The sequence below is a fragment of the Xiphophorus hellerii genome, chromosome 1, assembly GCF_003331165.1.
Source record: "Xiphophorus hellerii strain 12219 chromosome 1, Xiphophorus_hellerii-4.1, whole genome shotgun sequence".
Lineage (NCBI taxonomy): Eukaryota > Metazoa > Chordata > Actinopteri > Cyprinodontiformes > Poeciliidae > Xiphophorus > Xiphophorus hellerii.
The window spans coordinates 32,512,170-32,634,065 of record NC_045672.1 but is presented as its reverse complement, the minus strand read 5'-3'; the positions used below and the strand labels follow the sequence as shown (position 1 = coordinate 32,634,065).

The following is a 121,896-nucleotide window of genomic DNA, read 5'->3' as shown; positions in this document are numbered from 1 at the left end:
AACGGGTTTGATTACCGAGGCATCAGAGTAATCAGATTACACGAGGAACAGCTGCTGCATTAAAACAGGAGCTGAAAAAAAACAGAAAATCATCAAAGAAAACAAAAATAAACTGCAGAACCAGACAAAACATAACGAAGTAAATGATCAGAATGACTCATTAACATAAATACAAAATGATCAGAACTCCAATAAAACCCAAACAGGAAAGTTCTGTTTGTCCTCCCTGTTCTTATCAAACTGCACAAACCATATAAACCGATATTTGTTTTACATTTTCATAAAGCTGCCATCATGCAGATGTAACGGCTGCAAAACCAGGAGAAACTCCGAATTTAAAGGATCTGCAGTTTGAAAACAGAAAACAGTGAAGATGCTCCGCAGACATGATGTCACTTCCTCTGTGCTCCGCAGGATGAGCCAGATGTGATGTCACTTCCTCTGTTGAGGCGTTGCCTCCCCGGCCGAAGGAGCTTTAACTTTGTGACCAGATTAAAGTTTAAATCTTCTGTAAAGTGAAATCTGAGGTTTCTTCAGGTTTTGTTGTTGGCGGCGTTGATGAGCAGTTTGGCAGCAAAGCAGATGGGAATCGAACCGACACCTCTGCAGCGGCTGTAGTTAATGTTTGCCATGAATTCAAATGAAATGGCAGCTTTGCATGAAGGTCAGGACCTTATCAGGCCTGTTGGCTGTTAATCTGCCTCAGACTGAAGGAGGAAGATGGAAGCCGTTCTGCTCTTCATCGTTGCTGCTGCAGGTTATTTCTGATCATAACGTTGTTTTAGAAACGTTTAGTGGTGCTGCAGTCTGGTTTTAATCTGTTATTGATGTTTTCTGATGCTAACAACTCATCAGTTTCAGCTGCAGCCATTAAACTGTTAAATTAAAGCTAATATTAATAATAATCTTCATGTTTGTCGGTGCAGTTCTCAGTTCTGTTCCTGGACGGAAATATCATTTAGTTTCCGAGCCGAAGGATTGGACTGCAGCTCAGAGTTTCTGCAGAGAAAAGTTTTCAGACCTGGCATCGATCCAGAGCGCGGCGGACGTGAAGGCGCTGAACGAGCAGCTGGAACTGGGAGAACTGGGAGAACTGGGAGAGCACTCTGTAAGTTCCTGATCTCTGTGGTGAGCGGTGGCCATGGATCCACCAAACCGGTCTCCAGAACCATTGGTGACACCTTTAGAAAGAAAAGAGGCATAGGAAAAAAGAAACAAGAAATAAACAAATGTAAGACTCCAGAATACCAGTTGATCAGAGTTGGACCAGTTGATCAGAGTTGGACCAGTTGATCAGAGTTGGACCGGTTGATCAGAGTTGGACCGGTTGATCAGAGTTGGACCGGTTGCTCTGAGTTGGACCGGTTGCTCTGAGTTGCACTCTGCCATGGTTGCCCATTGTCACAGATTCTGTTCGTAGCGTTGAACAGTCTGCGGACCAGCCGATCCGTTCTGGTGACCTCAGGGTCTCTTTTTGCGGATGATGTCGTCCTACTGACCTCATCGGGTCGTGATCTACAGCGATACCGGAGCGGTTCGCAGTCGGGATGAGGATCAGGGCCTCCAAAGGGTAGAGGGCCTTCTCCGGGTCGGGGGGACGTCCTGCCCCGAGAGGAGGACTTTAAGTATCTCTGGGTTCATGAATGAGGGAAAACGGAGCGGGAGATCCACAGACGGATCGGCGCAGCGTCTGCAGTGCGGCGGGCGCTGTACCGCTCCGTCCTGGTGGAGAGAGAGCCCAGTGAAAAAGCGAAGCTCTCGATTTACCGGTCGATCTACGTTCCCACCCTCATCTATGGTCATGAGCTTTGGGTCATGACTGAAAGAACGAGATCGTGGATACAAGCGGCTGGAATGAGTTTCCCTGCAGGGTGTCTAGGTTCGGTCAATCAATCAATCAATCAATGAACTTCATTTATATCATCAGGTACGTTCTGGTCGCAGGTCGTCTGGGACGGACTCAGTAGAGACGCTGCTTCTCCACACCAAGAGGAACCAGATGAATCAGGCTTCTGGTTAGGATGGACGGTGAGGAGATCAGGTCCCACCAGAGGAAGACAAACAGGAGGGGACTAATAATTACAGAGTTTGGTCTGGACTGGTTTGGTCTGGACTGAATTAGTCTAGATTGGTCTGGTACCTGCTGTATGTTCGGTTGGATGAAGGTTGGACCTGTGGTCTCTGCCCCCTCACTTCATCCCAGGCCTGATTTCAGCTGTCGGCTCGGACCGTTGAGGGTCCAGTTCCTCCGTTTTGCTCCCATCAGCCTCTCAGGTTGATTAGCTCTTCATCATCAGAAGTCTTCGTCTCTGAGAGTTGATGTGAGAAACTAAAACCAGGAGAAATACTTCCTGGTTTTACTGCAGAGTTCTGACTAAATGTCCCGCTCTACCAGAGATTTTTATTTCTTTTGCTGATGAGTTTTATTAAGTGATTGAGGTGAAAACATTAAACTTTAACGGAGACCAAAGAACCCGGTTCTGTTGGAATCGTCACTTTGACCATAAATGAATTCAGTTGTGACTTTAGTGAACTGAACAGTGAACCAGTTCTTTCTAAGAGTGAATCATAAGTCTGAGGCGTTCAGGGTGTGAGTCGTGTTACAGGTGACCCAGGTGACCCAGGTGAGTTCAGGAAGTGCTCTCCTCTCCAGACTCCCTGGATCGGTTTGTACGATGATGTGAACAGCTGGCGCTGGTCCATGTCCGAATCTGACTTCTACCGACAAGACAAGAAGAAGTTCAGGAACTGGGCGTCCAGAGAACCAAACAATAACTATGGAAGAGAGAACTGCGCTGAGATGCGTGGAGACGGACGTTGGAATGACGAATTTTGTAATCGAACTCGAAGTTCCATCTGCTTGGATGTCAAAGGTCAACATTTTATTTGCTACAAAATGATTGGAAGTTGCAATTTTCCACGTTTGCTGAATTCGATAAATAGTTTAATGTTGACACTCAATTTTGTGATTTTTGAAGGTTTTATTTGTGCTTAAGGGACAAAGGTGACGTTTGTTCACGTCAACGTCAACATGACCTGGATGGAGGCTCGGCGGTACTGCAGGGGGCGCCACACCGACCTGGCCAGCGTCAGGAACATGGCAGAGAACCGGCGGCTGCAGGTCCTGGTGCCGACTGGACAACGGGCCTGGATCGGCCTGTCCAGAGAGTCCTGGAAGTGGTCGGATGGAACCGGCTCGGCTTTTAGCTTCTGGATGTCGGGAGAACCCAGTAAGACCAGACAGAACTGCGCCGCGGCGAACATGAAAGATTCTGGAAGATGGCAAAACTTTTGCTGCACAGAAAAGAAATCATCAGTTTGTTCTGCAGGTACGAAATGGTTCTGTTTTGTTTGGTTGGGTCTGTTTTGGACTGTTTTGGTTCTGTGAGAAAAGCATCCCTCCTCCGCTGTGCATCATGCTGGTGTTTGTGCCGTTTAGTTTCTCTGGACGTCGTGCCTTTGTTCTGATCCGTTTGAGGTTTGATTCTTTGCTCTGATCCAGATTTATGACCTGCAGCCATGTTGTTTTCAGACAGAAGAGGTTTTCGTCTTCAGATACGATAAACTTTTCCAAGCCACAATGCTTTCACATGTTCAAAATTAATTTGAACTTCTTTTTTTTTTTTTTTTTTACGAAGATCCATCGTTAAAGCAAGTGAAGCTGAAGGTGGTGAGAAGTTCATCTGTGGATCTGAACGACCCGGACCTGCTGGAAGACCTGCTGACGAAGGCAAGTCATGTCTTTTATCTTGACTTCCTGTTTTATTTTGGTAGATCCTGTTTCATTGTTCACTTCCTGTTCTTTGTTCAGCTTTAGTTCATTGTTTTCTTTGCAGCTCGATCAGTTTTCTGTCTTTATTGCCGATAAATCGACTCCTGGGTGGACAGTGGCGCAGTACCTGAAACGACCACATGGCGGCGGTGTGAAAACCGGGTTTGTTTTTGTTTCAGATGAAGCAGAAGCTGAGGGAGCAGGGAGTGAGTGGAGACGTCAGACTGAGCTGGAGGAAGCAGAAAGATGGAAAAATCTTCCTGAGGAAGAAGAACGATGAGCTTTAGACGATCCGCTCCTGCAGATGAAACGTCTTCAGAAGTCCGTTTCATAAAGCAGGAGGAGTTTATACGCCACAGGAAGCAGCTACTTAGAAATTAAGATGTTGGTTTGTGAATGTTATTAATCTGTATAAATGTAGCAGGAGCGACATGAGATTCTGTTCCAGAGAATCAGGTTTGATCTGGGATGAAGATCCTCCTGATGGAAACCAGTTTCATCTGCTTCTGAATCATCCGTCAGTTTCATTCTGACTGCAACCTGGCATCGATTTACAATTATGAAACATATTTAGTTTGGAACTCTCATCTATACATATATGATAAAATATGATTTAAAAGTTCTTTTTTTCTCTCTCACTAAAATGTTGGTGAGAAAATAAACTAAAATGTTACTGTTAATTGCTGTAAATATTAAAATTGTGAAATGAGACACTGATAAAGTTTAGTTGTCAGAAATCTTGATTTGTACACGTAGAAAAATGTTTTTTGAATATTGAATGATTTCCTGAAGAGAAAATAAAATAAAAAATGAGCCGACCGGTTTTAGATCGTTGATCTAAATGTTTTGTTTTGTCTGAACTGTTCGAGCTGATCTCTGATCAGAGTGAAGGCGGCCTCTGCTTCAGGTAGGACACTTACTGCTCATAATCCCTGAGCAGAACCTCGATTTGAACATAAACTGTCCATTTAAGGCTTTGTTGCCATTCACAATATGGCGGCTTGTTGACGTGCGGGAACAATTCAATAAACGTCAGCGCACAAAGATGACGCATGCGCAGGCGCCACTTCCTGCTTCCTGACAGCAGCAGTTGTCCTGATCTTCTGGTGGTTTTTGGACTTTCTGTCTCCGTGTCCACCTGTCTGTCCGCGTCCATGCGCGCTCCCGTCTGCGCGGCGCTGCTGCTGCTGTGCGCGCTGAGCGACGCGGCGGCTCGTCACTTCTCAGAGGAGCAGATGGCGGCTGTCAGGTGAGCAGGACAGGTGTTGGTCCAGAACCGGAGCCTGCGGGTCAGAGCAGATTTCCGTCTCCTCTGGTTCTGGTTCTGGTCTGTATGTTCTGGTTCTGGTGTCGGATCGGAGCTGCATGGAGCAGCTGCTGCAGCATCAGGGTCAGAGGTTTGAATCCCAGCTCCTTTCTGCTGGTGTTGATTTTCTCTGGTTCCTCCAGCTTCCTCTCCCAGAATGAAACCATCAGGCTAGGCTAAAAACATCAAGCTAGGCTAATGACATCAGGCTAGGCTAAAAACATCAAACTAGGCTAATGACATCAGGCTAGGCTAATGACATCAGGCTAGGCTAAAAACGTCAAGCTAGGCTAATGACATCAAGCTAGGCTAATGACATCAGGCTAGGCTAAAAACATTAAGATAGGCTAATGACATTAAAATAATCTTAACAATAATAATGTATAGTAAAAACATGTATAATATAAATAATTGTGTGTAAAAATGTTTAATTAGCAATAACGAAAATATTTTAACTAAATAATTTATCTTGTAAACCTGCATATTGTTTGTATTTGTCCGTTAGCGTGTGATGTGTAGAAGTTTCAGTGTTTGTAATTTCATCCTGTTTGGTGCGTTCAGCTTCTATCAGCTGTAGATCTACACCCTGCAGCTTCTGTAGGGTGTAGATCTACACTCTGCGGTTCTGGAATCGACCCGGTTCTGATCCGTGTTGACTCCAACCTGCAGGCAGCGGATCAAGTTCATGTTCTACCACGCCTACAACAGCTACCTGAACAACGCCTTCCCCTACGATGAGCTCCGCCCACTCACCTGCGATGGACAGGACACCTGGGGCAGGTGAGGCCACGCCCACAACGCCTGGGTTTCCCTGTAAAGAACTGGTTTTATTTATTTTATTGTAAAATCTACTCATGATTTGCTGAATAATTAGATTGTTATAGACGTAAAGGTTCAGGTTTATAAAAGTTAACTTGTTTTTAACTTTTATAAAAATGTTTTTTACATTTTTTCTCCATGTTGGGACATTTTGTTAGGAAACAGATAATCTGTGAAAAGATCGATCTTCCTGAGCTGCTGTTGAAGAAACACAACCCCCTACCAATAACCAATCAGAGCCAGGAGGCGGGTCTTAGAGCTGTCAGTCACCCTCATGTACTCGCTGCTAAAAGTGCTAATGGCACAGAAACGACCATTACAGGAAAACTGTATCTGCTGTCATCTGTGGCTATGCTAACTAGCTTTAGCATTCACAGCAGGCTGTGCTAGCTGCAGCGTAGCAAACATTGATTGACAGCGCTAAGACCCGCCTCCTGGCTCTGATTGGCTGGTTGGAACACCGGGGCAGAGGAGATCGATGTTTTTCACAGATTGTCTCAGTATGGTGACAGTTTCAACAAATGTTAAAAATATTTTTATAAGACTTACTGCAGCTTTAATGTGTTTGAGTTATTAAAAAATCATGTTTTATTTCTTTTCATCCTTTTAACAGAAAATAAACTAAATCATTTCTGTGTTTCTCTGTTCAGTTTCTCTCTGACTCTGATCGACGCCTTGGACACGCTGCTGGTGAGAACCCAGACCTGTTCTGACCCGGTCCGGTCCAGTCTGACCCCGTCTGATCTGATTTGATGCGATCCGATCTGGTCTGGAACAGTCCGGTCCGTTCCAAAGCTGAAATGCTTCCCTCCTCCTGCAGGTTCTGGGGAACCGGACCGAGTTCCAGCGCGTGGCGTCGCTCCTCCAGGACACCATAGACTTCGACATCGACGTCAACGCGTCCGTGTTTGAAACCAACATCAGAGGTGAGGCCCGCGGCCCGGTTCTGGTTCTGATGGGCGGATCAGGAGCTGACCTACTGTGTCTTGGTAGTGGTGGGCGGCCTGCTGTCGGCCCACATGCTGGCGGGTCGGGCCGGGATGGAACTGGAGCCCGGCTGGCCCTGTTCCGGTCCGCTGCTCCGGATGGCCGAGGACGCGGCCCGCAAGCTGCTGCCAGGTACCAGAGCGGCCCAAACGGGCTTCTGACAGAACCTCACTTTGGTAAAAGAGTTTCAGAATCATTTAAAAGTGAATTTAGATCATTTGAAGTAAAGTAAGGTAAACGTATCCCATAATGCATTGTGTCACCAGCCAGTTAAACCACAGTTTTTGTCCCAAATGTTCATTTGAAGAACTTTGACAGGCTGAACAGGAAGGGAACCAGAGCGGGTCGGACCGAACCTCCGTCAGAACGTTTAGTCAGGAAAAGCTAAGCTGTGTCGCCAGGTTTCCTCCTCTGGTGGGAGAGGTGCTGCTGACCTTTGACCTGACTGTCTGCAGCGTTCGATACGCCCAGCGGGATGCCGTACGGCACCGTGAACCTGCTGCGCGGCGTCAGTCCCAGCGAGACGCCGGTCACCTGCACCGCCGGCGTGGGAACCTTCATCCTGGAGTTCGCCGCGCTGAGCCGCCTCACCGGCGACCCGACGTTCGAGAGCGCGGCGCGGCGCGCGCTGACCGCCCTGTGGGACACCCGATCTGACATCGGACTGGTAACCGAACGCAACCGAATCCAAAACAAGAATCAGCAGCAGTTTGGACCGACCCGTTTCTGCCCGTCCAGGTGGGGAACCACATCGACATCGTGACCAGGAAGTGGGTGGCCCAGGATGCCGGCATCGGCGCCGGCGTCGACTCGTACTTTGAGTATCTGGTGAAAGGAGCCATCATGCTGCAGGACCAGGAGCTTCTCAGCATGTTCCGAGGTAAAACTCCGACCGAAACCAGAACACTTCTGCTGGTCCACCGGCAATGGAACTCATTTTAGCGCTTGAGCTAATGGTTAGCCTCTAGCTTTTTAATTAAATTTTTCCACATAAATTCTGAAGTGCTCATTTATTTTAGCTGTTTTGAAAACTTTCAGTAGAATAAAGTTCAGCATCTTTGATTGAAGTTATTAATCTAAAATTAGCTTCTGCGAAACACCATATTGATTGTGCTAACATTTAGCCTTAGCAGAATCTTTATTATTGAGGATTTACCCTTAGCATAGCTAGCTTATTAGGTTGAGGGGAAAATGGTTAAATTTAGCACCTTTGTGTTAGCTTCCACTAAATACAATGTTAATTTAGCTCTTTAGCGTTAGCAGAAGGTTTATGATTAGTATTTTAGGGTTAGCACTGTTAGCTGTTTAGTTAGGACAGCTAGCTTTATGGTTGGCGCTGAGACTTTTTAGTTAGAGCATTTAGTTTTTGATTAGCGCAGCTAGCTTTTTAGTTAGCACAGTTAGTTTTTGGTTAGCACAGCTAGCTTTAGCATTAGCACTGCCCACCACAGTAAACCCTCACCGTGTCTTGGTGTTTCCTCAGCGTACGATCGGGCCATCCAGAACTACACGCGTTTTGATGACTGGTACCTGTGGGTCCAGATGCACAAAGGAAGCGTCACCATGCCGGTGTTCCAGAGCCTGGAGGCCTTCTGGCCCGGCCTGCAGGTACAGCACACCTGGACCGTGAGGTCGGGCGGCGAGCCGAGCCTTCATCCGCCCGTCTGTGTTTCAGTCTCTGCTGGGGAACCTGGACAGCGCCGCCAGAACCTTCCAGAACTATTACTCAGTGTGGAGGCAGTTTGGAGGTCTGCCGGAGTTCTACAGCATCACACAGGGATACACAGTGGATAAGAGAGAGGGGTACCCACTGAGACCAGGTGAGACCCACTGAGACCAGGTGAGACCCACTGAGACCAGGTGAGACCAGGTGAGACCCACTGAGACCAGGTGAGACCAGGTGAGACCCACTGAGACCAGGTGAGACCCACTGAGACCAGGTGAGACCCACTGAGACCAGGTTGAGACCAGGTGAGACCCACTGAGAACCAGGTGAGGACCCCACTGAGACCAGGTGAGACCCACTGAGACCAGGTGAGACCCACTGAGACCAGGTGAGACCCACTGAGACCAGGTGAGACCCACTGAGACCCACTGAGACCAGGTGAGACCCACTGAGACCAGGTGAGACCCACTGAGACCAGGTGAGACCCACTGAGACCAGGTGAGACCCACTGAGACCAGGTGAGACCCACTGAGACCAGGTGAGACCCACTGAGACCAGACCAATAGTTTTTGTTTCCTGTTATTTTTCTCTCTTTGCAGGTTTTTGGATTATTTGCTGAAATATTTTAATTCTATTCGCTGTTGTTTACTAAAAGTTCAAAGCATAGAACTAGACTGAATAGATCTGTTCTTATTGATCGGTCACAATGTCACCGATACCTGATCTAGAATTTTTTTGAACATTGGGACTGATACAGATATCAATATTTAATCAGTGCATTTCTTGTCGTAACCACGGCAACAGGTCAACATTTCTGGCTCTGCTTTGCTCTGTGTTGATCCTCAGGTCGTTATAGATCTACGCTTCATCATAGCGTAGATCTATGCTATGATGATGTTTTCTGTGGAGCAAAACTTCCCAGAAAACATCCAGAACCTTCCGCCTGATCCGATTCTGGATTCATTCCTCCAGGCCGTCCGATCAGAAAGCCGGACCTCTTTGACTCGTCGTCGTTTTCAGGAACTTTAATAAAGAAACTGTTTTCATTCCAGAGCTGATGGAGAGCGCCATGTACCTGTTCAGAGCCACAGGTGATCACACCTACCTGCAGTTCGGCCTGGACGCCGTGGAGTCCATCGAACGCATCGCCAAGACGCCATGCGGCTACGCCAGCGTGAGTCACCTGACCTCTGAGTCAGCAGGTCACCTCACCTGTGATGAGGTGATGAAGGCTCAGTCTGCTCCTCTTCCTCTGCAGGTGAAAGATCTCCGGGATCACCAGCTGGATAACAGGATGGAGTCGTTCTTCCTGGCTGAAACCGTCAAATACCTGTACCTGCTCTTTGACCCCGCCCACTTCCTGCACGGTGGGGGGGCGGAGGGGGACGGGTCGTGGGAGGGGGGCGGAGCCAGCGGCCAGTGTGTTCTGGGGGCCGGGGGATTCGTCTTCAACACCGAGGCTCATCCTCTGGACCCAGCGGTGCTGCACTGCTGCAGCCGCCACGCGCAGGAGCGCCGCGAGCTGCAGCACCTGCTGCTGGGGCTGACTGCGCCGGCCGGCCAATCGGAGCCACCCGCCGCTCAGACAGAGGACCCTCCCCCCAGCCAATCAGAGAGCATCGCTCTGAAGCCCGGAGAGAAGAAGGCCCCGCCCCCTCTCTCCTGCCCCGTTCAGCCGTTCGGCGCTCGGCTCGCCGTCCTGGGCCAGGTATTCTCTGATAACACCTGAGGCTCTGATTGGCTGCAGGTGGGCGACGCCCTCAAGTAGCTCCGGGACTCTGAGGCGCCTCCGGACTGACGGACGTCATTTTAAAATGTATTTTTATTTATTAAAATGTTTCTGAGTTTTCAGACTCTTTTCTCTCCTGGAGGTTTGTAGGATATCAGAACCGGGATCCAAACTAATCTGGGTTTAGTTTCAGTGATTTGACTAAAAAATAACAAACATTTAAATTAAATGCAAAACATTTCCTGCACTTTGTGTCAAAATAAAACCACACCTGAGTTTATTCAGGCTGCAGACTGCAGGGGGCGCAGCGGCTCCTCTGGTGAGTTTGTAGCTGCAGTATCGCGAAATGGCCACCAGAGGGAGACATCTGAGTTGGCTTTGAGTTTCTGATCAGTTTTCTTTAAATATTTAGACTAACAAACACTGAGGGGATTTCCTGAGGAGGAGACGACGGGTCGTTAGTTTAGAAACTTTAATCCCAGAGAAGATTCTGGTTCTGGTTCTGATCAGCAGAAACAACATCCAGGATTAAAGTCAGACATCGGAGGTCGTAGTTCAGGTCTCTGGTTCGATTCCAGGGCCTCTCAGTGAAACTCGGCGCCGTTCTGCTGCTCTGCTCAACATTTGGTAAACATTAAACTGAGCGAGATTTGACCCGACCCAGAACCACAACCAGAACCTCCCTGAATCTGATCTAGTTTCCCCTGAAGGGCTTTGATCGTTAGGCAAAGACTTTTCAGCTCCTTTTAAAGATGAAAAGTGTTTGTTGTTACCCTGGAAGGCCCGCCGGTACCAGAACCAGAACTCCTTTAGTCCTTGTTGTGTTTGATTGGATGAACGTCTGCGGATCATAACGAGCTTCAGGTCGTGATGTAGCATCGGGACGCTGAGTGGACTGGACCATTAAAGGTTTCACTTCCTGGATCAGGTCAGGATGTGGCCTAAACAAAACATGTTCATTAATCTGTGCACAAAATATTTTTAGATGATCAGATTTCATTCTGCTCAGTTCTGCCTGTTGGGACGTTTTAGGGTCTCTGTCTCTTTAAATCCAGACAAACCGCTGCTGGCCACACCCACAACTCAACATTTACACTTTTACATGAAACAGATGATAAATTATGCACCTGTTCACAGAGGCGCCTCTAGGGGGAAAGTTAGGACAATCCTAAGGGCCCCTGAGCGACGGGGCCCTCCACAATTTATTTATTTTTTGTTCATCGAAATAAATAATAAAAATAAAGAATTGGGGCCCTGTCAATTACAAAATGAATCATATTGTGTTTTCTAAAATTGTTTTAGCAGTAAAAATGAAATGTTGCCGCTCCCAGAAAAACATCCATATTCACCCTGAACCTCCTGGATCTGCAGGAAATGGTTGGTTCCTGCTTGACGGTGACGATGTTCAGCAGCAGTCAGTGGAAAACAAGAACCACTGTGGCTGTTATTATGCTGCTAAGAAAAATTATAAAGTTAGGTTTTGAAAAAATAGAGATAAGAGAGAGCAAAAGGTAAAAGTGTTCATTTATAACCCAGTTTTTCTCTGAGAGGTGGGTAGACTGAGAGATTATCAACCATTTAGCATAGTTAGCTTAGCTACAGGCTGTTGGCCTCCAATTCACTAACATTTAATAAATTAAAGAAATAAATGACCAACATATTCATATATTGAACTTGTCTCTGTACCTTTTACCTCTTAACAACAGGTGAGTCAGTCAGCAGCAGCTCTGACCTCCTGACCCGTCCTCTCTCCCCTCCTAGTCAAATTAAAGCTGCACTAACTTTTATAAAAATATTTTTTTACATATTTGTTAAAACTGTCATTATGTTGTGACAGTTTGGCATGAGAGATAATCTGTGAAAAATCTATTTCCTCTGCTTTCTCCCAGTTCTCTCTAGAAACAACCAATCAGAGTCAGGAGAGTTTTAGTGCTGTCAATCACAATCTCATGTGGTGCTGCTCCTCCTTCCCCTTGCTCTGCGCTGTGCTGTAGCTAGCAATAATGATAAATGTCTCTCCACCTTTAGCACATTTAGCAGCGAGTGAATGAGGTTGATTGACAGCGCTAAGACCCTCCTCCTGGTTCTGATTGGTTGTTTTGGTCGGAACGTTGCTTTACTTTAGCTAGCAATAGCAGCTCAGGGAGCAGGTGGAGGAGATTGATTGTTTTCACAGATTATCTGTCTCAGAACAAACTGGCATCATGACATGATGACAGCTTTAACAAATATGGAGAAAACATTTTTATTAAAGTTATAAACTCCAGCTTGAATAAAATGCAACTACATAACATTTTTTGAGAAGTCTGGATTGTTTTATGTATATTTTGCATGTTGCTTTTGACTGTTGCTTGTGGAGAGAGACATTTAAAAATCTAAAACTAAACTGTATGTGGACTGTTGGATGTGAAATTCATGAACAGTAAATATTGTGCTAGTTCTCAGTATTGGACCAAAGAAAGCAAGACTTTAAAATTGTGATGCTTTTGATGGGTCAGATAGACTCAAGAAATTGTAACAGCAGCTGCATGGGGGGCCCAATTTAAGTTTTTGTTAGGGGGCCCAAGATTCCTGGCGGCGCCCCTGCCTGTACAGCTTAGAAGAGCAGAAGTGGAGCCTCCTGCACAACCAACCAGAACGCAGCAACTGGTTTGTTTGGTGAGTCGACAACAAAATTCTTGTCTTTTCCAGCAGCCACTGTACAGCAGGAAAACCAGCTGACCACAGACTGGAGCTCAGCGTGGGTTGCTAGGTTATGGGGTGTGGTTGCTAGGTAACGGGCAGTCCCTGCTGATTTGTGATGTTTCATTCTGTAAGTTTTTGAAAAGTCTCGTTTTCCAGACACTAAAACAACAACCTGGTGGTTTTTTAGAAACATAGAAACATGAATGGAAGAACGAAAACGTTCAAAAAGTAAATTCTGCATAATAGTCGTGACCTGTAAGGGTTAAAGGTCGTGACAGGATGATCAGGAAACGACTCGTCCAGTTTGGCTGTTTGGACAGATTGAAGGAGAAAAACATCAACAGGCATGGTGGTGGCAGGTGATGGTCTGGGCCTCAGACCTGCTGGGTGACGCCGCCGCAGTTCTGCTGCTTTACTTACGGCGGCGCTCTGGAAACACCTGGAGCTTCCTGAGGGATGGGAGGAGCCGCTGGAGCCGCAGAGTCAGCCTGACTGTAGATCAGCGACTCTTCTCTGACCAAACGGACCAGTTAAAGCACAAACCAGTTCCAGACGCTCTGGTTACTGGGCGGGGTCCGGCTGCCTGACGTCTCTAAGGAGGGTCCACTTCCTGTACCTATGACATCATCAGGGATCATGTGCAGACAGGTCCATGATGATGATGAAGATGAAGATGGTCGGCTCAGTCATTACATAATGTTGCATGAGAGAGAGAAACACACACCCAACACACACACACACCCAACACACACACATGTTTGCATGGCTATCTTTGTGGGGACTTTCCATTGACTTCCATTCATTTCTACAGCCTAATCCTAATCCTAATCCCAACCAAAACTCAATTCACACCTTAGTCCTAAATCTGACCCCTGACCCATAAACAGCGTTTCCCTTGTGGGGCCCAGGCTTCGGGTCCCACAAGGAGCAGTGGGTCCCCACAACGTAGTATATGTCAGGAAAATGGTTCCCACAAGGTATTAGAAACAAACACACACACACACACACACACACACACACACACACACACACACACACACACACATTATGTCTTTCTCTCCTTGTGGGGATTTCCATTCATTTCCAGACAGTTCTTGTTCTTATGGGTCCCGGTTCTGGCCCGTTCGGGCCAGTCGCCCCTCACAGAGGGAGAAACACTCGGCCATCTGTTAGTCATTAGCAGCCAGTCGGTGACAGCAGAACACTTTGGGCCGGGCCGGGTCACATTCTGTTCACATGATGTTTGGATCAATCCGCTCCTCTCCGGCTCTGGTTCTGACTCTGGGACCCACAAACTGCAGAACCAGAACCTCAGATGGACCCGCAGCCAGTGACGTCAGTAGCCTGTTACTTAGTATCGTTGCCGTCGGACCACTTTTTCAGCAACCAGTAATCTAACGCGTTGCTTTTTCAAATCCAGTAGTCAGACTACAGTTACTTATCAAAGCCACTTTGCGTTACTATTTTATTTTGTAATTTAATTTTATTTCCTCAGTGACGGCTGTTTCTGTGCGACAGTATCAGCAGCGACAGAAACATCAACAATGGAGGGAGACCTGCATTTTGTTGCTGGAAAAACAGGAACTAATTTGAGTTTCGGTAGCCAAGTCTGATTATTATAAGCAGCTTTGGACTCGTTTTTTTGTGAAGCCGCTTGCAGATTTAATGAGTCACTGGTTAATTTATCGAAGACAAAAAATCTGGAAACATTTTTCAGTTTCTGCCTGAAGACGTAAAATCTGAAATGGCTTTTATTTTGATAGTCCACTTCCACATGCTGCTTTGAATATGACCAAAATATTTACTGAGAACCCAAAAATGTCTTTAACAAGCTAAATATTTAGAGAATAAATATTTACTGTTGAACTAAATATTTAGTTTGTGAATATGAATTTAGTTGGGAGTAAACATAAATATGAATGTATAAATAATTCGGTTAAAATCCGACTGAAAAATGACAGAATAATTCTGTTTTTCTGCAACGTGCTGCAGCAACAATCTGCCACTCCAACGTTTCTTCTCTGTTTCTTTTGGCTCATTTTTCACATAAAACTTGATTTTTTCCCTCATATGTAACTTTGTCTGTTTGTCGGCCTGGAAACCGTAGAGGAGCAGAAACACGGCGTCATTCAGAAGGAGCCGCGCCCTGCAGAGACTCGCTGAGCCAGGGCACCGAGGGCCCGGTCGCATGGGTCCCCGGTCGCATGGGCCCTGCAGGCATCACCGCCCTGCTGCTGCTGCTGGTGAGGTTTGGTCTGAAAATGAGCCGGACTGATGTAATGGAACCAGACGGTCCGGTCCGGTCCGGTCCGGTCCGGGTCTCACGCCCAGCTGTACCCTCGCCTCTCGTGTTTCGCCGCTCGGCTCGTTGCTCTGACAGAAACTGGATCCTCTGGGTTTACAGCAAAACACCATCTGAGCGCTGACCTCTGACCTCCCGAGCCTCAGAGCGGGAAGCGATAACGGCTGGGGTCAAAGGTCAGCAGCAGCCGAGGCTTCAGGCAGAGAGAGAGCGAGAGGTGTTACCGGGTCCAGCAGAATCTCTGTTTCTCTGTTTGATGACCTTTGACCTGCTGAGACGATCCTGATTCTAGTTACCATAGAAACGTAGCAGCGACACAAATGGACAGTTTGTCCTCATGTTACAAACCAAAGACTGAAACCTGGAGAGCAAAACACAAAGGAATAAAACCATCAATCATAATAATCAATAACCCAAAATCAATCAGATTCCAAACAGAAACGGATCACGAGGAGAACCGAGGAAATCCGGTTAAAGTCCAGATGATTCAGAAAAAACTGAAGCCAGAAAGTTACAAAATGATTGATTCACATGTAGAAGCAGCTTTTGGTTCCTGTAGGGGAACAGAACCGGGTCCCACCGGGTTTAATAATCTCTAAAAGTTTAATAAACTAGAGGTTTAATAATCCAGTTTATTAAACTAGTTTATTAAACTAGAGGTTTATAAACTAGTTTCTCACTGAAACGTTGCTGAGATCAAATCTGCGTCTCGGTGATTCAGAGCCTGAAATGCTTCCAGGCTGCAGGGTGGAGTCCGATTCTTCTGTCCGCTCGGTTCCAGATGGAGGGAGGAGAAACCAGAACCAGGTCCAGTTCTGATGGGAACCAGTGGAATACTTCACAGTTTAGCTTCCCAACTAAATATTTAGGTGCAATCTATTTAGCTAATATGAAAATTAGATGGCTAATTATCAGACTATCAAAATAAAAGCTGGCCTTGCAGACTTCCTGGTGCTGCTCGGACTGAATCGGGTTTTCTATCGATTCTTTTCCTCTAAATGTCCAACAAGTCGGGCCGTTTGGACGGAAATAATCCAAATGCAACCGAAATGTGTCGAACAGCCTGGCAGTGAAAACCCGGAGCAGAAAATGGATCAGAACCGGGTTTGATTCTTCCAGAAAGTCTCTCTCATCCTGCTGGAATCTGGAAACTGCCTGGAAGAAAACGAGGAGCGATAAAACTTTATGGAGTTATGAAAACGAACAAAACGTTTGGCTGCACCTGATTAAAATGTTGATGTGGAAAAAACAATAATCTGAAAAAACAACAATCCTCATCCAGATTGAAGAAATTTATTAAAACCTGGAAACGGGACAAGAAATGAAGTCTGACAGATTTATAGGATCTGATCAGCAGGTTGACAACAGAGAGGAGAGGCTCCAATCAATCAATCAATAAATCAATTATTCAATCAATCAATCAATCAATCAATTATTCAATTATCAATCAATCAATCAATCAATCAATCAGTCCGGTTTATTTAAAGTGCTTTACATAATTAATGTAAAAAAAGTCATACAAAGATTTTGTTGAGTTTCATCATAAAATCATCATTAAATATATTGATCAATGTTTCATTGATTATTAATTGAAATCAGCTCTAATCAGCTGCTTTTCAGTTTTCTGGAAGTTTGTTCCAGATCTGTAGAGTATAGAAGCTGAATGCTGCTTCTCCATGTTTGGTTCTGGTTCTGATGCAGAACTGAAGCTGTCCTGACTCTACGTCTGTAGCTCTAGATCCGTAACTCTAGATCTGTAAATCTAGATCTATAGCTCTAGATCTATTGATTGATTGATTGATTGATTGATTGATTGATTGATTGATTGATTGATTGATTGATTGATTGGGCTGCAGGTCTGAAGGTTTGATTGGCTCCAGTGATTCTGTGAAGCTCAACTTTCCTTTTGTCTGTTGAGGAGAAGCGGTTCTGTTAAACGGAGCAGGTTTGGTTCTGATAAGTTCTGGGTCAGGTAAGCAAAACCTGGATCCTCATGGATCTGCTGCGGTCCGTTTCTGGTGAAACCGGGCCGGTTCGGGTTGAATATCCAGATCTTCTGCTCCAGTCTTTGGACTTAAACACAGTTTGGAAACGGAGCCAACAGATTCCGGACCTTCCCAGCGGAAGCTGTGATTCTGTGCCAGAACCGAAACAATCCGTCATGTTCCGCTTGGGAAGAGATTACAGGCACATGTGAAACATTTCAGGCTTCTGGACCCGGACCAGCAGATGGAAGGAGATACCGGCGCAGGTGTTCTACCCGACCCGATGGTTCTGGTTCCACTCACAGCCTACTGGGAGGAAACCAGTTTACAGTACGCAGCTAGCATCTGGGCTGGATGTCAGTGGTGGAATTGATTACAGTTCCCACAAGTGATCGACGCCACTGATCCGCCATCTTGGTAGGAGAACGCAGCACAAAGCACAGCAGACCCTGGCTGCTGTCGCATGAGACGGAGAATGAAACATGTCCGACGATGTGGACGAGCCGCTGCTGATCTGCTACTGCAGCTCAATGCTAGTGAGCAGGAAGAGTTTATCCAACATGGCCGCTTACCATCAACATTTAAACAGATTTATAAAATATGTACGAACTCTTCATGTGAACAATGAGGTTCTGCTGACTGGCAGACGGAGAACAAGTAGAAACACAGAGGCTATGTGTCCTCTTAGCTAGCAGATAAAAGCTACACTAGCTAAGCTAACGCTGCTAGTTAGGCAGTAAGTACTGCAGTAAATATCACTGATATTTATCTTACTATTACACAGAGGCAGCGAGTAACTTGTGGCTTGTTTACTGTTGTCATAGCAACTCCATAGTAACTGCCTACCAAGATGGCCGTCAGTTCCAAAGTTTCTGGAATTGTGGCGTCACATGAGATCTATGAAGTGAGCAGGACGATGTAATAATGTGATGGAGGAGAATTATTGATTACAGATATTTGACAGAAATGAAAACAAAAACCAAAAAACTTTAAAACTCAACAGAATAAATAATAACAAACATATAAATGTGCTACTTTCTGTTGTGTTTTTTCTGTTTATTATCTAATTACAGCGATAACACTTCCACTTCCTTCCGCTAATCCACTAATTGCTAAGCTAATATTTAGCTTAGCGCTCTTGCTAACTTTGAAAATGTTTAGCGCGTTTAGCTTCCCCTAAACAAATTTTTCCAGATGAATTCTGAAGAGCTGATTTTCTTCAACGTTTTGTGAACTTTCAGGTGAATTAAGCTCAACATGTTTTAAAGTTTTTGATCGTTGGGAATTCTTCAAGTCACCAAACTATGCATTATATCCATGCTCTTATTTTGAAGTGGATGAAGAAATTTCATTTCCTCTCTTAGTTTAAAATCCTCTGATTTTCAGACATTTTCCTCGGGAACATCGAGGAGAAGGAAAAAACGAAGAGAGGAAAACAGATGGAAAGGAGAAATAAACAGTGGGAACCGTCATGCAGTCAGAACCTCAGACATCACAAAGCAAACCCAAAGGTCCAGACAACAGAACCGGGCCGCATGGAGAACCAGAACACAAAACCTTCAGGAGCCGTTTGAAGCTTCAAGATGGAGGAAGTTTGTTTGGACCGGTGAGGTTCTGAACCACTCTGATGTTCTGGTTCTGGTTCTGGAGCTGAAGCTTGTTCAGTTATGTTATATTAATACTGACAGCAAAGGATCATGGGATGTTTATCTGAAGCAGAGCAGAAATCTGTTGTTTCTACGCAATGTTTGAAATGTAGGGAAATAAATACGATATCGATAAATATCGGATAGATATTAATATCAGACATTAATATTGGCCCAAATTTACACACCGAGTCACCCCTAATGAAAATAATAATAATAATAATAATAATAATAATAATAATAATAATGCATCAAACCTCAAACGGCCATTTTGACCTTAAGAAGAGCCATGATGGATTAAAATGAATAATAAGCTAAAAAAACTTTAAAATGTAAAATGATCAAGTTTATATTGTTATGCAGATTTTTACATGTAACCATGTGTGTAAACATAAACATTTTAAAATATTTCATTACTGCTGAGTCCATGAAGAGACGACAGTCGGTTCCTGTTTGGGAATTTATTGTTTATAAGCAACATTTTATTTTGTAAAGTTTTAATTTACTAAAATAAAATGAAAATGAAGCAAATGAAGGAAAAACTGGAGAGGAATCCGATGATTCAGGACCATTCCGGATCAGAACCAGACTGGAATCGGTCCAGAACTGGATCAGGACTGGATCAGAACCGGACCGAGAGAAATGTAGAAAATGAATCTAGTCAACAGAAACAAAAACAGAAAACAGACGAAAGCTGATTGGATCAGAGTGAGAGAAGTGGGGGGCCGGGGGGTACTGGTTCTGTGTGTACTGGTTCCAGGCAGAGCGGAGCAGGAATTTATCTGAGTCTCTCCCTGTCAGGACTTTCATTCTGCTGCAGGTTTAATTTGGGGCGGGTCATGTGATCCCTGGAGGGGGGGGGATTTAGAGTGTGCGTGGGGGGGAAGGGGGACAGATAGAGGGTGTGTGTGGGGGCGGGGGGGCAGATAGAGGGTGTGTGGGGGGGGGGCAGATAGAGGGTGTGTGTGTGTGAAGGAGGAGGATCCTGGCTCGGTTAAATCTGAGTCAGAATCAGAACGGTCTGCAGAGCCGAGCGAGAGCAGCACTGAGGACAAAACTCTCACACACTCTGAGACAACGGCACATTGTTCACACACACACACTCTGATCCACACCGCTGGACTCTGGACCGCCTCAGGATTCCCTCAGGACCGTTACCCACCATGCACCTCAGGAGCCAGTCTGAGCAGCAGGGGGCCCCTCAGGTCGGGGCCCCTTGGCGGAGCTCCAGGACCAGTGGGGCGTCTGCGCCGCGCCGCACGCCGATGGGAGCTCGTTCCTGGGTGAGCCTGCTGCTGGGGGCCCTGCTGGTTCCTGGAGCCTGGAGCTTCCTGAGCGAGTCGGAGGAGGAGCTGCTGGTGGAGATGCACAACTTCTACAGAGGACGGGTTTCCCCCAGCGCGTCGGCCATGATGCCCCTGGTAAGAGCCACTCCGCCCTGCCCTGCAGCCTGAAGCCTCCATGCAGAGGGTCCCAACAACGGCTCTGCTGTCAGAACGTCTAAAATACAAAACATCTGTTTTCGTTTAGCTAAATAAGATTTTCATTATTAACTTCTACTCGACTCAGGTCCGTTTGCTAGAAAGTCCAGTCCGGTTGGGAAGGTGTGAACGCTAACTGACCTCTGACCTCTGACCTCTGGTCCTCCAAACCTCAGTCTGGGTTCAGTTGAAGTGAACTCTGGTTCAGTTTGAATGTGAACGCCAAGCGAACCAGAGACCGCTCCAAAAGCAGGAAGTGGACTACAGAGCAGGGCATTCTGGGTAAATACAACCAAAGCTAACATGCTAGCCTAGCGCTAGCAGCAGAAATGGCTCCTGGTCTTCAGCCAAAGACTAAAGAGATATCCTCCAACACTAAAATCTGACGCCTCCATCTTGTTTCCATCTGGTGAAGAAGGAAGTTGCTCTCAGTGTCTTCAGAGGTTTTTGTGTCGTTTCCTTCAGTGGTTCTTGGTGCAGCGCCCCCACAGGCCAGGAGGGGAACAGGTTGGTTTGGGTCAGAACCACAGCAGCTGGAGGTGGAGCAGATGATGGAGTTCTGGTTCCAGTAGAACCGGGTCGTCTGGACCCATCAGGAGGGAACATACTGAAAGTTCTCCAGTACCGAGTTGGACCGGGCTTTTCCCCTCTGATCCGCCTTTGTGGTTCTGGTCCATATCGGTATGAAGTCAGTCATGTTCAGCTGGTTCTGATGGGTCCAAAGTGTAAGGAAACATCATGATACCATTAACATTAGAATGCTGGAGCTGAACTTATCGGATCGGGCTGCCGGTTCTGATCCGGTTCTGGTGGTTTTCCTTTGGTTGATGTAAAGTTCTGTAGCGGTTTGGGTTCTCCTCTGAGGAGGCGTTTATGAATTTATAAAATCTTACATTGTAACAGAAATGTTTGGGAAATCTATTGTTGTTCATTACTGGCCGTTTAACAAACAAAGCGCCGCAGTTAAACTTCAGTTTTGGGGTTTTGACTGTAAAATAAATTATTTTTTCCATCTTGTCAAACTGAATCTTTCTGCGTCTGGGATTGAGTCAGATTACCGGTTAATCTGAGGCGTCTGACAGGAAGTGATGATCAGATTCTGATCAGTTTCTGAACCTGTTTTTATCACCGCAGCCAAAATACATCAAACATTTCAGAAATGGAAACGTTGCACAATAAACCTCATAAAAACAAAAGATTTCCAAACTCCACCAGTGAGGCCGGATGAACTCCAGAACCAGGAGTAAAACGGAGCCGAGACGGAAACCAGAACCAGAACCAGGATCAGAGATCAGCAAGAATCTGAAGAAACATTGATCACATCAGGATCAATAAAAACAAACTCTCCTGCTGCATTCTGGGATATTTGAGACTCAGAGGAGAAACTGAGCCTGACCTCAGATCCTCTCTGAAAAAATGTGAAATTTCATTAACATTTGTCATAAAAAAACTGAATTCAGTTTGAGAGAAATGAGGCGAAGATCGACCAGGACAGAGGAGAGGGAGGGTTATTAAATATAATAATATTAACAATAATAATGACGATAAAAATAATGATATTAACAATCATAATGACGATATAATAATGATATTAACGATAATAATGACGATAATAATAATGATATTAACGATAATAATGACGATAATAATGATATTAACAATAATAATGACGATAAAAATAATGATATTAACGATAATAATGACGATAATAATGATGATATTAACGATAATAATGACGATAATAATAATGATATTAACAATAATAATGACGATAATAATGATATTAACAATAATAATGACGATAAAAATAATGATATTAACAATCATAATGACGATATAATAATGATATTAACGATTATAATGACGATAATAATAATAATATTAACAATAATAATGATATTAACAATAATAATGACGATAAAAATAATGATATTAACGATAATAATAATGATATTAACGATTATAATGACGATATAATAATGATATTAACGATAATAATGATATTAACGATAATAATGATATTAACAATAATAATGATATTAACGATAATAATGACTATAATAATAATGATATTAATGATAATAATAATAATTACACATAAACCGAATCACACAGATCAGTTCATAAAAAACAGAAACGATTAAATTTAAATTTCCTGAACAGAAATAACTGATCGTGTTTCTGCAGCCAGAAGTTCTGGACCGGTTCTGGTTCTGAACTCAGTCCATAAACCTTATTACACTTTATTCAGCTTCAAACTAAGTATTAAGTTAACAAACTGAATGTTTAGATTGAAATTTTAGTTCACAGATTAAATATGTAGCAAGTTGAATAGTTTGACATTTTAGTTATTATAGTAAATATTTAGTTAGTGAGAAATTATTTAGTTTGGAATTTGAGTTAGAAAACTAAAGAATGAGCAAGTTAAACATTTAGTTTGAAACTCCAGTTCGCATTTCAAATATTTAGTTAGAAAACTACAGATGAAAATTATTACAATTAATTCCCATTTTTTGCTCTCATGACTAAATAACTGAAATTATTGCTGTTAATTTTGACTGTAACTTTAATAACCAGCAGGATTAATAAACTCTGAGCTTTACTGAACGACTCCTGTAGAACCAGGACAGAACCAGAACCAGTAACCAGTACCAGAACCAGGAACCAGAACCAGAACCAGAACCAGTACCAGAACCAGAACAAAACTAGAACAGAACAGAACCAGAACCAGAACTGGAACAGAACCAGAACGGGTCAGGTGGAGGGAGGAGGAAGTGAAATCAGACCCTAACAGGAAGTGACTGGAGTTTTTTTTCTCTCTGCTCTCAGATTAACTCAGATTATTAAAACGCTGCAGCTGATTTCCCAGCATGCCTCCTGTCAGAGCCACGCCGCCGTTCCCAGCTGCTGTTATCCGTTAGCCAGCGTCAGAGTTCCTGAGGAGACGAGAAGAACCGAGATTCCTGAAGCTCTCAGTTGCTGCTGGAAGGTTGTGGGTTCAAATCCCGCCTCGGTGCAGCAGAAACACGAGATCTAAACTCTGCCTGGTATTTTCCTGCAGCCGCCGACATTAAACCACAAGCTGCAGCGAATTCCTGCAGCATGTGGAGAGGCTCCGTCTCATCAGCTGCTCTGACCTTTGACCTGGGAGGAAACCAGCATGAAGCGTCTCAGAGAGGCAAGCCGCAGCTCTGCGGTGAGCGACCCGTCAGTCACAAAGCCACTTAGGCTGGGACAATTAAGTGGAAGGACGACGCAGCGCCATCAGACTGAGGAGTCACAGAAATGGGTCTGGTTCTGATCCAGTAAAGCAAACAGAACCACAAACAAGTATTCCCACATTAATCCCAAAGTTCAGCATGTTTCGCTGGGATCCTCTGTGAAGCGCTAAGCTGTGAAGAAACGTGGATCAGTTCCCAGGTTTCCTCCATTCTTCTTCTTCTTCTATTAAAAACTTTTAGCTGAAAACCAAACCCAGATATGAAGCCCTGGGCCGCTGCCCACATCATCCATATCAGAAACCAACAGTCTCCAGGTTTTATATTTTTAATGTTTCCACTGCTGCAGTTAAAGAATCGTCTTTCTGCCTTCCAGCGTTGTGGATAAACAAAAACCTGCAGCGTGTTTTTAGGAAGGTTCTGGTTCTGTAAAACATTTCTCAGTTAAATCGTCTTTATTCAATCCCACCCAAACTCTTCTGACTTCCTGTAGTTTTCCTCCTGATAATCACTGAACTACGTGTCGGCCAGCAGCGTTCCTGGGCTAAACGTGGAGAACGTCAGGGACCGACTCGCCGGTCCTCTGGTTCACGGCTGACCTTTGACCCCCGGCAGGAGGTTCTGTGGATTCTGACGTTTGCAGACGACGCTGCGATCTGCTTGGAAACTGAGAAAACCAGGAGATGCAGGAACGTTGGTCTGGAGAGAAACCAGGGGAACGATGAAGAGGTGAAGAAGAGGAGGCAGGGCGGATGAAGATGAGGGTGGATGAAGATGAGGGTGGATGAAGATGAGGGCGGATGAAGATGAGGGCGGATGAAGATGAGGGCGGAGCCAACGCTTCTGGGCAACAACAGGAAACATAAAATCTGGGATCATGACATTACATCAGGAAAAGACCTGGTTTTCTGCTACTATGATATTTTCTACTGGATCGTTGGAACGCTCCGGCCGCCGCAGGCTCACGGCTCATGGTGCTTTATTGCTGGTTGCTTATTTATTGCCTCTTATTTGTCCCCGGCTGCAGCTTTCCGAGCAGCAGAATTGCGCCACGCCGCTTGGAACGCGTCCAGTTTAATAATCTTTGCCTCGACATGAACCGAGCTGCTCAGGTCTGAAGGCGCTGAGGCAGAGGGGAGTTTCCTCTGCAGACAACCTCCAGTTAATAACCACAGAGCAACGGAGCGTTGAGCAATGGAGCCGTAAGCTGTGGCAACGCCGGCCAGCTCCATGTTTACATGAGCAGAAATGAAAATTAGGTAGAGGAATGAAGAGGAATGTGTGTTAGTCTCCAATCAGTGTTTGGACTTGTAGAAGTGAGAGGGAGTGAACCAGACAGGTTTCAGACCATCGCTGGGAGTACGGAGACCCCACTTGGACAAAAATGTTGTATATAGAGCAAACAGTGAGGGGTCCAATGAGGGGCAAAACAACCCGAAAGAAAAACACAATTTTCTGCTTGGAGAGATTTGAGAAGCAGCTGATGTAGCACCTTGAGCTGACCTCCACCCTGAACTCCACCAGTGAGGAGAAACGATCCGTCAGGTCCGGGTTTTCTGCTGAACGGAGCCAAACACAGAATCAGGATCAAAACACCCCAAACAGACACAGAGGTGGATCAACTCACAGATGAAATGAACCTGAATCTTTGAATCAAACTTTAGGACAGTAATGGCCGCCGCTTCTCATTTTCAGATTCATTTCTACAGTTTCCTGTTTGAAACACAGAAATGAAATCACACCAGCAGCCCAGTCCAGTCCGCTTTATGCCAACTCCACTCCACTTCTTTAGAAACTCCGGTTCAGTTGGTCACGTGTGAACGATAATTGACCTCTGACCTCTGGTCCTCCAGACCTCGGTCCGAGTTCGGTTTGAATGTGAACGCCAAGCGGACCGGAGACCGCTAAATGCAGCCAAAGCTAACCTGCTAGCCTAGCGCTAGCAGCAGAAATGGCTCCTGGTCTTCAGCCAAAGACTAAAGAGAAATCCTCCAACACTAAAATCCTCCATCTTGTTTCCATCTGGTGAAGAAGGAAGTTGCTCTCAGTGTCTTCAGAGGTTTTTGTGTTGTTTCCTTCAGTGGTTCTTGGTGCAGTGCCCCCACAGGCCAGGAGGGGAACAGGTTGGTTTGACTCAGAGAACCACAGCAGCTGGAGGTGGAGCAGATGATGGAGTTCTGGTTCTGGTTCTGGTGTCACCAGCAGAGGAGCGGTGATGCTATCAGGCAGTTACTGAATCATCTGACAGGCTGAGGCGCCTCTGGGTTTGCATGAAGCAAAATGTTCCTGCAGTAGAACGTCAACAGGAACAATTAGATTTTTCAAACTGAATGAAAAACTTTAAACTTCCTAAAACGTCCTGAGCTCAGAGCCGCAGAAACAATCAGCTGCTGCCTCGAGTCAGCAGAGGAGCGTGACGCATTCAGACCTGAGAGGCTAACACAGAGCAGATGTTTGTGTCTGCACTGAACACACACACACACACACACACACACACACACAGATACAGACACACACACAGGCTGCAGGAACTGTTCCTGTTTAGGTTTCATTCTAACCACGAGACATGGAGCAGATTATCCAGCAGGGGGCGGAGCTTAGCGTTCGGTTAGTCACTGTCTGGACATAAAGACAGTAAATTAATATCAATAAAAAAATTATTAATTAATTAATTAATAAAATAAAAAGCCAAAGTGGCAGCCTTAAGATGTTTGAAATGTAGTAAATGAAATTACTGGGATATTTACATATTTCATATAAAAGGGGAGGAGCCATTTAGCCAAAAAACTAAACTAACTGAGTTCAACCAACTAAACTAAGAAAAACCCAGAACCAAGATGGCGGAGGCAGCAGAACCGGACCGGGTCGGCAGCAGAATGTCTGTGCTGACGGCGTCGCAACGACCCCGGAAACCTGATGAGGGTTCATGCTGCCTCTGGGGTCAGAGGTCAGAGGTCAGGGACGGCCTCTGGTTTCATCTGTAGAAAACTGGAGAAGGAAAAATGTTTCTGGAAACACAACAAACGTGACGGATCTAAAATATTAATTTATTAAAAAGAGAAATGTATTAAGATTAATGATTTCATCAGAAATAAACCAAAACTTTCAAATTGTGTAAAATTACATCTTTAAATAAACTAGTCTGTTTAATTTGTGAAAGTACATATGTTGCTGTGTTACCATGGTAACAGCCTAATTATTTTAACCAATCACTGATATAAGCTGAGCCTGTTAAGCCCCGGCCCCTTCCCAGATAAAACCAAATCTAAAACGCTATTGGCTGATGGAACAGGAAGTCAGATTATGCTCAACCCCCCGAGACGCGGCGGCAGAAAAACACACAAACTGTCAGAGGCCAAAGGTCAGAGCGCTGACCAGGTATCTGTCCTGTTTTAAAGGGCCGGTGTCATTTAAAAATCAACTTTTTAAAAATCTTTCCATCATATTTTAAAGTTATTTAAGAAGACACAAACTTGCAGTGCTGCTCTGATTCTTAAATCCTCTAATCGCCATGGTAACCATTCAGCTGCTAAACGCCTGGGTGGACCTAGCCCCGCCTTTGCGGCGCAGCTCCTCCCCCTCTCAGCTCCTTCAGACTAGCCAGCAGCAATTAGCAAACAGCTGCTGAGCTCATCGTAGGAGCTGCTGCTCAGAGTAACGCTGGTAAAATCATTAAAGGGTTAATAGAGGAGCCATGTTGGATGACTTCCTGGAGGCGGAGCAGGAAGTCAAATTTCTCCTATCATTTTTATGCTGTGAAGTGTCACTTTTTGCCTGTAAAACAGGATACTTCCCCTTTAAGGTTTTATGTGAGCCATTTATCCTCCAGGTTGGAAGGAAAAGTTCAGATTAGAGTTTTTCTGCTTCCTGGAAGCCGTTGTTTCTCTCCCTGCTGATTTCTGCTCTCTGTGCAGAAATGGGACCCGAACCTGAAGCTGGTAGCGGAGGGCTACGCTGCTAAATGCATCTGGAACCACAACCCGGCGCTGGACGACACGGGGGAGAATCTGTTTGTGAGCAGCGGGCCTCTGGACCTCCGAGACGCTCTGGAGAAATGGTTCCTGGGTGAGTCATGGCCGCGCCCGTCCATCACAACCAGGCAACAAAAACACAAAAACAGGATTTTTTTCTCTGAGTCGAGTTTCTGTTGCAGAACATTTGAACTTTGACTACCAGAACAACAGCTGTGATGAAGACAAGATGTGTGGGCACTACACACAGGTCACACACACACACACACACACTCTGTAGCTGTGTAGAGGCAGGTGTGTGTGGAAGTGATCATGTCTCAACGGTGTGTGTGTGTGTGTTGCAGATGGTTTGGGGCGACACACACCGGGTCGGATGTGCTTTCCATCTCTGCAACACGATGGAGTTGCTGGACTGGGAGCGAGTGTCATTCCTGGTCTGCAACTACTTCCCAGCGTCAGTCCTGACTCACACACACACTCACGCTGACACACACACACACACACCCCTTCACCCTCACACACACACACACCCACACACACGCTGACACACACACACACACACCCCTTCACCCCCACACACACCCACACACCGACTCACGCTGACACACACACTCACCCCTTCACCCCCACACACACCCACGCACACACACACGCTGACACACACACTCACACACCCCTTCACCCTCACACACACACACACCCACACACACGCTGACACACACACACACACACCCCTTCACCCCCACACACACCCACACACCGACTCACGCTGACACACACACTCACCCCTTCACCCCCACACACACCCACGCACACACACACGCTGACACACACACTCACCCCTTCACCCTCACACACACACACACACACACACACCCAGGTCAGCCAGGAGGCGGGTCTTAATGCTGTCAATCATTGTTTGCAGATCTCCTGAATCAGCTGAAAGGGTCTAGTCAAAGTCCAGGGGTAATGTTGTGGCGTATCATATGGACACGCTGCTCGACTGACTGCCGACATTTAATGTCTTAAAAATTTATTTAATTCCATTTTGTTCAAATTTATGAATTCAGAATAAATTTAATTTCAGGTTGCTTAGCAACAGGTCCCTTTGATCTCCAGGCATTGTCAAATCTTTCCGTGTGTGTGTGTGTGTGTGTGTGTGTGTGTGTGTTAAGGGGGAACTTTGAGGACCAGCGGCCGTACGTTGAAGGCGACTGGTGCTCCAGCTGCCCAGAAAACCTGCAGAAGTGTGAGAACAATCTGTGCGGTAGGAAATGTTCCGACCCAAATCTGCTCGTTTCTTCCTCCCTTCTTTTCATAAACTTCCATGTTTTTTCTTAGAACATTTCTGAATAATCTCAAAATTTCAGATTTTTTTCAAGCAAATTGAATTACAGAAAATCTTGTTTTTCTAGAATTTTCTTGTTTTTTTTATTTGATTGGCTCTGATTCACCTCACAGATTTAGAAAATCTTTGCTTTTTCTGACTTTCTGCTTTAGCATCAAATCCACTTCCACCTCCAACAATCTTTATAAATTGAATTCAAACTGAACTTATTGTCCAGTTGTTATAAAACCTGTAAATATGACGCTAAGTGATGGAACATTTTGTGTTGCAGTTCCTGACGTGGAGGAAGAGGAGGTCACCGTGGGGTCATCTGATCCGCCTCCTGCTGCCAGTCCTTCATCAACGTTCACTGCTGCTCCTGCTGCCACGACTCCCAGAGCTCCCAATACTCCCAGTATGACCCCCACGGCACGCAGCGCTGCAGACTCGCCTCCTCCAGGAACCGCGGAGCAGGAAGTCTTCTTCTCTCCCACATCCAGAGCACCGCGGGAGGAAGAGGAGGCCGGGAAGAGCGATGAGAAGGAGAGGGAGGAGAGAGTCATCAGGAAGCAGGAGATCTGGCAGAAAACGTTTCCTCAGTCCAACATCTCGGCCGGTTCCGGTTCTGTGAGCGCGGCACCGGTCCTGCTGGCCGGCTTGGCCGGACTCCTGACTCTGTGGCTGTGAGCAGAACCAGGAGAACCGCCGGGGAGCGAACGGCCTCCCGCTCTGACCCTTAATAATTCACAAGCTGCTGTTTTAACTACATCTGGACTGGAAACTGGGTCAGAGAACCTGATTCAGCCTGAACGGAACCAGAACCAGAACCAGACCTGGGGGAAAACGAGCTGATCTGACGGGAACAAACACAAACCGGAGACCGGAAACTGGAAAACAAAGTTTTCCACTGGAAGCAGGTTTACCTGCCGAAGCTGCTAAATTAGAAAGATGTCTCACTCTTTTAAAAATCTAACATTTAAGAAACGAACCAATGGGCTTCCGTTTGTAAAGTTACACAGTCCGAAATTAACAGCAATAATTTGATTTAATTAAACGGTTCATATTGCAGTCATTTTTTAAAACCATATCATTATTTCATTAGCAGCTGTTACAGTTAGCAAGCTAGTTATTTAGCTAGCAAGAAAGATATCTAGACTAAAACTAAATATTTAGCTTCAAACTATTTAGCTATTAGGCTAAATATTTAGCTAGCAAACTCGATATTTAGCTTCACACTATTTAGCTAACGAGCTAAACATTTAGCCTCAAACTGAATTTTAAGCTAGCAAGCTAAATATTTAGCTTCAAACTAAATATTTTATTACCAAGCTAAATAGTTAGCCTTAAAATGAATATTTAGCTTCAAATTACATATTTAGTTTGAAGCTAAATATTTGGTTTGCAAACTAAATCTTTGTATTCAAACTAAATATTTACCTCAGAACTAAATTAGCAGATATGGAGATTAAATTTCTGGATTTATCGACGTGTGAATTTCCATTTTAGCTAAATATTTAGCTAAAACTGTGACTTTTATAAATAAATGAATGGAACGAGGAAAAATATGACTTTGGAAATTAAAGCCCCATTTTCTTCTTTTATGCTAAATAACCCAAATTATTGCTGTTTATTTTGTAACTTTGCAAAAGGAGTTTGTATGAATCCAGTTGAACTCCCAGAGTTTACATTGTGACATTAAAGTGACGGTTCATCGGATTGCTGAGGCGTAGTCAGTATCTTACCTCAGGTACCCTAAGATCAGGTGTCCCATCCTGACAGTCCAGGTCCGGCGCTAAGCTAACAAGTCCTTTCAGCTAATCCCCGATTTTAATCATTAAATGATCCCAGAATAATCACCGGAAAACAAAATTAGCGACTTCACATAAAGTCCAAGTTTGTCAGATTTTCTGTTGTTGCACCGTTTCCTTGGCGACTGTGGGAATAAAGTTTTTAATATTTTTGTTGATTTGTGATGTTTTTCCATGAACTGTCGGAGCAGATGTCCACGAAGGACCGTCCCTGTCTCCATGGTAACAAGGGTTTTAATGTTCACTACAGAACCATTATGGGTCAGAACGGATCGAGTTGGAGACGTTTTCACTGGGAGTCCAAGGAAAATGTAGGAGAAAATGTTTGAAGTGACGACTCTGCTTCTGCTTCTCTTCTCTAACCGAAACTGGCTGTTGAAACTGTCGGCTAACCGTCGGCTAACCGTCAGCTAGCCAGCAACTTTATGTAAATGTCTGTAAAAAAAAGAATTAAACTTCTTCACCACAACCCAGGATCGCAAAGTGTTTTTGTTGAACAGGAAACTCTGACAAACACTCAAACCTCAGGCTGAATGAGACCAGACCAGAACCAGAACCACAGCAAGCCGTCCGACTCGGTCCAGAACCCAGAACCATATCTGCATGGCTCTTAGCACTGCATGTCAGGTTCTTCATGGCAACCATTCAGCTGCTAAACGCCTGGGTGGTCCTAGCCCCGCCTACCAGGCGCCGCTTCTCTCCCTCTCAGCTCCTTCAGACTAGCCAGCAGCAATTAGCAAACATCATCATAGGAGCTGCTGCTCAGAGCAACGCTGGTAAAAACGTTAAAGGGTTAATAGAGGAGCCATGTTGGGACGACTTCCTGGAGGCGGAGCTTCAGAAAGAGCAGGAGCTTTTAAAGAGACAGAGGCCCAAGGAGTTAAATCAGGAAGTGAAATTTCTTTAATCATATTTAATATATTAAGCATTTTTATAACAACTGAATTTAACATAGTTACTATATTGTGCTATAAAATGGAAAACACAGAATACTCTCCCTTTAAGGTTTTGTTCCTGGTGGGAATCAGCATCATTTGGTCACATGGTCACTAGATGGCGCTCTAACACCAAACCAGGAGGCCTGATGAGTCACTGCACAAAATACTGACTTGTTTTTATGGAGGAGAAAATGAAAACAGAAGGTTACAGAAATAAAGACAGAAGATCTGAATGCATGGATGGATGGATGGATGGATGGATGGATGGATGGATGGATGGATGGATGGATGCTGGGTGGAGGTTAAAGGGTGAACGGGGGGGGGTTGCCTGCACAGCAAAAACAAAGTGATGACAGAGGAAGAAAGGAGAGAAAAAGGCTGAATGGATTCAGCTGAGCCCTCAGCCAATCAGAGCGCCCGCCTCTGCTCCTTCAGCATCCTGGCTCTGTGATTGGCTGCTGGGAGCGGTGCTGCAGACACAGCAGGCTGAAGAAGAGGAGGACAGATGTTCTTCATCCCTCTCTCTGGGTTTATTTAACGCCATGGACCTGCAGCCCACCCGCGGCCGCTGCTTGCCCCGCGGCATCATGGGAGCTGGAGTCCCGTGGGGCCACGGCTGATCAGCTGAGGATTGTGGGTCAGCAGAGTTGGAGATGTGAGGCGGTGGGCGGACGGCGTGCAAACTCATCCGTCCTTTTCTCTCTGCAGCTTCCTGTCCGACACGGAGCAACGATGGGCTGCAGGCTGAGCCGCAAGGTGAGAGGAGGGATGGATGGAGGATGGATGATGGAGGGATGGATGGATGATGGATGATGGAGGGATGGATGGATGGAAGATGGATGGATGGATGGATGGATGATGAAGGTGATGAGGCAGCAGAAACATTTCTTCACGTCGAGCCGTTAGTTTCTTTTTTCATCAGTTTGTTTTTTAAAATTCTGTTTTCTTCATAAAAGCTGAAAAAAATCAGAAGCTAAAATTCCTGATTTCAGATTCTGAACATCCTGACATGAAATTATTTTGTTTTGTTTTGTTCATTTCTGAAGCGGTTCTGTTGGACCTCAGAACCAAACAGATTTTATTGTGATTATTATTTAGGAAAGAGGAAAGTGAAACTTGACTTTCAAAATGTTGAGTAAAGAAACAATCTGAAAGGTGTGGCATGTTTTTATATTCAGTTTTATTTATTCTATGAAACAAAATCTTTCATCCTGATCAGATCCATCGTTCCCACCAGCTCAGTTCCAACCCGACTCCAGCCCATTTATTTAGAAAGTCCAGTCCGGTTGGTGAGGTGTGACCTCTGACCTCTGGTCCTCCAAAGTGAACTCTAGTTCAGTTTCATATCTGAACACTAAGCGGACCAGAGACCGCTCCAAAAGCAGGAAGTGGACTATAGCGCAGGGCATTCTGGGTAAACATAAACAAAGCTAACGTGTTAGTCTAGCGCTAGCAGCAGAAATGGCTCCTGGTCTTTAGCCAAAGACTAAAGAGAAATCCTCCAACACTAAAATCTGACGCCTCCATCTTGTTTCCATCTGGTGAAGAAGGAAGTTGCTCTCAGGGTCTTCAGAGGTTTTTGTGTCGTTTCCGTCAATGGTTCTTGGTGCAGCGCCCCCACAGGCCAGGAGGGGAACAGGTTGGTTTGGGTCAGAACCACAGCAGCTGGAGGTGGAGCAGGTGATGGAGTTCTGGTTCCAGTAGAACCGGGTCGACCGGACCATCAGGAGGAAACAGCCTGAATCTGAGTCAAAGTGCAGCTGGTCTGGTTCTGGTCTCAGAGGTTCTTCAGTTCTATCTGAACTGGTGGTGGCAGCATTACGATGCAGGCCTAGTCAAAGTCCAGACCTGACTCTGGTCTTAGTCGACAAACTGGTTGCCTGGTAACTGAAACAATCACAACCAGACTGGCTCTAAGAATGCAGAGGCATGCCGCACTTTTCAGATGTTTCCTAGAGAAATGTTTCTGTTGTTCTGATGTTGGGTTTTCCAGTGTTTAGTCATGATGCGTTCGCTGACCCTCTGGAGGTTTTTACTGCTGACTCATCGAACCTGAAGCCTCTGCCCGTCTCTCTGCCCTGCGACTGAACGCATGAGAAGAACGACCGGCTGCTTCCAATGTCCCGCCGCACCAATCAGATTCCCTGAAACTGAAGGATGAAACTGGAGTTTGGTACAAAATGAAGGCCGAGTCACAAACCTCACAGCTCAGCATCCATTTTGCTGAGGCTGACGTGAGTTAACGGGAGAATCCAGCCTGACGCCGAGTCTGTGGGTCAGACGAGACGTTTCTCCGTTTCTGTTTCCTGAACGCCGTCGACCCGCTAAAGTCCTGATGCGTTCGTGGTCCCGGTGTGGGCCGGCGCTCACAGGGCGGGTTCTTGTGTAACGGCAGCTCTGATCTCTGCTTTATGCAACACGACTTTTAAATAGACGATTCTTCAGCCTCGAAGCAGCAGACCCTCATCAGGAAACCAGAAAAGTTCTCCAGAGCAGAAGGTCCGCCTGCGGCTGATTGAGCTTCTGGGTTCGGTTCTGTTCACACTTCAGTTTTTCCTCACACTGTAATTCCTGCGTTTCTTTATCGTGGTTCTTCCCGCCCGATCCTTCGGTTCCGCTCAGCTCCCTCCCCCTGCCTTCCTGCTCTTCCCTCTCAGCTGAACCGGTTCAGAAATCTGCTCCTCGTTTTCTCTGGATTCTAACTCACGTCAGTCTGAACGGCCCAAACCGGATCCACTTCCACATGTGGAACTAAATCCAGTTCAAACGAGACATTAGAAACTCTAAGTAGAAACTAAACTCAGTGCCGGCCCAATAATCAATAATCAATAATCAATTAATCACGTGATACATTAGAACAAACTCAATCATTTATATTTTCATGATTTATCGTTTTTCTCTTTCTGCCAAAATCAAACCTTCTTTTTTAAAAGGATCATTTTGCTACAGAAACTTCAGAATTAATTTAATATAGTTTCTATATTTAAAATGTTTTTCAGTTCCAGTTTAAATGTTTATTAGAATTTAAAGTTTATCATCCAGAAACATTTGTTATGGTGACTGGCCTAGTTAAAGCCCAAAGTCCTGTTCCTCTGACAGCAGCACTGAATGCTGCTTGGTTTAATCTCCAGCGAAATCAGAGACCGAGCGGCCACACTGACTGGTTCTGGTTCTGTTGGTTCTGGTTCTGGTGGTTCTGGTTCTGTTGGTTCTGGTTCTGATGGTTCTGGTTCTGGTGGTTCTGCAGTGGTTAAACTGAGTCTCATTCCTCCTCATCACTTCCTGCCTGAGATTCGGGTCGAGGAGGAAAAGCGTTTGTTGAGTCGAAGCTTCACAAACATCGAGGCGAACGGATCAGGCCGCGTTACTGTCAGAGTGCAGCGGAGCGCGTCACTCTGCGGCTCTTTGTTTGCCTCACACTGTGTGTGTGTGTGTGGGTGTGTGTGTGTGTGTGTGTGTGTGGGTGTGCGTGGGTGTGTGTGTGTGTGTGGGTGTGTGTGCGCGGGCCCGGGGCCCTGCGCTGTCTGAACACTGCGGTCCGGGTCCCGGGGTTACGGCGGACTGAGTCCTGACCTACATGGAGCCTCATCTTAACTCCCAGCACCATCAGCCACCATGAAGCGCCTGCGGCGCCGTCCGCTCCGCTGACGCTGCAGCTCAACGCCGAACCAGGAAACACTTCCATTAAAACACGACAAAACCTGAGAAAATCTGTTCAAATGTGGGTGAAAGGACCGACGGCTGCAGGTGCTGGTTGTCATGGCAACTAGCATCAAACATGTGCTTAAAACATGAAACATTTTAAAATACCCCAAAATAAATGTAGCTTATTGATTAATTCCAGAATAATACCGGAGTCTTTGGGTTTGCCATAGATTAAAGTTTTAATATCAATGGGAAATTTTTTCATATTTTAGGTTTTCCACAATAATTCATAGTGGCAATAAAGAATAATTGTCTTTATTCAAAAAATAATAAAAACTTTCAAATCTACATTTTTACTAAAAGAATACAAACGTAAAAATGATTTTGTTAAAACAAAAAATATAACATTACTTAAAATGTTTTTATTTTTATTAACATAAAAACTTTAAAAATAACTGTCCAATTTTTTTATTTAAATTTCTAAAACTGACTGAAAACAGGAAAAATCAGAAGTGAAGTTTTCATAATTCATGACTAAAAAGACTGCAGTACTTGGTGTTTAGCTGAGCTCAGGCAGCCCACATCATGACTCTTCCACCACCGTGTCCAACTTCCTGTCTCCAGAATGTCATCCAAGTTTTATCTTAAATTCTGAGATTTTACCAGATTTATCTTCAGATGGAAATCAGCTGCTGCTCAGCTCGATCAGTTTCCTCTTTCCTCGTGTTCAGCTCATGCAAAATGTTTTTATGTTCTCAGATAAAAAGGTGTGTGAATCATCTTTATGTAACACAATGACAGGCAGGCCTGGCAGGAAGCTAGAAGAGCCGCGGCTGGCCTTGTCCTGAAGCCTGAACTCCCACTCAGTCAGGCTCTGCAGCTTCAGACGTTAAAACCAACCTGCTGAAAATCTCACATCTATAAATGTTTGATGGCGCCGCAGCTCAGGAGGAAACGCTGCAGAACCAGCTGGTCTCTCTGGTTCCCAGCGTTGATCTCAGCAGCCAGTCCGACTCAGAACCGAATCCTGATTCAGACTTTTATTTATTTATAAATTTATTATATATTTTATTATTATATTTATTTATTTTTGTTTATTGGCCTGTCGAGCTGCTGGTGGTTCATTTCCGGGTTTCTGAAAAGGCTGAACAGATTTCATGCATTTTCAGGTGCAGGTACAAAAATGTGATTATAGTGAAAATTTCAATAATATTTGTCACTATATCAGAAAATCATAGATTTATAACAGAGTGAAATATTTCAAGCTGTTATTTCTTGTAATTTTGATGATTATACATAGAATGAAAACACATCATAATACAGAAATTTCCAACATGGAAAGTCAGAAATATCAACCAGACTAGTTGTAGTCTGAGATCTTTTATGGAGCCACTTGGCTCTAATCTTTAATCATTAATATGAATTTTCCTGTTTAAAATAAACTGATAACTGTTTGTCCAGTTCAGTTCATTCTGCCCTCCTGGTTCCCGTCCCTCAGGGTAAAACTCACGAACCGCCCCGCCACCGGCGCCGGGAGGAGCTGCACTTTGTGGACGAGTATGGCCAGCCAATCACAGTGCAGGTAGACAGCAAAAGGGGGCGTGGTCACAGGAGGCGGCGGTCCCACTGCGCCGTCGAGTGCAGCGTCCCATCAGAGAGGCACTGGGAGGCCCTGAGGGCCATGGGCCTGGTGGAGGGGGACGAGGGCCAGGCGGACATCTACGGCGCCGGGTGGGTACCGAACACACAACGTTCTGCAGAACCTGAAACATCTAGTGACCGCAAAGGTTGTCTGCTAAAGTTTCTCTGTTTGCCTCATTTCCCCAACCGTCCGTCCTCTGGGCCTGGAACCTTTAAAGGGGCAGATTCTGTGTTTTCCATCTTATAGCACAACCAGGTAGCCATGTTAGCTTCAGTTGTTATAAAAATGCTGTTTATATCAAACATGACTGAAAGAAATGTTACTTCCTGATTTAACTCCTTTAGATTTGGCCTCTGTCTCTTTAAAAGCTCCTGCTCTTTCTGAAGCTCTGCCTCCAGGAAGTCATCCCAACATGGCTCCTCTATTAACCCTTTAGCTCCTATTATGAGCTCTGCAGTTCCACCAGATGTTTGCTAATTGCTGCTGGCTAGTCTGAAGGAGCAGAGTGGGGAGGAGCTGCACCTGGGAGGCGGGGCTAGGCCCACCCAGGCGTTTAGCACAGCTGAATGGTTGCCATGAAATCCAAACAACATGCAGGTTTGTTTTTGATTAATTACCATGAAAACATGATGGAAAGCTAAAAAGGGTTGATTCTACATGACACTGTCTCTTTAAGAAAGTTTCAGCTCATTGAAATAAAGAGCTTCAGCAGGAAAACATAGAAAAGCTGCAGGATTTTCAGCCTTAAGCCACAAACACAATGCATAGCTTTCAGATGGAGCAAATCTGTATAAAGAAACAGCAAAACACGGTAAAGGTTCTGGTAAATGTTCATAAACATCCAGTAAGTTTGTTTCATTTGGGAAGAGGAGAGATGTTGAAAAGACATGTTCTGGTTCTGGTTCTGCTGAAGGAGGCAGAGAAAATTTTAATGCATTAGAAGGAGTTTGATTCATTTTCATGACGACGCCCAAACTAGGTAAAAAATTCAGGTGGACCGACTGGAAAAGACTGCAGTCATAAATATTAATGAGCTGCAGGAGGTTCTGCTGAGGTCAGTGCAGAACGGGTTCTGACGATGCACACTTCAACACCTGACGCCCCAACATACTCGGGTGTTCTTCGCTCTGCAGAGTCGGATATGTCCGCTCAAAGATCACGTTTTATGACCACATGCTCGGTAGTAAACCGCTCAAACAGGGTTCACATCGAACTGTTTTCCATGTGACACCGAGTCCATAAGGTTAGAGTCAACGCTCCCAGCAGAGACGACGCTACGCTCTGTCCCGCTGTGACAGGTGCAGAGGCTGCCCTGATGGAGAGAAACGGGGCGAGGCGCTGAAATAGCTAATTAAACTTGGTAATATCCATTAGGATTATGGGAAATAAAGGAATTCATTTCCTTTATTTGCCTATATTGGTGGCAACTGCCTACCAATATAGGCAATTACATTGGTAATTGGTACCAGTGTACTCAGTTGGTACCAATGTAGGCAACTGGTGCGCTTGGCTATGGAATTCCATAGTGTGACCTCACAGTACGCCTGTGTGACCTCATCATTTTTCCATCCATGACTCCTTATGCTTTCTGTGGCTGGCCTCTTCCTTTACACAGGAGCTACTACAGTCACATGACTGTGACAACTGACCCATACCCGGCCAACAGCCACATGATGATGTCACCTGATGTCTATCCACCCAATGGCTACCTCCCCACAGCATCAAATGATCAACACCTCGGTAACAACTACCTGCCCAGCGTCTCCTACAGCTTGGACCACCTGGACAGACTGGACTACCAGGTGATTTTATGTTTTCTCGCTCTCAGATTTACCTGGGTATGATGATCCGTTCTGCCTTTCTGATCCGGTTTATCTTCCAGGGTCCGGAGATGTTGCCCTACCAGCCGAACTCAGAGAGCTGTCTGATTGGCTGCTATAGCTCAGAAGAAGGGAAGCCGAAGAGTTTCCCCAGACAGGTACATGAGGTACAAGTCTTCCACCAGTTCTGAAATATAATTACTTCCTCATTCTCAAACTGGGTCAGTTTGAGAATGAATTTGAGAATGTTTCTGTGTTGGAGATCTGTAAAGGTCAGTGGAACTGATTCAAAATGTGTGTGTTTGTTGGGGTCAGAACTTAACTCATTGATTTAAAGTTGGATTATGACAATTTGCTGGTTTGAAAATTGCACAGTCTTTAAGGCAGCATTCACAGCATCCTGTTTATCTAATTTAATTCAACTCCACTCCGTCTGCCTAGAAAGTCTGGTTTGGTTGGGGAAGTATGAATACATAGTTTGAACCAATAGTCATAGAGGAAGTCTAAAAAGTTTGGTTCATGCGTTGATTATCTCCATCACCAACTCACCTCTTTTATTGCCTTTTTAGTCTGACTACCGACCTCCTTGGAGGCCTGACCGCCCTCTCAGCTACCTGCCCCTCAGCGAGCTTGACAGCGGGTTGGGATGTGGACCCGACAGCCCGCACCACAGGGTAGCGCTCTCAGAAGCTGAGACAGATGCCATGTCATCACTACCAGGCCACACCCCTTCCTCTCAAGGCTCCTCCTCATCCTCGGAATCCCTGATCTCGTCCGAACCCAGCGACTCCGGCTTCCACAGCGTCAGCACCGGCGAGCACAGACGGCTACACAAGATTCCTAGCAGCCACACTCACCGGCAGGCTCACCACTTCCGCTCAGGCCTTTCTCCTCGAGAGCAGAGAGGACGCTGGGATTTGGAGTCCATCCCTGAGACGACGCCAATGACCCACTCTGGACCAGCACAGGCGTCCCGGTGCTCAGTGGGAAACAGCACGACCACAATGGTTCACTTCCACAGAGCGGAGAGAAGTCCCACGTTACCTCGCCACCATTCCCCCCCATCGCCCTCCATCGGTAAGTGAAGCTAACTAAAATGCTAGCTGCACTAATCCTAAAGTACAAATCATACGCATTAGTTTTGCTAACACTAGAGGATTATGGCAACATGCTATTAGCTAATGCTAAAGAGCAACCATCTCAACACCCACAATGACATAACGTAGTTATATCACTCTTCACAGGGTCAAATTTATTATTACTCACCTTCCTGTAATGTTTGCTCTTCAGGAAGTGATGCTCTGGAACAGAATTTTTCCTTATGATTTCAGTTTTATAGATGCTGAGCTTTGCTAACTCTGTTGCTGATTTTGTCTAATTCACTACAGTAGGACATCAGTATTTAAACTATTTACTGTAAAACTACAGCAATGCATTCTGGGTACAGAATAAATGTCATTTGCTGCACCACATCATGGGTGGAGAATGTGAGCAGCACCAATAAAAAGGCTTGCAAAACAATTATTATATTTACATGTTTGCATGCAGTTATGTACTTAAGTAAGAGCATGAATATAAACATCAAACTTCTTCTTAACAGTCAAAAACCAAAACTTGTTGTTTATCGTGTGCAGGTAGTCGCACCGAGCCCTGCCAGCGGAGGGCACTGTGGTTGGAGCAGCAACAGCAGGGTGGAGGCAGAAAGATGGAGGCTCCAGGGAGGAGTCGAACAATAACAGACTTGAGTGAAGGACAGCGGCGCCGCAGGGCAAGTCATCCCAACATGACAGACCCAAACGCCCTTAGAAACACTCACCAGAACAGCCATCCGAGTCCGAGCAGTAGCACGATGGGACCGAGGAGCAGGGCCAGTTATCCCAGTAACTGTCACCCAACTGGTCAGGTCAGCCTAGACAGAGTCAGTCTGCTTAATCATCAAAGCTCAAACCGGAGCAGAGAGGAGGACTCCCTCTCCAAGAGTCCTGGATCTGCCTCTAGTGGAGTCAGTGGAGTCTCAGACTGGAGAGCATTTCAGACTCTTGGAAGTCACATGGAAAAACCCAAAAGTTCCTGTGGTCCCTTTTACAGCACACTGGGGGCTCCAGAGCGAAGCCCACGATCTCCTACGTCTCCCCGCTCCAGGCTATCCAATCAGAAGTCAGTTAGAAATCAGCTGCTCAGAGCCCGAGCTTACCGATTGGCCAGGGAGCGCAGTGAGGTCACAACAGACGAAGAAATGCGGGGAGACGGGTCAAGAGGAGGCGAGGATGAATGGGAGGATGGTCGGTGGGCGGGGAGATACTGGAGTCGAACGGAGAGGAGACGACACATGGCGTTGTCACGGCAACACCGAGAGAGGAGGGGAGGAGTGGAGGAGCATTTGGGTGGATGCCAGGGGGCAGCGGCGTCTCAGACGGTGCTGGAGCTTAGCCACCTGAAGCAGAACCGGCTGAGGAACAGCAAGCTGCTTGATGATTGGACGACAGTGGAGGAGCTGCTGACGCACGGGACGCGGGTGGAGAGTGACAGTCAGCTGTGTCCCAGTCCGCTGCTGTCAGTCACCACCGTCTGATCCTAACACAGGCACTTCCTGTTAGCTCAGAGCGAAACCTCACTAAGGTCCAGATTCATGAAGGGTTCAGCTAATGTGCTCCAGAACATTGATCCAGGCTGATCCAGTCTAAACCCTCCAGCTTGGTAGGTCTGAACTTATAAAAGCTAATCTAGAAGTTAATTAGCCAAAAATCATTATTTACAACCAAATCTGTCAGAGAATGCCATTCCAAAGAACCACTTTCTAGTTGTCAACACAAAGTTTTACCTGGTTGACATCCGTCCCCTAAAAGCCTTGCTCAACTCAGAACATCTTTCTGAGCAGCTATCTGCTAGGTGTTAAGCCCAAATGTTTACCGGTGTTCACCGATAGCTGGTCAGACTTTATGCATCTGGTCTCTGGGGGTCTACAGGAAGATGATCCTGAGCAATAACTTCCACATTTCAGGAAAAACTGCCTTCCAACTGCAACTTTTTTGAGTCTGGATCTCAGTGATGTCAGAACTGAAGGGCACACTGTTGCAACCGTGGATCAGAACCTGGAGGTCTGACCTTAAGTTCAGACCTGAAATACTCAAAGCTACAACTGGAATCAATGGAAAAGATGAGGAAAAATGTGTCAGCAGTTCTTCAGAACAACCCAAGTTGAGTTTAAACAAACAGCAACATCTGAGAGCGGCAGTAGAAACCAGCTAGTTTGCATGAGTCAAAGGCCGCTGAAGAGATTCACAACTCTGTTGAGAATCTTTGCACAGCAGACCATCTGTGACTCTCATCAAATATCACATGAGTGGTATTTCCTCGTGAAAAGTGACTCCATCTCACCTTTGGGTAAACTGGCTCAGCTCGTGTTTGTGCCATAAATATCAGAGTTGACGCTAAAACATCTCCCACATTGCAGGACTGCTGGGAGTCTGATTGCACCTTGGAGGACTTCTGCACCTTTCTCATCAAATAGCCTCCACATCTTCTGAGAGGCTGATTCACCACAGAGTTTTAAATCATCACTGTTGCTGGTTTATTTCTGACTTTTCTGTTTTCAGGTTCTTCTCTCTCAAACAGAGCAGATGTGCAAATATACGAGGCATTACCAGGAGATTTCCTATGTTTTCACAGTATTTTCCATAACAAGGCTGTCCAGTGTTACAGGCTGTTAACCCCCAGGTCAGTAGAACTTATGTTGATCATCTAATGATGGCTTTCATAATCTCTGAAGTGAAAGCGTCAAACAGACATTGGCTCTATCAGAAGCTAAGATTTGCCGTTCATTAATTGCATTTGTCAGCCTTTGAACATTTGGTCATCAAACACAGTCCAGAGTTAAAATATGTTTTATTTTCATTCCCTGTAGAAATTAATTACAATTTTCTGTTGGCTCCATGAAATGCCAGAAATTCGAAGGATAATCATCAGCAAACATGATAATGTCTACAGTTATTGACTTGAAAAGTTCAGTGCACAGATGGAGGGATGGAAGGGACATGACACTGCTTGTGTTGAAATCTCAGTGCATCATGTGAAGTGCAGCAGATCAGATGGATGACAGAGTTGGGAGGTTGGACACATCGATGGTCCCGTGCCAGTAGTTACCCTCCCTGTGGATGGGACAGAAGACATGCTCTATGTAGATGCACAAAGTCCTGGTGAAACACTGTCCCATGGCGAGGTCATGGAATGGGTGGGACATGAGGACACTGAGGTAGAGCCGTGATGTTAGCCCTCCCCATTGAGACACTACGGCCAGTGGTCACCTAAAGTCAGTGAAGTACCTTAAGGCTCCCACATATTTCACCCGAAGTGCTGAAATCAATTCTCAATGATGTAGTAACTTGACAAAAATTGCATCAACTTGTTTGCTGGAGAGCAGGCATCTCCCTTTCTTGACACCAGGCCCGCTGCTGCAAAATGGCTCTGTGAAATGTGTTGTGATTGGTCAGAAGTTTGTTTTTGTATTTTATGTAGAAATGCACTCAAACAGCAATGTTGACATTTCTCTTCAACTTGTCCGCTTCCTCTATTTGGGTTTTTGCAGGCAATGTGATTACTTTTGAGGAACGTTTATCAGACGTGATGAGATATTACGTACATTTGTACAACTCTTTACTAAATATCTACAAAGACAGTCAAATGGCTAAAAACGTCTGGTAGAAACTGCGGTGTTGTCATCGATGAAGGAGGTTGTCTGCAAAAAGGTCTGGCACTTACTCCAGGGCCACTGAGTTAAAGCAAAATGGAGGATGCAGGGAGGCAGTGGTGAGCCTGGCAGGAAGAAAGTTATGCCCAAGTGCTACTGGGTTGTGACGTATACTGAAGGGAGAGAGGTCTCCCCAGGTAGTCTGTGACGTGATTGAAAGAGAATACAAATGTCCCACAACCATGTGATCACTTGTCAACTGTTTGTCTTTGGATGAAATATGGAACAGCTGTGGCAAACCGTGGCACCAGGAGAAACACCGGTGAATCTCTCCAAGAGTATGTCAGGATCAGTCAACTGTCCTCTAAACTACCATGGTCTCCCATGTGGTGGTCATCTGCGGTAAAGCAGACCTGAGATTCACCAAGGAACATGAAAAACACCATTTAACAGCTAAAGCTGTGGATGCCATTATCAAGCCATGCACAGGGTGTTCAATCAGCAACCCAGCTGATACCTGTCATGGTGCTAGATGTCATTTAGATTCCTGGAAAGAGTCCAGTCCCTGTCTCCAGATGTCACAGGGTTCTGTGATGCTTGACACAATGATCCTCCCTTGGTGTGTCATGTCTTTGGAGAGTTGGACCTTCCTGATGTGTTCCAGATGGACACTAATTTTGGGCCACTGCGACTTTTGTACATTCAACACTCTGGGCGGGTACCGGAGCCCATAAACGTCTCCTCTGGGTCTGCTGACCTTCTCTCGCTGTTCCTGATGACTGTTGGATGCTGAGGTTACTGCCTGATAACACTGTCCTACTGTTTGTGATGTTGACTCCACTGCCTCCTGCGGTGATAGATGCAGTAACTCCTTGAAACCAAAGAGTAGAAACCTTAAGAAAAGCTCGACTAAATGTACTTGTTTAAAGGATCCTCAGCTCCTTGAAAGCAAATGCAAAGAAGTGAAGACTGCATGAATACTTCACACTTTGTTGGAGCTCTGTTTGTGTTCGTTCCACTTCCCAACGTTCATGAAACCACTCCGCTGGCAACTGAAGTGGTGACAGCACACAATCAGAAGTCTGTTCACATCACCACTTAGTTGTAAATGAGATGTCAGCAGCAGATTCAAGCAAACTGTGGCACTTTTCATCCTTTAACTGACTAATTGAGCCTCTTATCCAGCCTGTCAGACTGTCAGTGATGACATTCAGGTAGTTTTAGATCTGAGAGTGGATCAGTCAGGAGTGGAGGAAAACCGGAGCGTCTCATTACTGTGAATGGAAAATACTGATGTTTGTTTCATCTGCTCTGAGGGGCTGCTGGAAGCCCACATGACTACAGAAGACATCTGGAGAGAGATCTCTGTCAGGGTTAAATGTTATGATGTAACTGTTCAATGCAATTTGTTAAATATGAGCAAATGTCTATTTATTTTCATATTTTAAAGACTGAGTTTATGAAATCTGAGATTTATTGTCCAAGTTGTAAACAATAATAGATGTCAGGGTTTGTTTTTCTAATCTGTGTGTGTTGGTGTGTATGCTATTGCAAGAAGGAGAGTAAAAAGTTTGATACTGTCTGTAGTGTTTAGCCAAAGATATTGTGTAAATCTGATATCTGGACAATCTAGAAGAACTGTCGCTGTATGATGTAAGAGTATATTTTATAATCATATTAGTTTTATATATTTTCTGCTTTATTTTGCCTTCTGCTGGTCTGTACATAGATATTAGCATAAACCACATTAGCACTGCTCCTAATTAGCAAACATGTCAACAATCCCCTGAAGTGTCACAAGTCCTTTAGGATTTTCTCAGACCTTAAACCATGTGAAGTTTAACCATGTCGTGAAGCACAGATAGTTGCATCCATCCATGTCAGGGACCAACAAACAGTAGAGAGGAAAAGGAAACTGTCTACAGAGGGACGAACTACCGGCCTCAAAATAAGGGGTCACAGTGGGGCCCAACTGGACCAGTGGGGACTTTCTCTGAGTGAAAGAAGAGGGACCCACAAATAAGCTTCTAAGTACCCAAAACAACTGATTCTTTCACTAACCAGATCTATCATTCAGCCAAACAGACAAGACCGTTTCCAAGCTGCCTGTAGGGTCCAGAAATCACCAATCAAGCAGGCCCAATCACACAGGCGAGCTTTCAGAAATCAAGCTGGGATTGGCTAACCAAAGGATCAGTACAGAGCATTACGCTTACATTTGTCAGGCATCTCTAGTTTTAAAGGAGAAACACACTGGTGGTGTGTGTCACCTTATCAGTTTGGGTCTAGCTGAAGATTCGTCTCTGAAGGAACAATGAAGCTTCGCCTGACGTCCACTGACCAGTTTGACCAGTTTCACTGTAACCTGCCCTTTGTCTGTGAACTGGAAAGAAACGATGTGTGACGCAGCATCCTGCGGCGGTCCTGGTGAGAGTTTGCCTTAAATTTGTCGGCCATCTTTGTTTTGATCTCACAGGTCGTTCCTAAATCACATCTACCAGAACCAGCTAACCCTTAAAGAAGTCAACTTTACATGTTGGCTACAACCTTCAAACCCACACATAGGAGCCTCTGCTGCCTTTGTTTAGGCAAATCTGCCTTGGGTCCACGCAGCGATAGTGCCCCAAAAATATAATTAGACCTTTTTTATGACTAAACGGTCAAATTATGACATGGACAACAAAAGAAAGAAAATGGCTGAAGGCCCCCTCTTATTTACTCACGTTTCTCACACTGTCCCAAAGTTGGAAAAATCAGCTGAAATCTCATCCAAGCTTAGAATTCGTTTCAATTCCAAAATCCAATATGGCTGCCTGCCATGTAAAAAGCTTTGATGGCTGCAAAATTAGCTATTTATTTGGACTTCTATCAGTAGTAGTGATAACATTTCAACATTTTAACCTGATGCACCTGCGGTCCCACTTCTACTGGTAGACAGTGTGTGTATGAAAACAATGGACAGACATACATTTCAATCTTACATTGTTAACAGCATAATATTTAGCATGCTAGTTAGCATGGTCACCAAGCACAGTAATGAGAAAGTCTTGCAAGTTTTTTTAATTTGCAACTAAAACATGTTTAGGTTGGGCTTGATGTAATTCGCAGAGCCTGAGATTCAGCAACCCCAAAACTCCTGCTACACCAAAGAGATTCTGAAAAAGGGAAATGTTTTAATTCTGTTATGTAAATGTGATTGTCTGTTTAATTTCAGATCGTGCCAACTTCACCAATGTGTTTTAAGTAGCTATACTTTATATGTTGCGCTTAGCTTAGCTTAACTCAGCTTAGTTTAGTTTTGTTTTGCTTAGCTTAGCTTAGCATGAAGGCTTGCTGGATTACAACCGGCCCAAATCTGAAACACCTTTGTCTTTTATCTTCAAGTTTTCTTTATAAGTAAATTTATAAATTCAAACATTTTTAGACCATAAAGAAGGTGAATTGTTATTTTTCTGGTTCTGGCTGTTGGTTTAGTTCTGGTTCCGGTCCACTATTATAAACTTCACCTACCTGCACCGAAGCTTCCCGCGCTCAGTCCGCCTGCACGTCATCAGGAAGGACGTTTGTTATTGATGAAACATGGCGGCTGCTATGACTCATCCGGCTTTCTGTTCTTGGGTCTGTGATTTCCGTGTACCTCACTGTGAAGCTGAACCGTGACGTTCGTGACCTGAGTGGTGGAAAGCTGGTTGGAGAAGTTTGAAGGAAATGACGTCACAGGAGACTGTGAAGTCAAACTGCTTACTGTGAGTCTGGATTCTGTCGAAATTCAGCATCTCAATAAAGTTTTATAATGAACTTTCAGTCTCAATGACTTTTTAAAACCTTTCTCAGTGAATTTTTTTATATTATTGGAAATAATAAATAAATAAATAAATAAATAAATAAATAAATAAATAAATAAATAAATAAATAAATAAATAAATAAATTTATTTATTTTTAATAAGAAAATAAACATTTTAATGCCTAAAATGCTGATGTAAACAAACGCGTGTCTGGTTTATTGTTGTTTTGAAGCAGTTTGCATCAGAGGGTCGCCATGGCAACGGTGACTGGCATGTCATACCTCCGACGTCGACTGCGGTTCTGCTGTGATCCGTGACCGTTGCCATGACAACCAGCGTTTCCGTGCCAGCCAGTCTCGCAGCTCATGGCCTTGTCACCATGGAGATGCGCCTCCGAGCCGCTTATTTACAGAAAATAGGCGTCATCAGAACATCAGAACCATCCGGACCGAACCGAATCGGACCCTCCGGACCCGGCAGACAGCCCACAGTGGAGTCAACCTGAGTTTCCTCCACACCACAGACCTGAGGAACGTCAACACAGCAAAACCAGCTGGAGCAGGGCGCCCTCTGCTGGCCAGAGGCTGGGATTACAGCCGCGGCCCTTCCAACAGGGAAGCTTATTTACAGAAAAATCTTATTTAGAGTGAAACGAGGATTAATGTGAGACAGTTTTGTTCATCAGAAACTACGGAAGTCGATTTCCACCACGTCCAAACAAATAAAAGCTGAACAGGAAGTCATCAGATTAGGTTGTAAAGTATGAGATTCTGAAGCCTCCTTAGAGAAACAGCGTAACTTTATGTCTCATAATTATGACTGACAAAGTTGAAATTATAATGTAGTATCTCGGAATTATTACTTTTATTCTCAAAATTCTGACTTATATTGTAAATTAGCCTTTACATACAGTCTCATTACCTTTAACTTGCTGTTGTAATTATCAGTGGGAATTTTTTAATGAGTTAATTGCAGGGACTGTAATTAACAAATTCCCTTTTCAATCAAAAACCATATAGGCTATTGAAAAAATAAGAAACATTTTCAATCCAACGACCCTTTTTGCTGCTAATTATTGAATAAATAGATATATGCAACAAATATATTTATATTTGGGGCCTGCCATGCAAAGCAATGGCAGGAACCTATTACTATTGTCGGAGAAAGTGTTTCTTTCTTCTTCTTTATTTTTCTTCCGTAACCGTTAATGCGGCTCATACCGCTGGGTGCACACCTACAAATGAGGTATCAAAACGTGCAGAAAATTCACGCCATTGGAGCTATTACTTTTGGTGGGATTTGGGCTTAACGTGGCGACATAATTCGCAAAAAACTACGAAAAAAACCCCATTATAAGTCAATGGGAAAAATCCTGGAAATACCCTATTTTTGAGGATTTTCTGTGTCGTCACAAATTCACCTAGAAATGCCATTCAAATTTCATTTTGTAGATACGTCTGTGATCTCTTCGAAAGTGAAGACGGCTCGTCGGTACCAGTTACGGTTTGTCCACAATTTGCCTCTAAGCGACCCAAAGTTTCTCATTTTTGCTCAAATTAGAGTGAGAGCCCATCTCGGTTCAGATCTGGGCACAACATTTCTTTCTCTCATCACTGTAAATGTTCTGAGTGAGGTACAGATATGAATCTCGGGACTATCGCAGAAGACACATTGAACTGTCATACGCTCCAAACGCTTTTCGAATATGTATTACGGTTCCCGAACAAGAAGGATTTGTTTCCAATGCTTTTTTTCAGTAAAACGTGTTTGCTCAAACACACTTGTGTGTTTGAGAGCTCAGAGCTCAGAGCTCACACCCTGCTGAGACCATTATTTGCCATAGCAACGGAACTCAAGAGGCTATTGGCTGCTGGTTTGGACTACAAATACGCATCACTGTAGTTCTATATGACTTTTCATCCAAAGCACTGTTACACATGGTATGGGCTCTTTGCACCTCAGCTTCCGCGTTCGGGGAAAAGCGGCTCATTTTTGTCCGGGCTATTAAAGATGTCATTTTACAGTCGGTGTTTGCAGCGCTTGCCAAAGCTAACAATTAACGATGTACATCGTATTTGTAAGGCGGGATCTAAAGCCCCATCAAGCAAACTGGAAAAAGGTTTTAAGATGTACGTATCGTCATACATTCATGGATATGAAGGTGAGTCTTACTTTAAAGTTCTTTAAACTTCGTGGCTAACATTAGCTTTAGCTTATGCTAATAGGCAATATTCTCGGACATTTTACTAATACAATTGTACTATTTAAATATCTAAACATTCTTATTCTTTCTAACGGACAATGTTCTTACGTTATTCTGTATTCATTTTTAAGTTTATTGCTTTAATGTGTTTTTTGTCGTTAGTGTCAAACAGAGACCAAGTAACGGGGAGATTACGGTTCGGGCTTTTTGCTTCCGAAGCATGAGGAAGCAGAGAAGCCCCATAATTTTTGTTTATTGTATTTTTGAGTTCAGACATATTTAATTAAGAAACCAGAGGTGGGGCGAGTAACACAAATTTTAAAAAGAAAAAGGTTTGTTGCGGTGTGGATGCTTACCTCGTGTAAAATCGGATGTCATCATCAGACCCTGCGAACCTTTGTAATCCGAAGGTAGAATGGATTTTCAGTTCTTCGATCTGGCTTGTTAGGGCTTTTATTTCTTCTTTTAATTTCTGGTTTTCATTTATTACCATGTCCAGGCCAGCTGGTTCTGGGACAGAGCAATAATCGTGATCTGCATACGTGCATTCCACAGGCGGATCACTCTTTCCCATACACTGGCTCTTCCAGGCTGAACACAGAAGTTGTTCTATTGAAATAGCACAGGGAGGCTCCTTTTTTTTAACCATTCTTCTCCCGCCAGGAGTTTTAGGCTGATGAAACTGATCCGGAGGGAAGTGAAGGCTGCAAACTTTGCTATGCGATGTTAGCTTGATGTTGTCGCGACGAATATTGACAAGCCATCGTTGTTGTAAGTCAGGATCGCTTGGAAATCCATGAAAACTTAACCGACTGTTATATTTAGAAGACGCTGTGCACCGTGGAACACAACAGTGTTCATGGTATTGCTTAAATTGCCTTTGAAATACGAGTTTATCTTTCCTTGCGGTCATGGTCACTCAAAAGGAAAAAAATGAGCCGTATTTGCGCATGCGGATGTGACGTCAGAGCGGCAGGTGCAAAGAGCCCATTAGTTTGGCCCTTTGAAATGAAGCTTAACAAAATTTTCAAAATAAAAGCCTTGAATATTTTTACATGACGTAATTGCTCTTTTTGGCTTTATTTGACTTTTTCATCCAAAGCACTCTTACACGTGGTATTAGTTCAGAACTTTAAAATGAAGCATACTGAAAATTTCAAAATAAAAGCCTTGAATATTTTTACATGACGTAATTGCTCTTTTTGGCTTTATTTGACTTTTCCATCCAAAGCACTGTTACACGTGGTATTAGTTTGGCCCTTTGAAATGAAGCATACTGAAAATTTCAAAATAAAAGCCTTGAATATTTTTACATCAGCTACTTGTGTTTTGAGCATTATATAACTATTTTAACCCAAGGACTATTACGCATGGGATTAGTTTGGCCCTTTGAAATGAAGTTTAACAAAACTTCCAAAATAAAAGCCTTGACAACATTTTAAATCGTACCGAATGGTGCACGTCCGCCTCGCTTAACGTTCTTGCGGTTCTCCGCGTGCCACTGATCACGTCGCGGCGTTCTTTAGCGTCGACGCCGATTTGTGGCGTGACGACGCCGGGCCCGAACCCCACGGCCGCGCCTTGGCAGGCCCCGGCTAAATTTCTTCCGAAATTTTCTAGTTTTAATCTGTTCTTCAACCCTCAGATTGCAGCAAAGTGTTTTCCTGTCCATTCATCGTTCCAGAGTTTCTCTGATCATTCCTGGAGCTTCTTTGGACAATGCAGCCTGTGGATGCTGGCATTAGCATTAGCCAGCAGCTAAGCACAGCATTAGCTGCTAATGCTATGCTTGGAGATGCTGCTTTAGCCTTGAACTCCTTTTAGCACAACTTAAACACAACAATAATCTTTTGCAGCATCCAATCAGATCGTTCAGGAGCAGAAATCAGAAGCAGCTTCGTCCTCGATCGATGTTAGCGGATGTAGCTAACAGATTTATGGCCGTAGCAGAAACACAAGCAGGTTGCAGCTCTGGATAATTTAGGTTAAAAGAAAAAACTAAATTAAATACTAAATAATAAATTGCATTAATAATTTTAACATGTTAAAATCTATGTGATTAATGGAATTTAACAAGTGGATGCCACAGACCTAGCTAGAGTCAATAGAATAGAAACCTTGAAAGTTTTTTTGTACAAAAAGTAAAAAGAGAAACAACAAAAAACAAATTCAATAATTAAAAGTTTTATTTCATAAAAACATATTTGGATACATCTTTTTAAATCAGAACTCGTTAAATATTCTCCACAGGAAGGGGCGTCTGTCTTTCCGCTCCCTGACAAACAGAGACATGAAACTTTGTTCCTCCTTTAAAAGACAAACTCTAGTTTTTATGTTTCAGGCGAAAAAAAAAGTTCACCGTTTGTTTTCAGCCAAATCCAACCAGACAAACTTTTCTGAAACTAAATAAACTCTCTATAGCTGTCCGGAGGTACTTACCGCCCCCTAGAGGCTGGCTGTGGCACACGTTGTTGCGTTGCTATAGAAACCAGCAGAAGTTTCCATCTCAAGCTGGGTGGAGCCTGAATAAAATGTCTCCACCTAATAACTACATCACTACGTTATATCGTTGTTACTTTATATTCAGCCTCAAAAAGAAAAATTATTTTTAAACTTCATTTTGACCAAAAATGCTTTTTGCTGCCAATACAAACCATAAACTGAGACAAAACCAGCTGCAGCAGGAAAATCACCTGAAACATAAACTAGAAGAAAAACGACTGTAACTAAATATTAAAGGCAAACCGGTGATAAACCTGGACACAACAAATGATAATAAATATGTTTATTTTCCCTTCTTTGTGGTTTTTCAGATTATCAATAAACGAATCGAAATGACATGTAGAAAAATTGTCCCCCATTTGACCTGAAATAACGATAAACTGAAAATGATTAAAATTAACGGAAAATTCACTTTAATTCATTCAAAGTCCCAAAGAGCAGGAAGTTCAGGTTAAAGTCTCAGTGCTGAAACTCCGCCCTCTGCTGACCTCAATGTGGAACTGCATGCGGTCAGAAATAATTGCTTCAGTAACTATAGTTACATCTCTTTTGAATATTTTTCTGATATTTTAACATGTTTTTGATTGAAAATGTGCCACTGAAATATGGAGCTTTATGGATGTGGTTCCACCTTATGGAGTCATAATACTGCTGTGTTATGATTTATGGAGTAAACACTTAAATTCATTCATATGAATGAATGACGCTGTGAACTTTCTCCCTTCTTTAATCCTCTGTTCACCAATCAGCCGTCAGATTGTCACGTTAGCTGCTGATGCAAATCAATCCTCACATCTATTTCTGTCCAACATCCAGTCATCATTCCAGGTCTCCGTGGCAACTGCAGCCAGGTATCTGCCTGAATGATGGGGATCCTGCAGGGGGCGCCGCCGCCCAGCAGCCGTTGAACTGTTTTCAGTCAGATCAGAGTCAGGTGGTCTGGCTGAAAGCTGAAGTGAAACTCTGAGGAGGTTTCAGGTCGTTTCCCAGAAGGAGAAACTGCGGCGTTGCTTCTGTCAGCAGCAGTCAAGCCGTCCTCCATGTTGGATCTAAACCAGGGCGGCGGCTCAGATTACATTTCATTTCCATCCAAAACCAAAAACTGTTCTCACTTTATTGCTTTTTCTACTTGATGCGTGCAGCGGGAAGCAGGAGTCTCTGCTTCCCGCTGCGCGCCGCCTCAGCCATCGCTCTCCTGCAGTTTGTGTTTCACCAGGAAGTCCCTGATGGTCACATGATCGTCTGGCCCCGCCCCCTCCAGCTGCTGCAGATACTCCTCCCACTGCTGCTTGTCTCTTCCTGTTTGCCACGACAGACGGATCACCACCTGCAGCAGTGGCAGCGCCAGCGACTGGAGCGCCACGTCCAGCTGGAAGGGGAGGGGCTTATTATGCAATGGGAGGGGCTTATCAGTCAGTGGGAGGGGCTTGTCCTGCACCTCAGGGGGCAGGAGCAGGCGGAGGGCGTGGTCGCAGTGCTCCAGAGCCTCCTCCAGCTGCTCCACCTCCTGGAAACAACAAGCCAGCCCCACCAGGGTGAAGAACCAGTGGGAGGAGGCTGGGGGCGGGGCCTGTGTCTCATCGTCATGGTAACTGGTCCAGCCCAGCTTGTGTTGGAGTCTCTTGGCGTTGAGTAGCGGACCCAAAGCGTCCTGGAAACGTTCGGCTCTGAACAAGAAGAAAAGCATACAGTTGACCTGGAAAACCTGGAAAAGTCTGGAAAAACCTGGAGAACCAGGATCCAGATCCTGATGTAGTTTCGCCGGATTAATTTTATTGCTTGAATTTTCCTGCAGGTTCATCATGAGTTGTTCTCAGCTGCTGTTAGCTTTAAGGAGTCCACCGCTAACATGTTAGCATCAATATGCTGGATTTCCCTACGAACCTAAAACTGTTAAAGAAATCACATTTTTTACAAAACTGTTTATCTTTGTCATATTTTCATCTACGGAGGTCGTCAGGTTTTATTTACCCAGTTTATTAATATTTATATAGTATATATATATATATAATATAATATAGTATATTAATATTTATTAATATTCTATAAATAAAATATTGGTTTTATTTACAGACCCCAATCTAGCTAACACCATTAGCAGGAGCTAACACCATTAGCAGGAGCTAACACCATTAGCAGGAGCTAACACCTGAACGATACTTGATATGTAGAAATTCCTGTTCTGGTTGGATGGTGCTAGCTCCGTAGCATCTAGCATGCATCATCTACCCAAGATGCATTGCAGGATAAAGATGGCAACATCTTACTGACAATATTTTTATTTAATTTGTCAAATTAAACAGCCTGCAGTATTCTTACTGTGTTTTTATTCTTTTTATAAATTCCTCAGATAAAGTCTGTTGTTAAAAAGCAGTGGTGCATCATGGGAGCTTCTTGTCTGAAGCAGCGTTCTCACCTGATGAGCAGCTGGCCGGCCTGCAGGTCGCTCAGATAGAAGAACTGCCGCACGCTCGGCGCCCCCCGCAGGTCGGGCAGCGAACACAGGTGAGAGAGGTACTGCTCGAACGCCCGGCTTCGCTTAGCGATGGTTTCCGCCGTGAAGTTCCTGCGCAGCTTCTTTCCTGCCAACGTTAAGAGACGTCAGAGCTCAAACCCGAACCGCTTCCTGTAGCAGGACGACGCGGCGCCTTACGGGGGAACGAGACGCGCTCCATCTGGTTGCCGTAGTTACGCCTCAGAGTGGCATGGAGCCGCTGGAAGTCGGAGTAGCGGCGGGTGATGACAGCGGGCATCTTGTCGCTGCCTCCGGACTGGATGACATGGATGGCGTAGAGCTGCGGGACAGAACCGGTTCAGTCGGGTCGGTTGACGATACGTCGTGTGATGCATCGAGTCATCGGGTCATCGAGTCATCGGGTTATCGGGTCGGGTCATCGAGTCTTCGGGTCACCGAGTCGGCGCTCAGAGGAAGAACTCACCACATACTTGGCGGCGCCGTCCTGAACCACGCTGGCGTCCGTCACCTCGAACAGCAGCCCGTCCGCCGGCCGCCTCACGCCGTGGCCGGGACTCGACCCGCCAAGTCCGCGGAGGGTCCGCCAACCGTCCTGGATCTGTCGGGTCAGCAGGGCGGAAGGGGCGGGGCCGACGGGGGACATGCCCACAGGACTGGCATCTGTGAGAAACAACAGACAGGAAATGAGACGCTCGGACCGCCGCCTAGCCCAACCAGGACGGTCCGACGTTTTGGCGACCTGTGCTGCTCAGTCCGTCCTCCAGCGACTCGCCCAGGAAGTCCGAGTCGCTGTCTATCGCCTCGCCGTCGTCCTCGCCGCCGAGCTCTCCGTCGTCGAAGCACAGCGTTCCCCGGAGACGCTCCGTCACGCACTCCTCCTCCTCCAGCTCCGCCTCCCACCGCTCCTCGCTGAAGCCCCGCCTCTCGCCCTCCGGGTCACCGCCCTCCTGGTCCGGGTCGGCGCCCGGGCCAGACTTGAACAGAGAGCGCTTCAGGCGGTCCAGAAACCGTGCCGCCATGACACCGCCTGGCAGGAACCAGAGGTTTTACCTGTCAGTTTGCATCAACACCTTAGATCTGACCTTTGACCCAAAATGTCACTGATGGACTTTTAGGTCCCAGAATCTCCTAAACATTTAGACAAACTTTTTACGTTTGAAATCGTTATATCTCTGTTTGAATTCCATCTTTATATGATAAAATTTCTCCAAATTCTTTGAAATAGAGAAATGTACAAAACTGTGATTATAGAAACTATTATAATACATTTAATACACCAAGTATATTCCTCACATGATTAGTCTTATTAAGTAACTACATAATAAGGCTAAGCTAAGCTAACACTGCAGGCAAGGCAGTGATATTGCAAAAGTGATAAATTGTTGATATAGTTTTATTTTATGCATTTTTTTAACCTTAAAATCTGCTGCTGGAATTCAAAACAGCTCCATCAAGTTTCACTGACGTAGTTTTTAGGTCTGGAACAGAGAACTTTCCCATCCAAAGGTGGGTCTGTGCCTTACCAGAGGCACAAGCCTCTCTGGTTCCTGCTAGTTAGCGACTTTTACTTCCTGTTTGTTACATCCATACGCAGTGTCAACATCTGACTAAACTACGCTTTACTAGCCTGGTTGAGTCGCCTCAAACCACTAGATGGACAAAATTCACATTTTCTTATTTTTTCTTTTTTGGCAACATTTTAAAAGCTAGCTTAAGACTTACATGACAATTGGATGGAAACAGCGTCAAACTAAATATTCAGTTAGCAAGTAAATTATTTGGCTTGTAACTATTTAGCTAACTACTGCTAACTAAATATTCAGCTTGCTAACTAAATAGGTAGTTAGGCAGCTAAATAGTTAGCCAGGCTATCTAGTAACTAGTTAACCTGAGAGCGCCCTCCACAGGAAAGCAGAAGAACAGCAGCTCTCATTGTGATTGCTGCTGTTCCTGAACACATCCTGAGTTTTTAAAGAGGTTTTGGTAAAAGAATGTTCCTCATTCAGTTTATCTGAGGTTGAACTGAGTTCAGATCATTTATTTCCAGGTTGAAGGTCACAGAGAAACGGTTTGTTTCCATTGCAGCTCTGCAGAAACTCCGAGCCGCAGCAGCGATGGCTGCCGGCCGGCCTGGCTCCGGTTACAGGACCGGCAGCTCCTCCGCATGGAAATCATGTCACTGATTAATAATGCAGAGATCTGCGAAGTCAGCCTGCAGGAGGCGGCGGCCTGCAGACTCCCTCCAGATCATTTCCTCCCCAACGGCTGCAGCGATTATCAGGACTGAAGCAGCTGATAAAACAGGAGCTGCTGACCACCAACTCAACACAAACACAGGCCAGTCAGGCTGAATGTTGCCATCTTCAGTCTGGTGTTCACTTTAACAGTTTTCCTTTCGCTCTGACCTGCTGGTTCTGATTCTGAACGGTAAATAGTTTCAAAGGAATAAAACTCCTGCAGATCTGCAGAATATAACAGGAATTAAAAGATTATCCACGTTTATGCATCAAAGTCCAAACTGAGGTGTTCACTGGTGGGACCTTCAGCTCGCTAATTAAATACTTAGTTTGGAGCTAAATATTTAGCTTGCTAACTAAATATTATTTAAAAATCTTTTAAATTGAATTTATAAACAAATGATGCATGAAAGAAATTGACAAGAAAAGAAGAGTTTAGAAGGAAGGAGATCCTGATGAGATGAAGAATCGCCGGCCTTCCTGTTAGCTTTCAGCGATGTTCTCACCTGATGACAGAAAAATGTCTCCAAACTTTCTGCTTCAGGTGTTTCTGCTTCTACGTTAGCAGATGATTTAAACCAATAGCTTAAAATATTGAAACGTAACACATCAATAATAGAGATTATTAATTAAACATTAGATAAGTTTGAAAGTCGCCATTTGTAAAGTTACACAGTAAAAAACTAACAATAATAATCTGTGTTATTTAGTCTGTCATAAAAGAAAAAAAAAGATTTTCTCCATTTGTTTCATTCATTCATAAATGTCACAGTTTCACACTATATTTAAGTTAGATAAATATTTATCTTGGAGCTAAGTAGTTAGCTTGAAAACCCAATATTTAGTTAGGAACCTTAAACTAAATATTCAGCTTGCTAATTAAATACCAGTTTAAAACTTTGTATTTATATTTTACTTACAAATGAATGTACAACATGGTGAAACTATGACATTGAAAAATGAACCCACATTTTTTTAAATACATAACCCAAATTATTGTCCTTCCTTCCCCACCAGGTCGTTACTGTAAATAAAAAATTGTTTTTAATAACTCACCTGTTTGAATAAAAAGTCAATAAAACAAATAAATAAGAATAAATTGAGCGTTTAATCTGTATTTGTACCGTGTTTTCTATGCTAATTAGGTTGCAACAAAAACAAACTACGTCAAGATTTGTTGGTTTTATTGTTAAATATTTGACATTAAAACGTGTGAAAGTTTGTAGTGTTGCAATAAGGAAATTATATTTCAGCTAAAACTGTCCAGAAATGAGAAGTTAAAAGCACCAGATGTCCGTGAAGGCATCGTTGTGATGACTAACAGGTAGTTATCGATCACCAATAACTTAACTTAAACATATTTAAAGTGTTACAGGAGCATTTATTGATCACTAACCAGAACTTTGTGTTAAGGTCCGCTAACTGACCCAAACATCCCGGACCAGAACCGGTTCTCCTTCTCTCGGTCTCAGATCTTTTGCAGCTAACCTCCAGGCTGTTTCGGACTGGTTTCGGACCAGTTTAACGGCTGCTGCGCGGAGTTAGCAGCGGAGCTAACAAGTTTCCGCTGCTCCTCCTCTCAAAGTTGCTCCAAAGCCTCCGACCTCCGGACACTCACCCTGGACTGGACCGGGACTCGCTCCCCGCTCCGCTCAGTCCATGTCGGCCCGGTTCACCTGAAGCCCGAGGTTCCTATCATGATCTCCGAGGTGGACCGTTCAGTCCGAGTTTTGCAGTCGGACCGACACTTTGAGCTGACTGCATCCTGATTCCCTCAAGCCTTCCCCGGCCACAGCCAGCGGGAGAAGGCGGGGCCCTCTGGATGTCACTCGGTGACCATATAAGGACATGCAGTGTTCAGTTCCGTCCAGTAGAGGGGAGTAAAAACTCAAGCAACCGAACCTACACATTGTTCTGATGCCATAAATTATGCAAATATTTTACTTAATAAACTAGTTTTACATGCATTTTTAAATTTATCATATTTTTCATTTTAATGCAGACACATTTAATATTAAATATTTCCTTGATTTATGTTTTATTTTTTATATTTCTCATTTATTTTCTGTATATAAAGAATTTTTATAATTTCTTTTACATGCTGTATTTATGTAATTTATTTTATTTTTAATTTAGTGCAGAAACATTTAATTTTAAATATTTATTTTATTTATATTCCTTATTTATTTTCCAGATCTTTGTTTAATTATGTTTATTTATTTTTGACATAGATTTACATCATCCTTTAAATAAAAACAATTCAATATCATTAAGTTATATATATATATATATATATATATATATATATATATATATATATATATATATATATATATATATATATATATATATGGTTAATTTTGAAAATATATTTATTTTTGAAGTAGTTGAACTCATAAATGTCCATAAATTTAAGAAGATCCAGCTGAGATACTTGACTTGAATTTTTACTCATTTCTGTAAATATTATTAAAACTATAAATGTGCTAAAATCCAATCTGGCAGTGGAAATATTACATCTTCTTCCTCCACTTGATGCCAGGTTTTGTTCTTGTTGTTTGCACCAACTTTTACATTCAAATCTGTTGCTCATGTCACCAAATGACCTCAGTAAGTCACAAAAAAACAAAGTTGTTGTTTTTTTGTAGCATTGAGAGAGAGCGGGTTGGGGGCGTGGCTAACCTGACGCAGTCCGCAGTGGGCGGAGCCTCCACCTTGTCAGGTCGGAGCCTCCACCCATCAGATGAAACTCGGAGTTTCTGCTGTTGACACATTTCACCGACCCGCGTCTCATCTGAGCAGGTAAGAGAACCAGAGCCGTTTACTGGGTCGGGACCAGTAAGATGTACTGGGGCAGACGTTATAAACTGGGTTTCTTTGGAGCTGGGCGTCTTCAGCGTGTTTTTTATAAGTTTCTGAGTGGAGAAGTTCTGAAATGTTGAGCCTGTTGGTTTGTGTTAAACCAACATCTGGTGGCTTCAGATAGACAGGAAACAGGAAGACATGCAGCTGGCAGCAGGCGGACTGCCAGGTCACAGAATCAGCTCAAAATGTTGAAACATCTGAATGGAAAGAGAACGGATCGTTTTCACTTTCCAGGAACATCAGCGAGTTATCCTCAATATTTCTAAAAGTTTTAAATTGTTGGTGAAATATATGTGGAAAAAATCAGGAATAAAATCTGGGTGTAGTGATGAACTCTGACCTGAACCTTCAGACACACATAAAGACGGTTACAAAGAACAGGATTAGAGGTCTAGTGTCCCGGACAGGGGGAAAATAGTGCATGTGTTATTTTAAATGTTTAAAGTTAATTATTTGCTCAAATTCTGTCTGGCACTTGGAATATTAAATCTTCATCCTCCACTTCATATTTTATGTGTTTGCACCAACTTTTACGTTCAAATCTTTTGCAAATTCATAAAGTGGATAAATGTTATTCCAGCTCAGACTGGCTGTGACCCGCTTTGAGGCGTGTTGGCACCATAACAACCCGAATGTGATCAGATTCGTCACGGTAACGGATGATGGCTTGTTGAGCCAACAGCAGTTTCTGTTTTGATGCCTGATGTGGTCAGGATCCCAGCGCCGTGATGCTGCCAGATGCTGTGTTTGTGTTGAGGAACCGTTCAGGGAAACGTCTGGATGCTTCATGTTGGTTTTGTTTGTTTCCGTCTGTTTTTCTGCTTCAGGATCGTTTAGAAACGACGACTGACTGCAGAGATCATCTAACATTAATACAGCATCTTCATAACTTAATCTCTACTGAGCCAACACTGGAACAAAATTCAGAAAGGGTCGAGAAAAGCTGCAATCAATCAATCGATCGATCGATCAAGTTTATTTATGTAACACATTTCAACAACAAGACATTTCAAAGTGTTTACATCATAAAAACACAAAAATAAAAAGAGATAAAAACAAAATAGAGTCACAAATTGAGAACATCAGTAACAGCCGATAATAATAAATGTTTCTGGACGATAAATTATCCCAGAAGTTATTGTGATAAACGATAATATTGTTGCCTTGAGAAAGTTTTCCAGAAATATAACAGCAACTCATTGTCAAAATGAACAAACATTAAACTCTAATGAACATTTAAACTGGAAGACATTTTAATATCCAAAGTAAATAAAATGATTTATGAATCTGTAAACAAAATTATCCTTCAAAGAAGGTTTAGTTCAGGCCAAAGCAGCAGACTGAAGACTTTTATCACCCAGTTTCTGGTGGAAAGAGAAAAACAACAAATGGAAATTATTGAGCAATATTGATTTATTGATTTGTTGATTATTTTGACAGTCATAAAAACAAACACCACATCATCAAAACCAATGTTCCAGTGATTATTAATCGGAAGCAGCTCTCACCAGCTGGGCGTTTAGCCTTGATTTTAAGGGTCTCGGTGTTCCGGCTGTTTTGCAGTTTTCTGGAAGTTTGTTCCAGATTTACGACTCATAGAAGCTGAACTCTGTTAGATGTTAATCCTGCGATGGAGAGCAGTCGCTCCAGAATTCGTTCTGAGCTGATCTTTAATCACGTCGCAGCAGGTGAAGAGAGTTTTCCTCTTTTCAACAAGCAGCATCAGGTCTTCGCTCTGCAGCATCAGGTCTTCGCTCTGCAGCATCAGGTCTTCGCTCTGCAGCATCAGGTCTTCGCTCTGCAGCATCAGGTCTTTGCTCTGCAGCATCAGGTCTTCGCTCTGCAGCATCAGGTCTTTGCTCTGCGGCATCAGGTCTTTGCTCTGCGGCATCAGGTCTTTGCTCTGCGGCATCAGGTCTTTGCTCTGCGGCATCAGGTCTTCGCTCTGCAGCATCAGGTCTTTGCTCTGCGGCATCAGGTCTTTGCTCTGCGGCATCAGGTCTTCGCTCTGCGGCATCAGGTCTTTGCTCTGCGGCATCAGGTCTTCGCTCTGCAGCATCAGGTCTTCGCTCTGCAGCATCAGGTCTTCGCTCTGCAGCATCAGGTCTTCGCTCTGCGGCATCAGGTCTTCGCTCTGCAGCATCAGGTCTTCGCTCTGCGGTATCAGGTCTTTGCTCTGCGGCATCAGGTCTTTGCTCTGCGGCATCAGGTCTTCGCTCTGCGGCATCAGGTCTTTGCTCTGCGGCATCAGGTCTTCGCTCTGCGGCATCAGGTCTTTGCTCTGCGGCATCAGGTCTTTGCTCTGCAGCATCAGGTCTTTGCTCTGCAGCATCAGGTCTTTGCTCTGCAGCATCAGGTCTTCAGATATTCCGCGTGGTGCTGCAGAATCTGTTGACAAAAACAGGAAAAACGAGTCCGGCTCATCCAGCTGCAGCAGAAAGGACTCAACATGTTTAACCAACTGGACAATTTAAATGAAATAAAACTCCAAACGGAAACAAACCAGGAAATGTTTCATTAACATTCCCAGCTGCAGCGGAGCGCTGACTGCAGTTTTCAGACCAATTTTTAATATCGGTAGACAGTTATTCTTTCTGAAAAGTTGATAAATATGTCAATAAGTTGCTAAGTGAGAGTTTTTACACGTCGCCTGATGGGCGGAGCTTCCAGTCAAAACAGGAGACGACAAATGATTTTCTGACGTAGATCAGATCTGTTTCACGTATCAGCAGAAATTTAAATACACATTTAAATTTAAATACACATTTAAATCAATCAGGATAAAGACCAGGAAACTCAGCATCCATGTTTCCATCCATTTGTTGTGAATTTTAATCAAACTCTTAAAATGTGGTAAAAGAAAAAGTGAATTATGAATAGTTTGGAGCAAATCCGTTTCCTGATGCCGTTTGACTGTAAAACATTTTGAAGTTAAAATCGTGACATGCTGCAGTGGAACCTCCTTCATTTGGCTCAGACACTGAGAACAGCGCTGCAGGTTCTTATCGTCTGGAGACCAAGTGATTTTCTGAAAACCATTTCCAGACTCCAGAAATGGAGGGTTGGATGTTTTCCTGGGCGGCTCCAGCTGTCCAGCTGCTGCAGGTGTGTCTCACCTGGGAATGAATCAGTGCAGGGTGGGAGGACGATCACATGACCACAGCATCAGGTCCATGAAACCCTGAGCAGAGTCAACATGCTGACTCAGCAGGCTATCGGAGAGCCGTCACTGAGCCCAGCAGCAGCTTCTCCTCACGGCCTCCCAGGATGAAACTCTGGACCTCGATCCATAACTGGTTCATGTTTTAACTGCAGACACAAACTCTGTCATGTTTTCATGCTCTGGAGTCACAGCTGCTGATTTTATTTCATAATGCTGTGATGTTATCATGTTATTAAACCCTGCTGTGGGAGGAAGTTCTAAAAACACCAAAAACCCATTAAACCCTGAATCACACACAGTCTAAAATTAGCTTCCCACTGGTTGTACCAATTAAAGTGTGTGTTGGATCAGAGCCGGCGGCGGCTCTCTTGGTCTGTTTGAAGGTTGTTGCTGCTTTCCGGTCGGTCACAGGTGTTGCTCTGCAGAGGGTTGCCCTGAATAAAAGTTGCTCCACCGGTTCTGCCAGCTGGTTGCGGCTGGGAGGGGCAGACGGAGATCAACAAGCCCGAAACCTGACGGAGAAACCTCCAGCTTCTGTTCTGCTGCTGCTTTAGTAAAATGGTGCCTAATGAAGAACCAGACATCCGGCTCTGCTTCTTCTTCTGCACCCAAGATGGCGCCGTCGCCTGATTGGTCAATCCTCCTGAGGTCTAACAGAGTGACCAATCATTTCACCAAACATGTCTGCTTCTCTTCTCTCTGGGTTTTCAGCGTTTCTCAGGGACCAAGACTAAAATACACTAGAGAAATCAATCAATCAATCAATCAATCAATCAATCAATCAATCGGTTGGTAAACAGGAAACCAGAATCATCAATTCTGATCAACTAATCAATGCTCCATTGATTACTCTGAACTTGAGCGTTTTCCTGATTTAAAGGAACTTTGAGTTTCCTGGAAAGTTTTCTGTAATATGAACCAAACGGTTCTGATCCGTTCATGTCTGGACCAGAGAGACTGACTTTATGTTCATGATTGATTCCAGATTTTAGTTTGATGTTAATGCATAACTGAGCTGTTATTGTTGCAGGTTAATTCTTTAATTAAGAGAAGACTAATTACTGATCAATTAATCAATTTATTGCTAAATTGATCAATTGAAATTTTCTAAATGTTTACAGAAACTTCATAATCCATTTTATTCATGGTGGGTTTTATTTTTTTTTATCATTTTTGGACGTTTAAAATATCTTCAGTTGAGTCTGAAGTGTTATTTACAAAATAAAGTTTTGTCTTGATTCTTTCATGCAATCCTCTAATCTCCATGGCAACCAGTCAGCTGTTAAACACCTGGTGGGCCTAGCCCCGCCTTTGAGCCGCAGCTCCGCCCCCTCTCAGCTCCTTCAGACTAGCCAGCAGCGATTAGCAAACAGCTGCTGAGCTGCTGCTCAGAGCGACGCTGGAAGAAACTTTAAACGGTTAATAGAGGAGCCATGTTGGCTGACTTCCTGGAGGCGGAGCTTCAGAGAGAGCAGGAGTTCTTAAAGAGACAGAGGCCCAATTTCAAAGCGTTAATCAGGAAGTTAAATGTTTTTTAAGTCATGTTGGATATAAACAGCATTTTTACGACATAGTTACTGTATTGTGCTATAAAATGGAAACCGTGACTCTGGCCCTTTAAACGCCCCACGGTCACATGAGCAGCAACGATCCACCTGTAAACATCTTTAAGTGTCATCAAGATGTTTCTGGATCTCTTTCTTTCCTGTTTCTTTAGGAACTCGTTCCCTCAGTTTTATGTTTCTGGATGAAATCTTGTGTTTGGAGTTTCTGGTTTCTGAGTCATTAGTGAAACGTTTTTATGGCAGGAGCCGGTTTCATTCAGCCTGAATGTGAGCAAACGGCCTCATTGTTTCGGTAATTTTGGGTTCAGATGGTTTATCTGGAGTCCGGCTTTGTGAATCAGGCGCTTCGCAGAAATCTGACGTTGCTGAACAGGTTTTTATTTCTGCCTGCAGCCACTCGAGTCTGTCGCACGTCGCCGACCGTCGCTGCAGCTTCCTGAGTTAATAAGTGAAGGAAAGCAGAGCAGAGTTAATGTTTCTCAAAGCTGGCAGGAATTCGTCCTGCACAGAAATAGTTTCTCCTTAAGTGATGCTTGTTAAGAAAAGATTGGAACTGACGCTGGCGCCTCTGCTTGTCGTTGTAGGAACATTTTGTCCCTGATTCTTTCTGGACGTTGCATCACATCTAACCTGCAGGCTGAAAACACAAACCCAGAAACTTTTACTCAATTACATTTGAGCAACTTTTTGATGAAATAAACTTTTAGGAGTATTTTTATTTAGAGTAATTCTATTATGAAGTGTCTCTGAATTTCTGGATTTTCTCCCCACTGAATGAAAAACAAACATGTTGGAGCCAAAACCCTCCAGACTCACCTGCAGGTTCTGAAACTGATTTGGAAACATTTTATTTTACCTGATTTTATTTTTTGTTTTGTGAATTATTATCATTTTGGTTCTTACAATACCAGAAAAAGTCCATTTAACTTTATATGTTTGTCTGTCTTTAATATTACATGATTGATGATTTGATTCATTCAGTTCAGACGTTTTACTTTTTCACTCTTAGTTCAGTAAAAACATGTTGAAGTCATAATAATTTAACTTTTATACTCCTCCTCACACACCTTGTTTCAGGTCTGATGTTTGTTTTTTCTGAGCTTAATTAAACTAAAACGATTTTGTCTTTAGGCTGTTGTGCCTCTAAAAAACACAACAGATGGAAAAAGTAAGTACACCCTGCTGTTTAGGCCTGACTTCAGACCAGCAGCTCTGTGTCAATGAGTAGCTGATCGTCATCAAGCAGAGCACATCTAAAACAGCAGGTTAGCACAACGACAGGCTGGAAAGACTTCAGCAATGACCCCCGAGGAGCAACTGGGGAAAGGTCAAAGGTCAGCTCTAAACTGGCCCATCTTCCTCCAGAGAGGAAGATTATTCCCAAGAGGAAAACGGATCAAAACTGGAGGAAACGTTGTTCCAAAATCAGCTGTGTGTCGTTGCTGCTTTCTCAGATTCAGCCATGAGGGGGCGCTCTTCCAGCGTTGGTCGCCTCGTCCTGCTTTCGTTCTGCAGCCTGATGATCGGAGGAGCAGCAGCACTGAGGATCTGTTCCTACAACATCCAGAAGTTCGACAAGACGAAAGCAGCAGATTACAAAGTGATGCACACTCTGACCAAGGCAGGACACACACACACATACACACACACCCCTACACACACACCAAACACACACACACCCCGACACACACACATACACACACACACCCCGACACACACACACACACCCCGACACACCCCAATTCACTAGTGAAAACATGAAAAATCAATTAAAAGTTGGGACATTTTATTTACAAACATTTCTTCTCCTGTTTCAATAGTTTATTTGTATTTTCTTTAAGTTTCTCCTCCTGTCTGACCCCGAGTTGTTTCCTCTGCAGATCGTGTCCCGCTGTGATATCTGCGTCCTGCAGGACGTTGTGGATCCGGAGCTGAAAGCAGTCAAAGCTCTGGTGACGTCGCTGAACAGGTACGCCTCCACGCTCTCCTCCAGAACCAGAAACCTTTCTCACCCACAACGTTTCCCCCTCTGGCTCTCACTTCTGTGCCGTTAACTGGATCAGTATGAAGCCCACAGGAAACAGCGTACTTTAATTAGGCCACTTCCACTCTGGAAGACCAGCAGCTGATTGTGGTGCTAAAATCCAGCAGTAGCAGTCAGGGTCTCTGTTGGCGGCAGACGGCTCCTGATGCAGGAAGTTCAGGTTCAGAGAAGGAAAATTACACTGAGGGTATTTGAGTTCAGTTTTTAAATTAATTTGGTGCTTCGTTAGACAAAACTCACCTCCAGCCTTCATCTCCTTCTCCTCATCATCATCCACGTTTACACACTTCCTCCATCTAAACTGAAAATAAAGATTTGAAACTGAAAAATTATTTTAAAACTAAAAGAAAGAACGTTGAAACAGAAAAATAAACTACTTTTCATATTCAAAGGTTTTTTTGTTTTTGCAATTTCAGATATTTCTTTCTTGTAAACAAACTTTATGGTTTGTCCCATGATGCGTTCACAGAAGCTGGGTTATAATAGTTTTTATAGTTTAGTTTTACTTTGTGTCTAATTCAGTTAGTTTTGTGGTTATGTAAACATTGACTGGGTAATGAATAATCTAAAGAAGAAACCATTTCAAAAAGTAAGTTCAGTTATTGAACTGTTGGAGAATACATGAATAAATGGAGCCGTAATTTACCGACAGCTGACTAAACTGTTTGAGTGGAAAAATAAATAAATTTCACATCAATAAATAAATTCATAAACACAGAAATCAAGGATATTATATCCATAGTTTCAGTATGTTTAAGTCGATTGTATAAACAGTTATTTCAGTTCAAAAGGTTTTCTCAAATTCAGTTTTTATTATTTTGTTAGTTTTAGTGAACTGTAATAACCTTCCTCCTCTTCCTCCTCCGGTTCTTCATCAACAACCTGAACACAAACATACTCAATAAATTCAAATATTATTCATTTATTTCAGGAACTCTATCATCAAGTTAAATCCATTATGTAGATTAACTACATGTTTGAAAGACTTTACAGTTGTTAGTTACAGTTGATGAAAACTCAACATTTAAAGTTTGAATAAACAGCAATAAAAAATTATTTTTAAAAACAGAAACGTGGGCTTGAAGGTTTTTCTGTTCAAACAATGCTTTCTAATTGAGTATGACTGTAATAAAGCAGATAATAATGATCTGTGTCTGCTGTCTGCCTCCAACAGGAGAAATTACAGGTACGGTGGATTTTAAGTGCGTTTGGGACGATAACCTTTTGGAAAATAATCACTTCATTTAACCTCCTTCACTAATCCTGGTCTCTTCAGGAGCAGCTACTGCTTTATTCTGTTCCTGAAACCTTCATGTTCCTCCTGGGTGGCGAGCTTCTGCATCAAACTGAAATATTACTGAAATATTATTGAAATAGTACTGAAATATTACTACTGCATAATGAGAAAAAACTAAATTATTCATACCTTTACCAGAAGTGGATTTAAAATGATTTTCATTTGTGACAGGACAGAAAAGTAAAACCAGATAAATTAAAACAATCCTTTGATATGTGTTGAAATCTTTACTGTGTTTAATGTAAAAGTGCATCATAAACTGGTTTCCAGTTTACCCAGAGCTGCTCTCTAACATGGATGACCATTTTCTGTCTGACCTTCTGGTGTTACATTTTAAATATTATTAAGGGCTAATTATTTTTCTTTGGTTGTTTAGAAGAAAATATGTTCAAATAAAAAACTTGGGATTTACTCTGTTTACTAACCTGAAGGGGCTTCATGCTAAAGGTGTTAGCATGTTTCATTTTCTAAAAACCAATCAATAAACACATCATAACTGATTATTACTGCATTTGTGGGTTTATTTATGCTGGCAGACAAAAATCTGTCACTACTAACATGACTGTTATGTTTCATATCATTATGACCTTTAAAAGTATACATCAGAAACATTTTATTGCAGCCAAATGATATCTGGTGTGTTTTATTTGATCTTATAAATCCACATTGGAAAAATAAGTAAACTTTAAAAAATCTAATATGGCCGCCACGTCAGCTTAAAAATGAAATTCAAAATAATAAACCAGTTATTAAATCCATGATACACACGGCAAAGTCAACATCTGTTAAATGTTGTGTTTACTAGGGAATATAGTAGTGGTATGCTAGCTTAGTAGCATTTAGCTGGTAACAACAGCTAGCAAGCACCACTGGTTTTCTGATGCTCAGCTAAAACCATCAGCTCTGTTAAACTGGGCGTGGCTTTATTCCCAGTTCCAGGTTCCAACTTCCAAACCAAACAGAAAACAGAAAAAGTGTTCAAGTGATTCCCAAAGCTACGTTAGCTTAGCCACTGTTAGCACACTAGTTAGCATCAGTAAACTGTGGACAGGTTAGCTAATAAATAACAGCTTTATGGGTTATAAACTAATATAAAATACTGTCTATCCATAAATATAGTCCATTAACTTATCTAAATTAATTATCAGTGATATCTGTTAGCTTTATTCTGAGTGTTATAAAATTATTTAATTTAGCCCATTACTTTAGACAGATGTGCTGTCATTTGATGATTTCAGGTAATTATAAATCAGTAATTTAGGTAAATTATTACTTGTGTGTCATGGTCAGTTTAAAGTAACATATAATATTACTTTATAATACCTTATAATATTAATTTAAAAATATTAGAAATGAATGGTTAAATGTCAGAATATTTAAAATGTGTCCAGATTTTGTGGATCGGGCGCTTTGTGTGAGTTTCTGTGCAGAAATGTGAAACTGTTGATGTAAATGGAGGGAAGTGCTGCGTTCAGTGGACAGATGCTGTGTTTGTGTCGTTTGTTGAGGTATGACGAACATCATTATGAATACGTGTCTAGTCAAAGTCTGGGGAAGTCCTCTGATGACCTTCAGCAGTACGTCTTCATCTACAGGTGAGACGTCATTATAAACACAAAGTCAACTTACTTTTACTAACATTTCAATTAAAATATTATTAAATTATTTATACCTTCAGTTTATCGTGTCCTTTTTTTTGTTCATTTATTGTTTCCTCGTATCCTTCCTTCATTCCTTCCTACCTTGTTTTTTGTGTCCTACCTTATTTCTTTCCTTGTTTCCTCGTATCCTTTTTTGTGTCCTGCCTTCCTTCTTTACTTCCTTCCTTCTTTCTTTCCTTCCTTCCTTCCTTCCTTCTTTCCTATAAATAAGTGTGAGTCCTAGTTCTCTGTCTTGAATCCATGACTTGACCTTTGACCCTCTGATTAGGACACACCTGGTGAAACAGTTGGGTCAGCACCAGTACAAAGGTAAAGCCTTCGTACGGCCGCCATTTGCCGTCCATTTCAGCTGCAATAAAACTGGTCAGTAGATTTTTAAGCAGAACTAAAAAGGTTCTTATTTTCCTTCTCTGATCCGTTTGAACGTCTTTTCTTCCAGACATCAAGGAGTTTGTTTTGGTTCCGCTCCACACTGACCCGGACCAGGCCGTCCAGGAGATCGACTGGCTCTACGACGTCTTTGAGGAAGTCAGCGCAAAGTGGAACAACACTGGTGAGGAAGCAGCAACTTCACGATTCTGAGGTCAAAGGTTAGATAGACGAAGCTGGAAACTTCTAGAAATGATGATCCTGGGAAAATGTTGGGATGTTCAGACGAGGAAGTGTTATGGATGGATGGATGGATGGATGGATGGATGGATGGATGGATGGATGGATGGATGGATGGATGGATGGATGGATGGATGGATGGATGGATGGATGGATGGTCGGTTGGTTCTGGTCGGTTGGTTCTGGTCGGTTGGTTCTGGTTAGTTGGTTGGTTCTGGTTGGTTGGTTCTGGTCGGTTGGTTCTGGTCAGTTGGTTCTGGTTAGTTGGTTGGTTGGTTCTGGTCAGTTGGTTCTGGTTAGTTGGTTGGTTCTGGTCGGTCGGTTGGTTGGTTCTGGTTGTTTCTGGTTGGTTGGTTCTGGTTGGTTGGTTCTGGCTGGTTGGTTCTGGTTGGTTCTAGCTGGTTTCCCAGTGCATTGTGGGTGTTGTTTCCTGCCTGGATCGTTGTTTCTTGATGTGGTTCGACTCCGTGTATTTCAGAATGTGATGTTCCTGGGAGATTTCCACGCCGGCTGCGCCTACGTCACCCGGGACGACAAGAAGAATATCCGACTCTTCACCAACTCCAACTTCTCCTGGCTGATCGGAGACCGAGAGGACACCACCGTCACCGACCAGACCAACTGCCCCTACGACAGGTTTGTGTTCCACAGAGAAATCAAACGGCTGCAGATGTTCTCCAGACCAGACTCACTGAGGAGTTGATGCCTCCTCCTCCTCCTCCTCCTCCCCCCCCCCCCCCCCCACACACACACCCCCCACCCGGCTGTGTGTGTTTCAGGATCGTGGTTCATGGACAGTCCTTCCTGCAGGCCATCAGGCCGTTCTCTGGAATGGTTTTCAACTTCGGCAAAGAATTCAGACTCAAGCAGGCAAAGGTAGGACGTCGCTCCAGCAGAAGGAACCGGAACATGTTTGTACTTAAGGGTTGATCTCTTCTGATAGATTAGGTCAGATCACCCTCAGCTGGACTCTGCTTACTGATGAGGCCACTTCTCAAGTCTGGATTTTAATCATAGGCACAAGAGAGACATCTCAACATTTTTAACAAATCCTTCATTTTCACATTTATGCACCACTTTGTTTCCATCAGATAAAATCCCAATAAAAATCCTCTATCTTTGTGGTTGGATTATAAAGTTTTTGTATGGAAGCAAAACAAGCTGCAAACACATAAATGATGTAAACTCTTAAAGACACAAACACAAAAAATAAAAACCACAAAAAATGCTGCAAATTACAAAAACAGCAAATAATAAAAATGCAAGTTCACTGCAGAAAACAGAAGACCTCCAGGCCACCAGGGGGAGTCTGGAGTTGGTAATATTACCTACGTAAATACACTGCTGGTCAGTAATATTGTAAAAGACTGCAGTAGTGAGGACGGCCCGGTCCGGCCCGGTCCGGTGCTCAGCGCCCTGTGCCTCTGTGAAGCGTGGACTCGGTCTGTTTGGGCCTCCTGCTGCTAAACAGAGCAACAACAAAACAGATCATTTTAAATGTTCAGTAAAGGTATTTCTGCTGGAGATATTTGTTTTGTTATGACTTGTTGAATTCAATATAATCTCCATCTCTTGATTATATATATTATATATAAGTATAAAACTAACTTTTATACCAAAGTTAATTTGGTATAAAGTGAAGCTAATAACAGATCAAGTTCAGGACAAACATACGGCATATATAAAACATAAAATAAATGTCTGATGCTACATGTGAAAAATAAAAAGACTAATGGAACTAAAATGTCCTTTTTAAAAGAAACTATGAATGTTGTGACTTTATGACCCAAAAATGTTACAATAAATTCATCAGTTTTCTTCTCCTCTGGTCTGAGAAGAAAACTTTTGTTTAAAAATCATGATGATAATAAGAACCAAACAGCCACTGCCACAAAAAATATATTAACTTCATAATTATGTATAAAGTTTCCCTGTAATGACTTTCTGCAAAAGAAATTCAAAATAAATATAAATTCCTGTGTTTTGTGACTGAGATTTTAAGACAATAAACATTTTTAAAATTGTGAAATCATGAATGTTTTTTAAAAGATTTTCAAAAGTGGATATTGTACAATAAATCTATTCCATCTTTACTTTTTATTTAATAAAAAATGTGGTTTTCTAGCAGGGATGAAGAGATAAATTATGATATAATTAATAATAAGTTTTATTCACAAATACTGCTTTCTATAAATCACCTCCATTTTTAAAGTGAAATCATTTTATTTTAGAAAGTGCTTAAATAAAATCACAAAAGCCCAATCTTTATAGCAACATGTTGACATCTGAATTTAAGATTTGAAATTAGTTTTGTATTTGTGACATTTTGTTTTACTTTCCTCAGTCAGTTTGTGATTATTCTTTTTATTTCTTCTTTTTTCTGCTCAGTTTATCATATCAAACTTTTTATTATTAATGTTCCTTGTCATGATATTTTCTTTTAATTTTCTATAAAGATGGAAAAAACAACAAAACATTGCCATAAATCTGCCTTTTAACTCAAAACGTCAGATGCAGCAATGAATTGTGGGTAATACGCTTCGCTGAAGTCTGTAAAAATGCGGATGTTGTGTAAAGGCGGAAATTGGACCCAAAATGGGCGAAGGGCAAAAATAGATATTTTTTTAAAGGTCACAGTGTGTGGGACACACTGCGACCTTTAACCTCCAACATGAACGAAGGCCAAAGACCTTTTCTTCTTTCCTCTATCTTTTTTCTGAACTGATCCCATGTGATTTGATGGCCGACGCCCCCTAGTGGCCAGGAGGACCAATGGTTTGTGGTGCGACTTTGTTTACGGCTTTTCCCCTTTTGCTTCCATTTCCTGTAGCTGTAGAGTTTTTCTGTTGCATTTTTTTGTTTGTTTTTGGGGTTTTTTGGTGTATTTTTCATCATTCATCTGTTTGCCTCGTATCCGTCTCACAGTTTCTGGTTTCTGTTGCTTCTGTCTGCCAGGTGCTGAAACTGAGCGACCACTATCCAATAGAGGTGAGATTAAAAGGCTCCGCCCCCCTCCTTCAGACCACGCCCCTGCTGGTCGTCGGCGCCATCATCCGGTTCGTCTTTCCTGCTCTGTGATCGTCTGATCCAGTCTAGATGGCCATCCTGTTAGATTTTATGAAGCAGTTTTGAACACATTTAGGAGATTTCACTCAAAATGTAAAGTCTTTAAGAGCCAGAAGCGACGTTCTGCTTTCTTGCGTCTGGTTTTTGTCTTCTGCTGGAGATTCATATTTTTACCAAAGAAAGAGCAAATTGAAGATTAAATTATAGGAGATTAACTATAATCTGTAAACTAAAATCTGCTCTGTGTTTACCTCTGAGTTGACCTGCTGACCTGCTGAAAGGCAGGAAATGTCTCCAGACTGGAGGAATTAAAGTTTTTACCTTTTACTTCAGAATAATTGTTTTTAATAAACCAGATTTTAGGGGTTCGTTTTGTTTTTTAACATCTTTATATTTTTTGTGTGTTTTTTTTTCTTTTTTTTTTCAACACAGGTGTTTTTCTGATTGTGTACAGAAACTGTTGTACATAGAATGTCAGGAACTTTTAGAACAGAAATAAAATGTGTAGATTTTTTAAAACTGTAAAGTTGAACCTTAAGGCTGCTGTTTTTGTTGTATTTTTATAACATGTCACATTTTTCCTCTTTAGACCTTAAGTCAGGTGAAATAAAAGATGCATAAAAAGTAGTTTCAACGTAAATTAATTAAAAGTGACTGACTAGGTCTACAAACTGGGTCAAACAGAAGGGAAACTGCTGGGAAAACAGGACAAAAAAGCAAAACTTGGTAAATGGAAATATATAATATGATCAAACATCAATAAATCTTCATCTACTGCTCTCCTTACTTTGTGTTTCACTCTGAAATTAAATTAAACTGGACAAATGGGCCTTCAGAACCGTACTGAGAATCCTTTAGGTTCTTACTGCTTTATGAGAAACATGACATTTAGCCAAACTCTGGAAACAAAGCAGAGTGAGACCTCTCGTCGCTTCATCTCTTTGTATTAGAAAATGTTGCTTATTAAAATTAGGAGGTAGAATAAACCTTCTGTCTACATCTTCTGCTGCCTCAGGAAACACATCAGAGTGAGCCATCTTCTCTCCTCCGCCCCTCTCTGCTTTAGGTAACGTGGCCTTACTGAGACTCAGGAAACGCATCAGAGTGAGCCCTCTGTTTCGCTTCAGGAAACAAGCGTGCAGAAGAATATCTATGATGGAGGGATATACAATATTTATTCAATATTTAATTTAATATATATTACAGGAAGAGTCAGAATGTAAAAGTTTTCACATTTTTCGTTTTTTTAAAAATTTGATCAATAAAATTTGAAAACTGATCATGTATGTAGATTAAAAAATAGATATTTTGAGTCACACTCCACACCAGTAGGTTACGTTAAACGGTAACCAAAAAAAATCCAGAAGAACACCACAGTGGACGATCTTTCATCAGGAAACACATCAGAGTGAGCCCTCTCCTCAGTTCCGCTCCTCTCTGGGGTCTGCTTTAGGAAACGTGGCCTTAGAGACGCAGGAAACGCATCAGAGTGAGCCCTCTGCTGTCCCCCGCCCCTCTCTGCTTTAGGAAACGTGGCCTTACCGAGGTTTCAGCTGCTCCTGTAGATGAATGAGGATCCCGCAGCTCCTTCTTGTCTCCGCCTGCCAGTTCCCTCCGCAGCCTCAGCAGCTCCCCTGTAGAACCTCCATCCGGAACCGCCATGGCAGAGGCAGAACCCGTCCCCGCGGCCGTCCCGAACGCCACGGACTCCAACGGGACCGAGGTGCTGAACGCCACGGCTAAATTCGTGGCCACCCCGGAGGGAACGGCGCTGGCCTACGGCAGCCTGGTGGTCATGGCCCTGCTGCCCATCTTCTTCGGAGCCCTGCGGTCCGTCACCTGCTCCAAGTCCAAGGTAAGCAGCGGTCCGAACCGGCTGGTTCTGGGGGGACCAGCGTGGGGGTAGAACCGCTAGCTTCTGCCGGTTAGCATCTCCTGCTAACTGCGCTTATTGGCTTCAGTCTTTGAAGGGGCAGCGGCTCATAAATCATCACGGAATGGAGATAAAATGTTGAAGGGAATAAAATGGTCGACCGGATTCCGTTAGAGCAGGTGTTCACTCCAGGTGTTCACCTGCAGCCAGGTGACGGCAGGTTCGTCTCAGGGTTGGACTCATCAGAACCTTGATCCAGATGCTGACCCTTGCTGACCCTTTGCTGTCTTCTTGGTGCTTGGAGTTCAACCCCGTTCATCAGGACTGGGTGGTGGTGGCAGCATCATGCTGTGGGGTGTTGCTTAATGGCCTCCAGCTGGACTGTTTCTCAGCTGGTGAGGCTCATCTGGATCAGAACCGGAGTTGGTTCTGAAACTGTAGCGAGTTTTTAAAATGAGTTATTAAATATGGTGAAAGTTTGTGAACTGGCTGGAGGAGGCCTGAAGAAGAACCAGAACTTCCTGGAGGAACTGAAGATCCAGTTCAGTCTGGAAACATCTAGAGGTCCTTCAAGGAACCTGGAGATGGATGGACGGGTTTCCTCCTGACCTCTGACCTCTATGATGCAAGAATGGAGAAGTCCAAGATGGATGGTTGGATGGATGAGTAAATGGTTGAATGTGTGGATAGATGAGTTGGTTGGATGCTCATCTATTGTTTATAAACCAACTGAAGCTCCTCCCTCTGTGTTTCCTCGAATCTGGTTGGCTCCCAGCTTCCAGGCAGCTGATTGGACCAGCTGTGCTGCTGGTGTCACATGACTTCCTTCCTGCTTAATGTTCATCACCTGTTTCTCTTAACGAGCTGATCTTCCAGGCTTCTGTCATCTGCAACTTGACCTCTGACCTCTCTCTCTGTCTGTCTGTCTGCTCACCTGTCTGTCCGCCATCTTGTCTCTGCGTCCGTCTGCAGGAGCTCGGAGACGGTGGGTACGACTCTGGGTTCAGAGTGAGTATCAGAACCGAACCTCTTTGTTGTTCTGGCACAAACACAACATGAACCCGTCTGACGTTCTACTGGGTCAGAACCATGACCCAGTTCTGGTTTAGACCCAGTTCTAGTTCTGGTCGTGGTTCCAGTTCTGGATCAGAACCGTGACCCAGTTCTGGTTCTGGCCCATTTCTGGGTCAGAACCACGACCCAGTAGGACAGACTGGTGTCCCTGTTTTGACCCGGCAGAACCAAACGGCTGATTTATCTCTCCAGAATGTGGTCTGGTTCTGGTGGTTCTGATCCACTGGGTCCAGGTTGGACCAGGATGGCTTCTAGAAGCTGCAGTTTAAACACCAGAACCACATCATTGGATCATCTCTGTAGAAATGGACTGGGTTCTGACGAGGCCGCTCTGGTTCTGGTGGATTGGACCAGGTTCTGAAGGTTCTGGAACCCGTTCCGTCTTCATGCTGGATCAGGGCTGAGATGAGCCACTGGTTCTGGAGCAAGTCTGACAGAACCGGAATCGCTCTGTTCAGCAGGAAGTGTGAGCCAGTGGCTTCCAACATGGCTGCCGACGGCATAAACAGGAAGTGTCCTTCAAAATAAAACCAAATATTAAATGAGGAAGTAGCAGAAGAAGAGTCGGTTTATGCTAAGCTACTTCCTGAAACGCCTGGCAGCCATGTTGGACTCTACCTGCGTCTCGGTACCAGGTGGTTCTGGTCCAGCAGTTGGCTGGGTTCTAGATGTTCTGTCATCGTCCTCTCTGGTCTGCATGTGGATCAGAATCGCCATGGATCCAGAACCGGTTCTGTTTGAAGCTAACTGTGGTGGTTCTGCTGTGTGGTTCTGGACTGATGCACGTTGTTCTGCCTGGTTCTGTTTGTCCTGAACTCCCCGCCCGGCGCCGGGCCTGAGTGTCCAACCGGGTTTTTCAGAACCAACCGTTCTTTGCCTTTGGATCCACAGCGGGTTCTGAGACCCGGCTGAGAGCAGATGGTTCTGATGAATCCCTCCTCCCGCTCGTCTGACCCAGTTTGCGTCTCCAGAGACGGGTCGGAGCAGAATATAGACGGATCCGAACTCGAATCCTCTCTGAGGTCAGAGGTCACCCAGGAGCCAGAACTCCACATCCGTCTGCAGGTTCTGGATTCATGTCCGTGTTCTAACGGTGCTGACGGACTCCAGTCCAGCAGCTGCTGGGTTCTGATCTGGTTCTGATCCGGTTCTGCTCAGACCGTCATCCTGTCCGTGTTCCTCCCAGAACTCTGCCGACGCCCCGGAGACCATCACCAGCCGGGACGCGGCCCGGTTCCCCATCATCGCCAGCTGCACGCTGTTCGGACTCTACCTCTTCTTCAAGGTGAGTTCGGACCTCTCGGTTCTGCTCGGCTGCCGGGTCGGCCGGTTCTCACTGAGCGCGCTCCGTCCTGCAGGTGTTCTCCCAGGAATACATCAACCTGCTGCTGTCCGTCTACTTCTTCGTCCTGGGCGTCCTGGCTCTGGCCCACACCATGAGGTACCATCAGAACCGGGATCGGGTCAGCCAGCGCCGCTGCCTCCCAGTCTAATTCCGTCTCTGTCTTCCAGTCCTGCCATGTCCAGAATCTTCCCAGAGTCGTTCCCCAACAAGCAGTACCAGCTGCTGTTCACTCAGGGTTCTGGAGAGTCCAAAGAAGGTGAGTCCATCGGATTGATCACCGGACGGAGCCGGTTCAGGTGTTCCAGAACCGCCAGTGACTCGCCTGGTTCCTGTGGTCTGAACACCTCCAGACCGTTTGGTAAAGGGTGAATCGGACCCGACAGTATCTTCTGCACTACGGTTGATAAATTAGATATTTACAGTTTCTGTTAAACGGCTGCAGCGTTTCTGATGGTTCTGATCCAGTTCGGCATCAGGAGTTTCAGAAAGCTGCTGAATTTTCTTCCAGCAAAATGTGACAGATTCTCTTTCTGCCTCCAGAAATAGTGAATTATGAGTTTGACACCAAGAACCTGGTGTGTCTGCTCATCAGCAGCGTGGTCGGGGTTTGGTACCTGCTCAAAAAGGTAAACGCAACGTCCCACTGTTGGCCTGCTGGCCGCGCGCTCGCAGCCAATCACAGCGGTTGTTTCTGTGACATCACAGCACTGGATAGCCAATAACGTGTTTGGCCTGGCATTCGCCCTGAACGGGGTGGAGCTGCTGCACCTGAACAACGTCAGTACCGGCTGCATCCTGCTGGGGGGGCTGTTCATCTACGACGTCTTCTGGGTGAGAATCCTGTTAAATGGTAAAGGAAGTTAGGTTTTATAGTGGTGTGTGCTTTCCAAAATAAAAGTACCCAAATTTATTTTCTTTGAATTGAAGAAATTATTTTTGCATTAATAAGATTCAACTTTTTAAATGTTAATAATTCAATAAAACAGACTAAAGATAAATTTTATGCTGTGCAAAGAAGCAGCTCTCACTCTCTTGGTCTGTGATTTACTGAAGGTCAGTGAACGCACCACAGGAAATTTAGAGAAATTCAATAATTAACATTTTTTAAATAAGATGTCAAGTAAGATTATAAAATATTAAAAAATATTTATTTACCTAATAATTACAAATAAAATTACGTTAATTACAAAAATTATTTAAAAATAGTTTTAAAAATCTAAAATACAGAATAAAAATACATTTAAGGAAAATTACAATAAACACAATAGATACTGATTAGTAATAATCAGTACTATTGTTGATAATAAAGATAATTATTAATAATAAACTTAATAAATCCAACTTATTCCTTCATATTCCTCAGAAAATTCAATCTGCTGCTGCTTTTATTTAGCCTAGAGTGACCTCTGACCTCCCGGAGAAGGTCACTGGTCAGTAGGACGGAACGTTTCCCTCACCTGTCTGATCTGACCTCCAGGTGTTCGGGACCAACGTCATGGTAACGGTGGCCAAGTCGTTCGAGGCACCGATCAAATGTGAGTCGACATTTCAGAGCACTTCCTGTTTCCTGTTTCCTGTTTCCTGCTGCTCTGGTTCTGACCCGAGTCTCCGTCTCCCAGTGGTGTTTCCTCAGGACCTACTGGAGAAAGGACTGGAGGCCAGTAACTTCGCCATGCTGGGACTGGGAGACATCGTCATCCCGGGCATCTTCATCGCCCTGCTGCTGCGCTTCGACGTCAGGTAGCGCCCGGTGGCGGCGCCCGCTCTCCCTCCACAGCGTCTCTGCTCACCTGTCCGGACCCGTCCTCATGTCCTCATGTCTCTGTCTGTCTGCAGCCTGAAGAAGAACAGCAGGACGTACTTCTACTCCAGCTTCCTGGCCTACATCTTCGGTCTGGGCCTCACCATCTTTGTCATGCACACCTTCAAACACGCACAGGTAGGAGGCGGGGCCAGATGCTCTGATGGCCTGGAAGCTTCATCAGAACCATGGAATCGGACCGGTTCAGTGGAGCCGGGTTCCTGACTCTCTCTCTCTCTCGCCGCAGCCCGCCCTGCTCTACCTCGTCCCCGCCTGCGTCGGTTTCCCTGTCGTCGTGGCGCTCTGCAAAGGAGAGCTCACCGAGATGTTCAGGTGAGTAACCATGGCAACCTCCAGGTACTGATAGTTGATCTTCTGATAAGGAAAATGTCCACGAATAAACCTGGATCAATCTGTCCATACGTAAGGTCAAAGGTCATTTCTGGTTTCGCTTTTTAAAAACTAAATATTCTTAATAATCAACAATAACAATGAGCTGAAATAACAACATTAAATGGTAGAAAAATAAAATCCAGAAACGCTTCAGAGCCGTCTCTATAGACCGTCCATCCATCCATCCATCCATCCATCCATCCATCCATCCATCCATCCATCCATCCATCCATCCATCCATCCATCCATCCATCCATCCATCCGTTGCTCAAACCGTCACGTCTGGGTCTGAGGTGGACGGACGGTTCCGTCATGTTTGGTCTGATGGAGCGCCTCCTACTGGACCGTCTGGATGTTTTCTGGATTCTGATTGGAGGATGAGGCTGATGTTTCGGGTCAGAACCGGCGAACAGAAGATCCAGCCGCCATCTTTCCTTCTCTTTCCTGTTTGCTCTTCCTCACCTCATCATCCTCATCCTCACTCTGATTAATTTGCAGTTTGAGATAAAAATCTTACATTCTTCTTCTCTTCTGTTCCTCATCCTCACCTCTTCATTTCATCCTCCCCGTCGCCATAGCTACGAGTCATCAGAGGAAGTCCTTCCTGCCTCTCCGCGCATCACTTCCTTCCCGACTGTCAGCGGCTCTCCTGCAAGCCTGGCTGCATCCATGGAAACCATGGCAACCGGCTCCTCCCCCAGAAACCGCCGTGTTCTTCCTACCTCCATGTAGGAGCTAAGCCCCGCCCCCTGCCCTTACTGCCCCGCCTCCCTGACGCCTGGGCAGAAAGAACGCCCGTCATTCCTCCAGGATCAAAACGGACCCGGTTTATTCAGACTGGATCAGAAGTCCAAACGTTTCCGTCTCGCCATCAAACCTTTAGATGAAGTTTAAAAACGGGAGAGTTTTGGATCCTAAACCTGAACCAACAGAAAGTTTTTGGTATTTAGCCAAAGCTAGCGCTAATGCGCTAACTTCAAACGTGTTACCAACAGTGAGACATGTGCTATATCGCCCTCATCAGGATCAAATCTGTCATTACACATCTTCCTGTGTGGTTTACACTTCATCAAAACAAACTTTTCACTCAGTTTCAGTTTTCTAGCTGCTAAGTTTTGCTAATTCAGTCAGAAAGCAGCTGGACATCAGGAGATTTTAAACTGTTTACTGTAGAACTACAGCAATGCATTCTGGGTACAGAGTAAACAATCTGCTGCACGCATCACACTGCTGTGTAAACAGACTTCAAAATAAAAGCATGAATATAAACAATTGATAACTAAAGTTTCAACAGACATCAAACTTTATTCAACTGAGTTAAGCTAAGCACGCTAAGCTAAGTGCGCTAAACATTTTCAAAGTTAGCCAAAATGCTAAAGCATCAAGGTAAAAATTAGCTCCACCTTTAGCACATTAGCTCATTAGGAAGTGAGGCCACCATCAAATCAAAAAGGGAGCTGTGATTTATGAATATTTAATGAAATGTTGCAGAGCCAGGAGGACGGTCTGATCTCTAAACAGTTTTATGAAGCTTTATGAACGCACGACTCTCCTGGTGTGAATCAGACTTTACTGGTTTCTGATGGTTCAACATCAACCATCAGCTTCGTTCTGACCAGCGGTCACATGACATCACACAGTAAAATCAAACATGGCTCCCTCTCTGCAGGTACGAGGAGTCACCTGAGGAGGTGGAGCCTAAAGAGGAGTCATCAGAACCTGAGAAGAAAAAGGACCAATAGCATTCGTTGCTACCACCTTCCCACCCGGTTACGTTTCACTGAAACCCCGCCCCTCAATAAGGGGGCGGGGCTTATGTTGCCAACGTGTTTGTGTCTGGTCTCCATGGTAACAGCTACTATGGTACCGTGAGGGGTGGAGATTTGTTTCTGCTCGGTGCCTGACTCCTCCTCCTCGTCACGGCTGCAGTCATTGGAGCACAGAGCTGCTGAGGGGCGGAGCCAGGCGAGTGGGCGGGGCTTGTGTGTCTGGACCAGGAAGCCGTTAAGCCGAAGCTTCCTCAGCGTCTCTGCTTCCCGCTTCTGTCCGCTCACCTTTACCTGCTTCAGTTTCACTTTGTTCCTGTAAAAACATCCCAGTTTTAATGTTTCTGAATGTTTACAGCTTTTCCTCCAAACATCTGGATGAATCCAGGAGTTTCCTGTCAGAGCTGAGCGATGAAATCAATTCAAACTTTTTATTTCTGTATCATCAGTTCAGCGTTTCCCTGTTAATGTAAAACATCTGTGACTCCATCTGTCTGAGCTCTGATGTGTTTATTAGATTTTAAAGGTCAGTTTTATCATTTTTCTTCTTTTTGAACTTTGTTTTTTCAGACAGGAAGAAAAATGCAGAAAATCACCAGATTGTTGAGATGAGGGATGAAAATGAATTTTATTTGGAAGGTTAAGGGATCAAAGTTTCTCCTAGATCTGATCTGCAGCTGCAGGAAGCAGCGAACCCGCCGCCTCATTCTGAAATCTGATTGGTTGTCAGGCCGGAGAAGGAGGAGGAGTCAGGTCGGCCAATCAGGGGATTTCAGCCTCGTTCTGATTGGTTCACAGGAGATAAAGGAGAATATTTACTGATGCAGTTTTCTGTCATATCTTAAAATATTAGAGGAAAGTTGAATAAATGTAAACATTAAAGGACAACTTTAGTTTTGTACGACGTAATGATGTGTAGAAATGAGTCCAGACTGCTGGACTGCCCAGAACTACATTTCCCATCATGCCCAGGCTTTGACATGTAAATCAGGTGATGTGGAAAAGTGTAGAAATGCTTCATTTGACCCTCTGAGCTGCAGACTCTCAGCTTCGCGTTAATATTTCTGTTGTGATCGATGGTCGACGCTTTATTATCGACAGTTTTGTATTTTGATGTGAATCCGGTCGGTTCTAAAGTCCTGCTTGTATCCGGCTCCCTGGAGTTCAGTAGCCTTCATAGAGTTTAACTCTGAGATGTTTTTTCTTTTTCTTCTTCTTTGTATCTGTGAGCGCGGTCGCTTCTCGGCCCAAACTGTCTGTTGGATTTGCAATAAACCTTCTGGTGGTTTGATCACCGTCTGGAGAAGCATAACTCCGTCTGACTGCATTAAAATCACAACACTTTAGACGCTACGTCTAATGCTAACAGGCTACGGTGTGACCTTTGACCTGCTGCCTGAGGCCAGTAGAGAAGCTCTTTCTCCGAGCTTCACGTTTAATTTTTTTTTTGTAGGAAAGGGAAGTTATTCATTGATCCAAAACTAAATGAAAAATTTAAAATATTGCAATTTTCAAATTATATTTCAATACTTGGGTCACTTTTTTAAAAAAATTGTTGCTATATTTAGCCAAGTTGAAAAACTCAATTAAAATCTAATTTGGATGCAACAAAGTCGGCTTTGCAGAAGAAGTTTCTGCTTGTTATAAAAAGATGAAAACTTTGTGTTAGTAATTATGTTAGTAGTGATGGACGGGTCAAATTTCGATCATGTTTTGAATTGCAGTTGGAGGGCCGCACAAAATCAGTCCAAGGGACACAAATGGCCCCCGTGCCGCACTTTGGACACCCCAGGTCTGGGTGTTGTTACCTAGGTGACAGAAAACAGGTTTTGACGGGACACAATGTTTTGACTTTCCTAAAGGGTCATTTAAAAAACGTCCGCATTCAGTTTGAGTAGTAAAAAGAATTAAAGATCTCTTAATTTATATTTTGATGAAAATCACCGGATTCATCATTTGAAGGATCAAAAATCCGTAATTTCTGAAGATATCTAGATGTACATTTATGACTAGTCAAAATTATATTTTTAGATATCTGAATTGTTTTAACGGAGCCTTTCAAACACTTGCCTGTGCACAAAGTTGTCAGAAAATGCCGATGTATATAAAGGCGTCAGCAGTTTGGGACTTGAAAACGCATTTGATGCGCTAAAGCTCCTGCTGTTAATAGATTCCCAAGTTGAAAATGGAGAATTTTCAAAAAATAATTTTTTATTGTTTCATGGAAATTTCAAAATGCCCCGTAAATCTGGGCCGTCTGAACAAATATTTATTCAACATATATAGAAATAGAAAAACCGTCAAGATTAAAAACTAAAGTTTAAAGTTGCTCAAATTCTCTTTTATTTTGAAAATCAGCTGCTTTCTGTGCGCCTACTTCCGGTTCCGGTCTGATTATCGCGGCTTGAAACGTTTCGGTTTTACTCGGATCTTAACTGGTTTTTAAAGATGGGGGAGGCAGATGTGACCCTCAGTCAGACCGAGGAGAAGCCCCCGGACTCGGCTCTGGTTCCCGGGGAGGACTCGGTGGTCTGGAGCCACGAAGTGGAGGTGTGTCTTTTCCACGCGATGATCGGACACAAACCAGTGGGTAAGACTGCTAACGCTAGCTCTGGTGCTAACATCTCCCACTGGAACCAGTCCGAGACCAGCTTAACCCGAACATTAGACGGACCCAGACCAGTTCAACCCACATCCGAGACATACTGGGACCAGTTTAAGCAGAAACTGGGTCAGTCAGATCCCAGTTTGTCGCTGGTTGCTTCCGCAATCTGGAGAAAAAAATCTGGAAGTTGATTTTTGTATTTTCTGAATAAATATGCAAAAATAAGTTTGAGAAGGAAAAATATTTCAAGAATTTATTCCAAACAAATATATAATATGGCATCCATCCAATTACTCATCTGTCAGGTCGGTTCTGTTGGTTCTGACGGGTCGGTTCTGTTTGCAGGAGTGAACCGCCACTTCCACATGATCTGCATCCGGGATAAATTCAGCCAGAACATCGGCAGACAGGTTTCTTCCTCCGTCATCTGGGACCATCTGGGGACCATGTACGACATGCAGGCTCTGGTACGCACACACACACACACACACACACACACACACACACACACGCACATACAAGACAGACAGACAGAGTAACACATACTCGCTGTGTTTTCCTCTGAACCAACTGGTTCTGTGTGCCGAGCAGCACGAGTCGGAGATCCTGCCGTTTCCAAACGTGGAGAAGAGTTTCTCGTTGCCGGAGGAGATCATCCAGGAGGTGAAAGGAGGTGAGGTCCTCTTCCTGTTCTGCCATCTTGTCCTTCCTCTCATCTCCTGAGGAGTCTTCCTCAGCATTGGACCCGGTGAGGGATTGTTCCGGTTGTGATGAACGATGACCTCGATGTGTTTGCAGGGAAGCTGGGCTCAGAGGAGGAGATCAAGGAGGAGTTCAGGATGGAGAGAGAACCTCCTGCTACACATGAAGAAGGTCAAGCTCTCCTGCTTTTGTTTTCAGCCACATGTGTTTTATCAGGCGTCTGTAGACTGCAGTGACTGTTGCGAGTCTTGTGACTACAGATGAAATGCTGCTAATACAGACAGAACTTTGGGACTACAGATAAAACGCTGCACGACTACAGACAGACAGAACGCCACGACCACGGACTGAATGCAATGCCTACGGAAGAAACGTTGTAACCACAGGAGATGGAAGCAAAAGGAGAAATGCCACAAACAGCAAGTGTAAAATACTGTAAACTTGCTCCACCTAACAGAAGTCCTCCAGACCACTAGGGGGAGTGTGGAGCAGGAAATATGACCAACATAAACATGCTGCTGTTCTGTAATGTAAAAGATAGTGAGATTAAAAATGATGCAAAGTATAATGCTTTTGTTTCTTCCTCCATCTTTCTTCTGGACATCTTTTCTACTTTCACATGATTTGTTGTTCAACTCCCCCTAGTGGCCTGGAGGACTTCTGGTTCATCTGTAGTTGCAACGTTTTCCTGATGCATTTATTTTTTCTGAATCGGGAATGTTTTAGTGATGGTCCTTAACTCAGTCGTTCCATCAGACCAGGTTTATCAGTAGTGAGGGACAGGAAGTGGGACAGGACATGTGGACAAGATCGTCCTTTCCTTTGCTAACGCGGTTTTCCCATTTCTCCCACAGGAAGTAACTCGTCTGTGAAGATGTTGGAGCGAATGAGCGGCAGTCGGGAAAAAGAGAAGGAGCGCGACAAGGAGAAGGGCGGAGGTGAAGGAGGAGCAGCAGCAGCAGCAGTAGGAGGAGGAGGAGGAGCGAAGGAGGCGGAGAAGAGGAAGAGGAGCCGAGCCACAGAGAAACTGCTGTCATCTTCCAACCCGGCGAGTCCGGGAGGCGCCAAGAGGAGGCGCACCTGAGAGCTGGACTCTGATTGGCTTGTCTTACGCTGGCCTCTCCCTTCAGCAGGAAGTGACACGTTTGGACCCCCAGTTTATTTCCTGTAGCTTTTTGTTTTCCGCATTCATGTTTCCCATGGAGCCGAGCAGAACTCTGGACCCAACGCGGCTCTGCTGGATGAACCGCTGCAGTTCTGCTCCGGACTCCGGTCGGCCCGGTTCTGGAGAACTCAGCCACTCCATCTTCCAGGCTCCTGGGATCGCAGCTGAATCGGATCTCTGGGAATGTTTCTCCATCTGAAATCTGCTAAAAATGAGCAGAAAAACACATTTATGATGCTTTCCTCTCATATTTTTAGCTTATGTTTAGTTTCAGTTTCATACAGTGTGGGATATTTTTAAATGTTTTTCTTGGTTTTTATTTTTATTAAAATATTTATTCATGATGACAAGACTGTTGGTGACATTAAAGATGAACTCCTCAATGTTGTTGCACCTTTTCTTTTCAATTCAAAAATGCTTTTTTGATACCAGATATCTTGGGCCAAAGATTTCCTGCAGTCGGACAAAACAGAACAGAAAATATCTTTAATGTCGCACAGCGGAAATTCAGATGTAACTGCAGCAGCAACATATGTAGGTCACACAGAACGTCAGGGAGTGTTTAAAATACATACAAAAAGCAAAATTAGCATTGTTATACTGTACAAGATTCTAACATATAAGATGCATTTATTAACCAATACTTTTGATAATTCTGATCCTCTGCGGTATTTTTCCCATTCACACATAAACGAGGTCTTAGAGATGAATCTAAAAACTATTTTTAATTCCATATAAACCAACAGAAGTGGGAAACTCCAGTTTTTATTTGGTGTTCCATCACACTTTGTGACCATCAGACGTTGTGACCCCTGAGGAGGCTGTCAGGATGCCTGACTGAAATACAGCGGAGCAGACCTAAAATTAACTGTCGGTTTTAAACTGGAGGATGAAGAAAGTCACATAAAATTGTTTTGTTTTAGTATAAAGACAATACAAAATTGGCATTTCGGTCGCGCTTAGTGATAGCGCCCCCTGATGGTCGCAGAAGTTAGCGTAACACCTGCTGTTCCGCCAACCTCCTTCCACTCTATTGTTAATAAACGCGGTGCCGCCATCTTGAAACGGCTGAAGGCGAGAGTGTTTCAGCCGCACAAACCCCGAAGAGTTCAAGTAAGTACACGAATAAATGTTTTACTGCCTGTAATTTACTTCCAGTTGTCCTTCGGAACCAGACTGGGACGGTTCTGAAGGAGAAATTAGACTTCCTTATTGCTGCCGTTGGAAAAGATGAAGCTAGCATTAGCATTAGCATTAGCGATGTTAAAGTTGGTAAACATTGTGGATCTTACTTGTCTTGGAGGCAAAAAATATTTAGAAAACTATTAATGTGTGTGATTACATTTTAGAAACAGTAGAAATAACGGTAACTCATTATGCTGGAATAATCCTAATTTATGCAGAAATGCGTCAATCTGAAGGTCATGTTAGCTTTGAATGTTTTTGCTGTGGATGTTCTGTAACTCTGTGCTGCTGCCAGTCTGACCTGGACTCTCTTATATATATATATATATATATATATATATATATATATATATATATATATATATATATACAAAAATACTGGAGATATATATACAAAAATATACAAAAATACTGGAGATATATATATATATCTCCAGTATTTTTGTGGTGAAGTAAAGGTTAAATAATATAAAAATATAAACAAACTAATTTAATAAATTTTAGTATCATATGAATCTCAGTAGAGTAGTTTTTTCCTAGCATGCTTTGGAAAGCACAGGAAGCTTTACATTTTTAAATGTAAATTTCTTAAATCACCTTAAGATTGAAATTTCTTTTCCCTCTTTTATTGGGCTTTTATATTCATTTTTAAAACGTTTTTTAACCCCCTTCTCACATTTGTTTGCATATATAGATAAGATAAGATTTTGCAGGAGTTTCTTGTGTGTGTAAATTTCTATAATTTAAATAACGTTTTATTTCTGTGTGTGTGTTGGATTTGCGTGAAAAGAAACTTTAATATGAGCACTGCTAGCTTGTTGGTTATTATATTATAACTTATTATATTTGAGTACCCTGGCTACACTAGATAAAGCATTAGACTTCATCGCTTTCACTTGTTCTAGTAGAAACGGCCACAAGAGGGCGCTGCAGTCACAGGAAGGGGAGGGTGGCCGGATTAGCAGCAAGTTTTAACAGTTTCAGTCTGGATCTGATCGAAACAACATTTGAAGTTTGGAAGAAAACCAACTAGAGTCTAAGAAATGAGATGAGCTGAAGAGACGGATGTGAAGGAGGAGATGAATGTCAGAGTAAAACACAACGGAGGAGTGTGAGAACGAGTCCTGCATGAATATTCATCAAGTGCTGAGATTTCCCAGCAGAGTGTGTGTGTGTGTGTGTTTTCACATCCCCAGACATGTTTATTCATAAATCATCTCATGTTTATTCATGCAGGATTATGTAAACAAGTGGGTGGATTCAGACACACAGGACCTGCTGGTCAGTGGGGACGACTCGGTTTAAACAGTTCTCCATTGCCGGCGCCGGTCCAACTTCCTGCCAAGAGATCTGGCATTAAAACCTAAACACAGGACTTTATTCTGCTTTCATGGAGACATAAACCAAACATAAACAGGTCTGTCATACTAACAGACTGCTGCACAATAAATTTTCCCTATAATTACTGTGATAAACTATAATATTATTGTTTTCAGATCATGTTGAAATAATAGATTGGTAATGCCGAGGACTAATACACTTCAATTTAGTAAACAACATTTAGCAGCGGAACTGGAGGATATTTTAAATATCCAAAATAAAACATGACAACCAAAACCAATAAATAAAATCAGACGTTTTATTAATTGATACTGATCAGGTGTCTGTGGTGATCTATATGGTTATTGATTGATTGTCCATCTGAGCCTCAGCTCCTCAACAGCCTGAATTATTCAGAAAATTCAAACATTTCTGCTCTCTTCTCACATAAATGTAAAACTTTGTCAGAAATCCTCCCTGCAGTCAAACTCATCTTGTTCTGAGAGAAGTTTCCAAGTTCAAACTTTCTGTGAGTGATGTCGACCTTTGACCTGAAGGACGAGCTCCAGCTCCTTAGTTCCCATCTTTCATCGTTTCCGTCGGCATAGCGATGAGTTTGAAGCAAACGCGGCTCCATCACTTTCTGAGACGAGAGGCGGACTGAGCCGCCGGACCCGAGGAGAAACCTGCCTGAGGCGGACGTGACGGGAAGCTAACGAGCGCTAACTGCCTCTCTGAAGAAGAAGCTGTTCTAAAATAATAATGACATGATTCTGAGGCAACATGAAGACTGTCGGAAAGGAAAAACCAGATGATTACCTGAACCAGGCATAAGAAAACGATCACAGATCCTTGTTCACTGATGTCTCTCTGCAGGTCGTCTCTCACTGTCTACACTCATTACTGGAACCTGCCAGATTACATAGCAGCCCTTCTGTCTTTTCTAGAAAACTAGTGACTAAAAGAAGAGTAAAAATAAATAAAGCTTTTGTTTTGTTTAAATCACTTTTGTGCTGACAACAAATACATAAAGCAACATATTGCAGAAGTTGCCTGAGCGAGAGCAACAGTTAGATCGGATTATGATCACCCTACAGCCTGGATGCTCAATTCTGTTTTTCTGCTGAAATCCGATCTTTTTCTGCGTTATCATTCATGCTGCTGATTAAATGCAGCTATAACCAGACTACGGTGTGAACGGTTTGCGACCCCAAAGTGACCCAAGCAGAAGAAGGTACCTGTCCCTCCGGAGCCCGCCGTTTACTGCAGTAAAATGAGAGCGACAACATGGTCAGCAGATGAAGGAAGCTGATCAACAGAAGCTAACAGCAACTAAACAGTTTTTAGTGGAGCGTTGGCTGCAGCTTCTGACCCAGTTCTGTTTGGATGTGGAGTCGGACCAGGAGTGATTGGGTTGGGATGTGATGCGTTCACCGACTCAGACTGCTTTCATCACTTCATTGTTATGATTTTCAGACATTGTTTACGTCCAGATTCTTCTTCTGCTGCAGAATTATGGCGCATGTCTGACGTTAGTGACGGAAAAGTTGATAAAATGCGACATGAGCGTTCAGAAGCTTTGAAAACTGATTTGATTTTATTTTTGGGTGAAGAATCCGAATCAGGCCGTTCAGACTGCAGTCAGATGTTGGTCGCATTCGGCTGCTGAGATCGTAGCCGCAGTGTTTACATCAGGAATGCATGACGTGATTAACATTAACACATCGACACCGGGCCAGAAAGTTTTACCCAGCAACTGAGTTTTGAGTGTTGTTTTTTTCCCTCCCATTTTGTTGCTGTTTGTGTTTGTAGAGGGCGGGGTTACGAGCTTGGTCATGTGACAGTGATGCAGCAGAGGATTATGGGTGATTAGCTGATGCAGAGAAGCTCTGTTAGCCGTGTCACCGAGTCAGAAGGATAGAGAAGTGCACCTGGTGTCGTTATCTGCCCTGTTTTGGATTCACAAGCATTTAGCTTTTAGTTTCTCCTTCCTGTCCCGCAGCGAACGGCGTTGCTCGGCTCTGCGGCCCGGCTCGCTGTACCTCGTGTCCTGAAGTTTTAAATCTTCATTTAGCGATCTGTGAACAGGGTGAAGCTCAGGTCTGAATCGGACTTCCTGGGAAAACGACAACAGTCCAAATGTTTTCCTTCAGACAGGCAGATTGAATCTCCCTTCTTCATTTTTGCAGCACATGCGTACATTGCAGTCCCGTTTCCATGACGACGTCAGAACGTCCCACATAGTTACAAAATGGAGGGCGACAGAGAGCGGATTTGTTTTATCTTTTAAAACTGATTCTGGGACGTTCTGAATCGCAGTAAAATGAGAATCATGATTCTTATGTGGAGCATTTTGAACGAAGCTTCACCGGAGGAATCCGGAGCGTAAAGATGTGCGGACAGAATCCAAACCCGGTTCTTTGGCTCAGCCACTCTCTGTGGATCCAGTCTGGAAGCTGCTTGGTTCTGATCCGGTGTCGGGTCTGGACTTCGTCAGTGACATCATCGCTGGCGTCCTGCTGTAAGCTGACATGAAGAGTGATGTCATCAATGCTTGTTGTCACAAACATGATGGGATTTCTTCCTCTAGTGTTTGTGCCTCTGTGAAGCCTGAGAACACACACACACACACCCACACACACACACACACACCCCACACACACACCACACACACACACACACACACACACACACAGCCCTCATTAGTAATGTATGGGGTGTCTGAGCCAGAAGTCATTTGTTTGTCTTTAAGCAGCTAAACTCTCTTTTATCCTGCTGATAATACATCGATTAGCATCTCAAAACCACACAGAAGCTTTTTAATCAAACCTAGAACACACACGCACACACACCCACACACACACACACACACACACACACTCACCCTGGGGGCCATGGGCCTCCTGTTGTGCAGCGTGTGATTACTGAAAGCACGGTGTTAGCGCAGCAGCTAATGAGCGCTGAAGCTGAGGACTCAATCTGCTCCGGTTTCAGCTGAACGTTTAAAAAGTTCATTTTGTCTGGAATCAGTTCAGTTCAGCCAGCTAATAAAATATTAATAATCAATACAACCGCAGCAGAAATGAAATGGACGTGGTTTATACAAACTACTTCTCAGTGAAACGCCCCTAAAAACGATGTTAAAATGTTGGGATGACTTTCTGAAGGCGGAGCTTCAGAAAGAGCAGAAGCTTCTTAAAGAGACAGGCGCCCAGTTTAAAGCCGTTAACATGACAAAGTCAAACTTCTTTTATGTTTGGTATGCTGCATTTTTAGAACAACTGAAAATAAAATACGGAGTTGTTATTAATGGTCCAAGACGTTATTGCTATGGACGATAATACTGTTTTGCCACCATTTTTCTGTGATATAATGAAATAATATTAATGTAAGAAGACATTTTCAAAGATTAATAAACTTCAAATTCTAACTAACATTTATCACTGGGACTGGAAGAAATTTTAATATCCAAAATAAATAAACAGAAAACCAGAAAAACAAATAAAATGAATTATGACTTCTCTGTAAACTACATTTTCCTTCAAAAAAAGGAAAAAAATATTTAGTTGAGACCAAAGCAGCAGACTGAAGACTTTTATCATCCAGTTTCTGGTAGGAAGAAAAATGATAAATCATGCAAACAGAAATAATTGAGCTTGTTTTAATTTGTCATGTGATTTATTGAATTATAACTCATTATGACAGGCCTAGTCATACCTATGAGAATAAGTGGTAAGTGCACTGTTTTGAAGTAATAATTGAGAATAAAAGTCATAATTAGGGCTTCCAGTTGGACTTTTATTTTTCCTTTCATGGCAGAAATGGTCTTCCATACCTGTCCAGGGAAGTCTGGGTTTTTCTCTTAGAGTGAGAACTCCTCCCTGGTTCAGTGGATCCACCAGAATCTATCTGGACCTCACTGAACCGAACCTCTTTTCTCTCCTTTCGGCTGTAAAACCTGAACTTTTCTTCTGCTTCCATCTGAAGCTCAGCAGTGAAATTCTGCTGCTGCTGTTAAATTTAATCCAGTTGAAACGTCTCTGGTTCGGTTCAGTGAGATGTTTGGACCCAGTCAGTAGCAGATGATGCTAACCGCCTGGTTAGCTTTTACAGAAGAAGCCGCCTGTGTCTGCGGCCTGAAGCCGTCCAGACCTTTTAGACAGTAAACAACTCATTCATTATTCAGAAGCAGCTCCGTCTCTCTCCGCTTGTTCATCGCCGCCGAAGCTGTCAGAACTCCTGACGGCCTCATGACTTATTGAGCCGCTGAAAAGGTCAGGCAGGAAGCTGCGTGCCGCACTTCCTTCCTCGTCTGCCTCCTCTGAAGTGCTTCTTCCTCTGGATCGTTTCTCTCCATCTGTTCAACACAAACACTGACTCATTTCTCCTTAAATTGGATTTCCTGACTCAAGTTAATTTGTGCTCTAATTGAGTTATCGGATGAGACGCGTGTCCCTAACCGAGTCTCTGCTCGTTAAATTCGCCGCAGGCCACAGATCAGCCAAGACGACTCGCCCTGACTCCGTCTTCTCACTTTCTGCTGCTTCATGTCACTTTTAATGATGAAAACGTCGGCAGACTTTTAATGACAGCCTTGGAAATCTCCTGTATGGAAGCCCGTTCCTGCCATGAAAGAAAAATAACAGGAAGTCATAAGTACATGTTTTAAAGTGATGAGAATAAAAGTAATAAATACTAGTTTCAAACTCAATATTGAGTTTAAGACATAATTATGAGAATAAGTCATAATTTTGGGTTTTAAACTCATAATTACACGTTTTAAAGTAACTATAAGAATAAAATGCTTTAGTTTCAGATTCATAATTTTGATTTTGTCATAATTACAAGTCTTAAGTTAACAATTATGAGAATAATTCATTATTAATAATATAAGTCTTAATTGGTAGTTTTAGTCAAGAATGAGAATAATTGAGTTTTAAAACAACTACAAGAATGAAAGTCATTATAAAAATTTGAGTTTTAAAGTGATAACATTGTCCCAAAAGGCCGATACGCCGGAACCTGGCCTTCAAATAAGCATCTCAGACTTTGACTAGGCCACCTTGCTTTTTTGTGTTTGAACCATTTATAGGTGCATTTACTGGTTTGATTTGGATCTTTGTGCCGCTGCAGAACCCAAACGGCCGGATGTTCTCCTTCTGGAGAGCAGAAATCCTGGCTCTGATCCGTTCCACCTGGTTTTCTAGAGTTGTTTCTGAACGCATCGGCTTCATTGTTTCACTATTAAAGCCTCGTTAACTCCACAGGCTGCAATTTGCTCTCAGTTGTTCAGGAAGTCTTTAAGTAATCAGGAATCGACTCGTTAACGGGATGAAATCAGTCGACTGGCTGCTGTACGTGTTCCCTTCATCACGTCTCCATCTGCAGCTGCTGAGGAATCAAAACACGTTAATGATGACGATGATGATGCAGCGGATCAGTCAGAATAATAATAATAATAATAATAATAATGGTGATGATGCAGCGGTTCAGTCAGATCTCTTCTTATAGCTGCGGTGATACAGATTTATCATTTATAGAGGTATTTCTATTCTGATGTTCTCTCCTGTCTTTCAGTCAGAATCAGAACCCGAACCAGAACCTGACCGGTTGATTGGCCTGTTCTACTGGTTAAAGTTTTCCTCTGGATGCTGAGATGAGATGCAGCTGCAGTCATATCTGGTCAGAAACACACAGTTGCCTTAAAACACTAAAAATAAGTTATAAACACTTTAATATCACCACTTGTTACCGCAGTAAAAACCACAAAATATTGAGATAAAACTTTATGGTTATTCTTCAAAATCACATTTTCTTCATGTTTTTCATTCAGTTGCAAATTTCACATCAACTAAATATCAGAATATTAATTTGACTAAATATTCAGCTAGCACGCTTCATTTTTAAGCATGTTAGGTGAATATTTAGTCACTAGGTAATATTTAGTCACAAACTAAATATTTAGCTTGCCATTTATAAAAGCTAAATATTTGCCATTTATAAAAGTTAAGTATGTAGCTTTTATAAATGGCAAACGTTACTTTGACATTTATAAATGAAAGAAAACCAAGGTCAGAGATGAAATATGTCTCGTTAAGTGACTCGTTTTGGTTAATAACCAAAGCTGTTCATTTTTGTACCTTTCCAAACGTTTCACCACGTCATCGTGTCGCCGCCTGTCGTCGTGTCGCCGCCTGTCGTCGTGTCGCCGCCTGTCGTCGTGTCGCCGCCTGTCGTTGTGCCGCCGTCTGATCGTTCCCTTTCGGTCCAGTTGGTCTCGTCACCGGCGGCTGATCCGGGTCCAGACCGTCAGGGTCTCGACCCGCAGGAGCCCGGACCTCGTTCTCGTCCTGCATTGAGTCATCAGCGGGTCTTTGTGTTGTCATGGTGACCCTGTCCATCAGCCCACCAATCGCAGCATTGTTTGCTGGGCAGTGATTGACGGGAGGTGATGGTAACCCGTGGCAACGGCTGTCGGGGGGGGGGGGGGGGGGGGCGTTGATGTGTTTCTAATGGATGCAGCGTTTTTGTTCTCCGTCCTTTTGACTTGTGACCGGGACAGGAACGTGCTAATCTGTTCTCTGCCGGATCGTCGCTCTTTCAGCCGGTTCTCATGGTCATTAGCTCCACAGTATCTGACAGAACGCATTCATCCTCACATTTCACACTCATTAAAACGACACGGCCGCTTGAGGAGGGGACGCGTCCTGATCGCTGTTTGTTGTTTGGCGTCTTGGCTTTGGAGAGACGAAACAATGACGGCTTGAACTTTTCAGCGTTCCTCAGAGGAAACATGAACAACTTCCCACGAAGATTTTAGTAGCCAGGAAAAGTCACTTAGCAGATGGTTTTTGTTTTGTGGAGCCGTCCAGCTCCTGGTCTGGACTTAAGGTTCCTTCTTCTCCGTCATCAAGATGTTTTCTTCACCTTTAAAGTATTTGATTATCTTTTGATCATTGTTGGCTCTTCCTGTGAATAAAGCGGTTGAGTTAAACATCTTCCAGCACCAGCAGCACCAACAGAAAGACGTGTTTTAATTGATTTGTTCCCTACAGGCTGCCGTATTTTCCTCATTGATTTTGTCCATCTGCAGCGTGTCAACGGCCCGGTGCGTTCTGGTCGAGCTCAGAGCGTTTTGACGCTCCCAGAACAAAACGCAGCAGACCGATCCGTCCACATATTGATTTTCCTGCTGAGGGTCTGTGATGTGGAAAACCGTTGGACCCGTGTGATGCTGCCAGTGTTTACTGTAGATTAAGCTGTTAGCGTTCGATGGCGGCCATTGATCGGGATCCTGAGGGTTTAGCTCAGGTTCTGGGATGAAGAGCATCTGCAGGGTATTCATTCATGAATGTTTGGGTCTTGCCGCCAGGTGTGGCTGGCCTGGTCACGTTGCTACAGTCTGGCCTGAGCCATGAAGGAGGAAATACCTACTGGTGCTGGGCGGATCCGTTTGGGTTCACCGTGTGCTGAGACTACAGTCCTGGGTTCAGTAGGTTGTTCTCATGTAGCATCACAAAGCTGTTCAGATGGAGGGCAGGCAGTGAGGTAGCCGAGGATATGCCAGAAGGAAAAATGTAGTTTATAGCTGCGAATCGTTCTAATAAAGACAAGAAAAAGGAAAGGATCATTACCAAGTGCCAAAGGTTGAGAAATATGTAAAAAGCTCAGAAAACAACCCGGTCAGGAGGGGAGGCGTCAGATTTTAGCGTTGGAGGATTTCTCGTTAGTCTTTGGCTAAAGACCATGAGCCATTTCTCCTGCTAGCGCTAGGCTAGCACATTTGTTTTGGTTGTCTTTACCCAAAATGCCCTGCACTGTAGTCCACTTCCTGCTTTTGGAGCGGTCTCCGGTCCGCTTGGCATACACATTCAAACCGAACCAGAGTTCACTTCAACCCAACCCAACCCAGACCCAGAGTTAGCTTAGCATTCACATCAACTGAACTGGACTGATGTGAATGGTGCAGCCTAAAATACAATTTAGATAACTGTGGTTCATGTCCGTTAGCTGGTTTTAGCTACACCAGCCACTGGTTGGCAACAGAAGACGTCACAAGACAGACTAGTGCGCCTTGTTAGCCTTTGCTTTAGCATGACGCCATGTTAGATGTTTGGGTTTAAACTCTCTCCTGAGTACGATGGACCGAGCTGCACCGACCCGATCAGGAGAAGCCGGGTTTTAGTGGACGTTCACCTATTTCTGTTTTCTTGTTTGTTCATTTTCTTCACAATCGGAGCACAAGCAGGCTAACCAGTCAGACGTGGTTCTCAGCTCATTACAAACATTGAGTGTTGAGCTCAGACCTTTAAATACATTTTCAGCCAGACGTTGTTTTCTGTACCTGAACTCGCAGCTCATGGATAATCAATAACATCTTCCATGTTTGCACTCATCTGTAGTTCACCTCAAAGTCTTCAGTGGTTTGAAAACTCTCTAAATATTTCATTAACCCCACTGGAGTTTCTGCTAACACTTCAAAGTCTGACTCTTGAACATCTTTTTTTTCTTTTTTAAAATCTGATGCGAGAAGTTTTTCCTTCAGTCCACATCAGAAAGATTAAACGGCTGCTTTCAGCTGCAGATCAGCCTGACGTCCACAGAGCGGCTTTCTTCCACAGAGTTTAAAATTCGTTATCTGTCATGAAACCGGTTCTCCAGACACTCCCTGACATCCAGCTCCTCTCCGCCTGCAGCAACTCGGAGCAGGTGAGTTCACAGCGAAGTCTCTGTCCTCAGGATGCTGAGGATGAACTTTAGAGAACTTAAGACAACAAAAACCTTTTCCTGTGACTCTGAGATGCTTTTTCTACTTCAACAGGTGCATTAAAGGGACTGTATCATGTGTTATCCTTTAATAGCACGATCAAGGAACTAACTTAAATTGCTATTAAAATTATATATCAAATATGACTCAAAAGAACTTTGACTTTCTGATTTAACGTCTTGAATTAGGGCCTCTGTCTCTTTAAGAAGCTCCTGCTCTTTCTGAAGCTCCGCCTTCAGGAAGTCATCCCAACATGGACTCCTCTATTAACACTTTAACATTTTTACCAGCGTTTCTCTGAGCAGCAGATCCTTTAATGAGCTCAGCAGGTGTTGCTAATTGCTGCCGGCTAGTCTGAAGGAGCTGAGTGGGGCAGGAGCTGTGCCTTGAAGGCGGGGCTAATTCCACCCAGGAGATTTAAACAGCTGAATGGTTGCCATGGAGATTAGAGGATTTCTGGAGTTTGATTTAAGCTAACTAAACTGGACTGGTCAGAAACAAACCGCCTTCTGAATTCATTTCAACGCCTGTTTCTCTATTAAATATGTGTTTTTTTAATTGATTAGACAGATATAAAAATATTTAAAATCAGATTCTGCTGCTTCTATGTGTTTTATCGTGAACCGACGTGTTTGAGCCGTGACTCTGCTGTGGCGAGTAGATTAAAAACTCACATTATTATCTGAAGCTGAACTGGTTGAAGTTTTTCTGCCTCCAGGTTCTCAGTCAGAACCTGACACTTCACTGAAAAATAAAATAAAAATAAAAAACACTCTTCACTGAATAGTTTTTGTTCAGCAGAGGTCCCAGAGCGATTTAATATACGAGCTGAACGGAGAGTCCGTTCCTCCTGAGCCGTTCCCGCCGGATTGATCCGATTCCTTTAACCAACAGGCGTTTTATTTTCCAGCATCCTGTGATTTATTTATAGTCAAAGTTTACAGCTGCAGCCAAGTCTTTCTAACACACACGCAGCGTCGGGGCGGGGAACACGTGGGCTTTGGGTGACGCAACAAATTTGCTTCTCAGGGTGTGTCTTAAACCCAGAGCTGAACCCACACACACCTTGTTGCCCCTGGCAACTGGTTCCAGCCTGTCAGAGCTGGTACTTGGACTGATGTGTGTGAACATCCACAGCTCAGAGGGAGGGAAGGTTTGCTGCTGTTGTATAAATATTAGTGACGGTTGGGTCAGTTATTGACGAACCAAACAGAAATGGAGGTTTGTGTCTCGTTTTGGTGCAAAACATTTTGTTTGTACAGTAAATTTCAGAGTTTAGATTATTTCTGCATCAAGTCAAATGTAAGACATTTAGTGCTGCCCCGAATGAAAACTTAAAACACTGTAAATAAAGCGGATGGTTGAGGGAACCCGTCCCGGAAAAGCCAGAGAATCGCCATAGCAACCAGCAATGTTGAATTACCCAGCAGGCTCTTTGTCAGTCAGAAGCATCATGGCTGCCTCGGCAGGCCGCCTGTTTCCGGTCAGAACTTCACAGTCTGAGGATTTAGAGAAACTGAATGTTTCCAGTGATGCAGATGGATTTTGTGGGCGGGATCTTCACACTGGGAGCGGAGAAATCAGAGAAGAAGAACGTGGACACATGGAGCGGCGTCTCCCTCCGTCTGCCAGCTTCCTCTGCTCATTAAGCCGTTAGCGCCTGCGCTAGCTGAACCCGCTACTCTCCGCAGTAATGAGCGCAGAAACCAGACGAGACGAAGCGAGGTCGTAAGGTCAGGAGGAGTTCATAGATGTTCCACAGGAGCTTTGAACCACCTCAGCAAACGGCTGAGTTTGAGTCAAAGATCAGAGTCTGAACTTTGCTTCATAACTGCATTAAAACACAAAATAAATGATTCACCAGAAGCTGCAGGAGTCAAAAGAAACCAAAATGAATCAACAAGCAGCAGAACAGACATCAGACGCCTGCAGACCTTTACGTCTCATTAACGAGGAGCAGTTTCCAAAACCACCACCAGGGGCGTACACGAGCTCATTTAGACAGAAATATTCTCCTGTTATCCTCAGGCTGCTGCAGTTCAGTCAGTTTAACACAGTTTAATCAAAATTAAGACATTTAAGTGAAATGCAGGTCTGTCCAGTGATGACATTTATTCATTAGCATTTATGCTAACCAATGGGCAGGCCGACATCATTTCAGGATGTCATTACAATAAAATAGGATTTTATTGTTCTTATGCTAATATGACACTGGGGTCAGAGGTGAGTCATGCTAATTAGCTTAAAGCTAAAATTGGCATTTTAAAACACAAGAGCAGAACAGATCAATAACCAGCCATGTTCACGAGTTTTTAACTGAAAGGTTTTAACTAGAGGCAGGAAAGCAGTGGTTGGAGCTGCAGGCTGCAACGCAGCTGGAGGTGAACGAGGCCGTCAGCGCAGACACGATGTCGGAACCGGCCCTCTCCTTGATCCGCCGATTAAAAGGTCAGAGATTGGACGTTTTTTCACCCTAACATGACCCGACTCACTGACAGATGCTCCCAGGGTCAAAGGAAGGATCGGGTCACCAAACACGTGTGCTGCTGTTTAAAGCCTTCATCCTCTACATGCAGACCCTCATAATCCCAAACATTCCCCGCCTGGACCGGCACAGCCTCCTGAGTTTGGATTGAATCAACTTTTAACCTGCAGGAATGGGAACGTTTCCTCAACCTGTAAAATCTGGGTCCGTATGATCATCTTCTCATGTCGATGCAGATTATTCTGACGGGATTTCTCCTGAATTATGCTTGTTTTAAGGATTAAACTTGATGCTTTGAATGATTAATATGAACCCAGACATGGTTATGTAATCTTATATTGCTCACAGATCACATCTGATTAAAATCAAAGATTTGTGAGCAAAGTTGGGAAGGGAATTGTGATTCTCTCTCCACTATCAGCAAACCTGAGCGATCTGAAGGGAAAGTATAGATAAGGGCGTTAAAAGATCATTTGTGTACATTAATCTTCCCCAGTTGGGACCCATCATTGCACACCTGCACTGCACAGAACCTGGATCTGGGTCTGATCTGGTGCCTGCGGAGTCAGAGCTCGATCTTCTTCGCCAGGTGAAACGATGATAAAAGTTTTGAGCAGGTTTGGCTGTCGGAGGGGAAATACTGACCCTGACTGTCTGAGCTTGGTAAGGAAATAAACCTGATAATTAGAGAGAAAGATTCAGTTGATAAAAATTGAAAGATGGAGGAGACGGATAAAGATGGAAATGAAGAATAGATAAATACAGCACATGGAGTACATTTACAGTACATCCTCTTTGTTTTTTCTTCCTTAGGAATGTTCTGTTGAATAGACAGTATTTCTTTAATAAATACTAAATATATTTTGTTTGTAATTTACAGTCAATGTAATTACAGCAATCAACTGTTGAACAGAAAGATTGCAGTAATAAGAAAGCAGCAGTGCCACTGTCTGATAGAAAGACGTCCATGGAGGAAATAAGAAAGCACCTGCAGTGGCTGAGTACCTGAGGAAGTCTGGATACCAAGCAACCTCGCCACCCTGTTGGTCAACGTAGCAGCTCACTCCCACTCACCATATTGTTAACACTACTTCTACGATGTAGGTGGTAAACAGTGTTGCTTCTGCTTTTATACAGTCTTTTGTGGGCTATTTTTCATCATGATTTTGACATGATAAATGGCATTTTTATTGAGATGTTTATCAACCAAACCTCAGCTACCTACCTTTAGGTAGATGAGGTTGGTGGATCAGATCGGTTCCACTAGTAAGTCACGACCATCCGTTAATAAGCACCACACTGCATGTTAACTGTTTGGCTGGTTAAGTTCGGCCTGCCGATGCATCAGCTGAGGACCAGTGAGGTTCATCTGACGGGTTTGGGGCCCTAACCTGCTAAACGTTTTGTCTGCTGGGTGAAATCAGGGGAAATGAGTTGTTTTTAATCTTTTAATCGGTCAGAGTTTCATGGCTCCTCTGCCCTCGTCACGTTGGGGTCGCCGGGGTCAACGTGTCGCTCGGTGGAGGAACACCCGTGCAGCATCTCTGGCAGACAGATAATCCATAATCCTGAATGTATGAAGCTGCTGCTTACTTTAAATCCTCTCTGCTGGACAGCCTGGGTCATGTTTTCAGGGTCAGAGGTCAAAAGACTGCGTCTCTTTATTGCATCTCTGAACACAAAGCAGAGCAGGAAGCTGACAGGTGGTGTTGTCGCGTCTCCATCACATTATCACCGCCCACGCATCGCTGGCTCCTCTTATGAAACCAGGCTGCAGATGCAGGTTGAGCTGGAATCAAACGGTACCAATACTCTGGACCTGAGACCCGGTTACATCATCAGAACAGAGTCTCTCAGTGACTTGGACACAAATGATCAGAAGTGATGAAGGTGTTTATGCTCATCTCCATTAGCGGTTCCTCTTCGGTTCTTCCCGTTCTCCATAAACACTACAGGGTTAGTACAGGCCGAGGAAAGCTTTCTGTAAGAGGTTTGATTGGCAGCAGACTGCAGTCGTTGATTGGTCGGTGATTTATGTCACGAAGGCCGAACCTTTCACACTCCAGATGTCTAATCCACCGCAGTGGAGCGGCGGACGTGGCGTCTGCAGTCGGAGCTGCTCAGGGTGGAGCTGAACCAGGAGCAAAATGACCGAGTTTATCTGAAGAAACCATAAACGCTGCGGCTCTGGTCCCGTTCTGTCAGTTACAGCTCAGTGGGAAACACCAGAACTACACGACGGTAGTTTGGTGTTTTTAATACGCCAAACTAACGTTGTGAATGTTGGTGTTTGACTGCATAAACTAAATCTAAAGGTTACATGTGTTTAATAAAATAAAGTGCCAGAACAGTAAAGCAATCATAATGTGTGGATCATCCGTAGAATCATTGTAGGTTTTAATCTGAACTTCTTGAATTTGGCTCTTTGTCTTTGTTTGAGTCCATCAGAACCAAAACGTTGAGGTCGACATCAAGTCCTGCGATCACGACCCATATTCACATCAACATTAGTTAATGATCTAATGGACACGCTCCCATCTGGGCTTTAACCAAACCAGACTGGCTAATGGAGAAGAGTTTGAGTGTTGAGGTTCTCCACGTTCTCCGCCGGCTGCCCGGATGTTTCCTGGACTCTGCCCTCCAGGTTTCAGGTTCTTTACGGTGGTAACTAGTCGCTCCCCAGGTCTCCCTCTGATGGGAACCGAGTCCGATCCTCGGAGTGAGCCCCGTACAGATTCTGCTGCCGCCATCTTGGTTCACCTCAGGCATCTGGAGGCGTTCGCGCTTAATGGGTCAGGCAGAAAAATACTGACCAGCTCATAATGCCTGGTCAGTGTTTGACCAATCCACTGCCAGTCAGACATTGTATCACCTTAATGCTGTGGCTAAAACACATCCAGAACCAGAATAACTCGGGGCCAAACGGCGTAGATCTGGACGATGGTCACACATTTATCACCAGGATGTTTGGACTGTTTTGTTCCTGGCTGCAGGTGTTCACTGCCCTCCAGCTATGAGTTAATTAAAGCTAAATTAGACCTAAAGCCCAAGATGTTTGTGCTGCTAATGAGCTGCTTGATGTAAGAGCGACATCAGCTACATGAGATGAACGGCGTATGAAGAACAGAGTGTTTGTCTGGTTTCTGTCGCTGCAGCAAACAGAGAGTCTTTATTAACACCGAGGAGGATGTGAAGGACACGATTGTACAGAAGAAGAGCTGAGGAAGAGGAGGAGACTGTCTGCAGACTGGACTGTTTCTCATTATTTCACTATTTATGATGAACTTCCAGTTCCCGACTTTCATCACAGAACTCCTTTGACTTTGACCTTTGACCCATTCTGACTGGAAATGCTCCTAAATTCGTGGGTTGAACCAGAAAACCTAACAAAGACTCTCTTTAAATCAGGCCAGAAACTTTCCACACAGACACAGAGCATCTTTAGCTGAATCTGTGGAAGATCCTGCAGAAAAACAACGTTACTCACAGATAACAGGATTTTATCTCCAACAAAGTGAAGCTGTTTGCTAAAATCCTGACATTCATTAGAAGATCAGTGGAAGGATGATTCAGTTCTCAGGTCTTTGTTATTCTGTCCTTTCTTAAAGGTGAGTTTTAGAGACAGTTTGTTTGATTCAGAATGAGTTTTTTCAACACCCAGAGATGTTAAATGGTCAGGAATGAAAGAAGTTCATCCATTTCATCTGCTCATGTCCTTCATCTCGTCCTTTCAGTCACAAAGTTTCAGCTCAGCTCTTCACCACAGAACAATAAGATGCTGCATCACTGCAGACGCAGCAACAATCCAGCTTTCCTTCTCCTGATCAGTTTTACTCTCAAGACGCCAAAATATTTCTTCTGCTCCCTCCTGATGGTCCAGACGACCCGGTTCTACTGGAACCAGAACTCCATCATCTGCTCCACCTCCAGCTGCTGTGGTTCTGAGTCAAACCAACCTGTTCCCCTCCTGGCCTGTGGGGGCGCTGCACCAAGAACCACTGAAGGAAACGACACAAAAACCTCTGTTGACACTGAGAGCAACTTCCTTCTTCACCAGATGGAAACAAGATGGAGGCGTCAGATTTTAGTGTTGGAGGATTTCTCTTTAGTCTTTGGCTGAAGACCAGGAGCCATTTCTGCTGCTAGTGCTAGGCTAATGTTAGCTTTTTTTGGATTTACCCAGAATGCCCTGCGCTGTAGTCCACTTCCAAGCGGACCGGAGACCGCTCAAAAAGCAGGACTACAGGGCGTGCCGTGATGGCGTAGCGGTTAGCGCGACCCATATTTGGAGGCCTTCAGTCCTTGACGCGGCCGTCGCGGGTTCGACTCCCGGACCCGACGACATTTGCCGCATGTCTTCCCCCCTCTCCTTCCCCGTTTCCTGTCAGCCTACTATCATATAAGGGACACTAGAGCCCACAAAAAGACCCCCTGGAGGGGTAAAATAAAAAGCAGGACTACAGCGCAGGGCATTCTGGGTAAATACAACCAAAGCTAACATGCTAGTCTAGCACTAGCAGGAGGAATGGTCGCCTGTGCAGCCGACCACTCAGAACCCTAAGAACATTTTTACAGAGAAACCAACGAAGTAAAAGCCTCAAGGCGACCGACCGTCGTGTTCCGGCGCCGGTAGAGTCCAGACTCAGATGGTTCTGAGTAATCTCCGGACGTTGGAGACCTCGGGATGAAAGTGAGCTGAGGATGACCTCTGACCCCTGAACTCTCACCGCTGCACCCTCACCTCCAATCACTGACTCACTGTGGTCTAAATCACCTGCGTTGCTATGGTTACCACCGTAGCTCTCCGTTCGGGTCGTCTCCCTGGAGGACAGGCGGTTCTGATCCGTTTCCTCCAGGATGTTCTGCTCAGCTGTTGCTTGGTAACAGCTGATTTACAGCCAGTCGATGTCGGCTGCGTTTCTGCTGCTGCTTTATATTTAAAGCTGCTGTAGGCAACTTCTGGGCAGCAAAGTTTAGCAACACGCCCATGTTGCCGTTGCCGTTGCTGCTGCGAGTTTCAACTCTGCAGAACTGGAGAAAACCCAACCAGGTAATGGAGGAAGCAGGAACATGCTGGACGTTTTCAAACCGTCCAGTCAGCAGAACTTCTCACTGCACACCGAGGAAACCCACACACACACACACGCGCACACACACACACACACACACACACACACACACACACACACCCCTCAGGATGATCTTCTCCTCCACACCAGAGAAACAGAGGAATTCATTTTAATGTGACGACCGTCCGAACTCTGCAGAGCAGCTGAAGCTGAAACTTTAATAGATATTTTCTTTATTCAATTTCTATTTAAACTCCATCCCTCTTTCATCCCTCTGTCCATCTCTTCATCCATCCATCAGATGTTGGTTTATCCACTCTGCCTCCTTTGTGGCGTTGATGACCGTCTCCCCCTCGTTTCCCATGTCTGTCCGTGTGTTTGTGTGGGTGGGTGTGTGTGGTCTGACTGAGGGCTGGTGTGTGTCGGGCCCTGATAGGGCCTCTGAAGACGGGAGGCAGAGGGAGAAGAAAGGAGCGAGCCGGCCAAGACGGATGGATGCCGAGGCCACAGAGCATGCTCAGACGGGCGGGGGTCAGAGGTCAGAGGTCAGGCTAATTTGCAGCTTATTGAATGGAAACGCGTTTCCTCTGATGGATGGGTTGGGAGCCAGCTCTGGTTTTTCCACATGGATGCCGATTGTTTCGTTTTAAAACCAAACGTGATGACAAGCCGGGCCTTTGGGGTGGCGGCCATCTTTGAATCCCTGGTTCTGATCCAGAGCAGACGGAGCTCTGATCACAGGATGGATCTGCTGAATCCCAACAGGAGCTGATGGACGTTCAACACATTAACATGGTTATCAGAAACAGTCTGGGGAGGGGAAGCTGCTAAAGAAGCCAGGAGAGTCCAGATTGACCCAGTAGAAACTGTGCAGGAGGAGAAACTTGTGACAACTTTGGTGTCGGTGCTTTGAAAATGAGTGATGAGCTCCAGCAAGCTGAGCTAGCAGTTTAGTTTAGCGGTTTAGCTTGTTGGTCTGGCTTAGCGCTTTAGCTTGTTGGTTTAGCTTAGCGGTTTAGCTTGTTGGTCTAGCTTAGCGCTTTAGCTTGTTGGTTTAGCTTAGCGCTTTAGCTTGTGGGTCTAGCTTAGCGCTTTAGCTTGTTGGTTTAGCTTAGCATGCGGTTCATTGCATCATGCAGTGATTTCCGCGTTGGGACAGACTCACTCAGCATGACCTGCTGTTGCTTAGGCTGATAAAATCAGTGACCTCTGAACTCTTCAATTACTACATGCTGTGATCTTGTTGGGGGTCGGGGGGAGCAGGGGGGTAAGGTCGGCCTTGTTGCCCCCCGGGGTAACAGTCGGGGGAAACTCTGGGTGAGAACAACCTGAGAGATTTCCTCCTGGAACCAGTTAAACCTGGAATCGTTTCCAGTTGTTCTGGATCCCTGCTGGGATTCTGGATGCAATTATTCCCAGAACCTGGTGGACTACTGCGGAAACATTCAGGACTACTGGGACCATTACTGGGACCATTACGGCAGTGCTGATCTTATCTGGAGGGTAGTTAGCAGAACCGTTAGCAGCCGTTCTGTTCTTGGTTCTGGAAGCTGAGCAGCAGGTTTATACCAGTCCCTTCCAGTACCTGCAGACTGGGAGCCGAACATGACAGAACTTCAGAACCGACGGTATTTGCTGGTACCCTAACGAGGCTCGTGAACCGATTATCCTCAGCTGCTGTTCCTCTGTGTGAAGGAATCGAGAAACGTTCGGCTCCGTCGCCGCTCCACTGGTTCCTGACGGATCCGTTCGGTTCCGTCGCTGCTCCACTGGTTCCTGACGGATCCATTCGGTTCCGTCGCTGCTCCACTGGTTCCTGACGGATCCATTCGGTTCCGCTGCTCCACTGGTTCCTGACGGATCCGTTCGGCTCAGGAAGCTGCTGCCTGTTCAGTTGAGTGTTTTATCCACGGTTCACGATGCCACAGGTTGATATGGCTGCATTTGTTTCTGCCGCCGTTTGTCTCCCAGTCGATGATATCGACATGATGAGGTTCTGCTGGGAGACGGCCCAGTGTTTCTGTTCAGGCCCAGTTGGACTTGAAAAGGTGAAATCTTTAACAGCTGTGGAGTTAAAGTCTTTCATTGGGTGGTGGAGATGCTAACCTGCTGCTGCTCTCGGCCTGTTGGCGAAGTTAACCGGTCAATAATTATCGGCAATAATCCGAGTCATTTATCCAGTCAGGAGAAAATAATGAGTTTGTTTTTCAAAGTTACATTTTTACAAAGTTATTAAATTTCACAGTTTCAAACTGAATATGTAATTATCAAGCTAGTATTTAGCTAGGAGCTAAATGTTTAGCTTGAAAGTTTATTTGCTAAAAAGTGGAAATGGACTATCAAAATAAAAGCTGGGTTTGTGACCCTCTATATCACAGGGGTCAAACTCCAGTCCTGGAGGTTCGCTGCCCTGAAACCTTTCGATGAGCCTTTGCTGCAGAACCTGAACAGAATAATGAGGTCATTAAGGTTCTGGAGGACCGATCCACACCAGGAGGAGGAAATGAAACCGTTTTATTCCAGGGTTTTCTACCTGTGGCTCATCTAAAACCTGCAGGACTGGAGTTTAACACCTGGACATATGAGTCCTGGATCATTAAATGTTTTTCTGTAGACTGATGGAAACGTCACGTTGCCTTTAAAACGACTCATTCTGTGTTTTCACCTGAAACGAAGAATGATTCATTCAAAATCATTCATTTAAATAAATGGTGACAGAAATGACAGGCAGTGTATGGAAAGCAGGATTTTATAAATAGATTGGTTTGAATGTGAATGCCAAGCGGACCAGAGACCTAAGCTCGTAACTCTGGGTGGTTTAGGTGGAGGAGGTTCTGCAGTACCGTCTGCTCCCTGCGGTTCTGGACTCGGTTCAGTCCTAAGGAGCGGAGATCAGCTGTGCTGGAGCGGCTGGCTTCTTGCTGATGCTGCTGGAGGGTTTCAATGTTCCTGAGGGATGATGGGATGTCGCCCTGCAGTACTGACGGGCTGGTTCTGATCCGTCATGATCCCAGCTCTCATCCCGGGTCACCAGAGTTCGGTTCTGACAGAAAGAGGAAATGCAAACATTAGAGAAACTTTCTGATTTTCTTCTGGGGAGGTGGAGCGAGCGGTCCGATCCGGACCCGGTTCTGATACCTGAAGGCTTTACTCAGATATCGCTGGAGGACAGACTTAGTCTTCCACCCTTCCTTCTTCTCCTCCTCCATCATTACTTCATTTTTTCATTTTCAGCTTCATGTTTTCTCTGGTTTCCTCTCGTTCTGCCTCAGCTGCCAATAACCAAACATCCTCCTGATTTTAACTTTTTACTTTTCATTAACTTAGAAATTTGTTCATCTGTTTCCTCCAGCCGGTCGTCAGATGACTGCTGGTTCTGGCTCTGGTTCTGGTTCTGGTTCTGTTGCAGGTTTCTTCCTGGTAAAGGAAGATTTTCCTCTCCACTGTCGCTACTTTCATGCTCAGTATGAAGCCAATGATTCATTTACTTAGAAAATGTTTAAAGTAATTTGAATAATTAATTGAGCTTATTGTACCGTTTGATCAGCAGGATCAATCAACATGTGTGTATTGATTGTGTATCGATAAAATTAAAGTGACTCGTTTGTCCAGGACTTTGCATTGACTTTTGTTGTGCTTTTGAAAAACAGATTGAAGTTGGAAGAAATCAGAATCTCTTCTTGTTCTGGAACATGAGAATCTCAGCTGTCAGTCTGTGAATCTGGTCGTTGTTCTGATCGTTCTCCTCTGGAGTTTCTGGTAAAACTCTGACTGCTGTAAGTCAAGAGGAAGTTGACTCGGTCCGTTTCTTTCTGGACGATGGAGTGCTGTCTGAACCGGGCCGATCGGCCTCCTGCCGGGCCGCCGAGCCTGGAATGTTTTCGCAGCGCGGAGATTCTCTGAGACAGAAAGTGATGCTGATATTTCAGGCATCGGCGTCGCTTTGTGAGGACAGGCAGGAAGCATCCAGAGACCAGAGTATTAAATGCTCAACGAGACGCATCTGACCTCTAATCTGAGCCGGTCAGAACCAGGTGACTCAAATTAAAAAGCTCAGTGTCCTCGGCTCCAGAAAGCATCTTGATCTGCTGATTCTTCGGCCCACTTTAAAGCCGAAGGATCCAGTCCTCTGAAGATTCGCCTCATGTGAAACAGCTTTACAGAAAACTGGACCTGGTGACCAGGAAACTGGACCTGGTGACCAGGAAACTGGACCTGGTGACCTGGAAACTGGATCTGGTGACCTGGAAACTGGACCTGGTGACCAGGAAACTGGACCTGGTGACCTGGAAACTGGATCTGGTGACCTGGAAACTGGACCTGGTGACCAGGAAACTGGACCTGGTGACCTGGAAACTGGACCTGGTGACCTGGAAACTGGACCTGGTGACCTGGAAACTGGACCTGGTGACCTGGAAACTGGACCTGGTGACCGGGTCGTCGTTAAGGTGTCGGTGCTGCAGCAGAACATTTTTCACTTCCCAAACAGACTCAGGCCCTTTGGTCTCACTTCAGCTGGTTAACGTCCGGGTCGGTTCCGCTCCAGTTCCGCTCTGTTCCTCGGTACTGTGGGCCGGTTCAAGAACTGCGGTGCAGGATGTTTACAGCATCTATCAGCCATAGATCTACAGTGTGGCTCCACGTTTTCATTTTTTCAAACATGCAGCCAAACGATGACCACATGACCGGCCGGCACCGGCAGAGCCGCACAGCTAATGCTACTGGAGATGAGTCAGACCCAGCCGGACCGGGCCAGAACCGGCTGAAGCCATGCTGATGGAAAATGGCTTCAGTCCCTGCAGGGATGGTTCTGGATCTGCCTGCGACTCGTTTCCATGATCCAGTTCCTCTTACCAGAACTTCTCATCCCCAGGCTTTGGGTCAGAGCCTTACCTCTGAAGGATCTTCATCCTGACGTCCTTCAGGAACAAAACACCAACTCACTGATGGTCCTGAAGGCAGGCAGGATGTTCTGTCCCACCCGGAGGAAACGGGACCCGCCTCATCAGACAGTGAGAAGCAGAACGTTCTCTAATGAGCTCCACGCTCGGGCAGAACTCCTCAAACCCAACACATCAGACGCCATCTTGTTGTGAATCGCTCACAGTTTGCTTGTCTCCAGGAAATTTGCTTGGCCGTGGAATCAGAGGGAATCATTTCCAAAGCAGTGTGTGACAGACGAGGCATCGAGAACGAAGCCAGAAGATTTTCCTGGAATTGACTGAAGTCTTGCGGCCGTTGGATTTACAATCCTCAAATTAACAAAAATACAAAACGGAAGACAAGATGAAACTTCCAGTGGAAACGACTCACATTCTGGAAGCACCGAGTTTCCATTGGATGGTGTTTCTCTGTGTGAAGTGTCTGCTGGACAGGAAGTCTCTCATCTAAAGCGATGTTCCTCCATGCTGAACGTGGCTGCAGCTCATTGGTCAGTCAGTGAAACCTTCTCTGATTGGTCGAAGTTCCATGTGACAAAAGTCAAACATTTTCCAACATTCTGTTTGTTTGTATTTCTATGTGAACAAGCTCAAAATGTCACATGTGTAACTGTTGCTTCCTGGGTCTGATTGACTTTAATGGGAGCAGAACTTCTTGATTCAAACGTCCTGGAGCGAATCGGACCTCCAACCCAGCCAGCGTTCTGCTGAACAGGCTCCAGTCCAACGTCTCTCCTCACTGTGCCTCATTGTTTCGGTTCTCAGTCACACAACACTGCAGCGCATTATTCAGACCTAAATCTTCATAATGCCCCTTTAACCTCCATAATCACATGAAGATTAGATGAGTCAGAAAACCTGAGCAGACAGAAACAGGCAGTCGTCACGTGAAGCTCTGAGTTCTGCAGAGAAACTCGTGTTAATCGAAGCAAAAGGCCAAAGACCTTTATTTTTGGTATTTTAGTTTTTGAAATATTAGTTGTTTTTCTGAGCAGATTTTGTTTCTTCTCTGCTGTCTGCTGGTTCTAAATCTGCAGCTGCAGCAGTTTTCTCCTGGTGGACCCTGAGTCGCTCCGCCGTGACGTTTACACACATTTACAGCCTAATTTCATGTAATCGATGTCTGGGTGGATTTGCATGGTTCTTCAGCAGAGAAGGCCACAAGCAGACCTGTTGTTCAGCTGAAACCCGGCGCCGCCTCCCCCCTCCGTCCTCCGTCTGTTCGCCAGCGGCTGCATGAATACCCATGAGCCACCAGGAGCTCTGCCAGCAGCTCCATTACAATCTGCACTCCTTTTCATCCCGCTCCATTCTCTCTCTGCGGGTCCAGATCTCGGCCAGCCTGCGCGGTTCGCGGGCCAGAAGCTGAACGCTGCAGAAAGCAGCAGCGTGTCCATTCCTGTGTGTTTAATGATGTGAAGGGATGAATCACCGTCTGCAGGCAGCGGCCGGCCTCCACAGCATCTACGTCCCGTCAACATTCAACATCTACATCGTTTATTCACAACGTTTCTTTAAAATGAAATGAAATTAGTTCTCATGAAATGTTTTAAACCAACAAACGTGAGGATTAAACCTGCAGACGTTATTAGCTGAGGATATTTTTCAGGTTAGTTTTAAATGATGAGCAGTGAATTATTATGAAAACTGCATTTGATCAAAGTGAAGAAACCAGCAGGTCATGAGATAAAAACAGTTTAAATCATAAAAAACTGATTAGTGAAAATAAAACTCTGAAACTGACATGTTTAGTTACATAAGAGACTCGAGATTCAGCAACACGTAACGTTTTTACAGTGGAGTCCAAGAACCGAGCCGAGCCTGGCCATCAGAACCATCAGAACCATCCACCTGCAGTAGCCACTGTTCAGCCTGAAGAGGGCAGCACTGGGACACGTTCAGGCCAAAAACTGCAAAATTATGCAAATTATTTGAAAATATCACAATTTCTATAAAAACAGCAGGGAACAATTGAAACTGTCTGCAATAAAACAGTTAACTTTGATTTAGTTACTCTTTAAAATGTTGAATGAAAAGAACCGAAGTGTAAAGAATCTGCAGTCCAACCAGACTCAGCAACAAACTATTATTATAAATACCAGACGGTATTAATAATGTCTTTAAATATTGATATAACAAATGCAGGTTTTAGCAGCTTTTTAGTGAATAATTTGTGGGGGACCAGTTCAGACTTTATATCAAGGACCATCGTCTCCATCTTCCATTAAAATATGATTCTATTCTCTTTCCTATGAATATTTTGTTTTGTTTTGTTATTAAAAAGCACTGCATTTCATTGTCCATGTTAAGCTGAACATTCATTTATATACACACATATATATATATATATATACAGTATATATTCTGGCTGAGAGTGAAATGAGTCATGATCAGGAGCGTCTGCTGAATCTGGTTGGCTGATCAGAAGTTCAGACTGAAGGAGCCGCGGCGTCCAGATCCAGAGCTTCTAGATGCGTTTCTGCTCTGGAACCCAGGATGGAAAACATCCAGCTGCTCCTTTCAGTCTGGACCAGAGATTCATCTGGAGGCAGCAGAACCGCCATCAGTCTGGAGCTCCTACTGAAACTAACCCAGAGAAATCTTTCCACTTTATGACTGAGACAAAAACTTGACTCGTGTCACATGACCTGCAGCAGCCAATCAGGTCTGGTTTTTTGGATTTGCTGCAGACTTTATTTTTATTGATCTGTTTCCGTTTTGCTGCTCTGACAGTTTCAAACCGTCTGCATGTCTTTCCCCCAGGATTTGTCTGGTTTGGTCCCGTTTTCGGGTCGTCCCTCCAGCCGGGGAGAGAGAGGAGTCTGCACCTCCTCATTGGTTCACAGGCAGAGCAAAGTCCCTCCTTCCTCCTGAGGAGGAGGAGCAGTGAGGGTGGAGGGCCAGGCGTGCAGACGTGTTGCAACAGATGGCCTGAGCAGCGGCGGCGGCGGCTGCACCGCTGAACTCTGGGACGGCGCTACACTGAGAGGAAGAGGAGGGAGGGAGGAAGGAGGTGTGGGAAAGTCCGAACTGAGGAAAACTTCCTCCTGCTTCTCCTCAGCAGGAAAACATGAGCAGAAGTTCTAGTGGATCCGTAGATGGAAGCAGCAGTTACACAGTCTGATCTTCATCTTCCTCCTCCTGCCGGTTCGGTCAGAGAGGAAAACACCTGCTGAACCCCGGAGGAGTAAAGGAGGAGGAGCAGAGGAGGAGGAGCAGAGGAAGAGCAGAGGAGGAGGAGCAGAGGAAGAGCAGAGGAGGAGGAGCAGAGGAGGAGCAGAGGAGGAGGAGCAGAGGAAGAGCAGAGGAGGAGGAGCAGAGGAAGAGCAGAGGAGGAGGAGCAGAGGAAGAGCACTACGCTGCAGGAGGTGAGTTTCTCCTCGTTTCTCCACTTTGCTGCTTTCAGTTGTTGCTGCGTTTGTTGCTTCCTGCTGCGGAGCGTCAGCTGACAGACTGCAGGAGGAACAGAGGAGACGCCGGTCCTCCTGCAGACCAGGGCTGTCAGGGATCATTAACACACAGAACCGCCATCAGAACCATCACCAGAACCACCATCAGACCAAACAAACTGAAGGTGTGAGAAACGAAACGGTTTCCCCGATGAAGGACGGAGAGGAAAATCTTCCTCTGCTGCGGTTTAAACTGAAACTCTGAGCTGCAAACGTTCATCTAAGGTTCAAAAGTATTCATACCCCACAATGGCTGGAAATTATGGCATGAATGTGATGAAGACTCTGGAGGGAGATGAAGATTAGGGTGATGGCAAAGAGGGCCTCTTGAAGAGAAAGCAGCTGTTTGGTTTAAATACGAATTGATCATTGATTTATGATCTGTTGCTCCTGGGTTTGAATCTGACAGGATTCACTTCCATCTGTTCAGTTCAAAATGTGAATCAGTTTGAACTGAACAGTTCTTTAAATCTGGTTGTTTAGTGGAAACCTGGTAGCCTTCCTGCTCAGGTCATAATATTAATAATAATGTTTTCATTAATGAATCATTATAATTTACAACAAGCAGCAGCTTTATCATCCGACCTGCAGGCGTTACAGACGCAGCTGTTGGCACCTCAGATTCAAACACTAAATGCACTTTAGCAACAAAATGAGCAACATTTGCTGCTACATGTTTAGCATTGAGAAGCTAATTCAGGTTAGCATAGCTTCGCCGGTAAACTCGCTGCATCCAATCAGATCATTTTTTATTGTCATGCCAAGGATTGAATATTTAATTACACATCAAACGGTTCAAACTCTGGATTGTTTTTCTCTGGTGGCGTTTAGATCCGACCAGCAGATCAGAGCGACATGAAATCCACCCAGCTTCAAATCCACCCAGCTTCAAATCCACCCAGCTTCAAATCCACCCAGCTTCAAATCCACCCAGCTCCACATTAGAGAAAAACTTATAATATCAGTAAATATCGGTTATTGGCCCAGACGGCAGCATTATAGTCGGATATTGATATCGGCCCAGATTTTCACATCGGTGCATCCCCAGAAAAAAACAACATAAAGGCGCATTAAACATAAGTTATCGGTTTTTATTTACATTTTATTGAAAATTAGATGATAAAACATATTTCTGGTTAATAACCAATAAAAACATATTTTATTTATGTGAATGTTTCCTCTGGTGATTACTCTCTGAGAGGCTGGAAGGCCTCCGTACCATCACCCTAATCTTTAGCTCCTCCACTGCAGCGCAGCTTTCAGGATGAACACAGACCAAAATGAAAAATGCTGCAAATAAAAAAACAAAAAACAGGAAGCATAAAATGGTGCAAACTTATTCCACAGAACAGACGTCCTCCAGACCACCAGGGGGAGTCTGGAGTCAGAAATATCACCTACCTAAATATGCTGCTGTTCTGTAATATTGTATAAAACTGCATTATTGAAAAAAACGTTTGTTTCTTTAATTTTGACTGGACATCCTGGACGGTGGCCGACTCCCCCTAGTGGTCTGGAGGACAGCATTTTCTGTTTCTGTTTCCTGTGTTTGCAGCATTTTGTGTTGCATTTATTTTGTTTGTTGTAGGTTTTTGCTTCTGTTTTATGCTGTTTTTTCTGCTGCATTTGTTTTTTCTGTTTTGGAGTTTCCTGTTTCCCGTTTCCTGAACATTTTTACTCGTCGGCACAGAAAATTCTCCTGAACTCTTGAAAACGGAGGAATGGACTGAAAATGATCCAGTTTGACCAGAAGTCAGATTTCATCGACTGTCTTATTTTTATGTTTAGCAGCAGGACGTTTGGCTGCGTTACTCTGGTAATAAATCTCAACCTGCAGAGCAGGAAGCCCGGCCCGGTCCAGTTCGGTCCAGCCCGGTCCGGTCCGGCTCTCGGCTCCTGATAGGTTTGGTTCAAATGGTTGAAACTCGGGTTGAACTCGAGTCGTTCTGCAGACCCTCTGGACTCCGTCGGTGTTTTTCTGGACCGGCCGATCGGACCGCTGAGGGCAGGTTCTGTTTATATCCTGAGGAGAACAGAGAGTTGGATCAGAACCTGCAGGGTTGAGCTGAATCCAAACACACACACACCGTTGCTTCATGGCTGTGGAATCAGGCGCGGTGATTATTGATCCGCCGGGTATCGATCGGGTCAGAATTGAGCCTCTGCAGATGTTCGGTTTCTGACTTCGGTCCAACGTGAAATAAAATCGGAAGCAGCTGCAGGAAGGAGTGTGATGATGATGATGATGATGATGAAGGCTGCCGTCCTTTGACCTTTTGACCCCGTGTTTGATTGTCTCTGTTGCATCAGAGGTCATGACCTCCGATGGATTTAAACTTTATTTAACCTTCGGTCTGTTTGGACCAAACTGAGTCGACAGGAAGATTCGTCACAAAGTTGATTTATTCCGATTTCATTTTCTATTTAGTTATTGTTAAATTAGTTTTATTCTGTTTTTAATTTTAATATGTGGAGTCAAACCATCAGCCTGTTGAGCTGAAGCGACGCAGCGCCGGATTACAGCCTGGATTATTTTTAACTTGCCGTTTCTCACTCTTCATATTTATTCTCACATCATTCTGCAGTTGAAGACATGAAGGAGAAACTTCTGCATGTGGAGGGAGAAGTTCAGCAAAGAAATCTGATAAATTTCCTGAAAATACTCTGATAAATGTTTTCATGAGTTTCTATTTAAAGAATCAGATATTTAATCATCAGGTTTGTCTCATTTCTGGCTCTTCTGAAGCTCAGCTAGTTTTGTTGTTTCTCACAATCAAAGAAGAAGTCCGCAGACAGGAAATGATGTTTTCTGGTTAGCAGACAGGAAATGATGTTTTCTGGTTAGCAGGCAGGAAATGATGAGCGCGCTCAGGACGTGTTGCAGAAACCTGCTGCATGCTCAGGTTTTTTTTCTCGCCTGTGGGTCATGATTCAGAAGTTCGTCCTTCCAGGTTCAACAGCGCAGAACCGCGTCCTGCAGCTAGCAGCTAACAGTTAGCTGCTAGCTGCTAGCAGTTAGGTCCAGGTGTTGACGTGGTCTGCATGTGTTGCAGGTCTCAACCCGGTCCAGACTCAATGTTTTGTTTTTTGTCCTCCAGTGGATTTTGTGACTGACTTGATTCTCGTCTGGACTGCAGTAACCTCTGCAGCCTTGAGGGGGCGCTGACACGCTAACTGTGGCTGCAGTGTTTCTGTTTCTCACCAGCGGCCCATAAATCAGCTCATAAATCTCTGCCGCCTTAATTGTCCTTCTCACTTGGCTTCATTTGGCCGAAGGTCGGTTCGCCGGCGTTGGGTTTATCTTTAAACGCCTCTGATTGGACCTCGCTCGGCTCCTTCGCTCGCATTAGGAACCCCCCCTCCGTCTTACTGAGGCAGAATTGATGAAATTGCTAATCGTTATAGACTGCTGCTTGGACCGGCCGACCTTCAGAGGAGGAAGAGGAGGAGGAAAAATGCTGAGGTTCAGTTTTTTAAAGGGAGTAAATTCTTCATGAAGCAGTTTGTAAACCCAGTTAAAGTCCAGATCTGTAGTTTGACGCCAGGTTTCCACATGAATGTGACTCAGCTTGGTTGGTTCTGATGGTTCTGTCTGAACTGTGTGTTAGCATTCACTGGTTTCATTATTAGCTACATTGGCCGCTAGCTACCTGCCTGAATTCGCACTCGGGACCCAGTTGTTGATTGGTTCTGAGTTGGTGGGGTTAGCCATGTTGGTGAGTTGCCAGCATTTAAACGGCTAACGGCTAACAGGAGGTTGAGCCGTCCATCAGTACTTCAGTGCTGCTGAGTAGAGATTTATGAAGCTTTTTAAAAGCCTCCCAAACATCAGAGTTCAAATCATCAAACTGAAGCTAATCGTCCTCAGAGAGCAAAGCTCCACCCGAAACGAATCCTGGAAAACTTCACCAAAGTGGGCGGAGCCAGCAGATGCTGAGGGGCGGGGCTAAGTGTGTGGGCGTTGCCATGGGTTTGGTTAGAGTGTTGTTAGCTTAGTGACGTTTTATGCTTAATTTATGGACTTTTCAGACCGTCTAGCAGCAAATCTGGACTTCATTGTTGACATGATGAACGACTGAATGAACTAAATGAACTAGTTCTCACTGAACACTGAGAACTGAGGTGAACCAAGCTAAAACTACAGGGTGCAGGTATAAAGTTAACGTGATCCCAATCTGTAAGCTATGAAGAAATTTCTTAAATGCTGCAAAATATGTTTTCATAAATGTTAAACCGAACAGTAATTTTGTCCATATTTGCTTGAGGAACTGTTTGGACGTCAGTGAGATTTCTAGCTGCTTCTTGTGAACGTTCATTGAATACGCAGAAGAGACAAAGTTTCTTTTTTTGTGTTGTTTGCTATGGAGGTCAGATGCTCAGGTTTTCCTGCCTCAGGTCATTGTACGGCGGTGAGGTCTTGCGTTTTTCACCGGCCAAGCAAACAGGTAGTTGAATTTCTGCTGACCGTCGTTCTTGACCATCATTTCTGAATGGCATTTTTCACTCCTGATCACAGGAAATGCAAATGAATACACACTTTGTTTTAACTGAAAGCAAACAGTAGTTTGTTTGTTTTTTTTTTTTAAAGGTTTTGTTGGCTCTAGTGGCCTTTATTTGAAAGTAGTTTGACAGGAAACAGGGTAATCAGAGAGGGGGAAGACATGCGGCAAACGTCGCCAGGCCGGGAATCGAACCTACGACCACCGCTACAAGGACTAAGGCCTCAACATGGGTCATGCTTTGCCCCTGCGCCACCACAGCACCCCAAACAGTAGTTTTAAGATAAGTACATGAAGTGTGAATGGAGCTCAGTGCTGCAGTCCAGAAACTGGAAGGGAATCTGATCTACAGATCAGAAAGATGAGAATGAAATATATGTTACCAGACATCAAAAGGAAGAGCTGATTAATATAATAAAAACCCCGACTGACTTCTGAAAGAGTTTTACTGTAACAAGACAATAGCGAGCAGGTAAATCTGAACTTTGTTCTTCGTTCGTGGCTGAGATGAAAAGTTTGAGCGTGTCGGTGGAAACGTTGTACTGAAATCTCTGAGTGTGTTTGAGGAACATCTCTTCTGTTTCACGGCTCTGATCTCTGAGTGTTGGGTGATGAAGAGCAGCGGCTGCATCATCATCTCACGATGCCGCAGCAGCCGTAAACCCACACTGCGACGGCAGCGAGTTAAACTCTGCAGCGGCGTCTCTGGGAGAGCTGCAGATCAGGTCGCTGTGTTCCTGTGGATCCATTAGCCGGAGGAGAGTGATCCACCCTGACACAACGAGGTGAAGAGGAGCAGCAGGAGGCAGGAAAATGAGCGGCAGATGAAGGTCACGGACGATTTCTGTGACTCCAGGGGGGGAAACCTGTTGGTGGTCAGACAGACAGACAGTATCCCAAAATAATCCCCTGGGTAGCTGTATTAGCTTCTTCATCTCTCCGAGGAACGGCCCCATAAACTGAAGGGTAAATATCATCGTGAGCTGTTAGACCCAAATAAATGATCGTTTCTGAGGAATTTAACAAGTAGACCAGAAAAAGCATCCAGCCTGAGCATTACACACCTTCCTCATACCCCAGTAAGATCATCATTCTCTCACTTTGTGCAACATTTTACCTCAAACTCATTCCCTCATGATCTGACCTTGAACTTTGATGCCAAACATCAATTATACACCAACCTTATACTTTGAACCTAAACTTTATTCCTCCACCCTGACTCCATACTCCATCATACTTCTCTATTCCACAAATCTGTTCAGCTTTAGATCATCATACCCAGCGTTGTTCCTACCGATGGACCCAACATTATACCCGAGCAAAGTTCCCCAATATCCTACTCAACGTCTTCCTCCAACGTCGTACGCAACATCAGACCTAAATAACGTGAGGTACAACGTCTTTCCTAACGTTGTACCTCACGATGGACCCAACAATAAACCCATTGTTGTACCCAACATCAAACCTGAACAACTTTCTGCGACATCGTACCCAACATTTAGATCATACCCAACATTTAGATCGTACCCAGCTCGGGTTCTACCCAACGTTGTACCCCAGCATCATACTCAAACAATATTCCCCCATGTCGTACTGAACATCAACATCTTCCCCCAGTGTTTTAGTGCAGTCAGTCCAACCCAATGCCGTTCCTCGGCCTCAGAAAATGTTCTGATCCATCGATCACTACAAGATGAACTCAGAGAGACAGTCTGAGCAGTTTCTATCCTTTAGATCAAAACTGCACATTTCAAAACATGACATGAAAAGGAGGCAGCTGAGCAAGCTAACTCTGACGTTAGCATTAGCATGATGAGTATCTACACAAATTGAGTGATAGACGTCCAGAACGTCTGCTGGTTTTTCTCCAGGTTGGTCTCTGGTTGGATCGTTGGTATGATGTGCTTTTAAAACCAGTTGTTTATATTTGGATTATTTCTGGGTCTCTGTTGGTGCTGCAGGTTTTCCATACAGTTTGCTCCCTGTGTTCAGTTTATCAGTTATTTCTCTGTGAATTTTAGTTTTTTACAGTTTTTACTGCCAGTTTGTGAATCATTTGGTTCATCCTGAGTTTTTATCCTTCAGCAGTTCCTCTGTTTAAACTATTATTAGGATATTTTCCTGTTAGTTTCTCTCCTTAGGAAGGTTTCTGCTTTGTTTAAAAAGCCCCGCTTGATGAATAATCGGCTGAAATTTATTGTTGACCAATCATTTTACTGCTTCAGGCAGCCAATCAGCGTTTGGAGAAAGAAAGTGGCTAAAATATTAAAATGAGTCTGGATTAAATGTTTCAGACGGAGCTTCAGTCTCCAATCTGAAACAGAAACGGATGAATCTTCACCTGAGCTGCTGGAGAGAAGAGAGAGGAGCTTTAGAGAGGAGAGGAAGAGAGTCTGACCTGCTGCTCCTCTTCCTCCTCCTTCTCCTCCTCCTCCCACATCACCCCCGGTGACCTGCTGGCGCCTCCTGGTGTGTCTGGAGGCGTCGGTGCAGCATCCGTCGATACGAAGTAGAAACTGGAGATGGACTCGTTCGGTTCTGATCCGAGTCCTTCAGCAGTCCGACTGATGCTTCCTTTCAGTCCGCCCACGCGCCGCCATGTTCCTGCTGCTTCATGTTGTTTCTCCCATTTACTTTGTTTCTTACTTTGTTTAAAATTTTACTTTGAAACAAAGTTTTCCAAGCAAACTTTGGGCGACTGAAGCTCATTTGTCATTTCCTGACCTTTAGCCTGCTGGGGAAAACCAGTTCAAATATCCATGGAAACCACTGGTTGGAATGGGAATACTTTGGCTTCTGGTAACAACTTTCCAGAATGTTTCCTTATTTTTTCCATCAGCAGCAGAAATTTGCTCATTTCTGCAGCAGAATGAAGAGAAAAGACAAAATGAATCTTGAAAATCAAATAAACACTGTAAAACTTTTAGAAACATGAGCAAAAAATACATAAAATGTATATTAATTTGAGCGATTTTCAATCAGCCTTGTGACTTCATATAAAGGTAATTTGTTGAGCTAAATTATATTATATATAATAATATAATTTATATATTATTTATATATATAACAGAACATAACTTGACTTCCAACTCAAAACTGTCACTGGAAAACTTTGATCATTTCTGGATAAAGAAGAAAAGATTCCTAATAAAATGTTTAAAATAAAATAAAAATGTGATTTTGAGTTAACAGAGATCCATCAGATAGCATAGATTTTTAGTTTATGCAATATTTTCTTTACAACAAATTTTTGTCTGTTTGTAGGCAGAAATCAGAACCGGTAAAAGTGGACCTGCAGCTGGTTTCTCTGTGTTGTTTTAACAATAAATGTATTTTTATTTCCATTAATTGTTTGTTTATTAGGAACTTGAGCTCTAATAATCAGCTTTAGAAACATTCCCGACCTTTTCAGAGCCGGGTCGATTCAGAATCGAGTCCGTCTGGAGGTCAGGTCCAGGTGAGAACCTCCACGGCCCGGCCTCGTTATCCAGCTGCCCCCCTCCGGCCCCCGCCCCCCTGTTTGGACCACCATCCCGGCTAATTGGAGGCGCTGCATCGCCTCTCCCCGGAGCCTTTTGCTCTTTCTGTTTCTTTTCCACAAACCCAGTTGGAACTGGCAGCTCTGAGCGAATCGGGAGCCGAGGCAGAAAGTCATTACTTCAGTCCGCCGGTGTGTGTGTGTGTGTGGGCGTGTGTGTGTGTGTGTGTAATCCCAGCATCAGTATGCTGCTCAGGCTTCGCAGCAGAAGGAGGAAATTGAAGAGAGAGAGAAAGAGAGGAGGGCGAGTCCAGCATGAAGTTCTTTTGATTACAGATGGTAAATGTGCCTCCATCGTTTTCTCACTCCGGGGATTCAGGCGACGTGAGACGAATTACTGTGTGTGTGTGTGTGTGTGTGTGTGTGTGTGTGTGGGTGGGTGTGTGTGAGTGTGTTTGTTCTGTTTGGGTTTTATTAGAAGCAAAGCCGGGTCACACGGGTCGACACAGAACATTGAACCACCTGAAGCTTCATTAGATTCTGTCATCCGAGCTCCGAGTCGGGCAGATCTTCATCACCACCTCTGCTCCTCTTCATCACCCCCCAATAATGACGAAGGATTCAATGTGTATAAAATAAATTTTTTGATTAAAAACTCTGATCTCAGACATTTAGAAACTTTATTGAGTTTATGCTCGACACCGGTCCAGAGCGGATACTCTGAACTCGTCCTGCAGGATTTCTGTCCTGGATCCTCTAGCACACAGGTGTCAAACTCCAGTCCTCGAGGGCCGCTGTCCTGCAGTTTTTAGATGTGCATCATGTACAAAACACTGGAATGAAATGGCTTAATTGCCTCCTCCTTGTGTAGATCAGTTCTCCAGAGCCTTAATGACCTAATTATTCTATTCAGGTGTGGTGCAGCAGAGGCACATCTAAAAGTTGCAGGACTGCGGCCCTCGAGGACTGGAGTTTGAGACCCCTGCTCTAGCAGGTCGGGGAACTTTAGGGAACCTTCTGCACAAACTCTGGATTAACTTTTTCTAGCCAAACTGGAAACATAAAAATCATT

General features: G+C 44.2%; 10 protein-coding genes and 1 long non-coding RNA gene across 17 annotated transcripts in view; 8 read left to right on the top strand and 3 right to left on the bottom strand.

Annotated features, from left to right (window-relative positions):
• Nucleotides 1-1,721: 1,721 nt before the first annotated feature.
• On the top strand, nucleotides 1,722-4,059 carry LOC116720698 (macrophage mannose receptor 1-like). The gene is made up of 4 exons (XM_032564092.1): nucleotides 1,722-2,873; nucleotides 2,997-3,329; nucleotides 3,639-3,730; nucleotides 3,952-4,059. Exons 1-4 carry the CDS (start codon nucleotides 2,702-2,704, stop codon nucleotides 4,057-4,059), a joined length of 705 nt encoding a protein of 234 aa, XP_032419983.1. The 5' UTR covers nucleotides 1,722-2,701.
• A 750-nt stretch (nucleotides 4,060-4,809) lies between these two features.
• On the top strand, nucleotides 4,810-11,943 carry edem2 (ER degradation enhancer, mannosidase alpha-like 2). Its single transcript, XM_032567371.1, has 11 exons — nucleotides 4,810-5,021; nucleotides 5,748-5,858; nucleotides 6,548-6,587; nucleotides 6,718-6,823; nucleotides 6,891-7,016; nucleotides 7,340-7,551; nucleotides 7,623-7,764; nucleotides 8,368-8,492; nucleotides 8,560-8,704; nucleotides 9,603-9,724; nucleotides 9,809-11,943. The coding sequence occupies exons 1-11, from the start codon at nucleotides 4,825-4,827 to the stop codon at nucleotides 10,277-10,279; spliced, it is 1,797 nt and encodes a 598-aa protein (XP_032423262.1). The 5' UTR covers nucleotides 4,810-4,824; the 3' UTR covers nucleotides 10,280-11,943.
• A 2,018-nt stretch (nucleotides 11,944-13,961) lies between these two features.
• LOC116723059 (peptidase inhibitor 16) lies at nucleotides 13,962-31,173 on the top strand. 2 transcript variants are annotated; one of them, XM_032567611.1, is made up of 7 exons: nucleotides 13,962-13,979; nucleotides 20,002-20,318; nucleotides 27,511-27,661; nucleotides 27,750-27,817; nucleotides 27,912-28,021; nucleotides 28,743-28,834; nucleotides 29,187-31,171. In XM_032567611.1, the coding sequence occupies exons 2-7, from the start codon at nucleotides 20,061-20,063 to the stop codon at nucleotides 29,579-29,581; spliced, it is 1,074 nt and encodes a 357-aa protein (XP_032423502.1). In that variant the 5' UTR covers nucleotides 13,962-13,979; nucleotides 20,002-20,060; the 3' UTR covers nucleotides 29,582-31,171. The 2 variants fall into 2 exon arrangements, with proteins under 2 accessions (XP_032423502.1, XP_032423492.1); XM_032567601.1 differs by having other exon boundaries at nucleotides 13,967-14,009; nucleotides 29,187-31,173.
• An 852-nt stretch (nucleotides 31,174-32,025) lies between these two features.
• On the top strand, nucleotides 32,026-47,232 carry LOC116722908 (uncharacterized). Its single transcript, XM_032567320.1, has 7 exons — nucleotides 32,026-32,273; nucleotides 32,349-32,396; nucleotides 36,784-37,016; nucleotides 38,543-38,729; nucleotides 38,810-38,905; nucleotides 39,317-39,824; nucleotides 40,382-47,232. The coding sequence occupies exons 2-7, from the start codon at nucleotides 32,373-32,375 to the stop codon at nucleotides 41,317-41,319; spliced, it is 1,986 nt and encodes a 661-aa protein (XP_032423211.1). The 5' UTR covers nucleotides 32,026-32,273; nucleotides 32,349-32,372; the 3' UTR covers nucleotides 41,320-47,232.
• Nucleotides 47,233-51,591: 4,359 nt separating this feature from the next.
• snx21 (sorting nexin family member 21) lies at nucleotides 51,592-58,469 on the bottom strand. 2 transcript variants are annotated; one of them, XM_032561345.1, is made up of 7 exons: nucleotides 58,257-58,469; nucleotides 55,141-55,428; nucleotides 54,865-55,061; nucleotides 54,579-54,720; nucleotides 54,342-54,507; nucleotides 53,111-53,592; nucleotides 51,592-53,068 (listed from the first exon to the last, which is right to left on the bottom strand). In XM_032561345.1, the coding sequence occupies exons 2-7, from the start codon at nucleotides 55,418-55,420 to the stop codon at nucleotides 53,034-53,036; spliced, it is 1,302 nt and encodes a 433-aa protein (XP_032417236.1). In that variant the 5' UTR covers nucleotides 55,421-55,428; nucleotides 58,257-58,469; the 3' UTR covers nucleotides 51,592-53,033. The 2 variants fall into 2 exon arrangements, with proteins under 2 accessions (XP_032417236.1, XP_032417244.1); XM_032561353.1 differs by having other exon boundaries at nucleotides 51,592-53,062; nucleotides 53,105-53,592; nucleotides 58,257-58,468.
• An 855-nt stretch (nucleotides 58,470-59,324) lies between these two features.
• LOC116718974 (deoxyribonuclease-1-like 2) lies at nucleotides 59,325-73,694 on the top strand. Of its 2 annotated transcripts, XM_032561291.1 has the most exons (10): nucleotides 59,325-59,440; nucleotides 65,686-65,852; nucleotides 66,112-66,200; nucleotides 67,450-67,461; nucleotides 69,081-69,167; nucleotides 69,502-69,596; nucleotides 69,673-69,784; nucleotides 70,320-70,478; nucleotides 70,622-70,718; nucleotides 72,798-73,694. In XM_032561291.1, the coding sequence occupies exons 2-10, from the start codon at nucleotides 65,694-65,696 to the stop codon at nucleotides 72,918-72,920; spliced, it is 933 nt and encodes a 310-aa protein (XP_032417182.1). In that variant the 5' UTR covers nucleotides 59,325-59,440; nucleotides 65,686-65,693; the 3' UTR covers nucleotides 72,921-73,694. The 2 variants fall into 2 exon arrangements, with proteins under 2 accessions (XP_032417182.1, XP_032417191.1); XM_032561300.1 differs by lacking the exon at nucleotides 67,450-67,461.
• LOC116718987 (selection and upkeep of intraepithelial T-cells protein 5-like) lies at nucleotides 60,382-63,085 on the bottom strand. The gene is made up of 2 exons (XM_032561310.1): nucleotides 62,994-63,085; nucleotides 60,382-61,891 (listed from the first exon to the last, which is right to left on the bottom strand). The coding sequence occupies exon 2, from the start codon at nucleotides 61,854-61,856 to the stop codon at nucleotides 61,116-61,118; it is 741 nt and encodes a 246-aa protein (XP_032417201.1). The 5' UTR covers nucleotides 61,857-61,891; nucleotides 62,994-63,085; the 3' UTR covers nucleotides 60,382-61,115.
• Nucleotides 66,001-66,773, bottom strand: LOC116719000 (uncharacterized). Its single transcript, XR_004339047.1, has 3 exons — nucleotides 66,516-66,773; nucleotides 66,244-66,417; nucleotides 66,001-66,162 (listed from the first exon to the last, which is right to left on the bottom strand). It is a non-coding gene; the product is annotated as an uncharacterized LOC116719000 (long non-coding RNA).
• Nucleotides 73,695-74,378: 684 nt separating the features above from the next.
• Nucleotides 74,379-82,472, top strand: hm13 (histocompatibility (minor) 13). Of its 4 annotated transcripts, none has more exons than XM_032561260.1 (12): nucleotides 74,379-74,763; nucleotides 75,754-75,789; nucleotides 77,042-77,140; nucleotides 77,214-77,296; nucleotides 77,368-77,456; nucleotides 77,741-77,826; nucleotides 77,906-78,031; nucleotides 78,678-78,735; nucleotides 78,820-78,940; nucleotides 79,037-79,139; nucleotides 79,249-79,334; nucleotides 79,973-81,057. In XM_032561260.1, the coding sequence occupies exons 1-12, from the start codon at nucleotides 74,569-74,571 to the stop codon at nucleotides 80,124-80,126; spliced, it is 1,236 nt and encodes a 411-aa protein (XP_032417151.1). In that variant the 5' UTR covers nucleotides 74,379-74,568; the 3' UTR covers nucleotides 80,127-81,057. The 4 variants fall into 4 exon arrangements, with proteins under 4 accessions (XP_032417151.1, XP_032417157.1, XP_032417163.1 ...); XM_032561272.1 differs by lacking the exon at nucleotides 79,973-81,057 and adding an exon at nucleotides 81,064-82,472 and having other exon boundaries at nucleotides 74,388-74,763; XM_032561266.1 differs by lacking the exon at nucleotides 75,754-75,789 and having other exon boundaries at nucleotides 74,383-74,763.
• Nucleotides 82,473-83,516: 1,044 nt separating this feature from the next.
• Nucleotides 83,517-86,015, top strand: mrgbp (MRG/MORF4L binding protein). Its single transcript, XM_032561324.1, has 5 exons — nucleotides 83,517-83,750; nucleotides 84,111-84,232; nucleotides 84,357-84,438; nucleotides 84,564-84,638; nucleotides 85,322-86,015. Exons 1-5 carry the CDS (start codon nucleotides 83,609-83,611, stop codon nucleotides 85,549-85,551), a joined length of 651 nt encoding a protein of 216 aa, XP_032417215.1. The 5' UTR covers nucleotides 83,517-83,608; the 3' UTR covers nucleotides 85,552-86,015.
• A 26,304-nt stretch (nucleotides 86,016-112,319) lies between these two features.
• LOC116718907 (extracellular sulfatase Sulf-2-like) overlaps nucleotides 112,320-121,896 on the top strand; it is a 43,376-nt gene continuing 33,799 nt past the window's right edge. Inside the window, exon 1 of the mRNA XM_032561215.1 lies at nucleotides 112,320-112,766. The gene's annotated coding sequence lies outside the window, so the exon portion shown is untranslated. The remainder of the gene's footprint in view (nucleotides 112,767-121,896) is intronic.

Bases quoted from the DNA above. Each gene is read 5' to 3' on its own strand.
- edem2 (XM_032567371.1), top strand. From the start codon at position 4,825: ATGCGCAGGCGCCACTTCCTGCTTCCTGACAGCAGCAGTTGTCCTGAT. The intron at 7,765-8,367 runs GTAAAACTCCGA...GTGTTTCCTCAG, and splicing joins GCTTCTCAGCATGTTCCGAG to CGTACGATCGGGCCATCCAG. The intron at 8,493-8,559 runs GTACAGCACACC...TCTGTGTTTCAG, and splicing joins CCTTCTGGCCCGGCCTGCAG to TCTCTGCTGGGGAACCTGGA.
- LOC116720698 (XM_032564092.1), top strand. From the start codon at position 2,702: ATGTCCGAATCTGACTTCTACCGACAAGACAAGAAGAAGTTCAGGAAC. The intron at 3,330-3,638 runs GTACGAAATGGT...TTTTTTACGAAG, and splicing joins ATCATCAGTTTGTTCTGCAG to ATCCATCGTTAAAGCAAGTG. The intron at 3,731-3,951 runs GCAAGTCATGTC...TTTTTGTTTCAG, and splicing joins TGGAAGACCTGCTGACGAAG to ATGAAGCAGAAGCTGAGGGA.
- LOC116718987 (XM_032561310.1), bottom strand. From the start codon at position 61,856: ATGCTGCAGAGCAAAGACCTGATGCTGCAGAGCAAAGACCTGATGCTG.
- hm13 (XM_032561260.1), top strand. From the start codon at position 74,569: ATGGCAGAGGCAGAACCCGTCCCCGCGGCCGTCCCGAACGCCACGGAC. The intron at 78,736-78,819 runs GTGAGTCGACAT...TCCGTCTCCCAG, and splicing joins GTTCGAGGCACCGATCAAAT to TGGTGTTTCCTCAGGACCTA. The intron at 78,941-79,036 runs GTAGCGCCCGGT...GTCTGTCTGCAG, and splicing joins CTGCTGCGCTTCGACGTCAG to CCTGAAGAAGAACAGCAGGA.
- mrgbp (XM_032561324.1), top strand. From the start codon at position 83,609: ATGGGGGAGGCAGATGTGACCCTCAGTCAGACCGAGGAGAAGCCCCCG. The intron at 83,751-84,110 runs GTAAGACTGCTA...TTCTGTTTGCAG, and splicing joins GATCGGACACAAACCAGTGG to GAGTGAACCGCCACTTCCAC. The intron at 84,439-84,563 runs GTGAGGTCCTCT...ATGTGTTTGCAG, and splicing joins CATCCAGGAGGTGAAAGGAG to GGAAGCTGGGCTCAGAGGAG.
- LOC116723059 (XM_032567601.1), top strand. From the start codon at position 20,061: ATGCACCTCAGGAGCCAGTCTGAGCAGCAGGGGGCCCCTCAGGTCGGG. The intron at 28,022-28,742 runs GTCAGTCCTGAC...GTGTGTGTTAAG, and splicing joins GTCTGCAACTACTTCCCAGC to GGGGAACTTTGAGGACCAGC. The intron at 28,835-29,186 runs GTAGGAAATGTT...TTTGTGTTGCAG, and splicing joins GTGTGAGAACAATCTGTGCG to TTCCTGACGTGGAGGAAGAG.
- snx21 (XM_032561345.1), bottom strand. From the start codon at position 55,420: ATGGCGGCACGGTTTCTGGACCGCCTGAAGCGCTCTCTGTTCAAGTCT. The intron at 54,508-54,578 runs GTAAGGCGCCGC...TAACGTTGGCAG, and splicing joins GGAGCGCGTCTCGTTCCCCC to GAAAGAAGCTGCGCAGGAAC. The intron at 53,593-54,341 runs GTGAGAACGCTG...CTTCTTGTTCAG, and splicing joins GCCGGCCAGCTGCTCATCAG to AGCCGAACGTTTCCAGGACG.
- LOC116722908 (XM_032567320.1), top strand. From the start codon at position 32,373: ATGGGCTGCAGGCTGAGCCGCAAG. The intron at 38,906-39,316 runs GTACATGAGGTA...TTGCCTTTTTAG, and splicing joins CGAAGAGTTTCCCCAGACAG to TCTGACTACCGACCTCCTTG. The intron at 39,825-40,381 runs GTAAGTGAAGCT...TATCGTGTGCAG, and splicing joins CCCCCCATCGCCCTCCATCG to GTAGTCGCACCGAGCCCTGC.
- LOC116718974 (XM_032561291.1), top strand. From the start codon at position 65,694: ATGAGGGGGCGCTCTTCCAGCGTTGGTCGCCTCGTCCTGCTTTCGTTC. The intron at 65,853-66,111 runs GCAGGACACACA...TTTCCTCTGCAG, and splicing joins TGATGCACACTCTGACCAAG to ATCGTGTCCCGCTGTGATAT. The intron at 70,719-72,797 runs GTAGGACGTCGC...TCTGTCTGCCAG, and splicing joins TCAGACTCAAGCAGGCAAAG to GTGCTGAAACTGAGCGACCA.